This window comes from Aplidium turbinatum, chromosome 6 (genome assembly GCF_918807975.1).
Source record: "Aplidium turbinatum chromosome 6, kaAplTurb1.1, whole genome shotgun sequence".
NCBI classification, from domain to species: Eukaryota; Metazoa; Chordata; class Ascidiacea; order Aplousobranchia; family Polyclinidae; genus Aplidium; species Aplidium turbinatum.
The window spans coordinates 230004-374182 of NC_137477.1; the positions used below are offsets into that span (position 1 = coordinate 230004).

General features: G+C 39.9%; 4 protein-coding genes and 1 long non-coding RNA gene across 5 annotated transcripts; 1 reads left to right on the plus strand and 4 right to left on the minus strand.

Annotated features, from left to right (window-relative positions):
• Positions 1–13224: 13224 nt before the first annotated feature.
• On the minus strand, positions 13225–28191 carry LOC145772314 (tubulin polymerization-promoting protein family member 2-like). Its single transcript, XM_082584191.1, has 6 exons — positions 28139–28191; positions 20320–20456; positions 16730–16806; positions 15887–16028; positions 13946–14042; positions 13225–13438 (listed from the first exon to the last, which is right to left on the minus strand). The coding sequence occupies exons 2-6, from the start codon at positions 20407–20409 to the stop codon at positions 13356–13358; spliced, it is 489 nt and encodes a 162-aa protein (XP_082440317.1). The 5' UTR covers positions 20410–20456; positions 28139–28191; the 3' UTR covers positions 13225–13355.
• A 5728-nt stretch (positions 28192–33919) lies between these two features.
• Positions 33920–78510, minus strand: LOC145772860 (tubulin polymerization-promoting protein family member 2-like). The gene is made up of 6 exons (XM_082584742.1): positions 78341–78510; positions 68916–69058; positions 67387–67463; positions 59714–59855; positions 58742–58838; positions 33920–34125 (listed from the first exon to the last, which is right to left on the minus strand). Exons 2-6 carry the CDS (start codon positions 69009–69011, stop codon positions 34043–34045), a joined length of 495 nt encoding a protein of 164 aa, XP_082440868.1. The 5' UTR covers positions 69012–69058; positions 78341–78510; the 3' UTR covers positions 33920–34042.
• On the minus strand, positions 40654–45293 carry LOC145772854 (uncharacterized). The gene is made up of 3 exons (XR_014289342.1): positions 45103–45293; positions 42967–43040; positions 40654–41140 (listed from the first exon to the last, which is right to left on the minus strand). It is a non-coding gene; the product is annotated as an uncharacterized LOC145772854 (long non-coding RNA).
• Positions 78511–105424: 26914 nt separating the features above from the next.
• On the plus strand, positions 105425–109252 carry LOC145771902 (WD and tetratricopeptide repeats protein 1-like). Its single transcript, XM_082583658.1, has one exon. It carries the CDS (start codon positions 105425–105427, stop codon positions 107315–107317), a length of 1893 nt encoding a protein of 630 aa, XP_082439784.1. The 3' UTR covers positions 107318–109252.
• Positions 109253–111211: 1959 nt separating this feature from the next.
• Positions 111212–135387, minus strand: LOC145772646 (5-oxoprolinase-like). The gene is made up of 27 exons (XM_082584514.1): positions 135239–135387; positions 134249–134337; positions 126484–126669; positions 126034–126159; positions 125437–125543; positions 124903–125142; positions 124673–124776; positions 124411–124499; positions 124170–124342; positions 123699–123781; positions 123365–123605; positions 123199–123287; positions 122783–123005; positions 120050–120188; positions 119800–119965; positions 119240–119327; positions 118702–118768; positions 118403–118609; positions 117637–117811; positions 117455–117564; positions 116672–116804; positions 116358–116566; positions 115206–115430; positions 114796–114878; positions 114559–114719; positions 114387–114484; positions 111212–112109 (listed from the first exon to the last, which is right to left on the minus strand). Exons 1-27 carry the CDS (start codon positions 135315–135317, stop codon positions 111960–111962), a joined length of 3840 nt encoding a protein of 1279 aa, XP_082440640.1. The 5' UTR covers positions 135318–135387; the 3' UTR covers positions 111212–111959.
• Between the last annotated feature and the right edge of the window lie 8792 nt (positions 135388–144179).

A 144179-nucleotide genomic window follows, 5' to 3' on the forward strand; every position in this document is an offset into this window, starting at 1 on the left:
CAGCAATATTGCTAAGGTTGTTCACTCTTTTGTCTAAAAAAATTGTAGAGTCGTATGGTTTGCGCATCTCATATGCGGTGCCTTTGGTACATTCGGCTAGTGTTTAAAAATGTTGTCACATAAATACATACTGTCATCAGGGTTGGAAGTCGTTAATCAAAAAGCAATGACTATTTCGCTATTCGATAGTGCCCAAAAAAGCAATGACTTTCCGTTATCGATACTTAAAAAAAGCAATGAATAGCAATTAATAAAAATATTGTATTTGCGTATTTAACGAAATAACGACTCACTGGCATGTTTTTTCTGAACTGTGTTGCCACAAAAATTTCCTTAACCTTTTAAAGTTCGAAAACCGAAAGGGGGCTTGGTCGGATAGTAATCCGAAAACTAAATCTCGTAAATTCGTTTTGACGACGAAGTAAGTGAACAACAAAAAATGATTCAGCAGTTTTCCTAAATATCGATTAGTGAAAAACGAATAATGATTTCGTTGCTTGCATAAAAAAGCAGTGAATAACCCGCATTCGATATTTATTTTTAAAAGGAATGAGTAGCCTATAAGCATTCGATATTCAAAAAGCAACAAATAACGTTATCGAATAGTGACAACTAGTTGTTACTTCCAACCCTGACTGTATATATCAACATCTATACAACCAGCTACAATAAGTTCGATTCGCATTATGATTGGAACAAACAGGCAACTAGCACGCAGACTTGTCAAGGAGAGGAGACGCCATCACCGACTCAACAACAGCTCTTCCGAGATTCCACTCAACAAACAGACAAAAGTGTATAACAGGATCATCAGCAAAAACCGTTTGCTCACTGGTGTTGGACGCTATGGTGCAGACATGTTGCGCTGGGGCTTGGCAGAGAGTGCTGCTTGTGAGTGTGGCGAAATGCAGACGGCAGCCCACATTATCAAGGATTGCCGGCTATACAGACCACCCCATGGTATGGAAGGCCTAATTTCCATCGATGACAACACCAGGCAGTGGCTAACCAACGGATGCCCTGACATATAGCGACAACACGAGAGAAGAAGATCAGCAAAGAAGCTCGCACTGCCCAAACACTACATAGACAGGCTGGCAGAGTATACTTTTAGCAGTCCTGGATGTCCACACTGCGAATCCATCATTCAGAACGTCGATCACCTGGTCAAGGATTGCCTAGTCATCAAAGCCAGTGTCGGATATGGAGCAGTGTGACATATCTTTGTTGTATAGATTTTTATCAAAAGTACCAACGCGTCCAAAATGTCATTATTGTAGCCCACAACTTGTTTAAATTTGTTCCACATCGGACATATGGGTACGATGAAATTTCCATGGATCGTCAAACTTATCGATGATATGTTTTGAGTTTGTTGATATTGTTGTTATTTGACTATCAACAACCAGCGAATATGTTACAACATACAGTAGAATAGATTTTGTTTGCATAATTGAGCTGGTGAAGCGGAGTTGTTGGAGCGTTCGGTCCCTAGAAAAATCATAACTTTTTATTTTCAATTCATAGTTCCTGTAACAACAACTTATACTTGCGAATAGCCTGGCCTACTCTTCATAGCTTTCCTTAACATTTGATTACATTTTTATAAGTTGATTGTTAAGTGGTTAGTTTGGTTTTGAATCTTTATCCTTGGACTAACAAAGACTTGAATTGGTTATTCGTGGTAGTTTCGCATACTTGTAGTGGCTTATGACGCAGGGCCGGTTACCGAGGTTGACAGAGTGAAGTTTCCGATTATTGAAGTGTTTTTGCCGGGGAATTATTCCATCCATTAGGTGCCGCTGAATTGAGAGCAGTCCTCAGAACGCGTTGTTGATGAAGCGCACACTAGCGCCGCTCTTGAAGCTTCTTCGTTCACGAAGTCACACGCGCTAACAAACTGAGTTGTCAACACCTCATGGATGAAATAATACCCCGGTAACAACCCTTCAACTATCGGAACTTTTTTTTCAATTCATTTGTTTTTTATTCTGGCGTGAATATGAAAAGAACTACAAAGAAAACACCCGAATTTGTCAAACTCGGTGACCCGGTCACAACTTTATAAAAGGTACCATAAAAAAATCTCCTAACTTTGACATTTGACTAATCAGAGCGTCGCTGATTATCCCATCTAAGTATTGCATACACCAAACATACTAATATTTAATTGCCCTGCAATGAAAGACCAATGTATGGGGATTCATTAGCAAAATATTAAGATTGTAAATACTCCAACTGGCTTTCTGCTTCTTGTGTTTTTTGTCTACAGAGGTTCTACAGTGTCTACAGAAGTTTTTCCATCCTCTTTGACCAATTGCCATCTTTTGGTGAAGCGGTGGCCATGTACTCCAACCAGTTGTTTTTTATCAATATCTTGGACTGGATCGTCATGCTATTGTCTGTTTGTTTGTCTGCCACTTGTTTCAACGTAATATGCCGAATTGGATTACTTTTTTATCGCGCAAAACATACGTTAACCCAAGTTTCTCATACTACCATGACATGCTACTTCTACATCACGGCTAGCGGGGCCTGTCATTGTTGCATTGATTCAACGTTGGCAGACGTCGGATCGGTGTAGAGGTGACGAGTTGAGCTGGCTGTGGTCTTATAATTATATCGCTTTACTGACGTAACTTTGTATCAAAGCATGCTTGATATCTGCAAGACATAGGCCTAACTTCCCTGGATATAATTGAATTTCCGCAAGATGATGATGTTGTTTTTGCTAGTTTGTTTTATTTGTTTTTGTCGTTGTTTCGTGTCGTCAAGTTGTAACTATTTTGTGAGTCGTACAAGGCCTGATGCGTTGCGCTTGAAATGGCTTTGCCCGTGGTAGGACTTCTTTGTGGGGTTTTCTTTGCCTGTCATGCTCTTCTTTGCTATGAGCTAAACGCATCAAGATGTGTTCCCCTCACAACCACCAGCAATCTTCATTACGCATCATGGCCGATCTTCATAGCAAGTGTCTATTTATACAATTCTTGAAAAATCAGCTAAAGCTAGTATAAGCCCAATATTATGGGCTTTCGTTTTTTTTGTAACATTTTCTTTTATTCCCTTTTCTATCTTAAATTTTTTGGCAAAAATATGAATATGCTCGACTGTATCACTCAGAGTCATTCTCTCCAGGCAATAAGAAGTTGACTTCGTAAATGACGCAACAATGATGATAATTTTTCTCGCCTGGCTATTGTGTGTGAGAAAATACTGTCTGGATTAATTTTCTAAAAAAATGCAAATTGAATTTATATGATTTCTGTGTGTCTGCGCGCCAAAACTAACACATTGTAAAACAACAGGCGCGGCCATACAAAAATGTCTCGCAGGCCAGATATGGCCCTCGGATCGGACTGTTGTTCTAGACCAACTTTGACTAAAATGTAATTGTTTAAAGTTGTTAATAGTGACACTCAACTTCAGCTTTTTTCGGCATTATGTTGCTCACTTGAGTAATTTTTGCGATAGTGCGGCAACTTTGAGATTACAAAAATGAGGCTCAAATTAAAACTCAAGCGCGAAAAAGTCTTTGTCTTCTGATGTGCTGCAGATCTATATTCTTAGCTGACCTACAAAAACTTATTTACAAGAATAAAATACAAAGAAAGGAATCTACAAACTGTTGCAGTGTAGACGAGTAAATACGTTTCAACGTGTTATTGCTTCTGACGTCAATTGCGTGCTTGATCTTTTTGGGCAGTGAAGTAATTTTCTTAACACAAACCTCAAACAAAGTGCATGTGTTGGAAACAGCAATCTAATGTTGTGTCTTTCTTTGTGTATTTACCGCCACCTAGTGTGTTGATCCTGTATTTGGCAACTCTGTTTCTCGTACACTTGTACACTGTTATAAATAAGCGCGTGATTTGTGTATTATTAGTAGAGTTGTGTTTATAGCCTAATGGAGATTAGAAGTTGCAACAAAAGTATATTGAAGACGATTGCAGAGTTCTAGCCGATATTGAATAGATTGTAAAAGTAGAAATTATTGTCAATTGTAAAGTAGCTGTTGCAAGTGGTAATGCAGCCTACTGAGCCTACAGTAGCCTATATTTATTTTCAATTTAACGAAGACGTTTGCTGTTCAGAATTTGATTTCTTATGTGGTGAAAATGGTAGACCATTTGTCAGTTCAACAAGTTTCATCTATCATCTCATACTGTAAGTAGAATTATTCGACCATTTATTTCACTGTTTAACGTTTGATATCCCAATAAAATACGTCACTAATTTATCCAGAGTCTATTTACGTGTAAGAATCAGAAGCAATTGTGACAGATATAAAAATTGGTCAAGGCTTGATTACAAAACTGCAAAAGAAAAACCTCTTAACAGAAAAACTAGGGGCTTCATTGCCTGGAACCCTGGACGAGAGAAAGCAACTTAATCACGATGATGATTACAAATGACTTTTGTATGAAAATTTACGTTAATGTGACAACACGTTTGCATAACGCACCCTTCTCTCCAAACCAAGATGGTGTAAGTTGCGCTTCCCGGTACGTTCTTGATTACCCAGAATGCCTCTAGGCCCCTAGTCGGAATAAATCTAAATCCAGTACCTTTTGGGCAGTGGTGGATTTCCAGATTAGCTTCCGGAGCGCTAGTTTTTTACTTTCCAAATGCGCTAGGTGCCGTAGAAGAAATTCAGAAATATGTCTTTATAAGACTTTGAAACAACACACTTGATGTACCTAAAACGTTGCTAAACTAAGTATCATGGTCTATAGATGGTATAGCGTTGTTCAATGCAAATATTCATATTTTAGTGAAACAATAATACAAAAAAATACAAGTTATAGCCTAGAAAAAAAAAATTGTTTTTAGTTTTTTCCACTTTTGATTTTTCAAGTTATAGCCTACAATTTTTAAGACACTTATCGTAGTCAAAATCATTAAACCTCTGGCGACTACGGGTCTCAATTGCCGGGTTACGTCCATGGCGTAATCAGGATCCAACATAGGCTACTTCGCTGGTTAAAAATTTCTCAGTGAAAGACGGATCATTCGTATAAAGAGTAAACTTGAAACAGTTACAGTGTGTAGAGAAGCCCGGTCAGATGTCAGTATGAGGTTCATTTGTGAAAATCCGCGCTCACACTCGCTCGATGAAATTGGAAGATATTATAGTGACGTTGTCAAATTTTGAAGACTCTGGGATCTTCTTTTCGTAGTTGTATATTCATGAAGTCCTCTCACAGCAGCTTCGCGTTCATCTAAGCGCACTCTCTTTGCCACTTCAATGATTTCGTTTTCTCCGTGTGTCATTATTATTGTGTCCTCTGGCCAAATAGTTGAATCAAGTATTTTTCAGCTGTTAATAAATGACAAGTCTGTTGAATTCAACAAGCGATCTTGGATGGAATTTCCTAAGTGATTATACACCCTTCTCTGTTGGGTGGAAAATACCACCCTTTGGTAGGGTGGAAATGACCATCTTTCCCAATAGGCTATGGGGTGGGAATGAAAAAGTAGAAGTGGAATTTTTAGACCACCCCTAGAAGTGGTTAAAACTACACTTTTTGATTTACAGTGTAGACGATGCGGGGATTGATTAGCGGGCTATTTCTGAACTTGTTTACATGGGGAAAGTGGTGTAACGTGGACCAGTGTGTAATTTGGACCAGTCCCCTAACTCAAAAAATAAAAATCGTTTTGTCAGTATTTTTGAACAGCTTGAAAGAAAAAATAATAATAGCCCGGATGTGAAAAACTCAGCTCATTAGGTTTAGAAACGTGGACGAGAGATTGGAATTTGTGGTTTTGGGTATGCTGATGTTATTTTGGGGAGTTGATTGCTAAGCGCTGAGACGTTATTGGCATGACGTTTGAGTCTGATATGATGTTGGTATTATCTTTAACCTATAAGGAGATGTTGTGATCAATTACAAGACTTGTAACCAAGTGTGGAAGTCATAGTTGGTAATTTTTAACAGTGCATGACAGTGTGTAATTTGGACCAGTCATCTCACCTATGCAGCATCGCGTCAGTTCAAAATTCCCAAAGCTGTAGTGTTAAAACATGTCCATAACAGGCTACCAATAAATATGCTACACAAGTGTCAAAAACCATTGGTCGACAACTTGATCTTCCCGAAAATATTGAAGATCAACTGGTCAAACATGTTTTGGAAATGGAGTGGAGATTTTATGGTTTAGGGGCCATAGATTTAAGAAAGCTTGCATATGACATTGCGTTTTCCAATAGTATCAATACCCGCTTCAACAGTGAAAAGAGTTTGGCTGAAAAAGATTGTCTTAAGGAATTCTTGAACCGTCATCCAGAAATTTCATTTCGAAGACCTCAAGCAACTTCAGTTGAAATTGCATACTCCAATGGTCCAAAATACACACCCCAATGGTCCAAAATACACACCATATGTGTAATTTGGACCATTTTTGAACATTTTTTATTGCTTAATTATTCTGTATTTTTTTATTGTATGTGATTTATATTTTCTACACTGGTTTGCAAGTACCTAGACTGTATCTGGGTGAAAAATAATACACATTGACCGGAAGTTGGTTGAGTTGTGCTTATTTTTCTTTAAGGGGTTCAAAATACACACCTTTCCCACACCTTTGAACTGTAAGTTTTCTTCAGCATCCTTAGCAATGCCATAATGTCGTCCGGATTTGTTCCTTCGTGTTTCAAATAATTTTGCAAGATTATTAATTTTGTTATCTGCATTTCAAATAGTAGCCTACATACTCTGTTTTACAATTCAAGGCTTAGGCTATTTCGGATAATTCTTGCGAGTATTCGTAGCCTACATCAAAGCCAAGTCCAATAAGAAATCCGTGGATGTTGTCTTCGACAAGAGTCCTTGATATTTCGCACGTTCCCGAGAATCTCTTGTGTCGCTAATAGCCCCCTTTTTGAAAAATTCGACAAGTGCTGGGAAATCATTCCAGACGGCACTAACTGTGCGGAAACTCGAGGCTACCCAACGTGTGTTCAGTACCCTTCTGATTTTCAACAACTGCACTTTCCACAGCCGCTGCACATTCACCCAATTCCCTGCTATTGTTAGGAGAAGCGTGATAAAGGCTATAGCGTTTGTCCATAAAAGATCGAAATCGATTCAAATTACTGACTGATTTTACAGCATGACGAACCGATAGTTTCAATCTAGGGTTGCACAATACCACACCACAATGTCTGGAAATTCATCACGAAGCAATTTTGCTACACCATTTTTGCGACCTATCATCACAGCCGCGCCATCACATACAACACCAATCAAACAAGAAGATAAAAATGTTGTGGACATGCCATATGATTTTAGGCAGCTCTTCAGGGAATCATAGATGCCATTCGCTGTAAGAATAGCGAGCTCAACAAGACCTACAAATACATTCACAGGTTCGCTTCCGTCAAGACTGGTACGAAGATATATTATCAGAGTGAATACCCAATTTAAAGTGTTCGACTCATCAAGAATTATGAATATACTTTTACTGAACAGGGCAAAGCATAATAAGAGTATAAAATATTTGAGCTTCCGGAACGCCGTTCCAGAGAAGTCAATTTTTTGATCGAGCTTCCGGAGCGGCGCTCCGGACCGCTCCGGCTGAAATCCAGTAGCCTTTTGGGTGATAAAACATCGACACAGAAACGATGAAATTCTCAAGAAAGTTTTTTCAGTCGGAGAATCAGCTGTCGGCTGCACAGCCGAGTGGTGAGAACCCTGAAACGGCAATCGAAAGGGCGCCGGCTCGACACCGCTCAAGAGCATGCGGCTGTGTTTGTGGCAGAACACTTAAAGGCATGCTTAAAGGTGGACATGAAGATTGGCTTCCTTGCCTTCCCGTCCACTTAATCCAAATCTTCAACCACCGGGTGTAAGCCTGGATACGACAAACAACAGTGATAGGATAAAGATTCCTATAATCACTAAAAAAAAAAAATTGTCAACATTTCCTGCGACGATTTACTTTGGTGAACCAAGGATATCTATAACTACGGGATTGGAAACTTTTTTCAGTGCTATACATCAGTAGGTTCAACATATCGGTTGGCACTTTAACATTACCCACTCGTCGAAGAGGTACGCAATCATGCGTGACATGTTCACTCGCGATTCAGCTGATTTCAATCATGTGACTCAACACGTGATATTCTGATCGAAAAATTTTGATACAAAGAAATTTAACTGAATGCTTTTCCACAACCACTGTTGCCTAATGGTTAGGGCAGAGGAGTAGTAATTTCGATTTCATGGGTTCGATTCCTACCCTCTGCTAATACTATTTTTTCTTCTGCAACTGAACTGAGTGCAAGAAGGATCTTAATGACTGGAATCAATGGAGTTTATAAGGAAAATTGTGACTAAACAAAACACAAAGCAATTTCACATTGAAAAGCAGGCGCTCTTCGACGAGTGGGTGATGTAAAAGTGCCTACCCAACATATCACTATGACTATAGAAGAATTATTAAAATAAAACACTTTTTGTATCAACTAAAGAATGAATAAAATTCAATTTCGCAATAACAATACAAAATGTACACTCACATCAAAACTTATTTGATGTATAAAAGTTTAAAACCACAAATCCAAAAAAAAAAAAAAATCAGTGAAATGTGTTGTCGTAGGCTTTTATAATGAACTTATTCACAGACCAAGCCAGTAATTACGAAATCAATACATTTAAGATGTCATAAGAACTAAAACTAATACTCGGTTTTGAAATTATCTAGCAGCAAACGAATTACTACAGGATTGCACAAATGGAATGCAAACACATTAAACAAACAAGGCAAGTTTATTGATTACAGTTTACGGCAGGTGCATTGATTGTTACACTTTTCCTTGTCTGTTTACTACTTGCTATTTTTTTAAGTCAACTTATGTAAACCTTTATCACAGCGACGCAAAGAACAGTGACCCTACTGGTGTATAAAAGTGTTTTCAATTCCACAGAGTTTCCAATCCCGTAATTATAGATATCACTGTGGTGAACCCGAATTATTTCCAAATAGTCCCAACCAAGGCTAAGCCTTTGGTGTTAAACTTGTTCAAAATTCAAAAATTTCAAATTTTTTAGCTTCTCGTATTGTTTTTCATGATTTTGACCAAGAGAAATACAAAAACGACAACCATCTTATTCAGATGATGGGATACCCTGCCTCAAGAGGCCTAAACATTTCCATTTTTACCAAAATCACCAACTTTTGACCTGTTAAGCCATGATCTTGACAGTGGAACTATCCGTTTCAACTGTAAACACTTTCATCCAACGTTACTAATAGCTCAAGTGAAAATCAACTTTTGAATATTTGGCATCATTGTGGGAAGATGGTAAAGGTCCCATACTCAGATACTGAGCTTTGGGGAATGAGAAGATAAGGTTCTCATTATACTAAGCCTTCGGCACTAAGGAGAGTAGGGTGGCCAGTTCCTTTCTCTCGGCCGCCTTTAGATTAAGAAGCAGCAATATATTGACATAGAATAACTAGTTGGAAAACATGGCCACCATTTCACCGAAAGATGGCGATTGGCCGAAGAGGATGGAAAAACTTCTGTTGACCCTGTAGAGTGTAAAACATCTGTAGACAAAAAACACAAGAAGCAAAAAGCCAATAGGAGCATTTACAATCTTACTATTTTGCTTCTTCGTCGTATGAGCTGTCTTCTTCCGGACTATATGTTTGGGCATGAAGTCATCAGCCACTCGACAGTCTCGTCATCCAAGGCCTTCAGTCCAAGCGTTCCATGTGGTGGTTGATGGATTGGGCAGTCATGGACGACATGGTCTACTGTCTGGTCTGTGGCACCACACTCGCATCCCGGTGAGGGAGCCAGGCCCCATCTGCACATGTCTGAGCGAAAGCGACCGACGCCGGTTCGTAGGCGGTTAAGCCGGACCCACGCAAGTCTTGCGAGGGACATTCCCGGAGGGTGGGGATCGACGTCGGGTAGGAAATCACGGAGTCGGGAGGTGTTGTTTTGCCACTCCATGTTCCATGTGTAGTTCGTCCAGTGTGCCGCACTTATTCCAAGATCTTCAACGTTGTTCAGAAGCTGTTGTGCGGCGGGCACAAATGGGCGTCTTGATTTCAGTCGCTGCTGTTCTCCAGGTAGACGCTGGAATGTACTGCAGAGGAAGTGGTCGGGCTCCAGTACGCGACGAACAAGGGAAATCATAGTTCCTTTACGGCGAAGCTCAGCAGGTTGGATGCCTGGAAGGATGGGAAGGCAGTCCGTTGGAGTGGGACGCAGGCATCCAGTCACAGTGCGTAGTGCGTCGTTGATGGCGGTGTCAATGTGGCGGGTGTGAGAGCTGCGGCACCACACTGGTGCGCAGTACTCGGCGGTAGAATGGACGAGGGCCAAGGTAGCTGTGCGAAGGGTTTTCGCGTCAGCTCCCCAGCCGGAACCCGCCAGCCGCCTCAAGAGTGCAATGCGCGCAGATAGTTTTTTGCGCAGTGACTCCAGGTGTCGTCGGTACGTGAGTGACCTGTCCAGTGTTACGCCGGCCGAGGTAGGTGGGTTCGGCGCAGTAAGGCAGGTGTTCGTCATCGGTGGTAATGTTGATCTCACGTTTTGCTTCCTTGTTGTTTAGATGGAAGGCCGCCGACACTGTCTTTGCCTTGCTGAGCTGTAGCTTCCATTTCTGGAGATATGTTGATATAGTTGACATGTCCTGGCTTAGGTTCCTCTCCATTGACTGCTAATCTCTGGATGAATGTAGGAGAGCCAGGTCGTCTGCGTAAGCATACTTCCTGGAGATGGTGTCAGGCTGTTCATAGATGTAAGTGTTAAAGAAGATGGGAGCCAGGCCTGAGCCCTGTGGGACACCGTTCCTGAGTCGACGTATAGTCTACTTCGTCGGCCGCTACCGGTAGAAAGGGTAAAGCTGCGGTTTTGCACAAGTTCCATAATCATGTGGACCATGTGTCTGTCAAGAAGGAGACGGAGTAGTTTGCAGGTAAGGCCGCTGTGCCATACAGTGTCGTAGGCAGGCGTGAGATAGATAAACACGGCGCCAGCTTTCTTTTTTGCCGAGAAGCTATCCTCGATGTCTTGGGTCATCAGATGGACCTGGTCTACGGTTGATCTTCCGTGGCAAAAGCCGGCTTGTTCTCGAGGGAGCTGAGGGTCTATTATCGGTTCGACACGGGCGTAGATAAGTCTCTCGAGTATCTTGAAGGGGATACAGAGCAGAGAGATAGAACGGTAGCTCTTCGGATCCCCTGGAGGCTTCTTCAGCTTTGGGACTGCAACCACTAAGGCTCTTCTCCAGATTCTTGGCATGCGCAGGTGACGCAAGCAGCAGGAAAGGAAGTCTTTTAACCAGGACCTCATAGAAGGGGCAGCTTGGAGTATTAGTTCCGGGCATAGGTGGTCAAGGCCCGGGGATTTGCCTGGCTTTAGGTGCTGGAGGGCGGAGGCAAATTTCTCTGGAGTAAACTCACCAGAGATGTTGCCCTCGACAGGTATTGGGACCTTCCAGAGGTCCGTCATTTCCTTGAGGACGGAATTGTTGGATTCACGGTCTCTCGTCCTGTGCACTGCATTTTTCACAAGTTGTAAGGCGATGGCATTTGCTGAAATGGGGCATTAGCGACGAGAGGCACGTGATTTGCTAGTGAGGTTGTTGAGTGTACTCCATGCTGTGCGGCTGGAGTGCGTGAAGTCGATTGAGTCTATGGCTTCTGTCCAGCGCTTCTTCTTCTTTAAATCCAATCTTGCCGGCAGGGCAGTTGCTGAGTTGGTGGTGGCGGTGCCCTGGGGGAAAGGAGGAAGTCGCAGTAGAGCCTGTCGCACTCCACATCCCAGCAAGGTATGTAGTTTTTCCGTCAACCTCGCGGGATGGAGTCTTTTGCCGCAGATATGATTGCATTACAGAAGTCCTAATAGGCTTCGTCCACTTTGATAGTGTGTGGAGATGAGAGATTAGTTTTGTGCCAGTGTTCCAACGACCGGAGAGGAAGCTCGCTGCGCCCTTAGGATCGTATAAGAGGGGGAGGTTGTTATTGGTTGCCCAACCGGCCAGACTTTCTCCGTCGTTGTTGATGGAGTTGTAGCCCCATTTAGTGTGGTGGCAGTTAAAGTCGCCAGCGTAGAGGCTGGGGTGAAGGAACACTGGGATGGCTGTTGATGTTGTCCGCGAAGGTGGAGGCTTGTAGACGTTGACGATGTTCTAGCCTGCTACATCTACACAAAGCCACTCGATCTCCGATTGAGCTTGGAATTGATCAACCAAGGACCAGCTCAGCCGGTCATGGACAAACGTGGCAAGGCCGTGTTTCCTGCTGCAGGTTGCGCCTGCAAGTGTGAAGTTGGTTAGTACCAACTTATCCACAGATGTGCACGTGCAGTGGGTCTCCTGGAAGAGGATGATGAGGGCTTGATGCTTGGTGGCCAGGTGCTCGATGATGCTGAGCTTGCTGGCCGTGATGCCCTCGATGTTCAGCTGCAGTACGGTGGGTCGTCGGTGCTTTTCGACACTGCGAGCACTACCGGTACTGTGCCCTGAAAAGGGCATTCCCCTACCCACCCTGCGCTGAACAGTCTCGTTAGCTCTTGTTTGACAAGCTTCGTTTTGCATACGTTTCATTTATGTTTCGTATGTTACTGACGGGGGGGACCATGTTAAGGTGCTTGTCTTCCTCCCCACACTATTTTGCTAATAAATCCCCACACATTGGTCTTTCATTGCAGGGCAATTAAATATTAGTATGCTTGGTGTATGCAATACTTAGATAGGATGATCAGCGACGCTCTGATTAGTCAAATGTCAAAGTTAGGAGATTTTTTTATGGTACCTTTTATAAAGTTGTGACTGGGTCACCGAGTTTGACAAATTCGGGTGTTTTCTTTGTCGTTCTTTTCATATTCACGCCAGAACAAAAAACAATTAAATTGAAAATGAAGTTCCGACAGTTGAAGGGTTGTTACCGGGGGATTATTTTATCCATGAAGTGTTGCTGAATGGGGAGCGCGCGCAGTCCTTAGAATGCGTTGCTCAAACGCACATCCTGAAAATCGATCCAGCGTTGTTTGATCTTAAAGTTTCTGTACATAATCTCGAGGGCTTTCATTGAAGTATCGAGGCGGATTTGACGTGTGATATCATATTGACGCAACAGCAAACATTGTGGCGCAGTGTTAGCGAACAAACGACCAACTTTTACGGATAAGAGACAAATCTCCATCACAAACAAGTGTGTGAGATCTGCCTATTGGATTTATCAGTAAAATTGAATAATACAAAAGATTTCAAAGTTTGTTTAATTTACTGCATGAAATCTACCTATTCAAACCAGAAAATGACAAATTCACAAATTCTTTTAGATTAGTTTGAACAAAAAGTGGATTTTGATTGTGACCAGGTAAATGCTTTCTACTGATCTTTGTAAGTGCCTTGTCCTCTGTAGTTTCCAACGTATCCGCTATTTTCCGCTCTTTCCTCTCGTCCGTCGATTCCTAACAGATAAACACAGTAGACTTAGTTGGTCAAATGTTTATCCTCGCCCTTAAGTTTAACCTGGCAGTTTTATAAAACTTGTAATGCCACTGAATAAAAAACTGTCCTTGAAGAGCACACCTCGAGAACCGAACCATCGATGGTTAATCTTGCTTCGTTTCCAAAAGCGTTAATCCACCGCGCTATTGAGTAGAATTGCGTTATCTCCCGAAAGTACTGATAATAACAATCAACAATTTTTTTTAAAACTAAACACTTCCCAACCTTCAGGCTTGCTTGAGACATTTGCACTTCATGCTCGTATGCCATGACATGTATGACAACCCGATAACATGTCATGGCAACTCTGCAAACACAGCAACCTTGTAAACATGGCAACTCTGGGAGGCGGTTTCAGTGATCAATTTCTTGAAGCATAATTTGTTGGAACGCATCTGTCTCGTGACAAGCCACTCACATACCCAAATGTATATTGTGTCATGGTGCAAGCAAACATGAATTCTTACCAAGTCCTTTCCCATCCGATCCAAACCTCTCCTTGTGGCTCCCGGTGTAGTGCGATGTATCCGTCATCTTCTCCACACCCCCAGTCACCGATGTTCCCTTATAAAGATGTTTGACGTCATCACAAAATTTGCCTAACATTTAAAATAATGTCCCATTGCCATTTATAATCAATCACTTTGCATTTTTTTACTCAGCTTTTTGTGTTGATCGATTCACTCAGGAGATAAAGTTTGAAGCTCGGGGTTAAACTATTGTCGAGTACAAACACGGCTTGTGCCTCACAGTTCTGATGTTCATTTCATAAAAACTAGAACTTAAGTTTGCTGTTTATTCTAAGAAAGACAAAAAATGAACATTTCAAAGAAATGGTTGAAAGACTGTCCATAAAAAGACGTCTTCACAAAATTGCAAAAAATGATCCTCTCTCTCCACTTTCAAAAAAATGTTCGCACTGTGTCAATACCAGTGGCGTAGCCTATATTCTAAATTTCCAGGTGTTCACCGAATAGTCGTTAAAACCAAGGCAACGTTTTTATTTGAAATATGCAGATTTTTGTGATCGTTTGAATTATTTTTTAAAATCAGTTTGTTGCCCTTTTAAAATCTTTATGAATTGATTCTTTACGGTTCACTAACTTCATGTGTTCTCTTTAAGAATTCTCTTAACTTTTAATATTCTCATATTTGTTTCTCTATTGTAGTGGGTGGCAGAAAACGCCAAAAAAATAATAAATAAACAAAAACTTCAAAACAAAAAAGAAAGCAGTGCATGCTTCAACACAGGCTCAGGTGTTCAGGACAGAACTTTGACAATTCAAGACGGAACAGAGATTGACACAATAACTAAAAGCAAGAAATCATAAATTGTTCTGGTTTGGTATTGTGTTTATGGGTTATGTATTACATCTTCTTTTCTAGCTGAAAATCACTTTTTGAGTCGCAAACAAGCTGAAAATAATTTTTTATGCAGCCCGTAAAATTGTTCTTCAAACCTGCGCCCCTTCAGGCTTGCAGGCTTGGACCACCCTGGACTAGGCTACTTGCTGGACTGGGAATATGAAGTCCACGCGAGGTATGGGCAACTGGGTGCGGCGCGGGATGGAAACGGAACGAAAACCTACCACAACTATGTCCCAGGTAGATCTCCAAGATCCACAACAAGAAAATTTTTCACATCGAACCATATGCAGGAGATCTCAATCTTTTAATGTCTTGTCCCGCGTCCTGTTCGGGCAGCAAGAATGTATCGGATAGGCAGCCAACATGTTACCTAAGTTGCTTAAACTTGGCCGAACAGCATGCCCAATCGTCCCTGTTTCAAACTCGCGTATGTACGCATGCTCTTTTCAAGCTTGGTCTGCTACGGCTGCTGGGGGAGTAAGAAATAGTTTTGTCGTGTGATAAAATCATAGCATGCTAAAATGAAACATCTTCCTCATACGACCTTTGCACTGCAAGGTTTAGCAAAAGTTGAGATACGCGGCAAGTGTTCTCTCACGTCGCACACACGCATCGAAGTTTCACACAAAAAGTTGTGTGATCAGTGTCAGAACGCGGCGCAGCAGCTGCAAACATTTGGAAAACAGTATCTTATTCCGATTCCATGATTTGGATCTTGCTCAAATTTGTAACCCTTCTAAGGAATCCCTTATTTTAAAATGGACATTTTACTACATTAATTGTTAATTTTTTTTAAATGATTTTGTGCGTATATGAACCGCTCCAGGTTTTGCAATCAGACGCAAAACTTAGTTGTAAAATAGGTACCGGTATGAGAAAACGGGTCAGATGATTGGTAAAATGATTTTCTTGAATATCTGCACCCCGGGACCTCTCCTCCCTCTTGAATGCGGACGTCTATTATGGACAGCCCCTAATACAATTGCGAGGTCGTAAACTTGGTAATAACAATGACGCCATTTTCGCGGATGAATACTCACAGTGGTCCCTACAGCCTGGGGTGCCTTTCCCGCCACCAACTGAAATATCTTCGACTCTTCACCTGGTCCAAAGCGTTTCGCGCCCATTTCTTTCATGATTGTGACAAACTGATCGAACGTGATGGTATTCTGACCTTTTGTTCTGATTGAAAAGTTAAAATCATTGAAAGGTCAATTGCCAACAAGGTTTATATCTTATCTCTAACATCTTGGCGTACTTAAGATTCAAACAAGGTTTGATTTTAGTTTGTGTTCAATGTTGATTAAAAACTCGCTTTGTTGATTTCGTGCAGTAACTGCTTGAAAGCAACAATCATGACAAACTTGTTGCGTCCTTTTCAACTAAGATCTTCAGCATTAAACTCGCTTTGTACAACCCTGCTCGTTGTTCTTCCTTCTCCTTGTGTTCCACATTTTCACACACAAACCGAAAAATTAATAATATCAATCAAAAGGTATTTTTAAGTTGGTGCCAAATTTTTAATTTATGAAATTCCAAGTGTTTTCTTGGTGAAACCAAAAAACAAAACAATGGAAATTTTACCAAGTGCAGTAAACGTTACAATAACGATACATCTTCGTTGCGTATCGTTGTCTGCAAACAATGTTTGTGTCCAAGCAAGCATTTAGCGTATGAAGTTTGACAAATACAACTTCTTTGGCTTAAGTTTCCTGGCTTCAGGTTTAAAAATCTCCCCCTGTCAACGTTACTGGCTTCAAGTACAATTACTTTTAACACCGAAAACAACAGTAAGGGTTGAACTTCTCAGTTTTAGGTTATCGAGCACTTTAAGGTCTTGAACTAAGTCGAAATGGAGTGTACACATGAGAACATAAACTAACTTGTATTTGGAGAACATGATATCAACGTCAGCATTGGTGACTTTCTTCCCGTCCACCACCCTGCAATCCTTGCATAGCTGGAATAAAGAACGCTCTTGTAAGGAAGTCAAAATCTTACCAAGTTTCATGCAACAATCGAGCTTATATTGAAGAGCGGTTTTTCGTATAGAAGAAAACATGAACGTCTTTTGCATCGAAAACCGAAAAGAAAAGCAAAATGTAAATAAATAAAAATTTGTCAATGTTACATTGAAACATTCGAACACTTTTAACCCAAGGAACAAGTTTCTTGGCTGAAGGTTAAACAACTGGTAAGGCAATAAATCAACTTTCACCCTCAGCAGCATGACATTTGTTTACTTCACAAATTTTAAATGCAGTCACTCAAGCAAACGATTAATCTGTTCAGTTCAGTTTATTTTTTGTTTTGTTGGCCTAAAAGAAAGACACAAAAAGACAACAAACACAAATAATTCGCACAACAAGGATGGCAGCGAAAGACCAAAAGGTCACCAAAGTCAGCTGCCACCCAAACATTTAAACAAAAGACCCAAAATTAAGAACATTAACACATACGGTATATAATATATAGCACAATACCAGCACTTTAATTTGTAAAAATTAACAATGGAATTAACAATACATTAACAATGGAATAACACAGGGCAACATAAAAAAATACATTGTGTAGAGAAATAAGCGGATGATACGTTTCAGGAGTGATCATTGTACAAATTCTTTAATAAACATTTATATTTAAATTTAAAAACATTGTAAGACTTTTCTTTTATTTCTTTTGGTACTTGATTCCATAGTTTCACTCCATTAAAACATAACATCTTCTTACCAGAGTATGACGTTGTAGAAGGCAAATACAAATCCTTTTTTTGGTTCTGACGGGTTTTATGATGGTAATTTTGTTTACAAAAATAAAGCAGCCAGCAAAAGCACGGGGCAGCATTTTGTGCACATATTTGTACATAAATTTTGCAGTTTCTAATTTAATAATATCGTCAATTCTGAGCACATTAAATTGGTGATAAAGAACAGTTGTATTTTTTGACCTCGGCAAAAATAAGCAGGATCGGATGAACTTGTTTTGTAACACTTGTAGTGGAGCAAGCAATGTAGAGTTCGCTCTTCCTCAATTTATAATCGAGTATTGGATCTTGGATTGAAACAAAGCATAATATAAAGCCCGTAATACTGTTAAAGGGGCAATGTATCTCAGCTTAAATGCTATGCCGCAGACCTTTGCAAGCTGCTTTCTAAGATTAATAATAGGACTATCCCATGTCAATCGCTCATCCAAAGTTACACCTAGATAGTTTATACATTTCTTCCCCTCGATGGATCGGCCACTGATGGACAGACTAAAATTTTCTGCTGCACTTTTTTTGTTGCAGAGTACCATATAAGTAGTTTTACTATAATTTAATGAAAGTTTATTGGATTTCTTCCACACATCAATTTTTTCTATTTCTCTATTGACATTTTTTTGGAGAGATGACAGGCATTTATCTGACATATGAAACTTTGAGTCATCAGCAAAAAGTGTAGTTGAAAACGAAGATGCATTTGGAAGATCATTCACATAAAGAAGAAAAAGCAAGGGACCAAGGATTGACCCCTGTTGGACACCACATTTAACAACATTGAAATTAGAATTCTTACCGTTAATTTTTGTACTTTGCATTCTATTTGTTAGATAAGATGTTAAAACGTTTAAAAACTTGCCACGAAAGCCATAATGGTGAAGTTTTTTTAAAAGTATGCCATGATCAACTGTATCGAAAGCTTTACTTAAATCAACAAAAACCGAGCATGTGTATTTATGATCATTCAAGTTAGAAAGTAAATCATCATAAATTTTTGTCAATGCAAAGCTTGTTGAATCAGTTTCACGAAAACCATGTTGAGCTGGGGTTAAAATATTATATTTGTCAATAAAATTCATCATCCGTTTATATAGAATTTTTTCGAAAATTTTGGCAAAAGTTGGCAATAAAGAAATTGGTCGCAAATCTGTAAAGTGTAAAAGTGAACTAACTTTTGGTACAGGTATTGTCAGACTCTTTTTGAGTACATCAGGAAAGATTTCTTGCAAGACACATTTATTCAGTACTTTTGTTAAAAAAGGGCATATAATTACATTAGCCATTTTGATAAATTTAGAAGGTATTTCAAAAATGCCTGAAGCTTTATTTGCTTTGAGGCTCCTTATAGCATCAGATACTTCTATCTCATTTATATCAGGAAAGCCAAAAGAAGAAAATTTTCTGTTTAACATGAATGATTCAAAATTTACATTTGAATTTGGAATTTTAGCTGCCATTGAAGTTCCAATATTTGTGAAGTAATTATTTAATAAATTAATGAATTCAATAGAATCTGTTTTATAGCTTTTATCATTTATAGTCATAGTTGAAGGAAGCTTTTTATTATTCGAATTTCTTTTCCCCTCTATCATCTCATGAATGATCTTCCATGTTTTTTTGGAGTCACTTTTTGTTTCTTCAAACTTTTTTTTATAATATAGTTTCGGGAGAGAGTTTGCTTTTTTATACCAAAGACAGGCAAGACACAACAATAACACAGGGTTGAGCATTACAACAGTATATTACATATTTACAATATATTTACATATTTACATATTTATAATGTTGATTTTTCAGTGATTGTTTCAAATGATTCAGCTTATTGCAATATGCTTTGTATTTCCTCTTTGCTGATTCATTTTTATTTTTTATCCAATATCTAAATAGTCTGTTTTTTGTTTTAATAGATTTATGAATGCCTTTTGTTATCCATGGTTTGTTAGAGAGCTTAATTTCAGTTCTCGACATGTTTCTAAGTGGTGCATGTTTATCTAGTGTTACTTGAAATCGCATAATAAAAGAGTGCATCAAGTTGTCTGCATCATCACAATCAGTATTTACTTCATTCAAATTAGACTCTAAATCGCATAAGAAGCTGTCAAGACAAAAGTTTTTTAAGCTTCGAATTTTTTTAGTGGGTGAATTACACAGTGCTACATTTTTATTTTTAACACATAAGAAAATAGGTAAATGATCAGAGATGTCATGTAAGCAAATGCCATAGGCATTTTGGTTACAAGTTATGTTTGTGTAGATGTGATCCAATAGGCTTGGATTAGATTCTCCACAAAATCTAGTTGCACTTGTTATCAATGACTGGCAGCCTGCAGCTTCAAGAGCTTCTTTATAAGTTAATACTGCAGGAGACTTAATCACTCAAGCAAACGATCTGTTTTTGCTGCTGCGGGCTCGCAGTGGTAGTAACTGTTTGTCACGAGCTTTTAGAACACAGCTCCCTGGTCATGTGCTATGATGAGTGGTGTTGGAATCAGTGTGTTGTTGTTTTATAAGTTTCTCGTCATGGACTTGAGGCTGCTGTACTGATTGCCCTATGTCTCCAGGCAGGATCATACAAGAGTGTCACGAAAAACGTTGCGAAATATTATGAGTCAGCTTGAGGCAGGAAGCTGAGTGTAAATGTCAACGTTTCGAGAGATTTTGGGAAATGGGATCCCACAATAAAAGTTGCGATTACTAAACATCAATGATCACCTTCGCGAAGTTCTTGTTGCTGAGTGACCTTGCCTGGGGTGCTCCCTGCACGACGAAGTGGTCGTAAGTATTCCTCAAAGAATCTGACATTGTGATCAAACAATTGCTTTGCAACTACTATAAAAAAAGTTTAAAACCTGCAAGACAAAAGTTGTTAAGTTTTCAAAACAATTAATTTTTTCTGCGCAAAATAAACGATGGTTTTGTTAGATCAATTGCACAACACAATGCAGCAATGACAAATGTCAGTTTCACAATGCTTTGCTCGTACACGAAAAAAGGAAAGTTGAAGATACAATAGAAAACTTGCATAAAAAAAAACTTTTGGACTGCTTGAGCGGAGTTGCAGTCCAAAAGCTGCTGTAAGAATATACGTTACAAGGGTTGCCCACCGAGTCAGCAAACATGACAATAGCGTAAATTTCAAGATATTTTTAACCCTTTTCAAGTGACCGGAAACTTTAAGAAACCGCCACGTATTATTTGGATGTAATTCGTTTTTATTAAAAGTAGCCTATCTTGATTTGGGGCCCCAGAATCTCATTGTTACCAGGCGCAAAATATCCTCTTAACGGTGCTGGGCCTACAGTGCTGGGCCAACAGTGCTGGGCCTACGGTGCTGGGCCTACAGTGCTGGGCCTACAGTACACATAATCCGGCAACTTAATTATACTCAAAACAATCACACTTTCTAAGTGGCTGTAAAATTACGTTTCACTGGAGTCCGAAATTAAATCTGTTCTCATTGGTTTATTAAAATGACTCTTGAAAACCATCATCTCAAAACTGACAACTTTCTACTGTACTTTCACTTTAATGCGTTGAAGAGATTGGAAAATCGAAGCTCTGGCCACTGTCCGTAGTTACTTTTAATAATGTCTTTTTAGACATTATTTTAAAGAAATAAAAAAAGAGTCAAAAGTCATGTCAATTTCACTTTGTGTGGAGCTACATGTACTTGAGAAGTTACTGTTATGTTTTTATTCACTTGTTGATTCATTTATATCAGTTTGTATATCAGTCTGTGGATCCTTCTCTTGTATCATGGGCCAATCCTATAGATGTTTGCTGGCACACCATTTCATTTTCTTTGAAACTTAATATTTATTTGTGCCGGTAGTATCCAATTTCTTGTAGTTTTGATCCATCTTAGATGATTGTTATGTCCTAGCTAAGTGACAAATTCTTGTCTATTTTTTTATTTTTAACAAATTCCAACCATTGCTTAGCACAATAGCCTAGTAGCCTACAGCTGATAGCCTCTCATAATTATGACAATTGTGCAAATTATGACTAAAGCATGAAATTTTCACCAGTATTAGTACATACCATAAGGGTCATTTTAAGATCGGGAGGTAAGTCAGGTTTGACCTCTGATGACCTTGAGAGGTCAATGACCTCAAAGTATCAGAGTATTGATATTTGACGTCATTGGTTAAACTTACAGGTGGGCATGATATACAAACATGCACATGTGTTATAATAAAAGTTTCTACACATTCTACAGAGTGTTGAATGTGTTAGTGCAGGGCTTCCCAAACTTTTTTGCTCGCGACCCCTTTTAATTTCCTAAAGTGTTTCGCGACCCTTTACAATTAAAACGACAAACAGTGCGAAATATACATTTGTGATATTGATTGAAAAGCTTAAATCTAACTAAAACCAAAAACAATTTACCATTCTCAGTTCAGTTTGTTTTTATTTCTGACCATCACAACGAAGCTTATCTACAACCTACTGGAAACAAAACAAAAAAGCAAACACATTTATTCAGTGTGAACAAAGTAGGCTAAGTCCAGTCGTGGCGCAGTGTTTGTTAATGCAAGTCTTAGGGCGGTTTCAATGTTGTTTAGATTGGAACGGTAGGCGAAGTGAGAACCTTTCAGATAAATCATTTTGAAATTTTGGTTTCCAGATGTTCAACTTTTTGATGAACGCATCAATTTTAGATTTTAATGAAAATATTGATGTTTTCTCCTAGGAGGGACAAATTAAATTCGTTTAGTTTTGCAAGCAAATCTGACATTTGGCATAATTCCGAAAGCTAGATGTCATTGCGAAAATGGTGGATCAAGACTAAATTTTATTTTGTTGGAAAAATCTCGATTTCTGTTCTCAACGTTAATTGGCTAGCCATTTCAAAGCTTTGACTTTTGAAAGCCATCTCATTCGCAATGCGGTAAAAGAGTTTTCAACTACTTTTCCATTTCACCTCATAAATTTTCAAAAATATGGCAGCCTATTGAATGCGCGACTCTTGATAAAGTTTATATTATAACTGTCACAGCATCTCGTACAGAAGTGTTAATATGGAGTACCTTGTGCAAATTGGTTTACTTTCTGCGACCCCTGAAGTTCGTTACGCAACCTCTTGGGGGGTCGCAACCCCCAGTTTGAGAAGCCCTGTGTTAGTGTGTTGTTCAATATTATCAGGGTTGCCAGGTTGGCCTTTTTACGGCTAAATTTCACAAATTTTGCCTTTTTTGAAGTCGTTTGCCCAATAAAAATTGGGTTTGGCTTTTTGGTCTTATTTTGCCTTTTTTTATATTGCTCCAAATTTTATTTTTGACTTTTTTTTGCATTTAGCCTACTGTGTTTTGTAAGATTGAAACAACAATGGCAACACTTGTCTTTTCTTCTTTCAATGATAGTGATTGTTATTTGTTACTGCGCATGTGGAGACTGGAGAGTGTGCAGGCAGCAAGGATGGAAGTCTTGCTCTCTTGCTCTTGTAGCGATGGTTCTTTGTTTTTATATGTTTAACATATAAAATAGACTTCCTGGTCTGAGAGCGCATTCGCAGGGCCGAGATACACTTCTCTTGTTTGAGAAAGACATTGGTCCCGCCCTGATGAAGACCTGTGATCATGACAGTGATGCGATGTACTTAGTAAGAGCAGCACAGGTAGTCCCTAGAGAAATGTTTGAGACAAGAATCACCTTTGAGAGTGCGTTCCGTTCTGATTTTCAGATAAATTCTGTGACACCATTCTTCTTTGCTCTGGTTAACATGATCCTCGATGGGGCGAACATCAAGCACCAGACTCAGCTGGCCAACACAACCAACACAACTGCTGCGCTTACACTATCGCAGCTACTGGTGTTCAACAGTGTGAAGCATGCATGCTGCATGGAGTCATCCTCAGTGCGCCACAACCACGAGAGAGAAACGCCATCCCACTCTACCTGACCCTCAAGATTCAGGCTGTGACCAGGTGTAGAGGACTGATCGACACACTCTTCAGCCTGGGGATGTGTGTTTTGTATGATTGATTACTGCAGCTCACAGCAGACATTTCCAATGGCGTCTGCCAGCGCTTCAACATGGAAGAAGTTGTTTGCCCACCCAAGCTGCGCCAGGGACTGTTCACTACTTGGGCTGTTGATAATATTGACCAGAATCCTAGCTCTTTTATGGCCAAGAATTTTTTCCGTGGCACTGGTAGGCCTATCATCCATCACACATAAATGGTGGACACTACCTTGGTGTGTTGGTGCTTGGGCAAGTCATTTTCACCTCTAAGACGGTAAAACATCTGCCATCAGTGTACGCATGTGTTTCACCAGTTGGCTTGAAGACGAAGCACTTCACTGCACCGGCTGTACAACGTCCGGCAAGACCTCTCGACCTGCTGACTGCTAGATTTGCTGTCTACCAAGAGTATTGGTGGTTGAGGACAGTGACGTCAGGTCTAGAGAAGCAATCCATAGAGGAATGGGTGTCTGGTACAATCCAATATTGTCAGCGAGGGCACGGCAGATTCCTTTGTTAGAGCTAGTCATGTTACTAAGATTCGTCATGCAGACCAAGTCACTGCTGCAACCCTCCACACACTACTCAAGCAGGCGTACAGTAGGGACTGCACACCGGATGATGGCAACACCACTCAGCCAGATGATGAGGTCTTTGTGAAGTGGTGCACACAGCAAGCAAAGGAAAGTGTGCACTTCGACTACTGGCTCAAGACGCTGTTACTAGAGGTTCTCTTGCTGGTGTACATCCGATCGCTTGCAGAACTCAAGTCTGGAAACTTTGTGGTACACAAGACCAACAATAAGTTCTCTGCCATGGCGATCGACCAATGTCATAAGCAGAACAACGCTATGGTCAAAGGGTCTGGTGGAGCTATTGGACTGACAGGAAATCCTGGAGCACTCAGGCGCTGGATGGTGGCAGGGCCAGAAATAGCCAGGATCAATACAGAGTTTGAAGAGCAGGCCATGAGAGGACATGACGACATCAGGCATCTTCACCATGACCAGAAACCTGTAGTACCGACAGCTTTTGTGAAGGATGTCAGAGCGCTTATGAAAGTGTTTCAAGAGATGAGTAATCCATTTCTAGAGAACTCTCGATTTAGGCCTACTGGTCCTTGACAAGAGGGACATCGTGGAAACCCCAGTGGCAGAAACTCTGAGGAAGATTGAGTCCCTTGGTGAGAAGCAATATTATACAATGTTTGTTAAAGCAGGCTGAAACTACGCATGAAGCCAGTTACAGACACATTGACCAAGAACAAGTTGTCGCTCTTCAGTCGGCCACAGATCAAGACGAAGTCAAAGTAGAAGATGCATCTCGCAGCAGTGAAGAGTGACTGTAGTCTCTTCTCGAGGCTGTATATTGCATGTCAATCACGTGACGGGAATCTTGACCAGTTTTTCTCCCATAAGAACCAGTCAGCTCCACCTTCATTATCAACATGCCAGTTCAGTTCAGTTTATTTTTTGTTTTGTTGGCGAAAAAGAAAGACACAAAAAGCAAAAACACAAGGCCAACTGCGCATTGGAGTCAAAGCAGATCTACCACACTGCCTGAAATCAGACCAAACTGAAACCACAAGAGCACATGTGGTTGATGTCATAATTCTTGATGGGGAAGCTATTGTTCAAATGCTTAATCCTGTTGTGGCAAAGACCTTTGAAGAGTATATGAACACAGTTTTTGCAACTTACATCTTCAATCAACTGGAAAAGGTCCAAAGACTGGACTTCGTTTGGGATGTATATCTCCCTGACAGCCTGAAGGCGACGACCAGACAGAGGAGGGGTAAGGGCATCAGGAAAAGAGTGGCTCCCTCTACCGTTATGTCTCAGAACTGGAAGGACTTCCTTCGTGTTGACCAAAACAAGACTGAACTCTTTGGTTTCTTGTCACGAGAGACCACTCGTCTTCCCATAGCTGATGACAAGGAAATCTATGCGACCTGTGGAATTGATGTCCTGTGCTCTCCTGTCGTGTCCGACTTGACCAACCTCTCCTTATGTTCTCAGGAGGAGGCGGATACACGTATGCTTCTACAAGTGGAAGATGCTGTCCAGAAGGGAATGAGGAAGGTGACCATACGCACTCTAGATACTGATGTTATGGTACTGGCTGTGGCTTCCTTCAACCACATTCAACCTGACGAGCTGTAGATAGCTCTTGGTACTGGCTCCAGCTTCCGGTACATAGCTGTTCACCGCTTGGCTGCCACCATGAACCCCAGACGATGTGCTACTCTCCCGGTCTTTCATGCCTTCATAGGGTGCGACACTGTGTCTGCATTCGCTAGCAGAGGGAAGAAGACTGCCTGGGAGATTTGGAAAGTTTTCCCAAAGGTGACTGATGCCTTCGAAGAACTACTACGCATGCGAAGTGATGTCAGTGAGGAAATGTCACTGCTGGAGCGCTTCGTTGTGCTGATGTATGACCGCATTAGCGACATCATGGAAGTGAACGACGATAGGAAACAGCTCTTCGCACACAAGTCGAAGGCTCTAGAAAAAATTCCTCCTGCGAAGGCAGCTCTCCAGCAACACATCAAGCGGGATTCTTTCCAGGCCAACTGCTGGAACCAAACTCTTGTGTTGAATCACATGTTTCCGAGCCCATCTGACTGGAGCTGGTCAAAAGAGGCTTCTGGGCGGCAGCCCCTCTGGACGACACTGCCAGAGACATCAAAATCTTGCCAAGAGTTGATCCACTGCAACTACAAGAAGGGGTGTACCGGCTACTGCAAGTGAACCAAGGCTGCACTGAAGTGCACTGCATTATGTGCATGTTCGGAGACTGTTAGCTGCGATGACACACCTCGACATTTATGCGCAATATGGATAATTCGTCTGTATTTCATTACCTATATGATATACGTCTAAGGCCCGCCTGGCCTCATTGCACTATAAGCTTTTATAGCCACTGTCTAACACTGCAGAAAATTATCATGACATGTGCTTCAAATAATAATTCCGAAACGAACTGCACCAAAATCGTGAAAAATTGTAATTTAGGTCATTGACATCTAGGTCATCAGAGGTCAAATCTGACTTACTTTCCGATCTTAAAATGAACCTTATATGCAGTGCCGGTCTTTGGGGTGTGCAAACCGTGCGATCGCACATGGCCCGCAAATTAAGGGGCCCGCAATTTACTCAGAAAATGCAGTAATTTATGTCATTTCTAATGGAAAAAATTCAATTCGATTCACAAGCAAGTACCGTTATCCTTGAAGTCAGTTGCGGCTTTAGGAATTAGCAACAAGAAAACATGGAAACTCAGCTTTATTTCCGAAAAATGCCTGAGAAAACATGATCTTATCCTTTTTCTATACTACCGGACAGCACCATTTTACAGTTAATATTCATACCCAAATTTTTGTTGAACATGCGCTCAGAATGCACCATAAGTTATTCAATGTAATTTTTCAAATTTTTCTGGAGGAGGCCCCTCAGACCCCACTCCGCTGGAAGTCCGTCAGGCTTCGCCCGCCGGCCGTCAAACCCCCCTCTCCTTTCAAAATACTTAGCTACGCTACTGAATTGGATCATTGTCATTGGAGCACGCAAAGCACATTCCGCACAGGGCCCGAAATACCCTAAGACCTGCACTGCTTATATGGTATGTACTAACGCTGGTGAAAATTTCATGCTTTAGTCATAATTTGCACAACAGTTATGATAACCCGCTGAACTACAACTTTTAAAAAAAAAATCACACTTTCTAAGTGGCTGTAACATCACGTTTCGCTGGAGTCCAAATTAAATCTATTTTCATTGGCTTATTACTATTTTATTTAGCCTTGTAGCCTACTATTTATTGGCTTGAACTTTTCTTGGTTGCACTGAAGTTTAAACGCCCTTGCTACAAAAGTTTATTGATTTCAAAAGTTTTTCCTATTTTTAATCACCCGGAATAAAGTTTATATTTGAATAAAACCACAAGACTTCACTTGAGGGTCGCAGCAGCACATGATTTTTTTTCTTTCATTAATATTACTGAACATCAGCCTATCTTGTTTCAACGTAATTTGCCGATGCTGGACATTTGTCACATTAAGAACTGGGAAGCAGCTGACTCGACTGGTATAGTCTTTCTCTGCTTCCTGTCTGTTGTGGTATTTAGATAGCTGTGGTACTATTTTATTCGTATTGTGTATAATTGTACCGTAGCCTAATATTTTCGCAACAGACAAAATAAAAGGTTTCTCTCTCTCTCTTATTAAAATGACTCTAAGAAAACACCATCACAAAACTGACAACTTTACTGCGTTGAAGAGATCGAAACACTAGCCACTGTTAGTAATATTATTCCTAATAATGTTTTTTTTAGACATTACAAGATTCAAAGGTCATGCAAATTTCACTTTGTGTGGAGGTACATGTACCTGAGTCCTGAGAGGTTACTGTTATTTATTTATTCGCTCAGCGCCACTTAGTCTTGAAGTTTTTTTGTTTATAATGTCAAGCGCTTAACCAACTGAGGTATCCGCGTGGACAAACGAGAAAAGTTTAAATAAATTAAAAATCACACAAAGGTTTTTTGTTAGCACAAGACTAGGCTTACCTGGCTTTCTTTTACCTCAAATTCTACTTTTCACCTTCCAGTTTCAAGGCAATGTTAAAAATATTTTGCTGTGAAAACCAGGACGTTTGTTACGTCACAGATTTCTTGTGAATCGTTGTCCAGTTTGACGTAAAAATCAGTAAATTTATTCCTTTCGAGTTTCCTCTTTATTTTTGTTTTTTTTTTATTTCAAGAAGCTTAACTGCTAAAAATTGAATGAAACTGTTCACCATCCATTTAGTTAAATAACATGATGCGTTGTACTGGTGCAAATTAAGCTAAACTATCACAAGATGTATACAGTGACAATCTGCTTTTATTCCGAGGTTTCGTCAATCAGGCACGACTGACTTCTTCATGGGGGATATGTCAGGGAGTGACTACCTGTCTAGCTTGGCAAAACACAGGACCATGTTGCTGTAAACCAGTGGTTCTCAACCTGGGGTACGCGAAGTTATTTTAGGTGGTACGCAGTTTGTTTTCAAGAAAAATTAAAGTTTTAACAAAACGTTAAGTAATTTTTTTCCATCGTAATAAACTATACATTCATCGTACCGGTAGGCCTAATGATTGTATAGTTAAATATTTTAACTTGTTAAACTTGTGAACTTTATAAAAGTGTCACCGTTGAATACACGATTGTTTGCAAGGCTTTGCGAAAATCTTGGTTTCGATTATAAATGTCTCCTTAACCACACAGAGGTACGCTGGCTTTCCAGAGGAAGTATGACAAGACAAGTCTTTGAATTGAGGAATGAGTTGCTTGTATTTTGCATACAAAAAAGTTCCCATTTTAAAAACGATTTGTAAAATGATGCATTGATTTCGAGGTTGGCTTTCTTGTCAGATATTTTTGAAACACTTAACCACATAAACTTGTTTTCCAAGAACCAAACAGCTCTATTTCAGATTTTATCTCCAAGCTGGAAGCATTTATTCGCAAGCTGGACATCTGGACGAAAAACATGAAAAATACGGAATGTTCAGATTTCTAACTTTGTTGCGTTTTCTTGCCTGGAGTTGCAATACCGTGGATTGTAAGGGAATTTAAGGGAAGACTTTCCGAAAATTCACTTCACAGGATCAGCGCATTGTATTTGTAAAAAAACCTCTAATAGCAACACTTCAATACTTAGAAATTGAAGACATCATTCTCGGCAGGGCCCGATTAACCATGAGGCACACGAGGCACAGGCCTCAGGCCCCCTGGTTTTGGGGGCCCCCATTTTTTTTACATAAGTAGGGAAAGTACTATAATTTGGACCATCTAATGAAAAATCTTAATATTTTTAAAAAGATCCACAACATTGGGGTGCAACTAACTTTATTTGATTATAGTTACAGCTAGTTGGTTTGCAAAAACAATTCCAATCAAAAAAAACATAGCACAAACAAAGAAAACTAAGGTACATTATTATTTTTTTTATATAGTGGTCCATATTATCAACCCAGTTTCTAAAATGGACCACCTGTTTCATAATATGGACCACCATACCATACTGTAATATGGATCGTTGTCATGTGAAAGTAAATATATCAAGGAAGTCAAACTTCAAAGGCATGAAATAGAACACAAACACTCAATAAATAAAAATAGTCTGAAACGGTCATGATAGTCATTTCAAACAAGTTTCAAATCATTGATCGTTGGCACAGTTGTCACAATAGCAAAAATGAGCATTTGATATATCAGCACAACTTTCATGGGCTAATTTCTTGCACTGACAACACTGAATCCAATCCTCATCAGTGGACTCGTCACACACAAGACAAGTGCATGCAGAAGCTGCATTGCTTGGAATAACTCTCTTTTTTGAAGACTTAAAGGTTAAAGCCTTTTCTCACTTGTTTTGCTGGTTTAGCTTTTTCTGTGAACTTGATTTTATGTTTGTGTGGCGAGTGGCGTACCTGTCAGCACAGTAGCCTTTGTAGTTTTTCTACGTTTTCTTCCTTTCGTAACTTGTTTTGGAAGTGGGCTTATGTCCTCGACAGATACCCTGCATGAAATGCTAACTGAATAAGGTTGTAGCCTAAGTTCTTAACACTCAATGACGATGGTCCTGGTGCTTGTGAGATTGCTTCATACAGTGCATCAGCTAAAGTTCCAGCATTTAATTCTGTTGACATGATAGATTTTTTTGCCACTTTTTCAATGTTTACCACATCTTGTGACAAAGGTGAAATGTTTCGAGAAATTGCGTCTTGAGTAGACATTAGGGTGTTTCATTTTTTCACCATTTTTGAAATTCAAAATGCCTGGGGTCCCATCTGGTGGTATTTGGGGTAAAAAGTTTACACCCCAAATTTTTTTCAATTATGACGTCATATTGAGGTGGTCCACGAGGTTTAAAATTTTTGGTCCTCAAAATCTCGAAATTTGGCCGTATCTCCGGAACCGCTCATCATAGATCGACAAAATTAGTATCAAAATGCACAAAAGGGTCGGTTTCCTATACCTGATGTAGAGAATATTAAGGTCTATCTGCCTCAGAAAAAAAGTTATTTCAAAAAATCTGATTTTCGGTCTATTTTCTCTTGATGAACAGAGATCAGGTGATCAAGATAAAAGTATTCTGTATTTTCCCACTCTTGGAAGCTGTTATTGCGTAATAATAGTTGGTCTTAAGGTTTCAGTACTGGGCTTGTCTAATCTTGATATCTGGTTAAGCAAAGCCCCATCTTGCATTGCTCCGGGACTCTTCTTGGCGCCGTCCACAAAAGAAATGACATGGGAAAGATATATTTCGTTTATGTGGAACATGCATTAAAGAGTATGAATATCATGACCAACTTAATCGTTAAAATAATTGACCAGTCGAGTATTGACTCCGGAATTTTTTTCTGTGTTGAGAGCAGTCGTATCAGCCATGACTGAATAATGAATATACTTGGGATAGGTGAACTCTGCAAGCCTCCTGGATGATGGTGCCAAAAATCAGTTCTGCAATGACCGACACACTTTTGGGAAAAGATTTAACAGCAAGCACACTTTCGTGGTTCATGCCAAGTTGGCCCAAGGAAACGTATCGATCTATTTTATCGACAACGCGCCCATCATAACATAAGTTGAGCAGAAGCTGAGTTGAGAAGGTTCTCATTTTCCATCAGAGATTTTTCGCTCGTTTTTTGTCGTTGGCGGTATACTGTCGAAGGTGATGCAGCATTGCAGCTACTTGATCTTTTCCAAGAACCGACCTCATAAGATCTTACTGCTGGCGTACCGAAGTCATCCTACGATCAGCAAGTACACAACTTCTATCATTTATGAAAAAAGAATGTACTTTCTTGTACACTTTTCCCCAAACAGCTGGTTTCAGAGGCTCGTATTCCTTATCATCTTCCCAATTCATATCACCATCAGAGTCGCTTTCGCTACTGTGTAGACATCTAACTACTTCATTTCTTTTTCTCTGTTTCAAACATAGTAGTGCCGATGCTTTGGCAGATTGTATGCCAGAAGTGCTAGGTTTCTCTGTTTGCTAAGCACTGGAAGACCAGCTTTGTTCCATATGCTAACTACATCTTTCAGCAATTCATCTTTCAAATCTTTGAAATGGAGTATTTTTTTCAAAAACTTTGGATTAGTTTCGGCTACTTTCTTCCTCAAGTAAAAATAGTGACTGGTTATATCTGAATTCAGGGGAAGTACATTTCTCTCCAATTCCTTGAAGTTTTGCATTTGAAGACTTACCGTACTTATACCTGACCTTAATGCCATAATGACACTTAATCTAAAGCAGGTGAGCAGCATACCTCTTCCTCAACGGTTATATTAATATTATAATAGTAATACCTTCAAATTACTATTTCATTTCTTGCAAAACGAACAAGGACTATTATTACGCAATAGCAGCTTCCAAGATTGAATAACACAGAAAAACTTTTATCTTGATCACCTGATCTCTGTTGATCAGGAGAAAATAGACCGAAAATCAGATTTTTTAAAATAACTTTTTTTCTGAAGCAGATAGACCTTAATATTCTCTACATCAGGTATAGGAAATTGACCCTTCTGCGCATTTTGGTACTAATTTTGTCGATCTATGATGAGCGGTTCCGGAGATACGGTCAAATTTCGAGATTTTGAGGACCAAACATTTCAAACCTCGTGGACCACCTCAATATGACGTCATAATTGAAAAAAATTTGGAGTGTAAACTTTTTACCCCAAATACCACCAGATGGGACCCCAGGCATTTTGAATTTCAAAAATGGTGAAAAAATGAATCACCCTAGAGACATATCTTGATCTTCAATTATCAGCGGTGATACATTGTTTGGAGAGGTGTCTACTTCATGAGGCTTGTCAGTAACTTCAGCTGAGTGAAAATCACTTTCATCAAATATAAGAGGATTAATGGGGTAAATTCCTGCTTTTTTAAATCCATTTACTGCATCTAAATCCAATTTCCATGCTTAGACATGTCGTCAGAATTTAATCAAATTGTTTATAATATCAAAGTAATTATGCAAATTACTGGTAGTAGCTTTTATCATTATAAGAAAGCAAGTTACAAATATATTTTATGATGCACTCTAGAAAGTTTGAAAAAAATGCATAAATCTCATGGAACTTCATTTCTATGCCTGTCTTCATTACTGAGAAACAAATTTCTACCAATTGGCCATAACCTGGACCACTGGTCCATATTACCAAACAGTTAGGTGGTCCATATTACAGTTAACATAATCTTATGTTGCTTGGTGTCATTTAGAATTAAACAGTGGACATTTCTTCAAGATTTTGGCAGATAGTTATTAGTAATGCCTCTCCTGCAGATTACTTTTGTATAATCTTTTGTAACTGTAGCAATATTTGAAAAATTCTCAATAGTTTAGACCAGCAAAATAACATTGCAGACCACCAAAACACAAAACCTCTAGTAACAACAAAAAACCAGCTCAATCCTTTGAATGTAAATTTCTGAAATAGTAAAAACTAGGTCAGTAAGAAAAGTTAATTCAAGCTGTTCACAAACCATGAAATTATTTACTTCATTGACTAATAAAACTTTTCTGTTTTTAGTGAACCACCCAGCAAAGTGTCCACTTGAAGCGATTGACTGTCTCTTATCATTAGTCTCGTCCTGTTGCTCAACACAACAAACAGTGTCCTCACTTTTGTAATCAAATAGATAATTAATTAAATAATTAATAACTAAATAATAAAAATAATAGGCTACTGTAAATAAATAAATAATAAATAATTAAATAAAAAATAATTTGATTACAAAAATGAGGCTGGTAAACTGTTTGTTGTGTTGAGCAACAGGACGAGAGATTATTTACTTCAGTCATTGAAAAAACAGCAGTGGTCCAAATTATCAGCCGGTCCACTTTATAGCACTTTCCCCTACCGTAGGCAATAGGTAGTGAAAGTTTTTGTGCCAGTGTGTGCACACTTGTTATTTTTGAGTAACAATTTCAAATTGTGTAACGATTTTGCAGTAACAGTTGAGCACTCCTGCTCTGCATCGAATGCGTTTGCCAATAGGGGCCCCTAAACTTAGCTGTGCCTCGGGCCCCCGTGAGCCTTAATCAGGCCCTGATTCTCGGATCATCCCCACCACTGATGGGCTCACGATGTTGCTGCAATAATTTACAGTTATAGGCGGATGCTTTCGACTACTCGACGTCCGCTACATAAATTGGTGACCCCGATGTGATTTCTTCCTTGAATCATGTTAGATCATTTTGTTCTTGGATTATATCGCCCTGGATTAGACTGGGCTCTTCGGATTTAACAGCTTCAACAGTACAATTGATTGATACAAAAGAATGCAAAGTTTGTTAATTTACTGCATAAAATCTACGTATTTAAATCACAAATTGACAAATTCACAAAGTCCTTTAGATTAATTCGAACAAAAAAGTGGATTTTAATTGTGGCCAGGAAAATGCTTTCTACTGATTTTTGTAAGTGCCTTGTCCTTTGTAGTTTCCGACGTATCCGCTATTTTCCGCTCTTTGCTCTCGTCCGTCGATTCCTAACAAATAAACACAGTAGACTTAGTTGGTCGAATGTTTATCCTCACCCTTAAGCTTAATCTGGCAGTTTTGCAAACTTGTAATGCCACTGAATAAAAACTGTCCTTGAAGAGCACACTTCGAGAACCGAACCATCGATGGTTAATCTCGCTTTGTTTCCAAAAGCGTTAATCCACCCGCGCTATCTGGGTAGAACTGCGTTATCTCCCGGAAGTACTGATAATACTAAACAAATAATTTCTCATCAATACTATGCACATCTCAATATTAGAGTCCGTTTGGAATATTTGCACGGTATGCTCACATGCCATTACAACATAACAACCCTAAAAGTATTGCATCCTTGGAAACATAGTAACCCTTCACACTGCAACATAGCCACTCTGGAGACATGGCAACATGACACTATAGCAACCCAATGACATGTCATGGCAACCCTGTTAACATGGCAACTCTGCTAATATAGCGCCCCTGGAAAGATGATACGTATGATGATGATAAGACAACACAATAATATACTATAATATGTCATGGCAGCCCTGGAAACATGTCAAAACCAGCAAACATGACAAACCGATAATATGTTTTGGAAACTCTAGAAACATGGCAACTCTGCAAACATGGCCAACTTGAAAACATGGCAATCTTGGGTAGACACTTTAACGTATTTCATTGCGTCAAAGCAGTAACGCAATCATGCGTGACATATGACATCACTGATGTTTGAAACCACCTGATTGCAGCCAAAGATTCTTTTTGCACTCAGTTCAGTTACAGAAGAAAAAGGAGTTAAGGCAGGAGGTGGGAATCGAACCTAAGTAATCGAAATGACTATATCTCTTTCCCAAACTCTAATCCACTAGGCTACGCTGGTGACGGCAATTCGTTCGCTTAGTTTAGTTTGTATCAAAAACCTTTCGAGAAGAACGCTCACAATATCACGTGTTGAGTCACGTGATTGCAATCAGCTGTTTGGCAAAGAATCGTAAGCTATGTCACGCATGATTGCGCTACTGCTTTGGCACAGAAGAATACATTAAAGTGCCTACCGCAATCTTGCAGCTATGCATTTTAACTTATTCTTCTGTGCCAATGCAGTAACGCAATCATGTGTGACATCACAGAATCACGTGACTTTTTAGCGCCAGATTGTGATGATGGTTAAGAAAGGTTGAACAATTTCCTTCATGAACTCAACTGATTGCAGTCATTAACCCTATCTTAATACGAGCTGCTTTCGTACGAGGAAAGCACGTCACGGGCTATCTTAGCCCGTGCTAAGTAATCGCTAATAACGAGAGCTATGAAAATAACAGAACCAAAATATTTTACAAGGTAATAGCCATGTGTATTGTGCGTATAGAAATTAAATTTTTACCCTACAAATTTATTGAAACAAAGTATTTGAGATCGTCATCATCGTGTGAGCCTCTGGAGCCGAGGGTCTATCCTTTTACCACCCCAGATTCACGATGTTCCCGGACTATACTGAAAGACTACTAGAGAGCAGACAGTCTTTGGTTTCATCATCCATGATACGCAGACCGTCCACTCCGTTACGTGGCTTGAAGATGGATCAGTCATTGATGATGTGGTCTGCGGTCTGTTCCTCGGCACCACATTCACAGGAGGAGGAGGAAGAGGCCATTCCCCATTGGTGCATGGTTGAGCGGAAAAGCCCGACGCCCGTACGAAGACGGTTGAGGCGCACCCATGCCTGTCTTGGTAGTGTTAGACCGATGGGGCATGTGTCGGTGTCGGGGATGAACGAATAGAGTCTGGTGGCGGTTGACTTCCATTCAGAACTCCATTTATGGTCCGCCCAAGCAGCCGCAGAGATGTCTTGTACATCAGCTTCGATGATAAGAAGTTGAGCGGCTGGCACGAATGGGTGTCTTGATTTCAGTCGACGGGGTGCTCGTTTGGGAGAGCAGAGATCTTTTGGTGGAGAAGGTGGTTAGGCTCCAGTGCCCGTCGACCGAGAGACAGAGTGGCTTCTTCGCGACGAAGCTCAGCGGGTTGGATGCCAGCGAGAATGGGGAGATTGTCCAATGGTGTGGGACGCAGGCATCCGGTCACTGTGCGCAGGGCGCTGTTTATGGCAGTGTCGATGTTATAGCAGTGAGCACTGCGGCACCAAACAGGTGCACAGTACGCTGCTGAAGAGTAGACAAGGGCTAAGGCTGCTATACGCAAAGTGTCAGCCCTCGCCCCCCAGCTAGAGCCTGCCAGGCGCTTGAGTAGCGCAGCGCGGGATGTGAGTTTCTTGCGCAGTGACACCAAGTGGTGGCGGTACGTGAGCGATCTGTCCAGTGTCACTCCAAGATATCTTGGTTCGGGGAAGAAGGACAGAGATTTTCCGTTGTTCTGGACGTGTAGCTCACGATCAGCTTCCCGATTATGGAGGTAGAAAGCTGCTGCCATAGTTTTGATTTCGCTGAGTTTCAATCGCCAGTTCTGGAGATAGGCTGAGAGAGTTTTCATGTCCTGGCTCAAGGTGTCTTCTAGATTTTCCCACTACGTTGTGGAGTGGACAATTGCCAGGTCGTCCGCATAAGCATATTTTGCGGAGACCGTAGTTGGCAGGTCGTGGGTGTAAATGTTGAAAGAATGTTTGAGATAACGTTTGAGATGTGTTTGAGATGAAAAAATGTCAGAAAGTCGGTTTTTTATTTTAATTTTCCGAAAATAGTTTCAAAATTAAAATATTTGGATTATATTATAACTAAACTAAACAAAAAATTACTTGTGCTCATTAATGTAAGGCATTTTTGAACGTTTTTACATTTCAAAGTAATTGCACTACCATTTATATTGCGCTAACATTAATATATATATAACTAGCATTGTACGAAAATGTCTAGCCACCTGAGACGAAATGCTTATTGTGAAGGGCAGGAAGGTAGAAAAAGTGACCAGTGTATGACCAGTGACCAGTGTAGGTTTAGAAAATTCGCAAAGAATAAAAACTAAAAGTCAAGAAATGTCACATTTCTAGCATATTTCCTTCTGTGAAATATTTCACTAATAGAGTGGGGCGTCCTCATAAAGCCCCGTGTCGCAACAGATAGGATTAAGATCCTTCTTGCACTCAGTTCAGTTGCAGAATAAAAAATAATAATGACAGGGGGTGGAAATCGAACCCACACCATCGAATAGACTATTCCCTTGCCCTAACCGTTGGCCACGCTGTTGGTGGTGATACATTCACCTAATTTCCTTTGTATTGAAATTCTTTTGAAGATTATCATGTGCTGAGTCACATGACAGTGATATCATGTCACGCATGGTTGCGCTACTGCTTTGTCGCAGAAGAATACGAGTGCCTGCCAATCTTGCAAACACAACAACTTTGCAAACATGACAATCCTGGAAACATGATAACTCTGCAAACATGACAACTCTGGGAGGCGGTTTCAGTGACTAACTTTTTGAAGCATAAGACTGGTTAACAAGAAATTTTTACAAGACAAACTAACAATCATTTCCAACCAAGTAATTCTGATGCGCTGAGCTCGAATCAGAATTTGGCCATCACGTCAGCATTTCATGATACACTTTTTGTTCTTTTTCCAGCAAATAAAAAATATATTATAGAGTTCATTGTCTCCAACATTGTATTGATGACGTAACAATTATTTTAGCATTATCATGTGAGAGTTGTAATTCATTCATAATTGTTCAAGATAATGCATTGTGTGTTTTGATTTTGTGAGATCATAACATTCACAACTGACTGCTAGTTATGTATATCCGTTTTAAACAGTGTTGAGGGGAGCGTAATTTTAGAGACTCCGACTCCACTTCTACTCCAAAATCAAATTCTGAGTTTAAGTGTTAACCTACCACAAAGTGTTAACCTACCACAAAATGTTAACCAATCAATCATCAATCAATCAAGTTTATTTCGAAATAGCTCCACATTCATTTTCAATGTACACATCAGTAGATATAACAAATCGCTTTTTTGATATGGAAACTACACCATGGAGGCACCGAAAAAACCACGCGGTTATCTAAGTCAAGGTGCCCCCACATGGTATGTTTTACTGGATACAATATATAATTGGATTAATAGTACAGAAAAAACAAACAAACACAAAGAAAGACTACAACAACAAAAAAAGAAGAAAAAAAAATAGTTATCAACAACAGTAGCCTAAAGCAACAATATAATCACAGAATGACACTTAATTGGGTCAGTAACTAGTAGCCTAAATCAGTTTATCAATGCCAATAATGTAAATAATGCCAAAAATCAGCTTCAGTAATTAGAGATGAGTTGTTTTTTATATTCCTTTTTGAAAGAAGAAAACGACAACATTGTGATTTGCTTTGGGATATTATTCCACAAGGTTGCTCCAGCATATTTAATGCATTTTTTCCCAGAATTGGAATTTATTTGCTGAATATATATAGACTCTTTCTTAGCACTTCTGGTTGAATACTTGTGAATGTCTTTCGATTTTGTGAACATGTTTTTAAAATGATTTGGTAATATATTATGGTGAATTTTAAACATAAATTTTCCTAGTTCTAGTCGATGAACATCCTCTATCTTGAGTATATCAAACTCTTTATATTTGGGGGAAAGTTTTGTATAGTAGTCACAGTTGGCTATACATCTCAGTGCATTGTTTTACAAGGTGTTTAGAATTTTAAGATTGGAAGAGTCAGCTGTGCCCCAGCTTGTGATGCCATATTGGAGATGCGTATATATAAGAGCATAGTATAACATCATCAGTGTTTTTTCATCTACATAATGCTTAATCTTATACATAAGACCAATAGATTTTCGCAATTGTTTTGTCAGTTTTTCTATGTGATGTGTCCATTTCATTTTGTCATCAATTATAACACCTAAGTATTTTACATTATCTGTGCAATCGATTTGGGTTTTATTGATAGATATTGCAAAGTTTTCATTTATATTATTCCCTCCTTTCTTGATTAGCATATACATAGTTTTACAATAATTCAAAGAAAGCTTGTTGTATCGAAGCCAATTATCAACTTGCAAAAGTTCTTTGTTAACATTACTTTGGAGATCATTTAGTGTATTTGCTGACATGGATAACAAGGTGTCATCTGCAAAGAGGGTGGTTTGAAAAGAAGAAGCCAATGGCATATCGTTTACGTACAGTAAAAATAGTAAAGGTCCAAGTATTGAGCCTTGTGGGACTCCGCATAATATATGTTCAGGGTTAGATATAGTATTGTTTATGTATATTGTGAACGGTTATTTAGATAACTTCTTAATAAACATAGAGGAACCCCTCTGATACCATAACAGTTTTCAATCGTTTTTAACAGTAGAGCATGATCCACGGTATCGAAGGCTTTTGACAAATCCAAGAATACACTACATGTATGAAGTCCCTTATCCTTATTGGATAATATATTACTACAGACATCAGAAATAGCAAGAGATGTAGAGAGGCCATTTCGGAAACCATATTGACACTCTGATAGTAAGTTGTATTTTTCTACATATTCATTGATACGTAATGAAATAATTTTTTCAACAACTTTTGATATAGGAGGGAGAAGTGAGATGGGACGATAATTGCTACAATCAGTCTTTAAACCTTTTTATGAATAGGTACTACTTGAGCAACTTTCAGGCAGTGTGGAAAAATCCCTTGATTTATGCACTTGTTTATCATTTGGCTTAATATAGGGGAAATTATGCAGCTTGCCAACTTGAGAAATCTTATTGGAATATCATCTTTTCTCACAGATTTTTTTGGATTTAATTCGCTGATGTATTGTTGGACCTCATTTGGATTTTTTTTCTTTAAATAGAAGGAATGAAGAGGACTTTTCATTTGCTCAGGTGGTGACATGTTTGGTGAGTTGATTTTGGATGCCATGATACACTGTTAAGCAAAAAGTATATAAATTTCCACCCCTAAGGGTGGTCTCTGTTTTCCACCCTATGCTTCTGTAGGGTGGATTTTTCCACCAAAAATGGTGGATATTTCCACCCTTGAGCAATGGTGGAAATTTCCACCCCCAGCAAAATCCACCCTAAACTGTGGAAATTTCCACCCTAGTCTCTGTTTTCCACCCTAGGCCCATACACTCATAGGGTGGATTTTTCCACCACAAAAAGTGTAAAATTCCGCCCTTCATCTGAGGTGGAAATTTCCACCTCAGTAGCATTTACTCTCAGGCTGTCTAAATTTCCACCCTTTAGGATGGTCCTAATTTTTACCTTATTACTTTTGCTTGAGTTGGAAATGTCCACTCTACAATTCAGACTGTTTTTTTTATCGCATTAATTCGTGTTCCTGTTTTTTTGTTGCACTTTCTGCCTACCTATCCGTCAGGTTGCGTAAAAAGTGTTCCTTGCACAAGTGTTTTTCAACCTTTCTTGAGCCACGGAACACTTGATGCATTAAAACAATGTTGCGGAACACCAAATCGGATTTTATAATATGGGCTAATCCATAATGCAATAAAATAAACAATACAACAACAGTTTATTCACTTTCAGCTTTTCTCAATGCGATATCTTGGCCTGTTTGGATGAGCACAATTGCACAAAGTTGATATACGGGCAGGAATTGCAGAAAGGCAAACGCAAAGCAGTTGTGATTTTAATTTTCGACCTGTGTTCCATAGAACGCTAGTCCATTTTAACAATTTCTTGCGGAACACCTGACGATCTTTTACGGAACGATATAGTGTACCGAGGAACACAATCATGTTAAAAATCACTGCCTTACACCAGCACTACCAAATTGTTATTCAAAACTGATTTATTAAAGCTTGCACAGGTGTGCTAATATCAACGGAAACCGGGAAATGTCACACAGGTAATTTAATAGTTGTAGCGTTTCGGCGACTTCTTGGGGAAAGTTAATATCAAATATCCAATACGTGTGCAGAAGCAGTGCAGTTTCAGGCTCCTCGATGTGGCATAGCAGTTGCCTTTGCACGTGTAGAGAAAATCCCTCGGATGTGCTCCAGATAAGGAGTTGTGACTTTTGTCAAGCTGAAACTGTCATCCTGTAAAACAATATGTAACATTAGCATTGATCCAACCTTATAAGAATTATAGGCCTATGGTAAAACTGATTATACTTGGAAAAGGTATAGATTTATACGATGCTAACGAATTGTGTTGTTGTGACACACTACCATCTCTATGGCACACAAATAAGCTTTACAGAGTTATTGGCAATGTAACAATTTCGCACCAATATAAAAATGGCAGGCAAATGAAATATTCAGCAGCAAAATGTGACCCTCGAAAAACTGTGTATGATCTGATTAATAAAACATTTATCCAATAAAATTCAAATTTCAATTCAATTTTGATCATCTCATCTGCATTTCATTTCACTTTTAATTTCATCTTCGATCAGGCAAAACAAAACGCTTTTTTTAAGAGCTGTAACTTTAGTTCTCATTTCGTATGTGTGCAAGATATAGCAGTTTCTCAATTGTTTAGATTAGACCATAGTTTTGTTGTTATCCTGTATATTTTTGTCTAATCTTTAGTATTTCTTATTCAAGGTACAAGGTGTTTTAAAGGCTTGATGAAGACTACTAGATGCAAATTGCATAACCGAGAACGATTGTTATGTCGTTTTTGTTTTCACAATGTTAATTGTTGTCTCGTTGCTTAGTTATGTCTATTTATGGTTAAAAAAAACTCTTTTAACATGAACACTTTGACTTTTTTGCAGAATTTGTACATAAAAAAACAAAACAAAAATTCGTCATGACACGGTTTTGTTTTCAAACGCACTTACGTTTCTAGAAAATAGGGCAAACCGAACACTTCGAATTAATCTTAAAGCTACTTGAAATTATTGGTTCGTTTCAGTTTCAATTCTTTTATTTAGTTTTGCTTCTCACCACGATTCTTGAAATTTCATTTGCTCAAACAAAATTCTTTTAAAACATCCAAAGCTTTAATGTGTCAAAACGAGAGCTGTGGAGTTGGGAGAAAAATTTACGACTTCGACTCCTCGATTTATAACTGGCTGACTCCGGCTTCAGTGTTGTAAGGTTTTTTAGGACCTCCAGATTGTTTTTTGGAGTATTCAAAAAGAATACAAAAAGAATAATAATCAGTGGTTCTATGAAACGTTGTGCGTTAAAGTTGTGTTGTTGTAAGTAATAGAAGCTTAGTCTTATATATCTAATTGCATGCAGTTTAAAATTGAAAAACATTGTTTATCGTTTTGTATGCAGCCGGAGTTGCAGTCTTGCCTGTTTTTTTAAAAACTCCTATTCCAGAACCCCGATAAAAACCATGCGCATTTTTGCAAGCAAAAAAATGGAAAAAAAATTCTCTCTTTTATTTGTGACGTCAGTGGACTTAGAGCCCGTGATCTCACCTCTTTTTTAACGCTCTGTCTTGGAGAGTGCACTATTGCGAAGAAAATAGAGTTGGCATTCCGCTGATATACGGTTTAACAATTTTGACCACTAGGTGCGGAATTAGCGGAATCATCATCTGTAAATGATGATGATTCCGCTGATGTACGGTTTAACAATTTTGACCACTAGGTGTGAGTAATGAGTTGTGAAGCATTTTCCGACAAATTTTGTTTCATTAAGCAAGCGCTTAATGTGAATGCGGGATATAAAATGAGATATAACTTTTACTAATATTGCAAGACAGTCATACACATTCTACGATGATCATCATTTTTCCATTTTGTTTTTATTTTGATACATTCTAATAGGTGAAGTAGTGCCTCCTACCTTACATAGTGCTTACGTGCATTATGATACGGATACTGCGAGGTAACAGCATCAAACCGTTTAAGTAAAAAATGTAATTGTAATCAATTATAGCTAGCGGTAGACTGATGACTTACAGCGCCAATTATCACAAAATGCTGTATTCCCTCTTTGAATACAAGTGGTAAGCACAGCAGAGCTCTCCAGCGATCTGCAAATACAAAATAACTATGAGCTGTGCATAATTAATAGATAAGGTAAATGTGGTGCCAAACTCAGTTACTAAGTTTTGGGAATGAGAAGATAAGGTTGTCATCACACTAGGCCTTCGGCACTAACGAAAGGAGAGTGGCCAGTTACTTTCTCTTGGCTTTGATATGTACTTAGAACAGTAGACACAACAAAACCATCGTGCAAAACATGACAAGTTGCCAGAAAATATTAAATATTCTCACGCTAAATAATTCACAATAGAATATTATCAGACAATTCTATGCAATGTAAGTTGCTTCACCTATTTAATCAAATTAAATAAAGAGTTACCGGTATGGGTTCGTGGTTTAACTGCTTCTTCTAGTCAAATGACAAAACTAGAGTCCTGTTTTTTTTTTCGGTCATTTATCGGTCATTGACCTATTTTTTAGCAAAATGTCCGAACAAAATATAGTCAATTCGGTCAATTGCGGCCGGATGTTGCAAGGTTGAGTTTCGCTGATGAACGTTGAAGAAACGTTTGTCTGTTCTAACTTTTCTCAGATAAAACACGACAACGTTTCTCAGCGAAACTTAATGTTGTAGCTAGTCAGGAAGTGCAAATTTTGGTTTGGAGCAGCTACTTGAAAGGAAATATTTTCATCAGAAAAAATGACCGAAATAAATAAAAAATGACCGAATTTTTTCAAGTCATATCGGACAAATTACCAAAAAGTCTCTGAAAGCACGCTCCATCAAGTATGAGCTGGGAAAGGCAATAATAAAAACTTTGATCCGATTCCCACGTGAGAGTATGTCTCTTTGATTTGGTTCTGCAGCCAAAACGATTGATACGAGATGTTGAACTTCGGTTTGAGTGCAAAATCGTTTTACAATGTTATTAGTTCCTCCTTAAAAATTTCATGTTCGGAACTATCACAGAATAGGTCGATTATTCAATCATAGATTTCTAACTGGAATACATCCTGGAATCGAACTCCCATGTCTTTGCGTACTTCTTGAAGATGATTAGATATGCCTTTGCCACTGGTATCAAGTTGATGCAAGCTTGAGAAGTGGAAAAATTCTCGTCTAGCTAAATTTCGCTGATACAACACGAGCTTATTTCGTTACGCTGAAGGGATAAATTCAATTCATTAAATTAGGAAAATAGCCTATGTTTGACAAGTAGGCGATATCACTTTTCACAACCAGGACGTCATTTGCAAGGGCAGGATCACAACTCTGCAGAAATTCCTTGATAGTTTCAAACAGCGAATAAAATCGTGAATCAATTTCTCTGGGAAAGCCAACGTACTTCGGTGTGGAGTAGTATGCGCTCAAAAGCTTCATCATTCTCATTGCACAATCATTTGAATAAGCGTGTATTCAGAGCGTGCGCTTTAATTTTATTCACTGCTTTGATGACAGTCTTCAAAGATAGATTAAGACGAACGCTAGATCAAAATACTCTCGGATTGAAAGATCGGATTTGCGTAATCGCAGTGCTTCAAAGTAAGTCACGTGTTACGACCTCAACAAACTTGTAAGGCACTGTGAAGCGACTTTGCCAACATAATTGCTACAAAATCTGCCACAGAGCTCTTATAGTCACCGTCTTCTTTTGTATTTCCTTGAAGCGAAACATGACAAAAAATGCTTTGCTATCATCTTCTTGTAACTGCCCCGATTTACTCTCAGCGCTCCCCAATCGCCCACTTTATAGCCAGCGCCCCCTTTATGATTGCAAACGCCCACAGGGGGGCGCTGGCGCCCACTTTGGAAACCACTGGTTTAAATGGATAACTGGTCAAATGTTTTAAACCTAACCTTGACAGCATTTGGTTTTATAAGTTGTGACAAAAACAAACAGTGTAAACAAAAAATACACAGATTACAGAATATATATAATAATCTGCTACGACCTACATGTTTTTTGTTGTTACAATTTAGACTGGTGTTACAGCATATATACACAACATAAAGAATACTACTGTAGATAGACAAAAAGTCAATAACTTTGGTTTAATTAGTTTGACAATTATAGTACGGTACTAGAAAAAAGTCACAATGTTACTTACCAAACCATTTCGTGTCCAAGGTGCAGATCGCCCAAAGTAACGCAATTACGTAGTTGATTTCAATATTCTACTTCAAGGGGAAATTCATGTATATGAACAACTTAGTTCACTAGTTGTTGATAATCCACGATGAAGTCACAGCGACAAACAAAACAATACCACTATCCCCTACAGTAGGTTTCATACAAAGTTTTGCTGTGAATTAAACAAATAACATAACTTCATTTTAAATCGTGCTTTTCTCTGCATTATGACTACCTCTAGCTCTGCCATTGGAACTAAACTAAACAAAACAAGTAGCCTACTGCACATAAAAACTTGGTCAGCGAAAAGAATTTACAACGTACAAACAACGCTTTCGTTTAACACTTTAACATTTCTGAGGCATCTGTCAATCCTCGCCACACTCGACCGCACAGAGATACCAGTAAATTAGGTCAGCGTCTCTTCGTCGACGAAGCGAAAACAATTCTTTCACCATCCAATTCACGCTTCATTTATCTGACCAGCGATGCTGTCGCACACAAAATACAGCACAAACAAAAATGTTAAAATATTCTACCCTCCACCCAAAATATGCTACTACGTTTAACACTTTGATTCTGCGGCCTGATCTGGCTCCCATAATCGCATAGCCAAAGGCCACAGAGAACCACTTTGGATGTCGTCAGTTTAAACTTATTTTTGTGAAAAGACTCATAATGGCGCTTGACGTTATACTCTTTAGCAGCTGAAACTGTTTTTTTTGGCAAACTAGACAGAGTGGTTTTCCTGAATTTTCTGCAAATAAATAATCTTCTTCCTCTTTATTTTAAAATGATCTTTCTTCCACCTTTCTTTTTTTTACAAGTAGTCTACTGATTATCTTGACCTTTAGGTTTTGCGAAACTGGTAAGTTTTAGGCTAGGACAACAAGGCGAGTAACTAAAAACATTGTTATGCATCACAAAGGATCGTTCACAAAGTTTTTTGTCAATTACAATAACAAAGAAACAAAAATTGAAGTGATATTGCTACATTGAAGCAAAGCTGACTATCAGTTCTCTGGGCAAAAAAAAGGAGCTCGCGGCCAAATTTGGCTCGCGGGTCTGCACTTGGACCACACTGTCATAATTGAGATTGATTAGTTGTCTACTCTATGGTACAACAAAATAACTTCTCTTTCAAGTAACCAACAAAACGTAATTTTCAGCTTTTATAACAAGAGACTAACAAGAGACTACAATACACAGATTACACCTCACACAGATGATAGACCGATGGGTAATTGGGTTTCAATAGCGTCATTCAAACCCAATTGATTTGTTTTGCTTCTGTCTATGGTACAGCAAAATTACTTCTTTACAACATGACTAATAAACGGTGACAGCTTTATTCTATCAATCCTGTGCGGTATCTAAAGGTTTGAAAAATTTGAAGAAGGGTAATAATCGGGTAGCCTACAAATTAATTGTTTTTTATTGTAGCTCCATGTCAACTATTACCATAAACTTTGAAACTACGGTGAAATCACTTCTTTTGTTGAAACCATATGACAATTTCTTTGTTCTTGTTAAAAACTATTCCTAGAAAGAAAACTTTGTCATTTTTACGTTTTTTAACGTCTGAAGACGATCAACGTAAAGGATGGATCTTGTGTCTGAGATAATGGCTGCTTTGCTTGTACTCATTGTTTTACCACTTTCAGGTAATAGTTTCTGTCCAACTGTATTTTCTTTTTGTGTCTTTCATGTTGTCTTTGTTAGTTGTTACTTACGACGTAGCAAGTAAACTGTCTGGTAGAAATAGACAATAAAAGAAGTAATCCAACCTAGCGTTATTTATAATTGTATTTTAGTGAGTATCCCACATGGTTAGTCATAAACGTGCTACAGTGCAACTGGAACGGCTTTTGCTTCTTTGTTAGACGCTGTCGTGAAAATCAATAATTTAAACAACAACAAATTTGCAAATGAGAAATTTCATATAATTTCAATAGTAGGCTGCTCTTCTCACATCGAAATATTTTCATGCGATTGTAAGGCAAAACAACACAAACAAAAAAGGCAATACTTTAGGTACTATTGATAAGGGATGCTTGTTTCCATGAAAACTAGACATTATAAGTTTCGGAAAGCATTGGCTTGTGAAAAGCAAATGCAATTTTTGTTTCAATTTGATGTTGAAAACGATAGAAACCATTGATATCCGGCCGATATAATTAGTCATTTTTGCATTGCACAACAATGTAAACCGTCATTATTTACTGAAAATTTTAGTCATTGTTTACATTGTAACATAATGTAACAATGCCAGATTTTCCAACCAGTAAAATATCTATGGGCTTCTAGCATCGAAGATTTCAGAAGTAAAGCACGATGTAAGATTCGCACGTAAAGCTATATAATATAATACACCAGCACACACACTACACATTGCGTTGGAGCCGGCTCATTTTTTTTCAGTGCTTTGCATAAAGTTGGATGAGCACGGTACTGTAATTAAAAGGCGGCAGGTAAAGCAAAAGGTATTTCCTTTTGGTTTTGTTTGCTTCACACAGATGCGAACATAATAGCAGCTGTCGGATTAGCGGTTTCACAAAAGATACCGGTACATTAAAATTGCAGCTGACTTACTGGTTACCTTTTCTTGTTACTCGAAACTCGAATGCCCACCGAGCAGTGAGCACCAATTAGAAGACAAAAACTTTCATATAAACATAATAGAAGCCACCTTCGAATAGAAGCCACACAAAACGTTCAAAAAATAAAAATAAAAGTAGCCGCGGTTTCTATTCAAGAAAATACGGTACCGGTACATAATTTCAACGTGTGCTTTGAGCACAAATCATCATCATCATCATTGTTTCTTCCTCGTATTGAGGGTTGAATACAATGCGCCATTGTTCTCGACCATGAGCTGTTCGTACTGCATTTTCATAACTTAGTTTTGTCCATTTAGTGATGTTTGATGTCCAAATCATTCTTGGTCTGCCTTTGTTTCTTTTACCGTTTATCTTCCCTTCTATTAATGATCTTTGTAACGAGTTTTGCCTTATTGTGTGTCCGAAATACTTCAATTTTATTCTTTTGACTATTTGTAAGAGAATTTGCTTGAATTGAATTTAGATAATACTTCATCGTTGGTGATCTTTTGATTCCATGAAATTTTTAACATTTGCCTGTATGACCAGCTGAGTACAAAGGCATATTGCATTTGAAGAAACGATGAGAAACTTTGATGAGATTATTTCATTTTTTGGAATATCCCGTTCCTCTGATGTCGTCAACACATATGGCACAACGCTTTTTGAATGGCTGTGGCTGATAATTTGGTTGTGGTTGTATTGTAGGCTACTAGTAGTAGGCTACTTCTCCCCAGGAATCCCATTATTGACTTGCGTAGGTGATTATTGAGTTGAGGAGTGTCGTCGAGACGGTGCACCGCGGCTCCTGCGTAGCCTACGCCACATGGCATCGTCATAAGAAGCACCACTTCAAACGCACGGAAATCTCCAAGTAAAAGCACAATAAAAAATTAGAAGCCACATTTGAAACATATTAGAAATACCAGTTGTCAACAGTGTAATTTCGGTGAAAATCAACAAAGCAATTTTTGTCCTTGGTAATGCAAAATGCACTTTGCATTTTTCGCAGTAAAACGCAGGGGCTGCCTTACAATTGGGGTTCTTGCATCTTCCTCTTGTCATCACTACTGGAAAGTGATGGTACCCATCAGTTCGGATTTCAACAGGAGGTATTGCTTTGGTAGCAGCACCTAATTTCTTTTTTTATGAATTGTGAAGTCGTTGTCTGTGATAGCAGCTCTCTTTTACGAGGTGTCGTAGGTTTTCCTTCAAGAGGCAGAGCTTCAGCAATACAAAGCTTGAATTCTTGAAGCATCATTGTTTTCTCAGAACCACTGACAGCGAAAGAGTCCTTTCTATACAACAGCCAGCAGATTATTATAGTTAGATCTAAAAAATGATTTATTTTGATTCGATATAGAGCCATGAGAGAGTCCATGAGATCAACGCCTCCCATAAACTGATTGTACTCCTTCACAATTGCAGGGTAAGGTACCGTTTTAGAACATTTTTTCTTTTTGTCAAACCGTTTACACTCTCCCATTGGTTGAGCAGCAGCAAAGGTGGACAATAAAGCGACAGATCTGTTGCCCATCCATTTTACCGCACGCACTTCCGTGCCATCAACCACAACTTTCTTTTCATCATGAGCACCTCTTTTGTCAGCGGAAAATGTGATCCCTGGTAGCCGATTAACTGCCACAAGTCCCTAAACAGTGTATATTTGATTTTTCCAGATGGTTTAGAAGAGGAATAGATGTAAACCATCTGTCAAAGTAAAGCAAATGGTCAAGACCCCTTGAAACAGATCTGCATAAATTTATTACCACATTGGAGCTGGCTCCAAAGTCTGGCTGATCAGGCAATGATTCGATTTTTTCTGAATACACAAAGAAATCGTGTACAAATCCAATTTTTCGACTATACAGTAGCTACCAAAGCTGTTCTGCAGGATGTTGTTCCTCTTGGACGTCTGATTGCTTGTTAGGTGGTTAATATCTTTATCAATGCTTGAAAAAAGAAATGGGCCAACTGCGAAGTATAGGCTACTGCTGAAAATTGAATGAGTCCGTTCACCAGGCATTTAGTTAAATAACATGATGCGTTCTAGTGGTGCAAATTAAGATAAACTATCACACGATGTATAAAGTGACAATCTGCTTTTCTTCCGACGTTTCGTCAATCAGACACGACTGACTTCTTCAAGGAGCGAGACCAGGTAGTGGCTACCTGTCTAACACGGCAAAACACAGGACCATGTTGCTGAAATCAACTATACATGCAAGAAATATATATAGGATCTGTATTTGCATATTGTGTGAAAATGTTATCTAGAATTTTAAGTCGAGTAAAAACACAAGATTGTCGTTAGACTAGATAGCCACAACATCAAAATTTACCGTAGGCTATTTCTGCATTGCAACGCATATACTAAAAGTAACATCATGTCAATCATACACAAGATGCAACCATTGCCTTTAAGGCTACATTTTTACACTTCTAAAGACATACAGTCACCAAACTAAGTAGGCCTAAGCATTGAGAAAGCTGTTACTGTTGACATAGAAGTGAAAAGGCTTGTGAAGTTTCATTATTTTTTTTTTATCAACGCTTTACTGATTTGTGTTTGAAACCGATTAGTTTTGCTCAGGAGACATGACAATGATGACAGATCTGTCATATACTCTCCAGAAAGCGGTTGTGAACGCTTAGGTAATGATAAAGGTGTAACAGAGGATACTAGACAAGAACTTGCACTTTTCGATGACAGCATTGTCAGCACCGATATTATCTGGAATAGCCTTCAACTCCGACTGAAGTTGCTGAGGGATTATTTTTTCTGGCGATAACGGACGAAGTATTATTAGCAACCCGCCAACCCCACCATCGATGTTAAGTTTAAAAGACTCCAAAAAATGTCTATGACAGTGGTTCTCAAACGTTTTCTTGTTGCGACGCCTCTGGATAAGTTTTCTGGACTTGCGGCGTACAAGCAAATAAAAGCTAACGAGAAAACTTATTTTTGAAGTTGTGTTTATTGATACAACAACATAAAGCAATGCATATTATTCAATGTGACTTGTTGGCTGGTTTGTTTTTACAAAGTTCATTGAATCTTGGGAGAATGTTTGAAATTGCCATTCGCATTTCTCTTTCGGTGTTTATTCGTGATCGATATTTGGTTTTCATCACCACCAAGACAGAAAATCCTGCTTCACATAAATACGACATGGCGAATGGGATAATAGTTCGTAGTGCTTTCTTCACCAAAGCTGGATAATCGTCATACATTGAAAATCAACGCCTCCCATAAACTGATTGTACTCCTTCACAATCACCGTTTGCAATCTCCTATTGATTGAGCAGAGGCAAAGGTGGACAATGAAATGACAGATCTGTTGCCCATCCATTTTACCGCACGCACTTCCGTGCCATCAACCACAACTTTCTTTTCTTCATGAGCACCCCTTCCAGACTTCAAAAGATTTTGTCACCGGAAAATGTGATCCACGCCGATTAACTGCCACAAGTCCCTAAACAGTGTATTTTTGATTTTTCCAGATGGGTCACAACTCACAAGAGGAATAGATGTAAACCATCTGTCAAAGTAAAGCAAATGGTCAAGACCTCTTGAAACAGATCTGCATAAATTTATTACCACATTGGAGCTGGCTCCAAAGTCTGGCTGATCAGGCAATGATTCGATTTTTCCTGAATACACAAAGAAATTGTGTACAAAACCAATTTTTCGACTATACAGTAGCTACCAAAGCTGTTCTGCAGGATATTGTTCCTCTTGAACGTCTGATTGCTTGTTGTGGTTAATATCTTTATCAATGCTTGAAAAAAGAAATGGTCCAACTGCGAAGTATAGGCTGCTGTTGAAAATTGAATGAGTCTGTTCACCAGGTATTTAGTTAAATAACATGATGCGTTCTAGTGGTGCAAATTAAGATAAACTACCACACGATGACGATGTATAAAGTGACAATCTGCTTTTCTTCCGACGTTTCGTCAATCAGACACGACTGACTTCTTTAGGGAGCGAGACCAGGTAGTGGCTACCTGTCTAACATGGCAAAACACAGGACCATGTTGCTGAAATCAACTAAACACGCAAGAAATATATATAGGATACTGTGCAGTATTTGCATATTGTGTGAAAATGTTATCTAAAATTTTAAGTCGAGTAAAAACACAAGATTGTCCTTAGACTAGATAGCCACGACCTCAACTCTGCATTGCAATGTATATACCAAAATCATGTCAATCATACACAAGATGCAACCATTGCCTTTGAGGCTACATTTTTACACTTCTAAGGACATACAGTCACCAAACTAAGTAGACCTAAGCATTGAGAAAGCTGTTACTGTTGACACAGAAGTGAAAAGGCTTATGAAATTTCATTATTTTTTTTATCAACGCTTTACTGATTTGTGTTTGAAACCGATTAGTTTTGCCCAGGAGACATGACAGATCTGTCATATACTCTCCAGAAAACGGTTGTGAACGCTTAGGTAATGATAAAGGTGTAACAGAGGATACTAGACAAGAACTTGCACTTTTCGATGACAGCATTGTCAGCACCGATATTATCTGGAATAGCCTTCAACTCCGACTGAAATTGCTGAAGGATTATTTTTTCTGGCGATAACGGACGAAGTATTATTAGCAACCGCCAACCCCTCCTTCGATGGAAAACACGTTTTCAAAAATATTTCAACAAAGTTTATACTGGTTTGGTCTGTGATGAAAGTAAAGATGAGGATCGGATCCAACGCTTAGATTCATGAATTATAAGCAATGGGTCCATAAAGAATTTCCAGAGACAACCATGGCCATGAGACAACAAAGTCCAACTCCTAACTTTATGAAAGATATGTGTAACAAGCTTATTGCATGTTGACAATAGCATTGACAGGGGGGTCCAGAAAATACTTTTGGACGCCCGAGATGATTTTAGGGGCCTGTAACCTACCTAAGGGCCTGAGAACTTGAAGAAACCACCGAGATTTGTTCGGATACAGTGCATTTTGTTTCTTAGAAGTGTCCTGATTTGGGGATTAAGGATCTCATTGGTACCAGGCCTCAATTATCCTCTCAACGGCCCTGCAGTTGATGTCAGTTTTTGTTTTATTTCTACTTTTTGTTTTGCATGCGATGTGTTGTTCTGTCGCAGGCTATTACTTATATTTGTGAATGCAGTTATACAAATATTATCCAATACTACCTATATAATGCAATATTACCTATATTAGCTTCACAATTTGTTGTTTGTAAGCTAACTGGGGCTATTAGAAACAAAACTACAACATTTCAAGAAACGTTAGATCAAGCAAAATTTGTTTCCTCTCCCCTACTATATTATGTACGAAAAACGCAAACAAGTCCAACCAAGCTATTTCGTTTTGTCAAGTTATCAGTTCGAAACGATAATGCAAATCATGAGAAAGGTCTGAAAATTACGAAATCGTTGTAAATTGTGATTTGTTGTTTTTGGAGACCCCTGATGTCGAAGTAAGTAAAAACAACTGAACAGAACTGAAGTTAAAACAACAGCCTTCCAAGCCATCTGTGATTACCAGCTAGCTCAATACGACGATACAATTAAAACACGTTATAAAACGTAATTACTTTGTATACGAGCCTTACTCTGTATACGAGCGAACAGAAAATAAGGAAAAGCAGAAAGCAAAAGAGATTATAATGATCACGCCCCAGATAGCAAAATCCGTCGTTTTTACATTCCACGTTTACAGACTTTGAATCAATGTAAAAACGACGGATTTTGCTGTCTGGGGCAAGAGCTGTTTCGGCGGAAAGCTGATAAATCGATTCGCTCCGGGAGGGTTCTCAGTGTGTTATGAAAACAATGAATTAGCTAAAATGATTACAAAGTCTACCAATCCTTTGTAAAAACATGAAAAGAATCCAGTAGTCAAATATCGAAAAAGAAATGAGGTCCACTTTTGAATGAAAAGTAGGGTAGGAGGTATTATTAAAGTTAATCGTGACGCTGTTGGCATGCTTTGTAGGATTTCGTCTCATTGAAAACTTAATCGTTATTCCTTTTTTCGAAATTTCATTTCGTTTTAGAAGAATGTCGTTTTCAGGTATTCTGAAAATACTCTGTTCAAAATCAATTCTTTGAAGCGATGTTTATCAAAATGTTGATGGTTCAAATCAAAATTTTCATGTTGCAGATAGAAACATTTAACTTGTAGTATTTCTCGCAACACATAAAGCTCGACTAACATAAATCTGTTTCAGTCTGATTGTATCTTATGCAGTGTGCGTGAAGAATTCAATAAGGTGATATGTCATGACCTTCTTCTTTTTGCAACTAATAAATTCTTGGGTATGGATTAACGTTTAGAGTCGTTTTTTTTTCGATTCTTTCAAATTTACGAGAGATCTCGTGTTTCGGAGTTTGTAATCGCTGATCGTCATTTTGCAAATGAAAAATTGTTCGCAACATCATTCTTCATGTCGTGCATGTCCTATGGGGAAATCGTTATAACAAATGTATATTATTTTCTTTGTAAAAACTTTCTTCCCCAGTCTAAAGGTTGGAGGTCTGCTTCTTTTCATCTTTGTTGCTTGGATTAAATGTCAAGGTAAATGTTTAACAGCTGTTATGTTGTTCTGTGATAAAAATCACGGGCTCTGGGGCAAAAAAGATTACTGACAACATTTTGTAAGATTTGAGCTGATGTGTTTCAGCAGAACATGGTTTTCCATAGGGATGGTGAGCAATAGGCTTTGGTAATCAATATTTGTTTTGGTCTTGATTCTGTAATTTCAAAATTAGTCATTCGATATTTACATAAATTCACAATCCTTATATTTGTTTCTCTAAGTTCGTTTCGATCACTCCTCATTTCTAAAACTATTAAGCTGCCCAGTTTCTACAATTGTTCACAAACGTACAGTAAATTTGAGTACTGCTTAAAACAAACTTATTTTAAAAAGACATTCCAGTGAAAAAAAGTTTTTTCATAGAAAAAAATTTGTTTTGAACATTTCTCATAAATTTGTTATAGTTGAACTCGTTTGTTTGCTCCGACAATACTTTGGAAATAGTTTACCAAACTCAAATTTCTCGAAATCAAAGAGCGATGATTCAGCTGTCGGAACACGTCTTTGAGCATTGCGCTACACGAACAGCTTTCTTTAGCGGCACCAAGAGGATGAAATAATTTACAGGCAACAACACAATAAAAGTGGCAATTCATACTTTTGACCCTGGTGACGTCCTGTCTTTGTGATTGAAAATATCTGTAACTGTGAAGTACTGCTAGGAAGGAGTTTCCAACAAGTTTTCTCACTCAGATAAGATTTTCAATGAAATTATTGCTTGTGTTTGTTTTTGCCAACATTTTGATTGGATATGATTACATTGCATGCCCACTAATTTTTCATTTTGATTACTTTTAGCAAGTTCTTTCTCATTGAATCGTATTTCCAAAACGGTAATTTCGATAAACATGCTTGTTTTTTTTTAAATATTAGTTCAGTCTCAACTGCAAAGCAGTAAACAAGAACTAATATTTTGTTTAAGCAATGCAAAAAGCGTTTGGTGCGGTATATGCCATTATTCATAGTGTTTTACCACTTAGCTATTGTTAACACAATATTTTATAGGGTGACGTTCTGATTAGGACGTCGAAATGAAAAATAAGTTGATATTGTTTGTACATCGTTTTCAACTTTCTGGAAAAAAATCCTTTTTTTGAAATCCATGCCCCAGCCCACAAAACTGGTCTTTTTTACATTGATTCAACATCTGCAGACATTGAATCAATGTGAATAGAACCAGTTTTGCTGGTTGGGTAGGCCTACTTTTGTTATTTGTATTAGTTTGAATTATTAGTGGAACTCATCAGCACCGTTAAACATAGAAAGTACGTCGCTCAATGAATGAATAGTCTATAAGGTCTTTCATAATCAAACTTTGTTTTAAAATAAATTTTTAATTTTATGTTTTCCCTTTATTCTTTGGTATTAGCCTAATGTTTACAGATATTTCAATTCAAACTGCAGATTATGGAATAAAGCTTCTTTTCATTCAAAGAAATTCATTTCAAATACGCTTTAAGCTTATAAGCTATAGCCTACACCAGCAATCTAAGCATTTTTAACAACACACATGTTATGCCACAGACGCTACAAGTAAATAATCTTTAACCTACAGTACCATCTGTATTTATCTTTGGGTTAATGAGCTGGTTTAGCTTATTGCAGAAACAATGCACTGAATTTGGCTACAAAGGCAATTGAAAAAGCTTTTGCAACTTTTTCAAATTAAACAGTGTAGAAAGCTTCTCTTCCTACCATACCGCAAAGCTACTGATGCTATACGCTAATTATCTCTATTTTGAGATTTGAACAAATTTGAGATGGGTGGAACAATCCACCCTTTCCTTCGTTCCACCCTTGCCGCGAGAAATAACCACCCTCAATAATTTCCAACTCAACCTTTCCACCCTCCTTGTTAACAACGTGTGTATTTCCACAGTTTAGGGTGGATTAAATTCTAGATGGTGGAAATATCCACCATTCTTTTCGCTTTCCACCCTTGCCGCGAGAGATTTCCACCCATGGAAATTTCCACCCCAAGGTTTCCACCCTTTTGATTAACAGTGTAGGTCCAACAGTGCTAAAGAACTTGTTAAACATGTGTGCTATTTCATTGTTATCAGTGATAATCTGTTTCTGTTCGTTTTCTAATGATTGATTTGAAATATTGTCTTTCTGTTTCGTTTGTAATATTGTGTCTATAGTCTTCCATGGTTTTGCTGGATTATTTTTGTTTGTTTTTACACGGTCTTAACCTACCACAAAATAGCTTATGGGTATAGAAATGTTGGTTAACTGTAGTAGCACATAATAAATATATGTCATTGTCTTTAATGTTGTTGCCATGGTTATGTTGTAGTTATACCCAGGCAGTGCTATGCTTGATCAAAATTAGGATTGTCATTGGAAGCTTAAGCTGTACAAGAAAGCTTTCAAATTGTTGCATTTTGTTGTTAGCATAGCTGGCAAAAGCGACTGCAACAAGCTTGAGTAGGCTAGTGGACTAAGTAGCTCAAGACTAGGTTGTTTGAAAATGCAACCAAATTTTACTTCATATGCAAAGACTTACAGTTTAACTTCTGATTCTGTGAAGTTGTCCACAGGCACAAGCTTGCCTTCGAGTATTACTTTGGTCATGAAGTTGATGATCAAAACAAAAGCCACATTCTACACATTGCATTAAACGTCGTCGTCGTAGTGTGAATCTCTGCGGCGGAGGGTCTATCCTTTTACCACCCCAGATTCACTACGTTCCCAGATTACACTGGAAGGCTACGAGAGAGCATCCAGTCTTTGGTTTCATCATACATGATGCTGAGGCGCACCCATGCCTGTTTTTCAGTGTCGGGCCGATTGGGCGTGTGTCGGCGTTGGGGATGAACGAATCGACTCTGATGGTACTTCACTTCCAGTCAGAATTCCATTTATAGTCCGCCCTAGTAGCCGCAGAGATATCTTGTCCGTCAGCTTTGATGATCAAAAGTTGAGCAGCTGGCACGAATGGGGTCTTGATTTCAGTCGACGGGGGTGCTCGTTTGGGAGAGTAGAGATCTTGTGGTGGAGAAGGTGGTTAGGCTCCAGTGCCCGTCGATCGAGAGTGACAAAGTGTTGCCTGTGGTGAGGGTAAAGCCTCGATTCCTGACAAGTTCCATGATCATATAAACCATATGTCTGTCTGGAAGTAGGCTAAGCAGCTTGCAAGTAAGGCCGCGATGCCATACAGCGTCGTAAGCAGCTGTAAGATCTAGAAAAACAGCGCCGGCCTTCTTTTTTGCCTCAAAGCAGACCTCGATGTCATGGATCAAGAAGTAACGGACGTAATTTATGTAACAGAAGCAATAGAATGTAACACAAAGCTTCTGTTGTGACTTGTCTATAAAACGAAGGCAATGCCTTCTGCTCTGTCAATGGTATCGCATAAGTGAACTATCATCACTAGTAATAAGTTGTTTTTGGATGAAAAAATATCAGATTTTACAGTAGAGCACAAAGAAATCTCAAGTTCGTTGAAATGACGAGTTTCTTACAATGCTGAAAAGGTTTGACACCAAGGGAAATTCCTACAATTGGGAAGAAACATTAATGTCTAATTTACCCAGAAATGATAAAGCTGCCTTCGATTTATTTTGAAGTTGGCATGCTGAAAAACTTATAAAAACTATGAGTTCAGACAGAGATGGGTTTGCTTATTTGAAAGAAAACTTTGCTGCTTTCAATACCTAATGCAAAACTGTTTATTTTTGTACTTATTGGACCAGAAATCAGGTCTAACCCTTTAATTTAATGATAGCTTCAAAGAATTGCGAAGGCTCCTGTGCTGGCAACATGGGTAATAAGGCAGTAGTTGATGATCTTTTCGGAAAAATCAAGCATGAGCAGTTTAGTGACTCTGTTGAGAACATACTCAAAGCATTGTTTTGCTTGTTCACATTTTTAATGACTTTTTATCATTGATTTTAGGCCTTCAAATTTTCATTGTATTGTGGAAATAACCAAATATGGTGTTTACTGATTGTGATGAAACATTTAATAAACCAATTAAGGCTTTTATTCACTGAAATATAGAAACACAAAACAGTAAGAAGTAAAGACAAACTAATAGCAATAGGTAACGTAGTAGGCATACAACACAAACTTCTACTGTAACATATAGTTTCAAACACAAGACTGCGACGCTCTGGCAAAGCAGTTGAAAGGAAAGGTTGCTTGCGGTGCCAGAGGCATCGCGCTTCTTAATCAAGCAGCAGATGACGTAACTACCAAACACCAATTCCAGACGTTGTCAAGACGTAAATACCACACTGATATCTTGAAAACTTGACGTGATAGAGAAAGTCTAACTTCAAATTTGAAATCGTTGGTCCAAATTCAGCCAAGAGCACCCATTTTCATGATCTGCATCAATTTTTTTTTGTAGACCTGTGTAACTTGCCGCGAACGTACAATTGCACTGTATATTGTGTCATGGTGCAAGCAAACAGGAATTCTTACCAAGTCCTTTCCCATCCGACCCAAACCTCTCTCTATGGCTCCCGGTGTAGTGCGATGTATCCGTCATCTTCTCCACCCCTCCAGTCAACGATGTTCTCTAAGAAAGATGTTTGACGTCATCAAAAGGTAAAGGTCAAAATTCTAAATATTATTCCATTTCTTATAGCCAATCACTTTGCATCTCTTCACTCATTTGTTGATTGATTCACTCAGGAAATAAAGTTTGAAGCGCTGGGGAGGGTATTGCCAGGGGCGTAGCCAGGGGAAAGTTTTGGGGTTAAATGAGTATTGTTGCACATGACAATGAGACTGTCATGCGCAGTCCGGCGGGCTGTCGCCAAAGGCGGTACACCCAAAGAAGTGTCTGGGGGACCTCTCCCAGAAATATTTGAAAACAATAATTGCACATTTTGAGAGCACTTTCAGCCTGAATCACCAGTAAACCTCTGTCCAACAATGATGGAACAGAAGATGAAAACTTTATTTAAGTTACTGTACGGGAGTGACAGCACATAAAACCGAAACAGTTGTAAGAATACAATAAATAAAGCAGGCTATTGTCATCACATACACAGTAACCTAATCTACTCATCCAATAATATCAGATCTGAACGAGGTGCAGGCCATTTTGTTCATTTGAGATTTCTTTTCTGTTTATTTGCATCGTTTCGAGACCTCACAGTCTATTTCGGCCAGTAGATGAAACGTCTGTTAGTCGGTGCATATACAATTTTTTGGGGGGGATGATAGATTGCCTCCTTTGCTGATTACGGCCCTAGGTATTGTATTGTCGGGTACAAACATGACTTCCGTCTCACAGTGCTGATGCTCATTTCATAAAAATTAGAACGTAAGTTTGTTGTTTATTCTAAGACAGATAATAAATGAACATTTCGAAGAAATGTTTAAAACAATCGCAAAATAGTAAACTAAATAATAACAATGGCACTCGTGTCGCGGATGAATACTCACAGTGGTCCCTGGAGCCTGAGGTGCCTTGTCCGCCACCAACTGATATATCTTCGACTCGTCACCTGGTCCAAAGCGTTTCGCGCCCAGTTCTTTCAGGATTGTGATAAACTGATCGAAGGTGATCGTCTGTTGACCATGCGTCCTGAATGAAAAGTTAAAGGTCAAGATACAACAACTGCCAACAAACTAGTAGTTCCTTTTGTATTTTGGGATATTTTGTTTCACCTCAAATGTTGGGCTGGTATTGAATGGGCAAGAATTGGCAAGCACCACTTTGAAATTTGAAAAATCATCTGGCTACACTTTGTCTTAATACACCCTCTTCTTGGCAGTTAACGGCAGTTAGCTTAGTTGGAAATCCCGTTTTTCTGAATCCCTGATCTTGCTCTACTCAAGATTCAAACAAGGTTTTGTCTTTGGTGAAACAGCAACAAGCTACGTCGTCGTTGGCGCGCTCTGCTTGAAGAAACAATCATTCTAGTTCTAGGACAGTGGTTCTTAAACTGGGAGGCGTGTGAGGCTCACAAAGGGGGCGCAAGAAATTGAAAAACTCTGCATGAATTACGACTAAACATGTCTTCACAACTACGCTTGACAGTCGATTGTTGAAGATGAAACTTTGTGTTACAGTAATACCAATGTTTGTAGAGCGTGTTGTTGTCACATCTCGCATTCTTTGTGATATGTTAGGCGTTGCTAAATGTTTGCGAGACACCTTAACTCTCGTAACACAACGGCTTTCTGACACAGCAGCCTCGACCTTTAGTTGTAATAATAATGGCAACGACTGACCAACAAGTGACAGAGCTAGAAGTACAACAGTATCCCCAGCTCTACAACAGTACCATGGGTAAGCTATTTTTTTTTAATTTTAGCATTGATTTAATTAGGTTTATTTTTAATTATTCAGTTCTATTGACATAAAATGAGTGGGGAAAAATAGATATTATGACAAAAAATTATTTGAAGTTTGGCTTTATAGGTGTCATAGTAAATGACCATGTTGTACCACAATGCGTCATATGTTTTTAAAATCTGAGCAACGACGGTTTGAGACCAATTCGTACGCAGCATCATCATGAAAAAAAAACACCTTGACCACCAAAGTACCCCTTTAGCTTTTTTTCAATGCAAGAAAGACTCTTTTAAAAAAAATAAAGATTGCAAGTAGCGAGTGCTTTCGCCAATCGTCGTCGGCGGAAGTTGTAGAAGCGCCTTTCGGAATTTAGCATCATCGAGTTAGCCGACCTCGGGGACATTTTCGAAGTCCTTAATACAGTAATTTAAATCTGCTCCTCCAATATAATCGCATCAAAGGCTATGATGCCATCCAGGCTTTCATAGCAAAACTGGAGCTGTGGCATCGCCGAGTTCAAAAAGGAAACGCAGCTTCATATTCCAACCTTGATACTGTCCTTGAAAAACAAATTAAACTGAAGGGCGAGCTTAAGTGGAGTGCCACCTTCAACTTTGGAAACAAGAATTTGAACGCTATTTTCCAGACTTGGGTGACACCGAACTTCCAGAATGGCAGATGACAAGGCATCCCTTTTGTCTAAATGAAAAAATTCTTCCAGACAATTTACAAGGTAAAATGAAATCCTACTGTAAGGGACAACCTTGAAGCAATGCCACTAACAGATTTCTGGAGAAATATGTGCACATTTACAAGAGTGTGGGTGCTGTGACAATACGCACACTTCTTCCATTTTAATCCACTTACATGTGTGAAAATGGTTTTTCTACTCTCGTGAACACAAAGACAAAATCTACAAACAAACTTGAATGTGAAGCCGATCTGAGATGTGCATTGTCTGCTACTAATTCCCAAATTAAACATTTGGTATCCACAAAAAAGTTACATCTTTCGCATTAATGCAACTTACCTGGAAATGAATTGCTGTTCTGCATAATGTTTTTTGATTTTGAAACAAGGTGGGGCGCGAATTCTGTCAGAATTGTAAAAGGGAGGCGTGTCTTAAAAAGTTTAAGAACCACTGTTCTAAGAGTTCTGGGGTTTTCGTTTTTCTGGAGTTTTCACAAAACCAAATCTCTATCCGCGGTCGAGGAAATTTTTCCGGGAAATCAAAACACATTGTGTTAAAGATGAGCCCATACAGCCTGTAATATTAAAAGCATTAAAAAAGGAGAACTTGCCAGTTCAAGCCTGCACCTCCTTGTAGTAGCCAGGGTTGTCGGTATTTTATCCGACCCAAAAAAAACGGGTGGTTTTTTTTTAAAAACCCACTTAAAAAAAACCGAAAAAAAACATAAAAAAACCCAGAGCATCATATTTGTGCAGTTTTTATTAGAAAATTAAAAAAAATGAACAAAAACACTACAAGGCACTTAAAACAAACTTTAAATTAGGACTTCAGGATGTGTTTGTTTGTTTGTTTTATTATCTTTATCCTGCATTGCGGGAAAGCGAACTTGAGCGCTATGCATCGGTGTATGCCTTCCGACGTACACCTGACCCACGCTGCAGCCGACGGCAATGTCTGTTTCCGGTTGTCTACTCTACTTATGACTTAAATTTGGTACTACCCATTACTCGAAATCGATCACTGGGTAGAGGCAATTATCGTAAAGTTTCTTGCCCAGAGAAACAACAGCAAGTGCGGGTGGCTGGAGTCGAACATGCAGGCTCTCGACTGCGAGCCCAACGCGCTAACCACTCGGCCACTGCTGCGATGTGATTGTGAAGTAAATTTCCAAGAATAAACTGAAAACGCAGTGGATATTGCACAGTATACATACACAAAAATCAAGTAATGCCACTTTGTGTATACTACACTAAAACTCATTTATGCAAAAAGGCCTTATAATATAGTTAAACTGGTGAAAGTACTACTCTACTGTAGTCTGTATATATGATGTGAAATGCAATTTAGGAAGCTATTTATCAATTACAGGTTCTGGATTCTAACGCATGGCTGTTTCAGAGCATTTGCCTAAATGGCCATTGGCCACGCAATCGCTCAATTGCTCATCCATTAGCCTACTATATATAATATATATATAAATGATAAAAAATATTTAAACATGATGGCATAAATGCTCCTTGCCTTCAAATCTAAAGCAAATGATGCAATAATGTGATTTCTACCACGGTAGCATCAACTTGGTATAGAAATCAGTGGATGATGCAACATCCAACTTGATCTTGAAATTAATGGATGATGCAACATTCAAGCAACAACAGCCCTAGTGCATTATTTTATTGAGTTATGCAAGCATGTACTGTGAGTGAAAGGCACTCCATTCATAAAAAGTAGTTTTGAGGTGAAATAAGCATGAATCTACCTTTTTTTGCATCTTTTCTAAAAAAAACAATAAAACCCCAAAAAACCCGGGTTTTTAAAAAAAAAAAACGGGCGGGTTGGGCTTTTTTTAAAAAACCCGGGTTTTTCTCAACCCTGGTGGGAGCACCTGGGTAACGCTAACCGGCAGGACGACTGCAAGTTTCTGGCGCAGTATAACCAGAAAGATCCGAAATCGGTCCTATATCTGTCTGCACAGTGCCTGTCGGAAGAAGGTGGTCTGTATTGGAGCGTCTGAGAATAGCTTTGGGCTATGTATAAATTCTGAGGTTAGGGTTAAACTTTTCTGGTCTGGAGATGAAAATGATACAACTGGGGTTGAAGTGTTTGTAGCAGAGAAGTGGATTAAAAGTGTGTTTGATGTACAACGTGTCTCGGACAGGATTATCTCAGTGAAGCTGATAGTTTTTGAGCGTGTACTTTGTATGATATTTGTCTATGCACCTCAAAGTGGTCTCAGTACCAGACTTGGACAACTAGATAATTCTAGTTGTCTAAATCGATGAATTAGACCAAAACGTTAGTAATTCTAATCTAATTTGGTAAAAACTTGTTTACTCTAATTCTAGTTCTAATCTAATCTCCAGTTTTGCTAAAAATTCTAGTTTTTCCAACAGTGTTTTTCAGTAAATGAAAGGAAACCTCATGCAAGAAAAATGCAATAAAACGATCAAGATCAAAGTGTCATTCCATCGCTTAAGTAGCGAAGTTATTAAAATCTTGATTAACTCATCAATTCACCCACATCACAATGTCTATTATGACGTAAATGGTTTTGTTGCAGGGATGGGGGAATGACACTTTGATCTAGAGCAGGGGTTCTTAAACTGGGGACCGTGGACCACCAAGGGGTACGTGGACTAGTTTTTGGGGGTCCATGAAGGCCCAATGGAAATCTTAGTGTATAAATTTCAAAAATTGAATAAATTTTTCAAAAGAAAAGAGAGTAAGTTAAAACAATGCTGATAATTTCTGGTTTGGCGTTTCCAGATAATTGTTATCGCATTGTATTGTTTTTTTGTTACGTAGGTTACGTATAGCCTATTATGTCACTTACCACATTGTTGCTTTTGCCGCTATTTGAACATTTCAAAATTTTATCAGTTGCAACTAAGCTAGGTTAAGATTGTGAAAGGTGTATGCATATCTTCTTTTGCTAAAGAGAGCCATGGCTGATATAATCCTTTTTGCGACTACATATTTATGTGAGTCGGGATTTTCATCCTTGGTAACTATCAAAACAAAGAGTCGAAACCGGTTGAATGCAGAGGATGACATGCGTGTTGCCCTGTCAAAGGCGAAGCCACAATTTCATGTTCTTGTTGAAGACAAACAGCAGCATTCTTCACATTAAAGAATTAAATTGAAGATATTGAAAAACAATCTGCATTCTCTATTTTTTAAATTTAATAAAACCTAAATTTTCTTACCTCAAATCAAATATAGTTACTACTCTCTAACACTTGACAGCCTGTTTCACCCTAAAAGGAGGATAATCAGAAGGTCCTTATTCAAATAGAAATAAATTTTGTTACAAATTCATTTTAATTTTGTTGCGTTATGTCCAATTCATCAGCAAAGTTTCTCGGACTAGGACATAAAGGAGGTCCACACAAACCAATTTTTTTTAAGAGGTCTGCGTTAAAAAAAAGTTTAAGAACCCCTGATGTAGAGTTACCCATGAGTTGCCATATTAGCGTTTTTATCTAAATAGAAAAAAATATGTGACGACTACGTCAAACTAATTCTAGTCTAGTTTAAATTCTACTTTAGTTTGCGAAAACTTAGCTAGCTCTAATTTTAACCCTATCTGTAGTCACGGGGTTTTATGAGGACGCCCCACTCTAGTAGTAAAATATTTCTCAGGAGGAAATATGCTAGAAATGTGAAATTTCTTGACTTTTAGTTTTTATTCTTTGCAAATTTTCTAATCCTACACTGGTCATTTTTCTACCTTCCTGCCCTTCACAATATAATAAGCATTTCGTCTCAGGTGGCTAGACATTTTTACGCAATGTTAGATATAGCCTATATAATTTAATGTTAGTGCAATATAAAATGTTAGTGCAATTACTTTGAAATGTAAAAACGCACAAAAATGCCTTATATTTATGAGCAAGAGTAATTTTTTGTTTAGTTTAGCATTGATTTATGTTATAATTCAAAAATTTCAATTTTGAAGCTATTTTTGGAAAATTGAAATAAAAACCGACTTTCTGACTTATTTTTCATCTTAATTACTTTATTTCAATAAATTTGTTGGCTAAAATTTAAATTCTTAGTGCACAATATACATGGCTATTATCTTGTAAAATATTTTGGCTCTGTGATCTTCATAGCTCACGTTATTAGCGATTAATTAGCACGGGGCTAAGATAGCCCGTGACGTGCTTTCCGAGTACGAAAACAGCTCGTATTAAGATAGGATTAAGTCTAGGCAAATTTGTAAAAACTAGAATAGCTGTAATTATAATTCTAATCTAATTTCAAAAAGCTAAAAACATTCTAGTTGTCCAAGTCTGCTCAGTAGTATATAGAAGGATCAGTTTTACGACCAATTACATGTTGTGACCATCAAAATCCCTGCATCTGATGAATTAATTCTCTGTGGAGGCTGGAATGGCCATATTGGTAGCCTAGTAGTGGAACTAGTTTTAGAGAAGTGCATGGGGGTTTTGGGTATGGTACACAGGAACTTATGCAATGAAGATTTATGCCAATGTTGATGCGAAATCACCAGATGTGTATCAACTTGCGAAATAATGCGAAAAGAAAATCGTGATGTTGTTGGAGACAAACCAGTAAGGAATGTTGTAGGTGAGATGGCAGTAAATCAAGAAGCAAAGGAAAAGGCATGACTGGAATGCTATGAGAGACTCAATTTGATTGGGACTCCAAACATCTCAACGATTGCCTAGTCAGGTCTTGCCAAATCGTCATCTTGTGTATGTGGATCAGCATCCAAACCGCACAACACATCATTCATCACTGCGCGATAGACGGATTTCAAAATGGAAATGCCAACCTTACAGCGCTTGTTTGTTTGTTTGTTTATCTTTATCCTGCATTGCGGGAAAGCGGACTTGAGCGCTATGCATCGGTGTACGCCTTCCGACATACACCTGACCCACGCTGCAGCCGACGGCAATGTCTGTTTCCGGTTGTCTGTTCTGCTTATGACTTAAATTTGGTACTACCCATTACTCGAAATCGATCACTGGGTAGAGGCAATTATCGTAAAGTTTCTTGCCCAGAGAAACAACAGCAGTGGGAGTGGCTGGAGTCGAACATGCAGGCTCTCGACTGCGAGCCCAACGCGCTAACCACTCGGCCACTGCTGCCGACTTGATATTGATAGCTTGATAGCAACACAGTCCAATGGCTGCATTGCCTGGATGAACAGCAGGTGAAGCAGGTGCATCATTGATCCATGATCTTGCGTCTTTAATCATCTGTCATGGTAGGATTCCTTGAGACTGGGAGCAGAGATTCATTGTGTCTCTCTACAAAGGTAAAGGGGAAATTATGGTGGACTCAAGCTGACATGGCAAGTCATGAAAATTGTGGAGAGAAGTTTAGATAAGGTATATCAGGAAGGAAGTAACGCTTGATGGCTCTCAGTTTGGTTTTGTATCTGGCAGGAGAACAACTGATGCCATTTTTTTGTTCAACAACTACAAGAAAAATACCTGTCAGCGAACAAACCACTGTACATGGCGTTCGTAGATCTCGAAACAGTTGTTGATCGCGTTCCGCGTTAAGTTATCTGGTGGGCACAGCGAAACATTCACGTAGAAGAGTGGATTATGCCACTCATTCGAGGTATGTACGCCAATGCCAGGGGCTGTGTTCGTGTTAGTCATGTGATGGTAATAGTACAAAAAGATTTAGTATTAAGCCCTCTACTCTTCATCATCATTCTACTTTGTTACGAGAATTTCCAGCTGGTGTTCCTTGGGAAGATCTGTATGCAGATGACTTAATTATAGTAGCAGGTGACCTAGAAATGTGTAGAAAGGCTCCTGACTTGGAAAGAAGCGTTCAAAAAAACCTTGAGAGTGAACATTGATAAAACCAAGGTCTTGATCTGCTGTACAGGACTGGAAAAAATACAAGATTCAGGCAAATTTCCTTGTGCTGTCTGTCGCAAAGGTGTAGGTCGCATTCACTGCAAGTGACGCCATCACTGGGTAAATAAAAGATAAAATAAATTAGACCACTTGACTAAAGACCCTGACTTTAGATGGTCACGATGTCTAAAAACAGTCCGCCCGATCGACACAAGAACGCTGAGTTGAGCATTCTTAAGCTAAGTTGAAGTGAAGTTTACACATGAAAATATAAACTAACTTGTATTTGGAGAACATGATGTCTACGTCAGCAGTGGTCACTTTACCTCCGTCCACGACCTTGCAATCCTTGCATAGCTGGAATAAAGAACGGTCTTGTAAATAAATCAAAATCTTACTAAGTTTCATACAACAATCTAGCTCAGGGGTCACTAACTGACGGCGCGTAGAAGACATAAACAATAACATACAAGTACAGTATAACCAAAAATACCAATCAGATTGGCCTCGTTAGCTCAGTGGTTACACACAGCCCGACTTAAGATCAACCCGCGCTGGTTCGAACCTCGGGGTGTGCGCTTGAGCAAAGGATTTCAAGGAGTGCTCTCTATTCAGCGCCACACAGTGAATAGATTGATTCATTGACAACCAAACTTCAGCAATTGGAAACTTCACTCTGCCAATCTCGGTAACCGGCCCTGCGTCAAGAGCCTCTACAAGTATGCGAAACTACCAGGAATAATCAATCAAGGCTTTGTCAGTCCGAGGATAAAGAATCAAAACCAACCAAACCAACAAGTTCTAGGTGTGGGTTACTTGAAATTATTCAAATGTAATATCCCCTCAGCCACACTATCCTAGTGGGTTGGTTGAAACGTTTACAAAGTGGAAGACCTCAGCAGTTGCAGAGCAACAATAAATAAAACCTCCACATTACACCTCATTGCTTAACCAGACCAGTGGCCCAGTGGTTTCGCTTTCGGCTCTGCTGATGGTAGATTTGAGATCGATTCCAGGTTGGTCAAACCGAAGACTTTAAAGACGATACCGATTATCTTTTTTCTTGCATAACGCAGATAATAAGTCGGGTAATAATGTGATGACCTCGTAAAACTGATACATAAAAAAAATGAGCCATGTTGCTAAAAGACGTTAGCAGTTGTAAAGCGACAATAAATTAACCATAGGCTACCACAATTCGTCATTGCACATCCGAAAGCTAGTGCAGACCGCTACTACCACAAAGTACCCGCAGCATCAGGTTAATCAGGTCGTTTGTATCTACATTTATGAAGTAAACAAGTGTTTATGTTTGGCACAGACTTCGTCCCACCTCCGTGCGCAAACCCGATCCCTTTGTTTGGATTCCATTTATTTAGCGACACCAAGCGAATGCAAGAGTTCTCATGTGGCAACAAACTGAACATTACATTTCGGCTATAAACGTCTGTTCCGCTATAAACGTCTGTTCCGCTATAAGCGTCTGTTCCACTATAAGCGTCTGTTCCGCTATAAGCGTCTGTTCCGCTATAAAAGTCTGTTCCGATAGAAACATCTGGAAGCGAAACTTCCAGGATGAAAGATTCGATAAAGAAACAATCACAGCGCGAAGTGAAGACTTCACAATCAAGCAATAACCCATCCTGAACCTACCACACCTTACATCCCGGATTAAGAAGTTGTTGGCATTGGGTAGTATTGACATGAAGTGAAGCAACAGAAACAGCCCAATCATTATATTCTTTGTAGTCTTAATGATTTGTAGTAAGCTAAGGACTTCGAGCAGGATCATTAAACATCAATGATCACCTTCGCGAAGTTCTTGTTGCTGAGTGCCTTTGCCTGGGGTGCTCCTTGCACGACGAAGTGGTCGTAAGTGTGCCTCAAAGATTCCGTATCAAACATTGTGACCGAACAATTGCTTTGCAACTTGTATACAAAACGTTTAAAACCTGCAACACAATTTTTTTAAGTTTTCAAAAAACTTTATTTCTTCTGCGCAAAAGTTAACGACGATGAACAACGTCACAATGGAGCAACGTCACAATTCATTTTCATATCGCTTTGTTCGTACACGACAAAACGAAAGTTTAAGAAGCGATAGAAAATCAATTTGAAAATGTATAAAGTTTCTACACGTTATAGCAACCCGCATTCTCGCATGATTTGTCATGGCAATGCGCACTCCCGGATGATTTGTCATGACAACCTGCATTCCCGGATGCTTTGTCATGACAACCAGCATTCTCGGATGATTTGTCATGGCAAGGGCCGTAACAGAGGCTATAGCATGCGATGATTCATTAAATTTGACTGAAAACATCATAATGAAACGTGGCTAAAATCTTTACAATTGCATTGGGTTTGCATCTGATGGTGCATTCAACATGGTTAGGATTGTTTTAGCTACTAGCCGTCAAAACTGCAGTTTCACAGTTTTTCATGTTGATTTGGCAGTTTTATAGGTTTGTTTTGCAGGAAACTTTTTTAAAGTCTGGCTACCCTGTCCTGATGATTTATGAGTGGTATTGCCAAAATTACAAACAACTCTGAAAAGGCAACAGCTTTCAACATTATGATCCCATTTCTGTACATCTCAATGTTTATAGATTAGTTGTTACTGATCAGTTACTGAACTGAAACTTGCACATATTACATACGGTAAGCCTAAACAATAAATGCCATTAATGCTACAAAAAGTGCTCAGCAGTGCCAAGCAAAGAAAATTGGGCTGCATCAAATTCAGTTACTACTATCTACAAACCTCCACAGCCTGTTTCACCCTTACTGAGGATCATCAGAAGATCCTTATTCAATAAACTTCAAATAAATTCTGTTTTAATAAGGACCTTCTGATGATCCCCAATAAGAGTAAAACAGGCTGTGGTAGGCCTGCATAGAAAAAAAAACAATTGCAAAAGAAACACAAATGATACGTGTCACGTATCATTTGTATTACGTGTAGATATAAAAGTCGCCATGGTGCAGAGTTATCTTAGTCGTCTTAGATCAGGGGTGACGAACCTTTTTGCGGTCGCCGGCCACTTTGTCAATTACACATGAGTTACCGGGCCACAAAACTTTTAAATCGTAACCTACTATGAAATCTTTTAGAAGCGACTCATGATATTATTCATGAAAAGTAACAAACGGCAGATGAAAGTAATAAAACCCACACAGTTGAAATTATCTTACGGAGAATCGAAACACACAACAGTAAAAAATAAAAACAAATCAGCCTGAGCAAAAAGGATAGAGCAATAGCACTTGCACTGATAATGCAAAAAATCATACTCATATGAAAGCAAACGCCTCGAAAATTAAACTGATTTTTTGGCTCTATCCTTTTTGCTCAAGTTGACTAAATATTTCGACTATTATATGATCCGAAACAACAAACCAGTTAGGCTAATGAAATTTCTTTTTCGAACAACAAATAAAAGCCCATGCGAATCATACAGCTGAAGGTATCTAATGCAGCATTGAAGCATAAAATATTAAAAAATAACATTGAAGCATTGAATTTTTTTGCTTAGTGGGATTTTTGGAAAGTTTTTTGCTTGACTAAGCGTTCAATATTAGGTCGAACAGACGATGTGGCAACTCTCACCTGCATACTAAGATTTTCATCTGTCAGCCTCGGACCTGTAACGACTTTTTGTGAAATGCATTTTAGAAAAGATCTGTTCGCAAAGGTAGGCTACGTGCTGGCGAAAACAGATGACCATTTGAGAGCATGAGCTCTCAAGTTTGGAAACTCTTCCTTTGATAAACATACACAATAAAATTCAAGCAACGGCTTGTTCACATCCATCGCTTTTAGCGTGTCATCATTCTGTAGTTTGATGAGTTCAAGTTGGAGCTTATAGGGTGCAGAAACAGGTGTAACATTGAAGGGGATAGAAAATACATCAAGCTCCAGTTCTTTGCTTTTGATATCCTAAAATCTAACACTAAAACTTTCTAAAAGACTTGAAGATTCCAAAGCGTATTGAGTACATGAAGTTGGATTGTGTTTTTCAATCTGGGAAAATGCGTGCAATTGTTATCTTTCAACTGATTTCCCCAAAGGCTCAGCATTGACATGAAAGATTTGACCTCGTAAAAACATCCAGTGCTACAGTTGATTTGGCCTTGAAGTTGTACTGTTAAGTCGTTTAAATAATTAGTGACATCTACCATAAATCTTAAATCGCACAACCAATTTTTATCTTCCAGCTCAGTCCCACAACTTGTCCAACGAACAGCACAGAAATAAAAGAGATCATCATAGTCAGCATCAAAGTCTTTGAGAACTTGCTTGAATACGCGGTTGTTTAGATCTATTTTTTAATAGAGTTAATGCAGTCTATAACTACCGATATCACATGATCAAACTTCACAGATTTTCCGCAAAAGCTTTGCTGGTGAATAATGCAATACCAACCCATCATGTCTAATTCCTTTTGCATCCACTTCCTTCTTCAACAATGATACCAACCCTTTATGTTTCCCAACCATAGTTGGTGCGCCATCACTGATCAGTAGTAACACCACACAGCTTATCTAATTGTAGGTTTTGAGATGTCTTTTGTCTTTAATGCATGAGCGATTGTCAAATTGTTTTGCGGGCCGCACAAAATTCCTTGACGGGCCGCATGCGGCCGCGCGGGCCGCAGGTTCGTCACCTCTGTCTTAGATGAAGCGAAGTTCTATACGCTGTACCTGGTTATCCATAAAGCTGTTTCGGGTTTAAGATTGGAACCAAGGAACGGAATGGAACTTAAACCAGGGGTCACCAACCTTTTTTGCGTGCGGGCCACTTTAGCGCTAAGGAAAGCTGTGGCGGGCCCGCACTAATAAAATTTTAGGTAGGTTGACTCTTATGTTAGAAAAGAACGCATTTCGTAACCAGCATCCAGCGTTACATGTTGTTAATATTTATCTTAGAATACCGCAGCAACAAAATTAATGGAACAACTCTACTGCCAGGCCAAGCTCCTTTAACAACACTTTTGACTTCTTTAACAATGCCTAATAAACGAGGCCACTTGTTTTGCGCACTTCTAACGAGGCGAGCAGTTTCATCAGAGTATTCATCGCCAAGCAAGAGTGGTGTCGTCATTTCGCTTTACAAAAGATATCTTGCAATTAACAGCTTCAGTAAACAAGGAAATGTTTGACACATCGCAATACAGGCAACAGTAGTGACCAGCAAACATATCAGTGAAAAATAGGCTCCAATAACAGGTGGTCACAGCGGTAAACCATAATCTCTTCGTGGGAAAATTGTAACATAAGATTCCCGGATCCGTTCGTCTGTATGTAATGACCGAAAAAGAAACACTCTTCTGAAACGTCTATTCAAAAATTGTATTTCTGTAAAATTAGCCCGCGGCTATCGAAAATGGGGTGCAACGCGATACACCAATAAAAACCTGTCACTACAATCCAAACTACTTAGATAAAGACGAAACTTTCGTCCAGCTGGCAAGCACTAAGCAAACAGTTAAATATGCTACCAACTTTCAAGCAACCATTTTACGAATGACCAGAATAGATTGCAATATCTCAAACTCACGTACGCAGTTACTGTGACGTCATAGTGAAACATTGTGAAGTAATTCTCAACAGGTGAGACACAAGTCTTACGACGATGGTGCAATCTTGGCTCATTTTTTAGGAAAAATTCCATGACGTAATACGCTAAGATTCAGTAGACCTGAACGGTTTTATATGACGTTTGATTTGGTGAACCATTGTCGGGAACAACAGGGAGAAAGAAACCAGGCACCATGAAACAAACGCTGGTGGAAATCACGGAAAAAAAAACGTTTCTATATCGTAACTCATGAACAGTGTTCCTTCTAAAAATGCAATGAATTGGTTTTTCATCCTTTTTGTGAGAGTCTCTCAAACCGTCTTTCTTTGATTATTAAACAACTTTCACTGGTGGTGCTTATCAGCATGGCAAGAATTGTTGATTAACAACATTTTGCAGTACTTTGTTAAATATTTTCGTATTAGCCTACAACCACAAAAAGTCTTTAAATTTATATATAATGTTTTGCCAATTTATTATAAATTGAGTTGGCACACCGACCTATTTTGCCAACAAAAACTTGCATAAAGGAAACACTGCTTGTGCAACAAAATAACGGTGAAACGCACAATAGTGTTTACATGAAATTTATAAGCTTAAAATAAGCAACCCTATGCCCAGCACAGACAATTTTGAAATTCGAAAACAGACGCTTTAATCAACCGCTGGGCAGGGTTACCAGATTGGCCTTTTTAAGGCCAAATTTCTCGAATTTGGCTTTTTTTAAAGCCGTTTGGCCTTGGAAATTATACGTTTGGCCTTTTTCTAGATTTGGCCTTAAATTTGGCCTTTTTAAATTTAATCTTTAAAATGCATAATAATCAATATTTCTCATATATCGTAACTTTACCAGATGAAAACCGTATTCACCATTGTTCAATACATGTTCTATACTTGTTAAATACTTGTAATGTGACGCCGAGTCAGACTGCGCTCCCCTCTAAGCCAGCCAGAGGGGCCAGATGTCACCACTGTAGCGGATTAAAACTCATCTGCTACAGTCCTTTTATTATATACATATACTTGCTCAAGGGCGCGGGAAGTAGGGGTGCTCAAGGGGCTTCAGCCCCCCCTAGAGCTAATTCAGCCCCCCCTGGAATTTTGGATCATTGCTTCAGCCCCCCCTAGAAAATTCTGATAATTTAAGGTACATAACATATTTTCAGAAAATTATTCGAGCAATAATTGCTATGATGAATCGATCGAGTTCCTGTGATCGCGCTCATCATTCGAAATAAAAGAGTCGTCAATCACATGGAACTATACCTCGCAGTAGCGGTTCCAGCCACCCTCCCTACTAACACGGCGTTCCATCGTTAATTGGACATCATTCTGCAATATTCACTTTACACTTACAGCATAGAACAGCAAGAGATCTGGTTGTTATAACGGAGTGCGGGCCAAACTTAAAGCATTATGCTTTGGATCGTTATACATTCACTGCAGTAATCATGCTCTCGATTTGATTTTGCAAGACGTTGTAAAGGAGGTGAGGCATATTGCCGATGCCTTAAACTTCGTTCAAGGCAGTTGTAATTCGTGAATCGTCTAAATGTAAATCTTTATTCATGTTGTCGTTTTTTGGTTCCGATGAAGTTGCCTGCAATTTTCTGGGTTTGTATCCTACTCGTTGGTGCGTTCGTGCTTCTGCCCTCGTTCGTGTTGTTAAGTGCTACCCTACCCTGTTGCAATGTCTGACCGACATGACTGAAGATAGTGCAATGGAAGGAGACGCACGTGCAAAGATAGCCTATTCAGCTTGGTAAAATAAGCACACACGATGCGGCTTTATTATGCGATTACCTGCAGAGGTGAAATTTTTCAGCCTGCAGAAGCCGTCGCTAGACAGCTCCAAACAAGAAGATCTCTGCTTCTTCAGCTTTGGATCCATCACCAGTTTCCGCGAACGGATCAAAAATCTCAGAAAAGATGAATCCGTTTCCAAGCTTGTGGAAGCAGCGAACGTCCCAGCGTCTGCCAATAACCTAAAGACGCCAAAGGATCTCCGAGTGAGCAAAACTCCAGCAAAATTTTGAAACACAGAGGAATCGGATGCTTTGTCGTCTGCGGGAGAAGGAGTGTGGAAACGGCAATACATCAAAGCCGTTTCATTGAGTTGTTCAAGCTGAGCTTGATCGAAGATTCGACCAGGTAGATCTGCTTACAGCAGCCAACAGAGAAAAGGCCCTTCTGAGCTGTGCAAACGGTGAGGAAGGATCTGATACTGAGATCAGCTTACAGGATGCCATCAGAAAAGATCGCCTAAAACGGAACTTAACTTGCTCAGCGATGCTGTATAAGTGGAAAAACCGCAAACTCCGTTCAAAAGGTTGCTGAGATACTATCGCAACTAAACCCTCCAACACTGATCTTTTCAAAGAAACGTGAAAATTCGTGGAGCTCTGCCTTTGCCTCCCGGTTTCAGCTGCATCATCAGAAAGTTCTTTTTCTGCTCTAAGACGCCTGAAAACGTGGTTGAGAAGCTCAATGACACAATACAGACTTACTCATCTTGCGTTGATGTATGTCCACCAAAACATTTTGAACACTGTCGATGTCAAAAAGCTCATGACACAGTTCATATAGAGAAAAACCTGAGCGAAAAGCAATCTTCGGAAGAGTGTGAGAACTCATACCACAAACTGTCGTTTTCACATCACTTTCTAATTTGTTTGTTTTCTTTTTAATTTCCTGAACAGCTGCTTTGTTGTTGCCGTTCTTCGTTTCTTACAACTTACAATGTGTGTGTTTTGGCGTCGTTTAACACACAGGAGGGACCCATAAAAGTTGCTACCAGTTTTAAACGTTCTCCTACATAAGGGGGGTCTGGGGGGCGAAGCCCCCCAGAAGCTCACAACACTAATGGCAGCTTCAGCCCCCCCCCCCCCCCCCTTGAGAAAAATAGTTCCCGCGCCACTGTACTTGCTACTTTCAGAATTATTTTTGCTATAATTTATTAAAATCCGCTACGAGTTATAAGATATCGATAAATATGAATGTTATAGACATTATTTTGGAATTATAATGTTAACGCTCAAAAGTAGGTGGCCTACACAGAAATGTAACGACTAACGTGTTCACTTTTCAGTTCAATTTATTTTTGTTTTGTTGGCAAAAAAGAAAGAAAAAAACAATAATATACAAAAACACAATAAACACAAATAATTCGCACAAGGATGGCAGCGAAAGACCAAAAGGTCACTAAAGTCAGCTGCATTTTCGATCGATCGGTAGTCCAACACAACCGCTGGCTTGCCAGCAGAGCATGCTTTCAGAAATTCAGTTGTTGAGCAATACAAGTGATTCGTGGTTGTGCAATTGAGTGCGTTTCAAATTACCATTATTGTGATGTTATAAATGAATTTATGATGAGCAAATATATTATTGATCATAGACTTGTTACAAAGAATCTTTTTTTAATAATAATTACTGTAGTAATGTTCACTTAAATGATACATACATCATTCATTCATTTATTTTTAGTCATTAACACGTCCGGGACGAAAAAGATACTAAGTATAGTAACTACAATAGTCGATATAGGCCTACCAGGACGTTAATGAACGGGAAATGGTGGCAAAACCTTGAAAGGTTTAAAACGTGCCTGAATAGTAAATCATGTAGTAGCCTGTATGTCTGTAGTTAGCACGGCCACAAAACCCAAAAAACAAACAGAAGCACACAGCCACACATGTAGCAATAAATGATAGCCTAATGAAAAGTGTTGTGGTTCGCATTTGCCAGTTCCAATATTAATGTAGATGAGCAGTCATCATAATAAAAATAGGATGGAGAAAGAAAACCAGGCATAAAAGAAACCCATCCTTAGGCAAAAGCCCGTTTCGATGCGGCCCAGGAGAGCAAAGTGTTGAGCTCTTCCCATGGTCAGACTGCACATCACGCAGTAGCCTACGACGATTGAGGAATTTAGACGACATGAACATAAATTATTCAATTATGACGATATGAATTTAGCTTTATTCACTGACGACATTTGAATATTGATTGCCTTCATATTTGACCTTCTTATGAAAAGTGTTCAGGTCTGTTCGACACTACAGTAAGACTCTTTCCTGTTGGACCATTCCTTTCATACCTTGCTAAGGTATTGCCTTTGTAGCGGACGTCGAGTGGTCTGAACATCCTCCCATACCTAGCTGTAGCTGCTACAGCAACATCCCGGGTACTAGCGTGTAGTGGGGATGATCTTGAGAACAATACCTTGCTTCTTTTGCGAGTAGGAGTTTATTACAAAGAAATGAATGAACTTCCACGTCAGAACGTTGTAGCCAAATAATGCCTTGAATTCAAATAGAACGAGCTAAATTAATTCAGAACATGAAAAACTACACTACAACCATAATTAAACTAACACCGTGACTTCCGAGAAAGGCATCCGTGACAAACTGCTGACTGAGAAAATAAGGCACCACACAACTGGCCGACAGAAACCATACTGGAAACTCACAAACTGACTGTGTTTATTTAACGCTGAACGATTGATTTAAAGGGGCTTATTGCTTCAAGCAATGCAGCATGCAGGGCCGTAGCCAGACCGCAAAGCAAGGGGGTCCAGCTGTTTTTAGGGAGGGCCGAAAAATTTTAAATGGGCAAAATCATTATAATTGTGGCTGTTGTTCGAGAATGATGGGATTTTGCCAGGGGGGGCGAATTTTTTTTCAGGGGGGCGAGGTCCCCCTGGCCCCCGGCTGGCTACGGGCCTGGCAGCATGTGTCAAATGCGCAACACCTACAACAACGTAAAACTACGTATGTAAAATCAAACCCTGATAAGTGGTGAAAATTCCGAGGAAACGCACTAATTTTCAGCCAGCGTTTCAAATTCCTACCAAGCACAAATTTCACAACGGCAATTAGACTGTCTAAAGCAAACATGAAAAAAGACCGCAGGCGCTAGGCCTACATCTCCTAAGAAAATTTTCCATGGATTTTTCTTGTATTATTTTGGCATTAAGACCTTTTCACAGTCTGACAACCCTGATTACAATGCTTATTTTATCTTGTTTAAGTTTGGCTTATTTTTAGCCTTTTTTCTACCTATTTGGCCTCAATTTGGCCTTTTTTCTTGTTGAGTTTGGCCTTTTTTTCAAATTTCAGTCTGGCAACCCTGCCACTGGGACAGTGTGGCTGGACATCGCATTGGAATAACTTTAATTAAGCAACCCCCACCTAGAACTACAATCTGATTGGTCGGTCGGTGTTTTTAATGGTCTTATAAGTTTTTAAGCACGTAAAAATAGACTTCCAAGTGATTTAAACTTTAGACCTACAATGTCCATAATCGGGCAATGTTCAAGAGTTGAACCAGCGCCACTTAATTTTGAGAGAAAAACTTTTATTTCGTTTGTTGCGAGATTGGTACCGTACAATTTATACACAATAAGAATAAAAAAGCACGATACCAATCTAGATACCATAACAGACAGGAAGCAGGGAAAGACTATATCAGTCATCGAGTTAGCTGCTTCCCTGTTTTTGCGACAAATTACATTGAAACAAGATAGGCTTGAATATTCTTTTGTTAATGGTGTCAAGCGCTTAACCAACTGAGGTATTCGCGCGGACAAACGAGAAAAGTTAAAATAAAGTGAAACCCACAAAGAGGTTTTTTGTTAGCACAAGACTAGGCTTACCTGGCTTTCTTTTATGTCAAGTTCTGCTTTTCACGTTCCAGTTCCAAGGCAATGCTAAAAATACTTTTCTGAAAAACTAGGGCATTTGTTACGTCACAAACTTCTTAGTCGAATTTGACATAATATTATTACTTTTAAAGTATGAGCTAAGCCTTGTCACTCGACGCAACAAACAGAGTACCAGCCTCATAATCATAAATTGATTTCGCAATCACAGCATCCACAGAATGATCATGTCCAAAGCAAAAATAATAATAAAACTCTTCAAAGGTTTTAAGTTTAGGTATTGTGGCGTAACAATTGCATGTTGCGCCACCATGGAAACAATCAAACAAATTATATAATCGACTGCAACGTAATTACAAATGAACAAACGTGGCAAGTAAAATTAATTCAATTCAATCTTATTTTTTGTTGCTGGCGCAAACATGTACAAAACGGCAAAGTAAACATACAAATTTGACACCAACACAAGGGAAAGATGGCAAAACCCAAAAGTTAAAAATATACATTGATAAAACGGCGTTACAACTATCTTAAAATTGCACAGCCACCAAACCTAGAAGCGAGATAGAAAAAAAAATGTCTTTTGTGAAATAGTCCTACAATTACAGTTAACACTTGCAAGTGCAAGGGCGATTAAACTTTATAACACTGTAGCCCCAGAGAGCTCTGTCTCTCACGTCACACGTATACGTCACTAGATTTGTTCCAGGAAGTTCTGGCCTTTGAGCGCTTATTTGCACGTCTCGGGAATTCAATTAAATAGAATAAAATTAAAATTAATTAAAATAAAAACAAAAGAGTCTGCAACTATAAAACAACCAATCAATAAAATCCAAAATTAATGGCTCTCTATGCACAGCGACATTTTCAAGATTTAACAAAGAGCAATTTCGTGATGTGCACAGTGATACAAATGTGCTGCAGTAGGCTACAAGTGTTTTTCACTTAAATTTACAGTAAGCATAGTATTTTTTTGAATGATTGTTTTGGCATCTATCAATTGATACTCTTCCGCTTCAACGTTCACAAATGGAGGATCGGTCCATCCGCGATCTGTGAGTGTGAGGAACAAACTGCAGATCAACTCAATCGTCGTAGGCTACTGCCGCTACTCTGTGATGTGCAGTCTGACCATAGAAAGAGCTCAACATCTGCTCTCCTGGGCCACATCGAAACGGGCTTTTGCGTGAGGATGGGTTTCTTTTATGTCCGGTTTTCTTTCTCTATCCTATTATTATTATGGTGACTGCTCAGTGCTCAGTGCTAATCCACATCAATATTGAAACTGGCAAATTCAATCCACAACACTTTTCATTAGGCTGTCATTCATTACTACATGTGTGCTTCTCTCTGTTTGTGTTTTATTTTTTGCTATTTGTTTTTTTTTGGTTTTGTGGCCGTGCTAACTACTGACATAGCCTACTACATGATTTTTCATTCAGCCACGTTTTAAACCTTTCAAGGTTTTGCCACCTTTTCCCGTTCATTAACGTGCTGGTAGGTCTATATCCAGGGGCGTTGAAAGGGAGATCTAGGTAGTACTTTTGGACCCGGGCCCGGAATATTAATGAGGCCCGGATTTAAAAGATTTCCCGCGACTTCAAACATTATCAAGATCATAATATAATCAGATCTAAAGGAATTGCCATGAGAGGTTAAAACAGCCACTTCAGCCGTCAGATGGTAAAGTACCTGGCCCCCTTCTGGGTAGGCTATAGTGATTTCCCTAACCACGAATTTTTTTTCAAAAACACAAAATATATTTCTTCATCCACTCTTTAATTCTGAATATATATATTTTTAGTGGTAATCACTTCTAGCTACTTGGGTCTACTTTACAAAGAATTAATTTCAGCCGAAAACTGCAACAACTTTAAACATACCGACGAAGATCGTGATTTAGAGCAAGGATTTTGCTGTTTACGGAGAAATCCCTAATGAGTTATGGCGCAGTTGGGTAAATTCGTGGATACAACAAATCTTTGAGAAAATAATAATATATATTATATAAATGATATTCATCTTAATTTTCTACCTTGAACGACATGTGTCATCTTCATTTTAACAGCACATCAATAAAAGTTTGTACGCAACCTTTATATTCTTAACATTGTCGATCAAGGGGGCCCGAAAATAAATTGGTACCGGGCCCGAGAAATCCTTTCAACGGCCCTGTCTATATCGACTTTTGTAGTTAGTATATTTTTTGTCACGGACGCGTTAATGACGAAAAATAAAATGATTGATGATCACACCATCTTCTACTGCGCCATCTACCATGCGCTAAATGGTGTGCGAGGTCTGCGTGAACTGGATGACGAATTAATTCAATGGCTGCTCGACACCTGCCCAAACATCTAGGCCGAGTCGCCGCCACTTCCCAAGGGTGGTAAAAGGCAAAGCCTCTCGAGCCATGGATTAGGGAAGAAGGTTTTAACGAAGAAGAATTGAAACCAAAATTCTTCTCTGTGGTCAAGTTTGGTAGGATCTGGTTCCTCCACAAACGTGACTTCAAAGCCGTCCGGTAAATGAAGTTTCTTTATTGAAGTTAAAGTTTATTTATTGAAAGAAGTTTATTGAAGAATTATTGAAGTTTATTCATTCACGGCGCTACTACAACATTACCAAAAAAGCATACATGCGTTGCTATCCCCAGCTCTAGTTGATAAATGTCTTGCTGACATATGGTGATACGTTGATGATGTATGTCAGACGTAGGCGAATATCTGCCTACTTTGAACATTTGCTTCACGTTCTAATGTATAAATTCAGTTGTTTGCGTGATGCAAGCCTGACATACATCGATAAGTCAACAAGACATTTATCGACTACAGCTGGGGAACACCTGAATTTGAATTCTGTACAGAAAAGCGCAATTAAAGATCACATTTTTGATGTGATGTGATGTGATTTAATCTCGTTTATAAATTCAGTTGTTTGCGTGATGCAAGCCTGACATACATCGGTATGTCAACAAGACATTTATCGACTAGAGCTGGGGAACACCTGAATTTGAATTCTATACAGAAAAGTGCAATTAAAGATCAGATATTAAGAAATTTGAGATCATGTCGAGAGCCAGGTCTGAGAATCAAACCAAGATCTTACAAGCCTTATTGCACATAAAACGTAACAATCCACCTTTGAATAGACAAATGTATGCTTGCGGCTCATCTTTCTTTCTCTCTGTACTTTAAAATTAGTTTTTTCGCACCTAGCATTTCTACCACATCATTTGATCTGTTCAACACATTTTTGTGCAATTACCTATGATTCTCGTAGTCAGGCCCGGATTTAGGGGGGGGCAGAGGGGGCAGTTGCCCCGGGCCCCCCGACTTTTGAAGGGCCCCCCTATGTGGAAATAATGTGATTTTGAGTTATTTTTTTCCTTTTGGCCTTTAAAGTTTCTTCAAAATGCTGTGCAGTACTGGACTGATGCTACTGTAAACGTAGAGATGGTTTTTCGCGCCGTAGGCGCGAAAAATTTTTTTGCACGGGGGCCCCCCGATCTAAAAGTGCCCCGGGCCCCCCATCAGCTAAATCCGGCCCTGCTCGTAGTGTTCCCGACAAAAAACCGTTCAGGTCTACTGAATCTTAGCGTATTACGTCATGGAATTTTTCCTAAAAAATGAGCCAAGATTGCACCATCGTTCGTAAGACTTGTATCACCTGTTGAGAATTACTTCACAATGTTTCACTATGGCGTAACAGTAACTGCGTACGTGAGTTTGAGATATAGCAATGTATTCTAGTCATTCGTAAAATGGTTGCTTGAAAGTTAGTCGCATATTTAACTGTTTGCTTAGTGCTTGCCAGCTGGACGAAAGTTCCGTCTTTATCTAAGTAGTTTATCGTAGTGACAAGTTTTTAGTGGCGTACGGTGTTGCATCCCAATTTCGATAGCCAGGTGGGCTAATTTTACAGAAATACAATTTTGAATAGACGTTTTCAAAGGAGTGTTTCTTTCGGTCATTACATACAAACGAACGGATCCGGGAATCTTATGTTACAATTTTCCCACGAAGAGATTATGGTTTACCGCTGTGACCGTGTAGGTAGAGCCTATATCGTTGAGTTTGAGCTAGTCAGAAGTAGGCCTATTGTGCAGTTTTTGTGTTTTTTCCTGTTTATAGATTTAGCAAACCATTGTGGCCTATTTTATTCAGATGTGGTTAAATTATATGTATGTTATTCCCTGAGGAGGGCATTGGTCACAGCGGAAAACCATAATATCTCCGTGGGAAAGTTGCAAGATAATATTCCCGAATCCGTTCGTTTTTATGCTATGACACCGAGCGAAACACTCTTCTGAAGCTTTTTCACAAATTGTATTTTAAGGCACAGGACAGCTACACGGGATGTTACAAAGAGATACAGCAACACGTATGCACTACGCACCAAAAAACTTGACACCGCAGAACAGATTTCTGGATAAAGGACGAAAATTTCGTCTAGTTGGTACGCTTAGAGCAAAGCAGTTTTAATATTCGACCAACCTTCTTAAGCGACAATCTAAAATGACAAAACTGATGCTATATTTCAACAACCAGTAACTGGCATTTTTTGTTTTGTTTTATTATCTTAATCCTGCATTGCGGGAAAGCGGACTTGAGCGCTATGCATCGGTGCACGCCTTCCGACGTACACCTGACCCACGCTGCAGCCGACGGCAATGTCTGTTTCCGGTTGTCTACTCTAGGCTACTCTACTTATGACTTAAATTTGGTACTACCCATTACTCGAAATCGATCACTGGGTAGAGGCAATTATCGTAAAGTTTCTTGCCCAGAGAAACAACAGCAATTGCGGGTGGCTGGAGTCGAACATGCAGGCTCTCGACTGCGAGCCCAACGCGCTAACCACTCGGCCACTGCTGCTGAACGTAGCATGACGTAGCATCCACACATTATTGTGTAATTCCACTGGAGGTAAAAAAGGAATGATGCAACATCTCATCAATTTTTCAGAAATATTCTATGACGTAAGACATCAGGAAACAGTTGAACGATTTTATATTTATATTTACACGAAACAGACATCTTGTGATGTCGAAAACGCTCTATAGTTAATTTGTTGCATATCATTTTGTATTATTTCATAAACATTCTTGCTTGATTATACAACAACAACAACAACTGCTTTGCTCAAAAGACCTATCCAGATCCACTAAAGCTGTCTAAAATCATCCCAATTCCAAAGGTATCCAAACCCACCGCTTTAACCGATTTCAGGCCAATATCTCTTTTGCCAACGTTTTCTAAAATTCTTGAAAAGCTTTTGTACGAACGAATGATCAAATTTCTGGATAAAAATAATATATTAGGCTAACTCCCAGTCAACACGGTTCTAGGACAAACGATTCGACAGATTCATTTACTCAAAAACTTAAATAACAATAACTATACGTGCTCCATTTAATTTATTTCCATAAATTATATTGTTATGGTTTACGTGGAAAAATATGGAACTTGATGAAGTCTTATTTAACCAACAGACAACAATGCACCAAACTTAACTCTATATCATCAAACTTTTCGATTGTCAAATGCGGCATCCCCCAAGAGTCAGTCCTTGGTCCGTTGTTATTTTTATTATATGTGAACGAACTACCTACTGCGTCCTCTTTCATGACCACTCTTTTTGCGGATGACACCAGCCTAAACATGACACACCATAATTTGACTTGCCTACAACAACAAGTCAATGAAGAAATAAAAAAGATTGATGTATGGATGAGAGCCAATAATTATTATCGATTAATTACACTAAAACTAATTTTATGGTCATTTGTAGAAATTCACTTGTTGCAAAATCGTTCTCTCTCACCTTAAACGACCAAAGCATTAACAAAACTGATCAAGTAAAATATCTTGGAGTAACGATTGGACCACAGATTGAACTGGAACGCCCATATCTCTGACCTTTGTACAAAATTGAGTAAAGTATGTGGCATTGCTTACAAAATCAGATACTATGTCCCATTATCCATCTTACGGTTAATATACTTTTCATTATTTCAATCACATCTTCAATATTCGATAATTAATTGGGGTAGGGCCAACAAAACGTTAGTAGGCTACACAAGGTGGAAGTAATTCAGAACAAATTTATTTGAGCGTGCTTGTTTGGTGATAGGAAAACCTCGACGACCTACATGTACAACAAATTTCAAGTATTAAAAGTAAGTGATCTTGCAAAGCTGGCATATGCACAGTTCATCTTCAAGTACGAAAATAATTTTTTGCCAGCATGTTTATCTGGCTACTTTATTAAACTAGACGACATCCATCAATATGGTGCAAGATATAAGGCTAAAACCAGATTTTTTATTTCCAGGTTTGAAACAAACTTTGGCAAAAAACACTCCATTTCTTGTGTGTGTGGAGTGACATTTCACACGACATAAAAGATTTACCGTTCAATCGCTTTAAAAAAAAATGTCAAAAACCAACTGTTACATGAATATATTATATTAAATTACAGATTAAATTACAGTCGCAGATTAAATTACAGCTGTAATATTTAATATCTTTTCAGGAATTATCGACTCATTACTTTTTGCATGTTTTTCAGACCTTCTGATGATCTGTTAGGTGAAATAATTTGTAAAGGCTTCAGATAGTAATAACTATATTTGATTTAATTCGCTCTGCTTTGTTTTTTTGCTTAGCATTGAGCACTTTTTGTAGCATTAATAGTTTTCATTGTTTTTTGAATATATTATACATGCGTATACCTTAAGTGCTCAATACAAAAGATAACTTACCTTTACAGTATATCATCGTATCGTACTTTTTAATCTTTGTTGTCTACAATAGTATCAAATTGTCCTGTTTTTGTATGTTTTACATAATAATTGTTGCAATTCGGTGGTGTTATTCACGTTTTTCCCCGTTATTTCAGGAAAACTTTCGCAAGTGCTGTAGCCTATTCTAGCACACAATCACTTATTGGTCGTTGGTTAATTCTTGGTCGCTGGTTTGAGTCTTCATCCTCGGCTTACTCAGTTTGAGAACGGAGATTCAAACCAACAGCAGTTGTTTTTCAATCTCAGTGGCGAACCCTTTTTATTCATTGAAGTATAGTGTGCCTGCCTCTGCACCAGGGGCGTTGACAGGGGGGTCTAGGTGGTACTTTTGGACCCGGGCCCGGAATATTTAAGGGGCCCGGATTTAAAAAATTCCACGCCACTTCAAACATTATCAAGATCTTAATATACGGTAATCAGATCTAAAGGAATTTCCATCAGAGGTTAAAACAGCCCTTTCAACCGTCAGATGATAAAGTACCGGGCCCCCTTCTGGGTACCGGGCCCACTTCAGCTTTCTGGTGGTAAAATATCCACTTCTGCCACCAAACAGCATAATAAGAATTTAGTCTAGTATAGTGATTTCTCTAACCACGAATATTACCCGAAACACGGATTTATAAGGTTTTGGTAAAAGGTTTCCGTCGTTCCGGTTGAGTACGCTGCAATGTTTGGATGTGATAGTAGGCTAACCAAGAATACTTTTAGAATTAAATTTTCTAGGTGTGTGTATTGAAATAATTGGGTAGGAAGCTAGCTTGGATGTAGATTAAAATCTTCAATTTTTTTCTTAGAGATTTTTAGAGACCGTCATGCTTTTGCTTCTGATGGAGGGTGGGATTTTGTTCCACATGACTGGTCCAATATAGCCTACCTTATCGACTGTTGGGAAACGTTATGCCTACAGTAGATTGGGATTAATGATGAGTTGCTTCTCGTTGTTTGGCTGTTTAAATTTTTTTTTGTGCCCTTTGTCTTTTTTTTTTTCTTATCAAAACAAACCAAGCTCTTCTGCTAAATTGCATCTCTTCACGTTGATTTTACGCATTGTCTTTTCTCAGCTGCAGCATTGTAATCTAACAATTGCGAAGAACTGCAATTCTAAAACCTTGCAGAAACCATTCATCGTGCCCTCCTTTGTGAGTCACTTGTACTTTATTAATTTCAAACGCCCATTGTTTTAACGGTTCATTTTATCCTGTCAAAGTTAGTATTGTTTTCTCGTCTAGTTTTCCTAATGGCAATCCATAAACGTGAGACATGCTGCAGTCCACCGGATTGTTAAAGGTAAAAAGAGCGATCGCCAATGGATTCGTTTCCCTGTAGCAAATGATGGTGTACATTTGCAAGATTGACAAGAAAACACCAAAACAGTCATTCAATTGTCACAACGTTGGCCACACTTCTGATCAAGGAATGAATTAGTGGTATAGCCATTCTATAAATTTCTATGACTTTAATTTAATTTTCAAAAAGTCCAGACTTAAACTAAACTACCCAAAACAACCAAGACAGCCACTTTTCCTGGCCTAAATTTAGTAAAGATCTGGTCAGATCCGTACCCGCATGGAGGTATATACCTCCATGGCCATTCCAGTGTAACCACTGCACTGAGGAGACCGGAAGGTCGAAGCAGTGTGCACTGTCTGCAGTTATTATATATATAGTAATATAGTAATATATATATCAATATAGTAATCGTAGTAATATAGTAATAGTAATAGTAATATAGTAATATATATAGTAATATAGTAATCAAATATAGTAATAACTATATTTGATTTAATTCGCTCTGCTTTGCCTTTTTGCTTGGCATTGAGCACTTTTTTGTAGTATTAATAGTTTTCATTGTTTTAAATACTGCACTGCTACTGCACTGACGAGACCGGGAGGTCTAACCCTAACCCTAGCCGAAGTCCTGCGTCATTTCGACGCCCCCACAGACCTTATTGATTGTATCTCCGACATATACGTCGACAACACCTGCACCGTCCGCTGCGGCAATGGTGAACCGACCGTATCCCTGTGGGGCGGGGAGTCCGTCAGGGCTGCTATTCAATTTGGTCATCGAGGTGCTCCTCAGGGGCGTCCGTGACAAAACGGATTGCGGCTACAACCTTCTTGCCAAAGAAGAGATTAAAATGCGTTGTATGGCTTATGCGGACGACATCTGTCTCGTTTCTTCCGATCGCGAGCAGATGATCTCTCTCCTATCTTCTACCGAACCCTTCTCCTCCTGGTCCGGGCTACGGTTCAACCCTCACAAGTGTGGCACCCTTTTTTATGGGAAAGTGTCGGCGTCCCGTCTGCGGGTCGACCCGAAACCTTTCTCCCTTGCCGGGGAGGAAATTCGAGTCATCCCCAAAGGCGAGACGTATAAATACCTCGTCGCTCGAACCGGTTACGCCTCGGACGCATCCCTAACCCAACCCTTCATCTCCACTCTGGAGAAACACATTTCTTCTTTAATGCAATCTTTTCTCACCCTAAGCCAGAAACTTCTGGCACTTACTTCTATAATTCTCCTGTCCGAGTCATACAATCTGCGAGTGCGGCGCTTTAGACAGTATGAGCTTCTGAAGCTTGACCGACTGGTTTTGCGGTGTTTGAAGGTGGCGTGACGTCTTCCCAAGTGGGCCTGCAGCGCGTTCTTTTACTGTAAGCCTGCATTGGGAGGTTTGGGCATCACGAACTTGTGTCGCGAAAGCGACACGCTTTCGGTAGCTCATGCTTTCAAGATGCTGACGTCACCTGACAGCATTGTCTCTGCCGTCGCTCTCGGGCAGCTTAGGCGTCATGCCTGTCTGAGGTTCGGCACTCCAGATCCCACGACTGACCACCTGGCCAGTTATCTGAATAGTGACCCCCCTCCTGACGGCGCCCGTTCTAGACCGTGCCCTACAGGCGAGAGCCTGTGGGGCCGTGTCCGGGCTGCCACCCGTCGCCTGAACGTACGTTGGTCCGCCCGCGCGGATGGCGGCCTTGAGTTGGCCACGGGAGCTCCACAATCACCCCTCCTATAAGGAAAAAAGTGGTGCCGACCATCCATCAACACAATGGCTTGTGGTGGAGGAGACAGTGGGAATCCAAACCTGACCAAAGCAAGTCAGTGCCCACTGCCTGTCTGGATTTTCAAATTCCTGGACCCGGCGCCCGGAGCTCCTGGATCACGCGGACCGAGTATTTGCGTACAAAGCTAGATTGAATCTAATGCCACTTAAATCAAAACCAAGCCATGGCCGCCGTTACCTACCTGCCATGTGTCGTGCTTGTGGGAAAGCGGAAGAGACTCTCCCCCACATATTGAATCACTGCCCTACCGTGATGACTGTCGTCACGGAACGACACAATTCAGTATTGAGGGAGATCGTGGGGCACGTGCCTGCCGAATGGCAACCCGGGCTTTCCATAGATAGTAGGCTACGGTTCCACAGCACGTGGAAGCGGGCGGTGCCGATCTGCGTCCTGACATCGTCTTGCAACGCCCTGACGGTGTCACGGTCGTATGTGACGTCACATGTCCGTTCGACAACGGCGCGGATTCTCTTTGAAAAGCCGCCGACAGGAAACACGACAAGTACGGCGAGTTATGTGTCAACATAAAGAAAGACAGGAAGCGCCCTTGCAGGGACGTCCTGTCACTTCCGTTCGTCGTAGGCTCCCTCGGGAGCTATGCCCCGACAAGCTCTCGAGCTCTGACGGCCTTGGGCGTTCCTTCTCGTGGGGTAGCAGAGGTGGCCAGAAAAGTGGCTTCCCTCTCAATCGAAGGATCCTTCCGCGTCTGGAAAGCTTGGCACGCCGGGCTCACTTGTGGAGGGGCTACGTCATAGAAAAGACGACTTCAGCGATCAGAAACTTATTCCCCAATAACAGAAACGTTGCAAAAAGTATCCGAGCGCGCAAGACAGCAAACCGTGTAGACGTTATAACCTTATATCAATTGTCTTAAAATTCATCACCTTATGTCTATAAACCAGTGTCATCTTTTTTATAATGCTCCAGTCTCATCAAACCCAAGCATTCAAAAATGAACAAAGGAAAGGAATAAAATGTCTCATGCACATTGTGAATCGAGACTGGTTTAACAGCAATTTAGTAACTTCAATCATCACTAGATCTCTATGTATTAATCAATCAATTGTTTCGAATTATCTTACGCTGCCTTCGCTTTGTAACGCTGTTCTTGCCTGCTCGGATCAACCTCGCTCTGCTTTCAACGCATTGATCAACACGATCCCCTGATCAACTCGATGCAGCCTCAAAATTTCCACCCCAATTTTCTACTTTTTTCCTGGTAATGTAGCCTATCAGTGCCTCTGGTTTCGATCGCTAGCCTCCCCGACCCAGCTGGGCGAACCTGCCTCAACGTCTGGCCAGTGCACATCCGTGCTCGCCGAATCAAAGCTTATCTTCTCCAGTGAGTATGTATTACATTCCCACCTATATTTTTTGTTTCTATTGATTAATCGAGCCTCTGCTCCACATTTTTATTTGAATTTCGTCTGCCACGAGAGCCAAATTACTCTTAAATAGTTGACTCTCTTCTTCGTGGTAGACCCTAATTTTATCCGCTCTGCCTACTGGCAGACCGGGTATAAGAGTCAAGTACCTGCGCTGAGGTCGCGTGAAGGAGACGTGGGCGCTGCCCGGCGGTCAATTACTGCCGGTTCCAGCGTCCACACGCGACAGGTCGTCCGGCCCGTCGCAGGCCATCTTTCTGGGCTATGCAGAAAGAGCCTGTCTCCTTGGCCCGCTCCGCCATTCTAAATTTGCGGACGGGTCATGTAACGTTTTCGATCCACACTCTCCCTCCGCAAGTACCTCGACTCCCCAGCCTGGCCCCCGCGACCTAAGCTGGTGGACTTACCCCTCCGGGTGCATCGTCACCCCTAAATCACGCCGCTCCCCGCCGCCGCGGGTGTGGCAGGCCGGTTTTCGAAAAGTCTTCGACCTGGCTATGTTTGTTTGTGCTCTCTCGCCGTGTCAATCCTTTGTACCTGTGCGCTGTTGATGCGAATAAAACAGTTGAACACTATAATATTTTTATATAGTTTATATATTAATGCGGTGGAGACAGTGCGGAACATTGTTTGAGAACTTGCAAGAGAGTTCTTTTTCTCTCGTGTTGTTGCTATATATCAGGGCACTTGTAACACACTAGGGGACATAGAATAGCAGAGCAGTAGCGCACCCAGAAAAAAATTTAGGGGGGGCTAATTCAGAAATGTAGGCCGATTGATTTGCGACAGTGGCAATAGGTCATGGTCACAGCGGTAAACCATAATATCTTCGTGGGAAAATTGTAACATAAAATTCCCGGATCCTTTCGTCTGTACGCGATAACACCGAACAAATACTCTTCTGAAAACGTCTTTTTTCAAGAATTATATTTCAGCAAAAAATAGCCAACAGGCTGTCGAAAAAGCGGGGGCAACACCGTAGGCCTACCCACTAAAACTTGTCACCACAACACAAATTACTGAGATAAAAGACGGAAATTTCGTCTAGTTTGTAAGCACAAGCAAAACAGTTTTAATATTCGACCAACCTTCCAACGACCATTCTAAAATGACGAACCGTATACTGACTTGAAATATTTGAAATGCACGTAACCAGCTTCTGTGACGTAACAGTGATAAACATTGTGAAGCAATTCCCCACAGGTGTTCAAAGAGATTGTGCAATGTTTTACAGGTCTTACGAAGTATGTTGCAATCTCTGCTCATTTTTTAAATATTCCATGACGTAAGTTATGTGACGTTTCATTTGGGAAACGACTGTCCGTAACAGGGCACTACCCATCCCTTTGATTAATATTTAAAGGCACTCACGGCCCACAACTCTCTGGTTGCCGATACATCAGGATTAGTTCTCTCAATCAGATTACAAGTTGGCCTTGTGAACCCTATGCTAATAGCACCATCAGCATCCTCATTCCTACGTCTACTCTCGCAATCTTCTATAGATCTCGATTTTTCCTCACGTATGATAAAATAGAATTCGCTTTCTGTTTGCCAACACAAATGTGCGAAAACAACAACTAACATGAAAACAGTTTGAAACAAAACACTCATTTTGGAAACAGTAAACTTGATGTGGACATTTTTCCTACTTACAAAACATTCAAAATTAGTTCATATTTTCAACTAAAGTCCCAGACGCCTTCGTCTCTCTGCTCAAATTTCGCATAGGCCTACAGTTTTACATGTCCGTGTGATTCGGCACTGACTTACGGTACATCGGTATGTCCAGTTGTCCACCAGACATTTGACCACGAGAGCATCTGAACTTTAAAAATGCCATTAAAGACCATATCATGGAGTGTTCTTTTTGTACAGATCGAAAATTCTCTGCTGACTCATTTAAAATTTTACGCAAAGGCAAATCCCAATTTGACACCAAAATTCAGGAAGCAGTGTTAATCAATCGCGACAACCCAAATTTAAACAAACAATTAGCTTAACTTATTTTCTGGAGGCGCGTCTATTCTCCTCAACATTTACTTGATGTAGGTATCACGTTCCCTGGGGTGCAAATTTTTTTGTAGTTATTTATGTAGTTGCCTTTTCTTAATGTAATTTTACCTTCAAGAAGTTGAAATTTATTGCATTTTTATAAATATTTTCAGGTTCCTGATGAGAGCAAGTTAAGCCGAAAATGTTCGACTGTTAAAACTATTTGTAAATATGTAAAATATATTGTTATAATGCTCAGCCCTGTTGTATTGTTGTGTCTTATTCATATCTAATCTGTAAGCAAAAGGTATAAATGGGGAACATACAAAAACTTCATTTTTGGTGGCGGGTTTGGGGGGGGCTTGAGCCCCCTTAGCCCCATGCTGGGTGCGCTACAGTAGCAGAACCCTACACAGTTGTTGGTTAGCCAGTGTCATCGTTGAAGAAGACTATAAGCCTTCCATACTATGATGTGGTCTGTATAGGGGGCAGTCCTTGATTATGTGGCTGCCCTCTGCATTGCACCACACTCAAAGGCATCACTCTTTGCCAAGCTTCAACGCAACATGTCTATACCATATCATTGAACACCAGTGAGCAGGTTACGTCTGGATGAGGAAAGTCTTGAGAGGTCATGACCCAACTGGTTGGACTTCATCTGGCCAACAAGAGATTTCAAGCCTATAAACAACACAAGCATAAAACGTGTTCGATACAAAAATAATCAAAATTAAAAAAAATTGTATTTTTCTGCCATGAACGAAATGGCTGACAGACTCTCCAGGTGATCTGTTAAGCTGCAAGAATTTAGTTTAACCCTCTGCCTACCGAAAAAAAAACATGCAAGTTTTATCGTTGGGGTCTATTGGACCCCAAATTTTAAAGTACTTGTTTTGAACAAAAAAAATCAGTTCCGATGTTGAAATTAAAGCTCAATAGGAAAGGACGTAACAGACTACAAAAATCATAACTTATAAACATTGTAGAAAAACCAAAAATACTCGAAATTTAAGAAATATGCCTAAGTCATACAGTGGACCTTGCACAAAGCAAACGGATACGGAATTGGTCTATTCTTCTTCTCTCGTGTTGTCGCTATATGTCAGGGGATCCTTTGGTTAGCCACTGCCTGGTGTCGTCATTTATAGAAACTAGGCCTTCCATACCATGAGGTGGTCTGTATAGCCAGCAATCCTTGATAATGTGGGCCGCCGTCTGCATTTCACCACACTCACAAGCAGCACTCTCTGCCAAGCCCCAGCGCAGCATGTCTGCACCATAGCGTCCAACACCAATGAGCAAACGGTTACGCCTTGATGAGGCAAGTCTAGAGAGGCCATGGCCCAGCTGGTTCTCGGGCGGGATCTGAATACTTGGCGAAGTGGGGATGTGCTGCTTGACCATTGTTCACTCCACGCCGCGTGGCACCACTGTTTGCTAGGGCTTCCACCAGAGGCTGTCAGAAGGTCTTGTGCAGGGCGTACAAATGGCTTTCTTGATTTTAGCCGCTGCTTTGGTGGACATCTCAGCGTGGTGTGGCGTGGTGGGTATATTCTTGAGCAATGGCCACACTATTGAGACATTTGGCTGAAAAATGCATATTAGGCCTACATATTAGTTCACAAGAAATATTGTGAGTTTATATTGAGCACTTTGGCAAGGTTGGCAGTAGTACCATTTTTGGTTACTGTTTAGGTACCACAAATGGGAAAATGTCACATGGAGCTATATACATCTCCATGGCCATTATTCCGGTGTAACTACTGCACTGATAAGACCGGGAGGTCGAAACGGTGTGCACTGTCTGCAGTTATTGACGCTCTTGGCTTATGCCGATTGAGCACTTTACTGGAGGCACCTTGCTATGCATTGCGCAAAGCTCACTGCTTGCAGTTTGAGCACTTTGGCAAGGTTGGCAGTAGTACCATTTTTGGTTACTGTTTAGGTACCACAAATGGGAAAATGTCACATGGAGTATATACATCTCCATGGCCATTATTCCGGTGTAACTACTGCACTGATGAGACCGGGAGGTCGAAACGGTGTGCACTGTCTGCAGTTATTATTGGCCATTATTCCAGTGTAACTACTGCACTGATGAGACCGGGAGGTCGAAACGGTGTGCACTGTCTGCAGTTATTGACGCTCTTGGTTTACGCCAATTGAGCACTTTACTGGAGGCACCTTGCTATGCATTGCGCAAAGCTCACTGCTTGCAGTTTGAGCACTTTGGCAAGGTTGGCAGTAGTATCATTTTTGGTTACTGATTAGGTACCACAAATGGGAAAATGTCACATGTAGATATATATATCTTCATGGCCATTATTCCAGTGTAACTACTGCACTGATGAGACCGGGAGGTCGAAACGGTGTGCACTGTCTGCAGTTATTGACGCTCTTGGTTTACGCCAATTGAGCACTTTACTGGAGGCACCTTGCTATGCATTGCGCAAAGCTCACTGCTTGCAGTTTGAGCACTTTGGCAAGGTTGGCAGTAGTATCATTTTTGGTTACTGATTAGGTACCACAAATGGGAAAATGTCACATGTAGATATATATATCTTCATGGCCATTATTCCAGTGTAACTACTGCACTGATGAGACCGGGAGGTCGAAACGGTGTGCACTGTCTGCAGTTATTGACGCTCTTGGTTTACGCCAATTGAGCACTTTACTGGAGGCACCTTGCTATGCATTGCGCAAAGCTCACTGCTTGCAGTTTGAGCACTTTGGCAAGGTTGGCAGTAGTATCATTTTTGGTTACTGATTAGGTACCACAAATGGGAAAATGTCACATGTAGATATACTGTATATATCTTCATGGCCATTATTCCAGTGTAACTACTGCACTGATGAGACCGGGAGGTCGAAACGGTGTGCACTGTCTGCAGAGTATATATATTATATATTCATTGCAAATGAATTGCGAGTGTTCTTAACAAACGTTGAGTTTGCAAGTAGAACAGAATTGTCTGCACTTTTGATGTTTGTGTATTTCGCAAAGATAGCATCTAGCCTTTTTTGATTTTAGCGCCTGATCTTCAACAGCTGTTTCTTTTATTTTGTTGCGGATTTAGATGTCTTGTTGATATTGAAGTCGAAGCTGGTAATCCAGCAAGTTCTTTTCCTAGTTGGATCTAAAAGTTTATTCTCTTTCATGCATGCATGCTTCAGTGTTGTGCTGCTATTTTTGCCTTGCAATTGATGCCATATCACAAAAGCATCGACAGCAATGATCATATTGTAAAATAGAGCTATCGGCCATCTTCTCGTCATTCTTTTGGAAGTGTATTTCCTAACCATTCTGTCAATAGTGTCGACTACACTTGTAGTGCTGTTGTAATACAAGATTACTTCGAATGCAGCAGGCTGGGGTCCGTTGGACCCCACGGTACAAGATGCTATTATTTTTTTCTGGGCTACCAACTTTTGTTTCAGATCAATAATTATTATATTGTCCTAAAGATCAAGCAAAGCTGTGAAAAGTCAAGGTATATCAATATCGCATCTGCTATATGTCCTGAGAAATTGCAGAACAAAATTTGTTTTGGGGTCCATTGGACCCCACGGTAGACAGAGGGTTAATGTCAGTGTTGTACGTTGACGCCGTCAATTTGACGGCGTCATTTGACAGCGTCAACTTTTTGTTGACGCTGAGGCTAGCGCCGTCAGTTTATTTTTTAGTTGACGGAAGTGATAGCGCCGTCAATTATTTTGCCGATTTTAAGCGTCAAGCGCTATGCGTCGTTTTTTGTTTTCATGGAAAATCTCGTTTCACCATAAGAGTTTCACAATGTATTCTGGCCAGCGCGACTCATCCAAATTACCCGATTTCGCGTTGATTGGAATAGCTACCTGGAATACAAGCGGAAGAAGTTCGCCAAATGGTGATCACTCATATCGTGACCAGTATCGAGAACAAAGGATCAGAGAGAGAAAGCGAAAAATCAATGAATGTCATCGCGGTGGTTGAAGGTACTTTATTTCAAGAGCTCTATGCCCTTGGAAAGAGCGATGTTGGTGCAGTGGACCCCGTTAAAAGATTTATATAGCCTATGCAAGCCATCACAGCACGCTTGGAACAGAGATAGGGGAGAGTGGGGCTAGTCGGAAAGATTTTTTTTTAAATTGAAATTTAAAACAATTGGTGCATAACCGGACAACGTGAAGTGGCTTAAATTATCATCTATGGTGTCCTCTATCATACAACCAAAAATAAGTATTGAGTCAATTCAGCTTTTAATGAAAATTTAAAATAAACAAACATACAATTGATTTTTCAACTAACCCCATGCCTGGGGTTAGTTGAAAAACGTCAGTTTAATGCCTACTAATGAATGGATACTCTTTTTTCAACCAACAAACATTTACATGAGGTTGTAAGCAAATATGTTTACCTGCTTTAAAATCAAAATGCAATGACTTCTACCTTACTTCTACACCTAATCATTGTAAAACCATTTTTTAATAAACGCATTGTTAAAACTTGTGATGCCGTATATACAACACTTTCCAAGTTATTCAAATTAAAATTTTACAATGTATGTCTGCCTAAAACAAATACATTGGAGCTTATAGGCTACTACTTATTATCACACCACGACGATATACTCGTATCGTACTACATAGTCATACCGTTTATCAAACCACTTTCCAACTAACCCCACCCAGTGCTGTGTTAAGGGGAGGGCCAGAGGGGGCCCGGCCCCCGGGCCCACCATCTCAGGGGGCCCACAAATAATAGACTTTTGCGTTTGAGCGAAGTTTTCTTTTTAGCTGCTAAAGTTCACTGCGTGTAGCCTACTTGTCCATTAAAAAGATGATTTAGGTCTGATTAAGCTAAAACATCTCAAATTTGGGCCCTAACTACACTGAAACATCTCTAAAAACACCTTTACTATCTAAAAACAAAGTTAAAATGCGATAACGTTAGTAACATGATCTGCAGAAATGTATTTAACATATAAAAGGTGGGATGCACTGGAATATGTGAATTCAAGAAGGGCCCAATTGCCACAAAGTGTTTTTTCACAACAGTTTTAATTATTTTGGTAATTTACTTCTGTGGTGAAACTTCGATAATGATTATATTCTTAAACATAGCCTACTGGTAAGAAGCATATCAGTTATAAGAAAATTAAAAGAAATCGAAAAGCATAAATAGTAAAATAAAAAAAACAAAACTGGAGGGTCCTTTTGAATTTACATATTCAATTTCTTTTCATTGAAAGAAATCGGAATGCACAAAAAGTAAAATGGAAAAAAATGGAGTTGGGCCCTTTGTGAATTCACATAGGCTATTCAATTTAGAATTTACTCTCTTCAATAAAAGTGTTTTGTTTTAAAAAAATATTTGGTGTAGCCAAAATAGCATTTCTGATAGTTTAATTACCGTATCATTTCATTTTTAACATTTATATACAATACCGTAATTATAAATATCCTTGACTAGTGAGGTCACGAGCAGAAATAACCTGTCCACTGCCGCACTGCAATGTCTTCCCGTACACTGCAACGCAAAACATTCAAAATGTAACACTGTCCATGCACCACAAAAAATAAGAGTGCACTTGCGCAAGGGACATCAAATGCAAGGGAATCTATTAAATGAAAGCAAATTTTGAAAAAAATTTAAGGACTATTTAGGCAATTGAGTAACTTGCAGCACTTATTATCCACCTTTGATACCGGTACGGTAGCTCATCTGAGTTGCCTTTTATTGAATGCTGGGTACTTTTAGCAGAAACGTTCTTTTGTATTTACTTTTTTCTGAATATTAGCACATGAAATTGCTCTTATCTTCAAATAGCCTACCTTATAGGCCTGGCATATCACATGTTGTACGGTGGCCTACTAAAATTGCTTTGATTCAAACAAAAATCCTTCTTATCATAAGTAACCTGTTTATTTTTGCCACTAACCTAGGCTACCATTCCTAAAAGCTCCATTGGCAGTTGTTTTTTTTATTAGAAATTGTTAACACCTTTAGCTTTCAATCCCAGCAAAGGTGTAGCTAAGAAATGATAGACCTGTGTTTGCATTTACTTACATTTGTGTTGTTTTCTAAACTGGTGAGAAAGTCTATTGAAGTGAACCACATTTCCATATAGGTGCAGAGAAAGTATACACAACACTATACAGTAGGTCTGCTTGACGATAGAGGGCCCAAAATTATTCTGGCCCGGGGGCCCACAAAGGGTTTAACACAGCACTGACCCCACCCAATATTTTCCAACTAGCCCCATTAGCATATGACAAACTATTTTCCTAAAATTTTCAAGCATGGCGCATTGGACTAAAATTTGTTTATGTCTTAGTGTTGCTGAACACCTACGGATGACACACATCAAAAAACGTTTGCCTATCTTTAACGATATCGACGCATAAGTTGTTTTTTAATACGCCAAAAATTTTACTTCGAAAGTAAGAAAATAGAAAATTGTCAGCGAAACAGGTATACCTTGACTCAACAAATCGAAACTAACATGGATTATGTGTTTTTATAAACTACTTCACATGTTGGCAGTAAATATTTAAAAAAGTTATCGAGAGTTAAAAAAATGATCATTTTTCAACTAACCCCGCCTTCCAACTAACCCCACTCTTCCCTACTTTTCCGAGTAAACGTTTTCAAGACTTGTTTTTGAAATACAACACACCAATACCATCCAGCGCTGCTGTGGAACGCATGTTTTCACTTGGAAAGGACATTATGCGTCCCAAACGCAGCAGATTGTCAGACAAACGTTTTGAAATGCGTGTGTTTCTACAAGGAAATAACTAATAAGCTAAAGCAGCTACTTACAATACAGTCTCAAAACATAAAACCTGCTCTTTATTTATAGGTATTGTTAGCCTAAACTTGGTTGAAATACATCCGTTTTGTGAGACCTTGGCTAAAATAGCGCTAGAAATTAGCGCTGACGCTGACGCCGTCAATTTCTTTGAGAGCTTACGCAGTACTTTACGCCGTAAAGTTTTTAAGCAATTCGCGCTGACGCTGACGCCGTCAATTTATTTCATTGACGCGTACAACACTGGTTAATGTGATCGCACAAATTAAACAAAAAATTAAATGGACTAAAACTGAAAAATAATTAAGTGGAAGAAAGCAACAATAATGTGTCCATGATGTTTTCTTGAAATGAAATTTAACAAATTAAATCCAGGTGATCTACGCTTACAAAGTTTAAGCTCAGAATTACGATTTTTTTTACGATTTAAATTAAATGCATTTGTTGCCCTTTCACTAATTCACTGACAGCAACAACGCTTGAATGACGTTTTAACGTTTATTTTATGTTTCTCTTGTAAGCTTATTTTAAATGGCAAAATCGTCATTTCCGTAGGGTGGCAATTGACTAGTAGACCGTATGGTCGTCTCGTTGTCTCCCTGTCGGTATGGAAACTTGTGTAACTTTTGCATTGTGTATATTGCTTGCATATTTCAAACATGTACCTATGTTCCTGTTACTGTCAAATCATACACGGTCAAATAAAACATTGATTGATTGACTCTTGTAGGAATTTAGCTATTTTTTGCGTGGCAACACTGCTATCAAAGTATGGAAATATGGAATGGAAGTGGAACTTTTAGAAGACAGGTTTTCGTTTCCATCTTCCATCCTGAGATTTTCTTCCGTTCCATCACAAAAATTTCTTCCATCTGCAAATGTTATGGCTAAGTTTAAGCTGAAAATTTAACTACCGTATTTTTTTAAGGTTAATTTTCGTCTGTTGTTAAAACTACTGTAGAAGACCTGTCTACAGTACATCTGTTGTCTTTTTTCAGTGCAGCTACAAACTTCATTCATTTTATTTTTCATCATTAACGCGTCCTGGACGAAAAAGATACTACTAACTACAGTAGTCGATATAGGCCTAACAGCAAGTCAATGAACAGGAAAAGGCGGCAAAACCTTGAAAGGTTTAAACTGCTGAATAATAGCCTAGAATCCTAGATCATGTACTGTGGTACCGTATGCTATACGTCTGTAGTTAGCACGGTCACAATAAACAATCAGCAAAACTGAATTTCCAGTTTCAATATTGATGTGGATGAGCATTGAGCAGTCACCATAATAATAATAGGACGAAGAAAGAAAGCCGGACATAAAAGAAATCAATTCTCAGGCAAAAATCTGTTTCGATGTGGCCCAAGAGAGCAGGTGTTGAGCTCTTTCTATGATCAGACAGCACATCACACAGTAGCTTACAACGATTAAGGTTCAAGATCCAGTTTAAGTTATTCTTTGGCAGTGGCTATTCGACCGGCGCAGGTCTTTTAATCTGAAACACTATTTGACTGGTCATGACGTCACTTAGTTTTTCTTTCACCTTCTCTTTCAAAGCAAAATACGAGGGAAGAGCAAGTGAAAAAAAGTGCCTATATATAATAACTTCTAAATTCAACAGATTTTTTCAACTGAATCGGTGGCGCATGGGATGTTTGTCAGGCTGATATTCCAAAGAATGTGAGTTCGATACTATGCAACCTCTAAAATACTCGGTTGTCAGGTGCCTTTCGGACTAGTTTTGCCAATTAAAGTTTAAGTTACGGTGAAGGTAAAGATTATCATTCAAATCCTGTGAAATGTTTAATAATCCCTAAAAGTGCCAACTATGCCCGACAAATTTTAACGGTTGCCAGTTCTGCAGATTTTGTCGCAAAATTGGACTAGTTTTACTTCGCAGTCCCTGAAAATTACGCCAATCACAAGTGTGGTATTGTTGATTCCTTTGGTTACCTTTCATTTCAAACCAGTTTTTATAAAATAAATAATATTTTTACTTGAAAACATCTGGCAACATTAACAGTAAGTATGTATATAGGGGAACCCCATGCAGCAAGGTCGAATGAGTTGGAGTGGCTATATTTCATGTTTTGTCAATTCAAGTAAAACATTGGAGATATATATTTCACTTAGGAAACTGCTTTTATGCCTTCAGATGTGTCATCAACAAGTTTTTGAGGATTGGTGGAGCGTATGAGTGACTCCTTTTGTTTTTACGCTGATTTTTGTCTTGTGTGTGTTTAGAGTTTGTAGCGTGGCAAGCTTGTTCTTCTATCGTTTAAGTTTTAATTGAAGTTGTGAGGCACATTAACTTACAGTAGACAACCACATGATTTTTTCCAGTGCCTTGACGGTGTAGCTTCCACATGAATAAAAGCTTTGGGTTTGATATGAATTTGTTACGATGTACTACACCGGTGCATGAAACTAAACTGAGATGAACTTGGTTGATTGTATTATTTCAGTTTTTATTATGTTGGTTTTCAAATCGCTCTGTATGCTGCCACATTATGTACTTTCTCACACTCTGGATAATTCTTTTCAAACTGTTCATACAAATGAAATCATTCAAGAGTGATGTAGTGCATTTAAAAATGTTTGAACTGCAAAGTGAAACTATGTTAGGCCTACTCACAAAGTGTGATTGTTATTGAATTCTTGTTCTCGATCAGCCATCTGGGCAACAGTCGTGCTGGTTTAATACAAACAAAATATCAAATTATTTCAGTGTAAGAAATGTAACTATACTAACTAATATACTCAGTCTGTTTTACAACTTTTTTATATTTTGATCTGGTTTTAAAAAGTTCATGATGTAATGATGAAAGACTGTCTTATCTTCTATTTCTTGCCATTTTTCATCTTATTCCCAGCCAGCTAATAGCTAACTTTCGATTTATATATTTTCTTGAGCTGGTTTATTTAGATTAATTTATACCGAGACAACACACACTAACCTGGTGAAGTTCAAATAATAAATGAACTTAAAATAAATTATATATATGTTACTGCTAGCTGTCACAGAAGGTGCTATATTTACTATGTAATTTTATTATAATAAAAAAACAAAAAAACACTACTGTGCTTTCAACACCATTATTATTGTTATAAGTGCTTAAAAAGTTAAATTATGGATAAAGGCAATTTTTGTGTGCACTTTCAGATATGCCATTAAGTAGGTGGCATCCCAAGGCTCTTGCCACTCACCTATTAAACTGTTGATATTTGAAGTCAACCTTCCCTGAGATCATGAAGTTCCTCCCCAGTTGGAAACCACTGCTTTGAATCAAAACCATCAACTTGTAAAAAATGTGAAGATCTGTTTTCGAAAAAGTTACCACAAAGACTGACCACAGTCCCTGAGCTTATGGTCACTGTATGTCAGTCGAATATAATATCTAGATCATGCACTTGAGCTATTTTTGGAGATATGTAAGGTCGCACGTACAGGTGCTGTAAATCATAAACACAGAAGCTCACTCAACGAGGAAGAAGCAGTACCGTAGTTAAACACAAATCACAGAGGCATAATGCATTGACTTAACCTTACTTGTACAATGTACATGAATTTCCAACAAATGCAAGCAGATATCATACAAAAACCTCACAAATATACTGAATTACTGATGAATACAAAAGAAGATTTTGTATGTCCAGAGTATCCCATGAAGTTGATATTTTGTTCATAATGTTCAAGTGACAAACCCATTAATAATGTCAATTTTCAAATTTGAAATAGCCAGGTTGTTGTGATGGATTTTGCAAGGGCCATGAAATATGGCGGAATGGCCCGATTCGGTGAGTTCGATTCGGTGAGTCCGATTCGGTGAGTCCGATCCCTTAACGGGGGATTTTTTCAATTTTTTTTTTTAATTATCGGGTACCGTGGCCTAATTATCATTGCTGTTTTAGGGTTAAGGGTTAGGAGTTAGGGTTAGAGGTTAGGAACTCACCGAATCAGACTCACCGAATCGGACTCACCGAATAGTAGCAGACCCGAAATATGAGTGAGCTGTATGACTGGTTTTGCAACCAGACTCACAGGCTGCTGAAAGCATTCACATCTCATCTAAGTGCATGGCCAATTGTACATCTGTCTAAACAAGAAGAGTTTTACTCTGAATAGACAGACATCGACCTCAACCTTTCATGTGGAAATCATTGTCTAACTAACATTGGCAAGCATTAAAATAGAAAACCTGCAACAATAATTATAGTCACATAAGCGTTGTTGTTCGACTTGTCTGTGGTTGTTTCCTTTTAATTTGTAAAATTGCCAACTGTTGTTACAACCAGACTTGGATCAATTGTAATTGAATGTAATTAATTTCACATTTTCATGTAGTTATGATAATTATAAGTCAATTATTGAGACTTTTTGTTGCATCTGAAAAAATTTTGGTCCAAATTACAATTATTTGACAAGTTGCACGCATGATATCAGTACTTTTGTTGAACTGCTTATTGGGGAACAGGGACTTCTACCAGTAACTTAATCTTTATCAAATGCAATTCTACTTGTTTTTGATAAAATCAAGCTGTAAAAAATCCTTGATGAACATGAATATTGAAAAAATTAATTTTGTAAATGAAATGTGTAATTTATTACAATTTGAAAGTAATTGTAGTATGAAAAATTCAAAACAATTTAATTAAATATTTTGATGATGTAATTGTACTTGAACTAAAAACTGTATAATTGATCCAATTGTTGTTGCACTTTACGCCCAATAAAACATAATTCACTCGGCAAAGCTCCTAATTGATCATACAACAAACCAATATTAGAATCATCCGGTGACTCAGTAAGAGATGATGGCATGCACCTAAAAACGTTCGAGATTGTGCGTTAGTCCAAGGTTGATTCCTCACATTTGATGAGGACAACTTCCTCGAGGTCGATTCCTCACATTTGATGAGGAATCAACTTCCTCGAGGTTGATTCCTCACATTTGATGAGGTCAACTTCCTCGAGGTTGATTCCTCACATTTGATGAGGATAACTTCCTCAAGGTTGATTCCTCACATTTGATGAGGACAACTTCCTCGAGGTTGATTCCTCACATTTGATGAGGATAACTTCCTCAAGGTTGATTCCTCACATTTGATGAGGACAACTTCCTCGAGGTTGATTCCTCACATTTGATGAGGACAACTTCCTCGAGGTTGATTCCTCACATTTGATGAGAAATCAACTTCCTCGAGGTTGATTCCTCACATTTGATGAGGAATCAACTTCCTCGAGGTTGATTCCTCACATTTTATGAAGACAACTTCCGCAAGGTTGATTCCTCACATTTGATGAGGACAACTTCCGCAAGGTTGATTCCTCACATTTGATGAGAAATCAACTTCCTCGAGGTTGATTCCTCACATTTGATGAGGATAACTTCCTCGAGGTTGATTCCTCACATTTGATGAGGACAACTTCCTCGAGGTTGATTCTTCACATTTGATGAAGACAACTTCCTCAATGTTGATTCCTCACATTTGATGAGGAATCAACTTCCTCGAGGTTGATTCCTCACATTTGATGAAGACAACTTCCTCAAGGTTGATTCCTCATATTTGATGAAGACAACTTCCGCAAGGTTGATTCCTCACATTTGATGAGGAATCAACTTCCTCGAGGTTGATTCCTCACATTTGATGAAGACAACTTCCGCAAGGTTGATTCCTCACATTTGATGAGGAATCAACTTCCTCGAGGTTGATTCCTCACATTTTATGAAGACAACTTCCGCAAGGTTGATTCCTCACATTTGATGAGGACAACTTCCTCGAGGTTGATTCCTCACATTTGATGAGGAATCAACTTCCTCGAGGTTGATTCCTCACATTTTATGAAGACAACTTCCTCGAGGTTGATTCCTCACATTTTATGAAGACAACTTCCTCGAGGTTGATTCCTCACATTTGATGAGGACAACTTCCTCGAGGTTGATTCCTCACATTTGATGAGGAATCAACTTCCTCGAGGTTGATTCCTCACATTTTATGAAGACAACTTCCTCGAGGTTGATTCCTCACATTTGATGAGGACAACTTCCTCGAGGTTGATTCCTCACATTTGATGAGGAATCAACTTCCTCGAGGTTTATTCCTCACATTTTATGAAGACAACTTCCGCAAGGTTGATTCCTCACATTTGATGAGGACAACTTCCGCGAGGTTGATTCCTCACATTTGATGAAGACAACTTCCTCGAGGTTGATTCCTCACATTTTATGAAGACAACTTCCGCAAGGTTGATTCCTCACATTTGATGAGGACAACTTCCTCGAGGTTGATTCCTCACATTTGATGAGGAATCAACTTCCTCGAGGTTGATTCCTCACATTTGATGAAGACAACTTCCGCAAGGTTGATTCCTCACATTTGATGAGGAATCAACTTCCTCGAGGTTGATTCCTCACATTTTATGACGACAACTTCCTCGAGGTTGATTCCTCACATTTGATGAGGATAACTTCCTCGAGGTTGGTTTCTCACATTTGATGAGGACAACTTCCTCGAGGTTGATTCCTCACATTTGATGAGGACAACTTCCTCGAGGTTGATTCCTCACATTTTATGAAGACAACTTCCTCGAGGTTGATTCCTCACATTTGATGAAGACAACTTCCGCAAGGTTGATTCCTCACATTTGATGAGGAATCAACTTCCTCGAGGTTGATTCCTCACATTTTATGAAGACAACTTCCTCGAGGTTGATTCCTCACATTTGATGAGGATAATTTCCTCGAGGTTGATTTCTCACATTTGATGAGGACAACTTCCTCGAGGTTGATTCCTCACATTTGATGAGGATAACTTCCTCGAGGTTGATTTCTCACATTTGATGAGGACAACTTCCTCGAGGTTGATTTCTCACATTTGATGAGGAATCAACTTCCTCGAGGTTGATTCCTCACATTTGATGAGGATTGAGGAATCAGCTTCTTATTTCTTTACTGCACAAACTTTGTTTCATTCAGGTGACTCTGACGTAAGTACCGTAGACGATGTTTAACTGACTGTGATGACAGACTCACTATTGAAGCGCCTGGACAAACGATCTGCTCATCGAAACTACTTCAAGATGTTCCCGGATGAGAGTCAGATTGATGAAGCGTTGTTGCAGCGCTTGCAATTAGAGCAAGAGCTGGAGGGACACGCGGGATGTGTCAACTGTTTGGACTGGAATAACTCCGGGACTCTTCTCGCCAGCGGTTCCGATGATCTAAAAGTTATTTTATGGAATCCTTTCACTTACAAATCCACTTGCACCATCGCTACTGGACATCGAGGTAATATTTTTTCCGTAAAATTCTTCCCCCAAACTCGTGACCGCATCATCGCTAGCGGCGCTGGTGATAATCAAGTCTATATTCATGACGTCACATACGAAGAGAAGATCCACGGCTTCTTGTGCAACGGGCGAGTGAAGCGGCTGGTGTCGAGTCCGAGTGCGCCTCATAATTTGTGGTGCGCATCGGAGGATGGGATGGTGCGAGAGTTTGACATCCGGGAACCTCCATCCTCATGCACCAAGGTTCTCATTGATCTGACGACAATGTGCGGCGACACAGCGGAATGCAAGTGCTTGGCGATTAACCCCACCCGCCCCCACTTGTTGGGTGTTGGGGCTAATGACCCTTACGTTCGCTTGTACGACCGAAGAAAGTTGAAAGAAGCCGAGATCCGTCCAAGCAACGGCCAGAAGCGCAAGGACAATGCTCATTTCGCATGTCGCGGATGCGTCTCTTACTTCATCCCTGGTCACCTCCAGCACAAAGTGAAGGAATACCGACGTCGGATGCGCAATCTGTGCACAACCTACCTCTGCTTCAACGCGAGAGGGAACGAATGTCTGGTCAATGTTGGGGGAGAACAGGTCTACCTTTACGACATCGACAGCAAACAAGAATCTCTGTTGAAACCTGCCTCGTCAAACCCTGCCAAGAAATTAATGAATGGTTTGAGCGTTCACCCTGGGGAAGCCCCTTCACTCTCCGCTCCTTCTTTGAATAACGTTGCTAAAAAAACGGGAATTTCCCTTCCCAGAGACATTGAGTCATTGAAGAACATCGCTAACGACTTGTTTGCAAAGCGGCAGTTTACGGGCGCGGTTGTGGAGTACAACAAAGCGATCATGAGAGCTCCCAGGTCGGCCGTGTTGCTCGGTAACCGTGCTGCTGCTTACATGAAGCGGAACTGGGATGGCGACACATACGCCGCGCTGCGGGATTGTCATGACGCGCTCAATCTGAACCCCGACTACACAAAAGTTAGTTTCCGGCTCGTTCGCTGTCTGTACGAGCTGCGTCAGTTAGAAGAAGCGAAGCACGTTATAGAAAAGTTCAAGCGGGACCATCCGGAGGAGGCGAAGAGCCGCTCTTGTCTCACTTTGGAGAATGACATTAAAATCGCTCTCCAGTCACCAGATCGCGCCAGCCAAGACGAGCCATCCGTTGATCAAGAGCGAAAGTTCCAAACCACCGCCCTCGATTATTGGAAACGATATTGCGGCCACTGCAACACGACGACCGATATCAAGGAAGCAAACTTCCTCGGGAACGATGGTCAATTCATCATCGCTGGTTCCGACGATGGATCCTTTTTCGTGTGGGAGAGGAGTACTTGCAACCTCGTTCGCGTGATGCGCGCGGATGAATCGATTGTCAATTGTCTGCAGCCCCACCCCTTCGTGTGCATGTTGGCCACCAGCGGGATCGACTATCCAGTCCGGCTATGGAGTCCCCGAGATGGGGGAACCAATGACCGCTCTGTGCAAGAGACTCAGAGCGCTGCCGCCGCCAACCAAGAGCGAATGAACACTGACCCATTCGAGTCAATGCTGCTGACGATGGGAGTTAGAACCCAACGCGATCCGGATGGGGACGGAGATGTGACGTCATGTAGGACTAGTTGACCAACTGAAATGATATTTTGTTGAAATTCAACTTTTTATTATTTGTCTGCTCGTGTTGACGGTCGCTGGCGCCATCTAGCGGTTGAGAGTGTCTCCAATTCTTTTTGATTATGTTTGCATATTTTGGGGTTTGCTTTTTGACTGAAGATTTTTTCATTTTTTGTTAAATTAAAAAATTGTTAACAGGTTTCAAAAGAGTCCTCACCGCTGGGTTTTTTTTTTCGGTCATTTATCGGTCATTGACCAATTTTTTAGCAAAATGTCCGAAAAAAAATATATAGCCAATTCGGTCAAAATGCAACACGCGCAAACACAATAAATCCCGATCACACAAAGCAAGCTTTGATAAAGTTGGTAGACGATGTCATCGCTAATGTGACCATTTTCCCGAGCCTACAAAGGATTCCATATTTGGCCTTGCTCAAATTTTTATACCTGATAATTTCCCTTCCAACTACTCTAACATCGTAAGCTTTGGTAACGAAAATGTCGACGCTTTGGCCTCGTTTTACAAATTGGATGTAGACAGCACTGGTGAAGAATGGAAAAATTTTAAATTTAAGGTAATGTGTACTGTAATTGTGAACCAGGTGGCAATTGGCGGAAAGTTTTAACAATAGCTACGAAGCGTGGCATAGATTGGCCAAGTTTGGCAGCTAATGCTTTGCTGACTTTTAATGCAGAGAACGCAACCGTACAACGTGGATTCAGTTTGCTTTCTCGGTTACGAACTCCAACAAGAAATCGCTTGCGTTGTTCAACTGCAGATAAACTTATGCGTTTGAGGTTAAATGCTGCATCATACAAAACATTCAATTATGACGCGCACTGGCACAGTAACGCAAAGCGAGCACGCTACAACGTGAGCGGTGAAGTTGTTGAGTTAAATCACTTTGTAATTGCAAACCATTAGAGCGTGACGTGTTTTTTTATTTGGTCATTCGTACGTGTTTTTATTCCTTTCCGTTGTAGGTACTGTATTTTGTTTTGCGTTATTTTTGAACGTGTGTTAGTGTGCAATAAAAATTGTGTGCGGCCGGGTGGCGAAATTTTTTTTCCCACGAGCTTTCTGTCTCATTGATTCTAGTCACTCTAAAATTAAGATTTTCCGAAAGTGTTTTGAGAGATTGGTTGATTCAGATTGCGAAATAACTATTTGCCAATGAAATTCTGCTATGATAATAAAATATAAGCTTTCCCTAACCCTACTTTTTTTGAAAAGCTCTTGTGCACCACAAAAAATAATTTAAAGAAAAAAAAAATTTGACTTCGACGGGCGTCGAACCTTCGTTCTCACGAACACTAGGCAGAGGAGGAAACCACTGAACCAACCGTGCCAACGAGAAACCGTTGCATTCACACAGTTTTAATACAAACTTTTACCAAAATATGTAAATGAGACAGAAAGTACGTGGGAAAAAAAATTCGCGGCCGGGCGTTGCAAGGTTGGGTTTCGCTGATGAACGTTGAAGAGACGTTTGTCTGTTCTAACTTTTCTCAGATAAAACACGACAACGTTTCTCAGCGAAACTTAATGTTGTGGTTAGTCAGGAAGTGCAAATTTTGGTTTGTATCAGCTACTTGAAAGGAAATATTTTCATCAGAAACAAATGACCGAAAAGTCTCAGCGAAAAAAAAACAGTCTTCACGTGATGAGAATTGCGCAGTCAACCGTATTATGCTTGTGACGTAGGCTATAAATTTTTTTTATCTGACCAGTGACCATCCACACATGAGAATTTATGTCCTCGCCAAAACTCCACTTGTTTTTATTATTTTAAGCGCATTGCTTTCAGGTGTTTCTTGTGCTGATAAAAACTTTGTAAAACAAAAGCTCCTTCAGTGGAAGTCGCAACAACCGCTTGCAACTGTGACGACATTAAGGCACTTGTGTTGCGCAGTGTTGTTTAGTGCAATAACAAAATTATGAAAGTGTTGCGCCTTCCCAGGTACATACGAGAAAGTTTAGCGAGTGGCCATTGAAGATTACCGTGAGAGGTTTGTTGGCTCCAGGGTGCCACCTTCCGGCCCACTTGTAACCCTCCACATTTTGTTTATGTTAAGGGGGGGTAATCGGCTTTTTTTTAATTCAGTTTAGGATGCAACAGTATAGTCTACGATCCTTGGTAAAACAAGTCCAAACCCCCCTGAAAATTATTTTTCGCTTAATTACATGGACGTCATGTTTTGTTTATGGCATTTAAAGTTTAAATATTATTTGCTACTGTACTAAAACACATTAAATATGTTGCAAGACTGCCGTAAACATTTTTCTGATCTTGGCTTCATCGTAAAACACGGTAAAGTGGTCTTTGTGCGCATGTGCAAACAATAACAAAAGCGTGACAGCAATACAAACAGCTCATGTAAAAGTTGTTATAATAAAGCCGCATTTAGCTTGTTTTGTACCGATGATAAGGGAACGTTCAAATATTACGTAACGCCTTCGAGGGGGAGGGGGGGGGTTTATGCAAAGCGTTACGTTAGCGTCACATCGGGGGGGAGGGGGTTCAAGCAAAGCGTTACGTAACGCTTTGGAGTACGGAATGGTAGTTTTTTGTGCTGAATTTGTAGTGAAAAAGCGTTACATGGGGGAGGGAGGGATTGAAAAAAGCGTTACGTTGGCGTTACATGGGGGAGGGGGGTCAAAAATTCGGAAAAAAAGCGTTACTTAGTATTTGAACGTTCCCTAACTGATTTTACTGGTAAAACATTTTTGGCTTCCATCTGCAAAAAGTTGCTTTGCATTTTCGATTTAAGCTTCACTCTGAGATTCTTGGCTCAACCCCTTTTCATCTTGCCATTGGTTACTATGCTTCTGCTGCAGCAACCAATCGAAAACCTCAGGCTGACAACTGCTGCTCAAGATGCTTCAACGGCAATATTGAGTGTAATGGATGGTGGTCGACGCGAGCTGGTTGTTGAGAAAGTTCTATCAGACACTAGGCAATGCGCCAATACTGTGAACTTCCAGAAGGTCTGTCCCTCAATTCTTTCACAATGCGCTCCAGGCAACATTCATGAATGAACTGTTTTTCTTGAAACTTACCGGGTTCCTCCGATTGTTTTTTGACCCAGAAGTCAAATATAGAGAGCTTTGGTTAACCAGTAGCCTAGGCTGCACATTTACACAAGTGGAACCCCAGCTGTGGATATTGACTAGCTTGACCATACAGCCCAGGGCTACTCAACTAATGTTAGCAAAGGTCCATTTTGACAAGTTGAATATTTTTGCGGTCCGGTGGATATTTCATATGCAACCACGAAAATTAAACAACCAGTAGCCTACAAGCGCCGAAACACTTTTCGGGTACCGGTAGTATGTAGCACGACTTGGATTTTTGTCTGACACAAATAAAAAAAATGTATTGTGTTTCTTTGTAGTGTAGCTGTGTGGATCGCACATGAGAGAAGGCGGCAAAGCGTTGGGGGGTCTGGGGTGTTCATCAGGACAGTTATCCTTTCTAGCACTAGTTGCAACGTTCATCTGATGAAAGTTGCAAGTAGTTCTAAAAACGTGTTTTAGTAGGCTACAGTAGCAAATAATATTTCAACTTTAAATGCCGTAAACAAAAAAGGACGTCCCATACAATACAAGGTAATTAAGCAAAAAGTAATTTTCAGGGAAAAGGGAGGCTGTTCAAGGAAAATTTCAAAAAAGTATACCAGAGGTCTTCCATTATTCCAGTCGCTTTCATTCAAAATGGGAATCTTGGTCAAATTGAAGATTTTCCTTCTTTGCTCAGCTGCGGCATCTAGCGTTTGCAGCAGAACCACTAAACCGAAGATCTCTAGTTCAATCCCTTGTGTGACCCATCAGACATGATTTGATCTTAATCCGTTGCTGTATGGAGTGGACCGGTGACGCGTACGTCAATGACGTCACAATACAAACTTGTCAAGTTTTGCTTTTAATAAAAACATAGCGAGCGAACGACCAGGATGATCGCGCGTCGGCGAATATAACTTTTACTTGAAGAACTTTGCATAAAATCCACAATACTTGGGTAGTAAGACAACAAAAACAGATGTACCGGATAATATCGAGTTCCCCTTTGGTGACGCATAGACGGGCAGGAAATCACGTGATACAGAACGAAACAGGAACACTGCTTAGTTGCAAAACATGACCTTAACCGCTTTATAGACGATGTATTGTTACGTAACAGGTACCGTAAGTGTTTGTTTAGCATTGTAGCCATTGAACAAGATCTTGCGACATAAAGCCGGGGAGCGATTTTTTTCCCGCGAACTTTCTGCATAAAGCAGCAACTTAATCTACGCCAAGTATTAAATTCTTGAATCTTGGTGGCTTAAGCACTGGAGCTTTCTGGTGGTGAGCTCCAGGCCTGATTAGTTGAGGGTCTTACTTTGATTTATTTCACGCCAGTTTTCATGACGTAATGGCGACTGCAGTAAGCGATGAGAGTGAGGGTTTTATTCCGCTCAGGACCGTTGTTTTTCTTTTTTTGCAAAAAACACGTTACAAAAGTGGTATTCCGGAATGATGAAATGGTTTTAGACCCGTGTTCTATTCAGTGCTCAACCACGTTTTGAAGCAGATCAGTTACCGAGGTACGCTGAAAGTTTGTGGGAAAAAGTTTTTCGCGGCCGGCCGTGCTCATGATAGGTGACTGTGGGACTAATGCGCAGCTTGTTGTTGGTGGAACTCGTGAACGCTTCCTTTGGCAGAAAACTGCGCCACCTTACGTCGTTTCTCGACTGGTTCATCATCGTCACTTGATGGCGTACCAAATCCGCCACCACCCGGTGATTGCACTTGAAAGACATCCTGAAACGGTTTCAAAAGAAGGATTTGAAGGAAAGTTATCACAGCTTTATCAGTAAAAGACCGATTGGTGATTGAACAATATTCGGACTAGTTACCAGCGATATAACGTGTGATGCCAGCAGCGCAACTAGTCCGAATATTGTTCAATCACCAATCGGTCTTTTACTGATCTTGGCTAATCTGATTGAAATGTTCAACACTGAGCTTGTTTATGAATTGTATGTTATTGAACTTATTGTGACCTATTGGGTACTATGATAGAATAATATGCATGACAGAACCTGATTGGCAAGGTTGACTAGTTCGGTTTTGAATCTTTATCCTCGGACTGACAAAGCCTTGATAGACTAATCCTGATAGTTTCACATACGGTACTTGTAGAGGCTTTGGACGCAGGTCCGGTTACCGAGATTGACAAAGTGAAGTTTTCCGATTGTTGAAATGTTGTTGCCGCGGAATCATTCCATCCACTAGGTGCCGCTGAATGGAGAGCAGTCCTGAAATGCGTTGCTCAAGCGCACACCCCGAGATTTGTAGCTGTAGCACCCGAAAGTTTTCTCTCTGAGGTCACGCGCTTCGCTCCACTGGCGTCGCGTCGGATTCTGGAATAAGCCTTGATAGACGTGTAGAGGCAGGCATGGAGGAACCATTTTAAAAGTAGGTGGGCCCAGAGGCGCAGCAGTCAAAGTCAATCCAACTTCTGGGGGGGAAGCCCTCCAGACCCCCAATAACATTGTAGCATTCCTAATACTTGAATTCGTTTATAGGGAAGATGTGCCACCTATGGGACAAAAATGACATTATTACTGATAAAATGCTTTTTTAATTCAAATGATGAAATAAAGGAATTGTGTTGTGAAGTTTAGTCATTGTTTCATAACATGTAGTCAAAACAGTAACAAATTTAATATTTGTTTATTGCTTTTTATCTCATTAAAAAAATGTTACGTAGTGTTACGTACGTAAGTGTTACGTAGTGATACAAATCCGTTTTGAAATCCTGAGTTTATCATAATCGCCGCGTGCAGAGCATCCCTGGTAGCTTTTAGACTGCAATTTCGGTGCATTTCAAAAGTTACTTTCATCGTGAAATATATTTAATTTATCGTGTGGGTTTTGAACAGAGTTGTGCATAGCAACCTGGCACAGGTTTTGTCACTGAAACTGAAATCCTGCACACGACCTAACATCGAGAGCCCACTGCCGCGAATGAAGCAAGACCCGAATGACGAGAGACTTAGTTGTTTCTTGTGTCCGTTGTTGAGACCGCGTTGGTCAGAAGCTTGCAGGGTTCGTGCAATCACATTTGCAAACGACGTGAGTTATTTTAAAGGTTGGTGTCATGATTAAGTTGAAATTTACGCTTTGTCGCTTACAGCTTTTTGTAGACCCCTGCTAACGCACTAAGCCTACTTTGGCAAGTTTTTTCTTTGTTTTACTGACACACGGTATTGAATAATTATTCATACAATACTAAGAAGTGCAAAAAATAATGTTTAATAACTTCCAGTTGATTGGAGCAGCTTATGCTGCCTTACGCTCTACTGTGAAACTTCCTTACTATCAATGACAGCTTAAGTGAACCAATTGATTACAACACACGTCTTTCATTGCATTCTACTGGAAGTCCAGAGCTTGAAGGCATCATTAGTCTATTTCTCCATTGACTGTGATATTGAACTGCCATTGTCTATTGCTTCTTGAAGATCTTCAAATACTGGACAGCGATAGAGTAAATAGTCATGCGCCAACACATATTTTACCGGACGTTGTACAAGAAAACTACATAACTATTTTTAATTGTTGCAAAAAGCGTAACTGGCCTTCAGTGTTGTTCATGAAGCAGCAATGACGGAATGAACTGAAGTCACTTTTATAGCATGCAGACTTTTGAGGGTTTCTTGATAAAACTCAAGAGATTTTATTTGCAATACTAGCACTGCAAGCGATAACTCTGAACAGCGTAACCTTAACAACAAACAAAACAAATATGGATCGCGTCATTCGATCTGCTTCGACTTAAACGGTGGAACAGCCAGCTACGATTGAAGTCACTTCGTTTCCACTGCAAACGTCTTTGGTTTTGTTTCGAAATTCAATTTAGTTTTGTTGTGACGTCAAAACGCCACGCGAGTCTCACAGCGCAGGGGGCGACCTCAATTTCGATGGTGGCTTGATCGATTTCAACCTTGCATGACGAAAAGTGATCTATAGAGCTCCGTTCAAAAAAGAAGTGACATTTGTTACAGGGTTGCCATCACAAACCACACAACTCACCCCGGCTGTGACGTCACAGAAGTTCTTCCCGCCGATGTTGAGCGTCTGTCCGCTGTGACGAAAGAGCGTGTTGCTGCCATGGCGACCAGGGAGACCACCTGTCAGTTTACGATGAGTTTATTTTCTGGAGCTTGATCGAGACGTCGGGACGCAAACTATGCTTAGTGCTTACCTTTGATCCCGTATGGAGCAAACACTCGCCTCTCGGAAAGGATAGAAAGCAACAAGTTTTTCCTGAACAAGATCTCCCTCACCACCCCATCGCCCCCGTTGTACTTCCCCGCGCCCCCAGATCCGGGTCGAAGCTGGAACTTTTGAAGAACAACCGGATACCTGCAACACGTGACAACAAGCACTGTGACGTCGGATCAGTGTGAGGGATGACGTGATAGACGCGCGGCGCACTGACCTCCGCTCCAGGATCTCAGGGTCAGTGATGCGGGTGTTGGTCATGTGGGTGTGGACTCCGCTTCGCCCGTGCCAGGTCGGACCCTGTGTGACGTTACAAAAGTTGTATGACAGCAAGCAATCCCCTCCATAACAAACGAATTGAAGGCAAGGTTAACGTCGATTTAGCGTAAGTGGACGAGAATACACGAAAGCCAATCTCCCTGTCACCTTAAAGCCTGTCAAGGCATATCCAAGTCATATTGAGAAATCGAAAATAGACAGATCGACCACCACTTGATGACGCAGACGACTAAGCGCTTCTTCGGCCAAGAGACAACTCTGTCGCGCGCCTCATTCGACCTGCATCGGTTATTAATGATCTATTGACACAAGGATCATGTAACCTATATGACGTCATCAGCATCTCACCGCTCCAGCGCCCCCGGCCACTGTTTCGTAATAACCGAAGCTTTCATCTCCGAATGTCAGGTTGTTCATGCAGCCCTGTGACGCGGCACAGGCCTTAAATGACATCAGAATGACGTCAACGATGCGCTGTGACGTGAGCACGTTGCCACCCACAACGGCGCATTCGTCATGGGGATCCAAGATGCATCCGTCGGGAATCCTCAACTTGATCGGAGCCAGGCAGCCCTGAAAAAAGAGGAATAATAGGAACAGTCATCACTGAGGTAATGATCATAGGACGTTGTGAAGAAAGGGGCGTTCTTCCCGGCTATCAGCACAAGGCTGAGCACTCACTAGTACAGCGAGCAGTTGCGATTCGCTAACCATAACGGTGTAGCTTCCACGCTAGCCATTCAGACCATCCAATCAACAATATGTTTCTCGGCAGCCGATTTGTAGCAAGAATTGACAGCGACAGATGAACCCAGCCTCATGGGCGAAACACGTGTCTGTCGCTGTCAATTCTTGCTACAAATCGGCTGCCGAGAAACATATTGTTGATTGGATGGTCTGAATGGCTAGCGTGGAAGCTACACCGTTATGGATAGCGAATCGCAACTGCTCGCTGTACTAGTGAGTGCTCAGCCTTGTGCTGATAGCCGGGAAGAACGCCCCTTTCTTCACAATGTCCTCTGCCCTGGCGCCTGCTGGTTTTGTTGGCTCTTTTCTTTCCACAAAGATAAGAGTTAAACTGACTGGTAAAGCGGTGGTCGAATAAATTTGTAAAGTCTTCGACCTGGCTATGTTTGTTTGTGCTCTCTCGCCGTGTCAATTATTTGTACCCGCGCGCTGTTGATGCAAATAAAACAGTTTAACACGGTGCGATACTGATGAGCCCAGCCTCATGAACACGTGTCTGTCGCTGTCAATTCTTGCTACAAGTCGGCTGCCGAGAAACAAATCATAGGACGGTTATCACCAAGGAGAAGATCATAGCAACGACCATCACTGAGGATGACATGAAAGGAACAATCATGGCTGAGGAGATGATAGGAACGATCATCACTGAGGATGACATGAAAGGAACAATCATGGCTGAGGAGATGATAGGAACGATCATCACTGAAGAGATGATAACAATCATCATATAAAACAAATGGGATCGGCGCTCACCTGGTTAAGTGGGATGTCGTAGCCAACCATGCAACGGAGGGAGTAGATGACGGCCGACATCGTTATCGCTTTCGGAGCATTCAAGTTGCTAAGCACCATGGGGGATGTCCCTTCAAAGTCGAACACTGCGCTCCCTTCATCCGGGTCGATGTGGATGCGCAGATTGATGAAGGAACCGTCATCCATCCTGTCACGTCCTTGTAAGCTTCCTGGACAATGCAAGAAAGTCATCAGCCATTGTGAAGACGCATGGTGATATAATGCGCGAAACGTCACGTGATGTAATGTGTTGCACTTTCACATGGATTATTGACCTGTCAATCCAGACGCCACCTCCTTCAGCATGGTACGCACGGCCACTTCCGCATTGTGCTGGATGTGCCCCATGTAGGCCTGCACCACTTCCAACCCGTAGGCGTCGATTAGCTCGGTCACGAGGGTAATACCCTGAATAGAAACCTCGTAAGACGGGAACTAGGTGACGCACAAACCCATCAAGATTAAAAAAAGCAAAAAAACTTGAAGATATAACTGCATGGCAGCTCAAATGATGCCCAGATATCGGCGGCAGATGACCAACACCTTGGATCGCGATGAGCGGAAGCTGAGGACGTGCCTTTTCAGACCGCTGCTTACCCCGACATCCGGGAAATGAGAGGGAAAATAGGAAGAATTTCTACTTTTACTGCCTCAGTCTTTTTGTCGGATTGTCATTTCTTCTTTATTCTCCTAGTTCATGGTTCAAGTGATGAAGCAATTTCAGTTGTAACTTGCAACTGCATTGTAAGTTACATACGATCCAGTAAACATCACAATTCCGGTGCATGTAATGAGGTTTGCTTCAATCGATCAATGGTTTATTTACCAGAAGCAGTGCATGGTCGAAATGTGCAAGTTGTTCATACACTGCATAAGTAACACAAGTTCCCATATTGGGAGGGAGACAACGAAACCACTACATACACGGTCCACTAGTCAATGCCACCTTACAGAAATAACGACTTTGTCACTTAAAATACAAAAAAAAAAACATCACAGAAAAATAAGATACAATGCAACGATAAAGTGATCTACCATTCCCACCAAAGGGGAAATACCTTTTGATTGGCAGCCACTTGTGCCCGGAGATCGGCCAAATTATCCTCAAGATTCCGTGTTCCGCTGCATCCGGGAAGATTTCCTGGTTCCATGAGAGCAGCAGTCACTCCTAAAGATCAACCAACGTATGTCATCAATCTGCGTAAATTCGACAACACAACCCATCAGAAGCGCAGCTTACTTTCCTCCTGAAAAATTTCATCCTCGATCACTTTAAAAGACTTGAACACCGCCCCCTCGTGGTGAATTGAGGTAGAGTTGGATGGCATCGATCCCGGCATTGTTCCTCCGATGTCCGCATGGTGGCCTCGGTTAGCAAGGTAAAATATCGGACGCTCCACGCCAGTGGTAAAAACCTAAAGAAATCGAAAGCTCTCTCAGAGCACTTCACCAGACAAGGATCTTCCCAGACCTCAGAAATTAATAGTTGAAAAGTCTGGGAGGGATATAAGCACACTCTACCCTCACAGACACGCTCCACCCTCACAGACACGCACCAGCCCGCACAGGCACGCACCAGCTCCCATAGCTACGCAACACCTTCACAGGCAAACACCAGCCCGCATAGGTACGCACCAACCAGCACAGGTACGCACCAGCCCTCACAGACACGCACCAGCCCGCACAGGCAAGCATTAGCCCTCACAGACACGCACCAGCCCTCACAGGCACGCACCAGTTCCCATAGCTACGCACCACCTTCACAGGCAGGCACCAGCCCGCATAGGTACGCACCAACCATACAGACACGCACCACCCTTACAGACACGCACCAGCCCACACCCGCAATAACTATATTTACAGTGTATGAGTGTTCAGATTGGTGGAAGTATTACTATGCACAGTTTCCGTTGGGGCAGCCCGATATGACGTAACAAAGTAACTAACAAATCGTTCCCATGCGACTTTGCTCTTGTCTCACCATCCACAAGCAACCAAGACCTTACCGGAGTAATGACAGTCAAATCAGGGAGGTGTACTCCTCCGGCACAGGGGTGGTTGGACAGAATGCAGTCTCCCTCGTTGATCTCAATAGACTTCATTTGATACTGCACGGCGTGCTGCATCGCCCCCAAGTGGACGGGGATATGGGGGGCGTTAGACACAAGCCCCCCGTCGGGGCCAAAAAGAGCGCACGAGAAGTCCAAGCGTTCCTGAAACAATAAGGAATCTTCCAATTAGACATTTCATATCGTTCGGTGTCCAACCGATGCCATCCATTGCAAACTCTCTCTCGTTGTCCCACCTTGATATTGGTGGATATTGACATTCGCTGGAGGATCCTTCCCATTTGCTCAGCTATGCTCATGAACCTGCAACACAAGGCTGATCATCGTTCAACACTGAGGTTCCCAACCAGGAACCAAGTGGTTTCCAACATCATCGTTAACTCAGTGTCGTCCGCCCCGTTAGCTCAGTGGTCACGCGCCCGGCTCAAAATCACGCGGCTCAAGTTCGACTCTCGGGGTGTGCGCTTAAGCAACACACGTTAAGGATTGCTCTCCATTCAGCGGCACCTAGTGAATGGAATAATTCCCGGCAACAACATTTCAACAATGGGAAACTTCACTCTGCTAATCTCGGTAACCGGCCATGCGTCAAAAGCCTCTACAAGTATGCCAAACTACCAGGAATAACCAATCAAGGCTTTGTCATTCCGAGGATAAAGATTCAAAAACCAACCATCATCACCACAGTGGCTGGTGAGGAACCAATGATAAAGAGGACCAACTTATTGCCCCATCCATACACGTGGCTTAAACACCCGCACCTTCTCAAAATACCTGTGAGAGAATATAGAAAGTTGAATGGAATTCAATTCCACGCCCACTTCCTTCATCAACTCCTTTCCTATAGTCACCATGACGTCACCTGTCAATACATGACGTACAGTCAACACCACGTCATAGTCGGTGGTGAGGTTGAATTTACGATTTAAAAAAAAATCACAAAACTTTGCTTGTTCTCTGTTCAACGAGGTCATACCTAGGGACAAATGAGGGCAGGCGACAATTAGCCATTGTCGTCATTTCGTTTCCATATCGCGTTTATAGCGCGCGAGTGATGACGTGGTTGGGGTTGATTCCACCATGCACGACAGACGGTCGCATTTCGACCCCGGAACCGACCACATCCTACTGTGCCGGAGCGCCTTATGGTGGCAATCTGGATGCGGCTGGATCGCTCCGAGGTGACTTATCGGCAGTGGATCTCCAGCTGAGAGAACCCATTGAACCAACCAGTTGTCTCATGTGGCTTCTTTCAGGGATCCACATGTGCTTTGATGATGCTTCTTTCACACTTATGGCCAATTTACAACATCCTCTTCGCACAAAGTGCCTACCTTTGTCAGTGATTGTGGCGAAACAATCGGGCTCAACAATAATGGTGCTGTTGTTGTCGATGATGATCGCTGGCCCCGCGATGAACTGATCGGGAGTCGCCTCATCGAGGAGGAAGACCGGCGTGGAGCGAAACTTCATACAGTCATCGAAGTAGCATTGCACATGCTGGTGAACAAAACGAATAAGCTCAGCTTTTTTAAAGTTACGAAAAATCGTAGAACAGAATATGACGTCATCTACCAATCAAACCTTGTCAGCTTTCAACGGTTTGTCATGCGAGGGCATTGTGATGTCATCTTCCACTGCTGACATGCCTCTTCCACGAACTCTGACGTCATCAACCATGACGTTGCGATCGGGAATGTTGAAGCCAAACTCCGATTTGTATCTGAAACGATGATGAACAAATGATAAGTGTTCCTTGTAACGAAAAAGGTTCGTGACTGATCACTGATGCATGACTGATCACCGATGCATGACTGATCACCGATGCATGACAGATCACAAATGCATGACTGATTACAAATGCATGACTGATCACCGATGCATGACAGATCACAAATGCATGACTAATCACGGATGCATGACTGATCACCGATGCATGACTGATCACCAATGCGTGACTGATCACAAATGCATGACTGATTACAAATGCATGACTGATCACTGATGCATGACTAATTGACCGCTTCAAAAAAACCGACTTTTGAAATTTTTAAGTCTTACCCGCGTCCCAAAAGTTTCCATTTGCTACAAAAACACCTTGTGTGAAATAATTTTTAAAAGTATTAATGTTTAGGGGTTCCCCTGCCTCCCAGAAATTTTAGCTTTTTTAACAAAAAATGTCAAATTTCAGATGGCTGTATCTCAAAAACTGTTCATACAAACATATAAGTGTTGGGATTCATTTTCATGAGCATGGTGAGAATGAGAACTGTTGGTTGGAACAGAGTAACAGTTCAAAATATCTACTTTTTCAATATCCGATTTTATAAATTTTATCACAATTTCTTAAGAAATGGTTATTTTTGATAATTTCTTAATTATTAGTCTACATTTTGTGGCCACTGTCACAAACACAGAAATACTGAATAACTCTATAAAAGTCTAATAGTCTATATGATGCAGCTAATTACGCATGATCATAAGTAGAAGCTACAAAGCTAGAAAAACTGTTTCGCAGGTGGCAAGGTTTGCAGAAACACAAAAAGAGGGATACAGTTACTCAAGTAAGACTTGAGGAAGAATTTAAAGAATCTTTCAAGGACTTGTTTGATATTGCTCATGCTAATGCTTTAAGCATGATGATTGAGGAAGATAAAGCTTTTCACTTGGCCCAGCGGGACGTCGTACGTCGTGGATGTATGGGCAAACTTGATGCAACTATTCTGCAAAAGCAAAGAAGACGTTTCTCTGCGTTTCAAAATGAAAGCAAGCGGCGTCGAATAGCGCATGAAGCAGCTGATGAATCTCAGGCAGTGGCTATTCGAGAGGACAGCAGTTCAACTGCTGAAGGAATCAGCCTCCGATTAAGAAGCTGGTCCATCTTCTCGGGTACCCTATAAAAGAAGGAAGAAAGAAGAACGAAGGAAATGAAATCTGAACGTAATTAGAACGTAATCAAATATCTAAACAGCTTGTTGCGTGTTCCTCAAAGAGAAAGGAATTGGAAAGATTTTTTATATCGAATGTGAGGTTTTAACTAAATGTTTAATGACTTTCAATTCCAATTTTATGAAATAATTTAAATTTAAGTTAATTTAAACAAAAACCGGCAAATCCCCAAGCAAGCGGATGAAAACGTTTGCAGAGTTTGTAAAGGACGCGAGGGAGGAGGCAAAGATGACACGCTACTTATGTCGTCGTAAAATTACAACGAACATAGCGCAGCATTTGACAAAATCGCATAAGATTGCAGACTCTCAGGAGAGGAGGCGCGTGTGTCCGATATGTGGCAAACCGGTCGGGTGGGTTTCCCCACACCTGCAGCGGTATCACAAACTGGATAACAAATCGGCCGAGTACAGACAGGTAACAGGGAAAGCTTCATCCGACCAAAATATCCCGAATGACTTTAAAATATTCGTGGAGGGTACCAGTGGTGGCGGCAATAAGGGCACCTCCATCATGAAGGTGTTGCGTGACGTCACCAATGCCTTCAGGAGTGCCCATGGTATCACGTTTGATGTCGGCACCCTGGAACCTATCGTCATAGACAAGAACATGTGGGAAAATACGATTTATAACCGCATTGATAGCATGAAACATTTCTTGAAATTTGTGGAGCAAAATAAAGAGCTCTTTCCACAAGAAGCCTCAAACTTAGCCCAATTGAAAATAGTCATACAAAATTGGGCTAACACCTATAAAAAAAAGCAGAGGCACGTTTAATGCACATCAATTCCTCATCTCATGAAATCCTTGTAAACTCAAAGGATAAGTCAAAGTATCTCTCTTCGCAATGTCCTGCGAAAGGACTTCAACCCAGCAAAAAGAGTTCCATATTAGTATTACGAAAACAAATTAATAATCACAAATATTTTAATACAAATTTTGCCTTGTTTGACTTCCTCTACTTATAGTGCTCACTATGCTGATGAAAATGAACCCCAACACTTATATGTTTGCATGAAAAGTTTTTGAGATACAGCTATCTGAAATTTGATATTTTTTGTAAAAAACATCTAAATTTCGGGGAGCAGGGGAACCCTTGAACATTAATTTTTTTTTTAAATATTTCACACAAGGTGTTTTTATAGTAAATGAAAAACTTTTGGGGGAGTAAGAGTTGAAAGTTTCCGAAAAAAAAATTTTTGGGCTGTTTTTGAAGCTGTCTAATGACTAATCACCGATGCATGACTGATCACCGATGCATGACTGATCACCGATGCATGACAGATCACAAATGCATGACTGATCACTGATGCATGACTAATCACCGATGCATGACTGGCAATCATCCAGCAAAAGCATCAGGTTTACCTGTGGTTGAAGGTTGAAAGGAAGTCTCCGTACTTTGTGGAAATTTTTCCAGTCACGCTACCAAAACTTTGAGAACACATGAGGGCGCAACTTGTTCGCTCATATCTCAAATTGAGGAAAATCTCAGTTTTAATTTGGTCTTGTGAGAATCCTTGGTCCTCCAGATGACGCGTGCAATCCTCCGTCAACTCATCAATGATCTCCTCCAACATGGGAATGCTCTCTGGGTTAATAGTGTTGTGATGTTGAAGTTTCGGATTCAATTATTCAAAGCAAACTAACAAACTACTTGCAAGGTGGCTTCCGAACAATCTTTATGTGTTTGTAGATTTCATGGACCATTTCGACAATTGCAAATACTTTCAGTGACAATAGAATATGTAGGAAAATTATTTCACAAGGAGGCTCAGAGATACCTTGATCATATATACATGACGTCGGACGTTGACTCTCGTGGACGACGTCAGCCAAGGCCATCCCATACGCTGATAGGATTCCAGAATGCCTGTAACAACATAGTTGGTGATGATTCACATCCGCCAGCGATTGCTACGGACGGCGCCGCATGTGGCTGACCCTCACCTGTGAATGAACACTCTCTTCATCCCCAGTGACCGGGCGATGGCGCACGCGTGCTGCCCGCCTGCTCCACCGAAGCATGACAGAATGTGCTGTGACGTGTCATGACCTTTGGCCTCAGTGAGCGATCTGATTGGTCGACACATCGCCTCGTTAGCGACGTCAATGAAACCCATCGCGACCTCCTCAACAGACAATGCTTTGTGGTCGGGCCGCTCCGAGGTCATGAATTTATTGATTTCATCTGTAACCGATTGCCACAAAGATGTGATTATGACTTCACAACAGACAACCAGCGTGGATTCTATCAAATGTTGATGTCACAATTCAAACGTACTTTTCAGTTTGATAAACTCGCTCTTTGAGGCCGCGCGGTCGAGAGGTAGATTCTCCTTGGGGCCGAATATTTTCGGGAAATATCTGAAGGAAGCAGAGATGTTGCTTAGCAACGTGAACTGACTCCATTGTTAGCCACGGCGGTCGAACGACGCATTTCGAGGCCAACCGAAATGGTCAATTGTATAAATAGCAACAACCAGAAATATACTTTTGAACAAATCTTGAACTGATGTCCTGCATGGTTGGAAAATACAAAATAAAAAAGATGCAATTCCACAAAATGTTTATGTTCCGTGAGATCTCGTCCGCTTATCGCAAGACTGCAACCGGAGAACCGCTCGGGCGGTTCATAACAAATATTACCAATCGCTTGTACTGTGGACAACATCAAGGGGCTGTGGCGGTCCCAGCAATGCACGTGACGTCACAATAAATAAACATCACGTGACAATCTCAATGAGCAACCTACTCAGGAATGATCCTTCCCAGGCACAAGTTGGCGTCAGTGATGGTCAGTGGGCCGGACTTTCTGTAGCAAGTGGGTCCGGGGTGAGCCCCGGCCGACTCGGGTCCAACGACAAATAACCCGGACCGGAAGAAAAGCATGGAACCCCCTCCAGCGGCCACAGTGTTGATGTCGAGCTGAAACAAAACGTAACAATGAGTTGGGGGTGACAGGAGTGTACCCCTGGGCACAATGACTCACCCACCTGTGGGGCTTGTATGGTGACCCCAGCTATTGTGGTTTCAAAGACGTGTTCGTATTCGCCCGCGTACCGGCTTACATCGGTTGAGGTGCCTGCAAAATGAAAGAGTGCAATGAAGGCTTCGCCGTGCATGCATTGAACATGACAATATCCAACCGCAACGGACAAGATCGTGACACACGATCTAAGCCAAAACTCGATGCCACCTAGTGTAACTAGTTTATCAAACATCTCACGACTAGAGGGTGCATTAATTACTTCTCACCTCCCATATCAAACCCAATCACTGGGCGACCGTTTCGAGCTGTCATGGCGTAACCCACAACGCCCCCTGCCGGCCCGGACAGTATGGCCCGGCTCCCATTGAACCTGATAAAATATACTGGTTAAGACTGGTCGGTTGTCGGTGGGTCATTTGAAATAAAATCATTTAGAATTTGAGACAAAACGCAACAATATTGAAAGATGATTTGCAACTTTCTTGATAGAACCTACTTGGCCATTGGGGTCAGCCCTCCATCCGATTGCATGAACAAAGCGTTCACATCACCTTCGAAACCAGCCTGGAATCCGTCGATGTATCTCTTAATGCAGGGGGTCAGGTAGGCATCAACACAAGCGGTAAAACCCCGGGGAACCACCTTAACCATGGGGGTGACATGTGATGATGCAGATACGTGTGTAAAGCCCATCTCCATGGCAATATCACGTACTCTCTCTTCGTGATCGGTGAACCTGTGACGTGGTCAATCAAGCATTGCATTAAGACCAACCAAGCGTGCAAACAGGCACAACACAGAAACATATCGCACAGGTGTAAAAGGTATCAAAATGCTCTTCCTCTGCGTCTAAACTAGCACTGCGTGGAAAGACAGTGATCAAAACCAGCAAACATCACGAGTTTTGTGAACAAAATCTTTTTGCTGAATTCCCAAAATAATTGTATCGCCAACGTGTCATTATAAGGTAAACTCACAAACCTGGCCGCTACGAATCGTGATAACACAAAGTATGAGACAGTCCACTCACGTGTAGGAATGCAAGAGCACGACAGCGAGGCTTTTCACTCCCTTGCTTAGAACGCACTCCAAATCGCTCCTCAGCTTATCCTCATCCAAATCTTTCCAAACATGCAACTGCAACCGTTCTCAATCAATCAATCAATGTACTACAAGCTGTCAATCATGCAACTGCAACCAACCAATCAATCAATGTACTACAAGCTGTCAATCATGCAACTGCAACCAACCAATCAATCAATGTACTACAAGCTGTCTATCATGCAACTGCAATCAACCAATCAATCAATGTACTACAAGCTGTCAATCATGCAACTGCAACCAACCAATCAATCAATGTACTACAAGCTGTCAATCATGCAACTGCAATCAACCAATCAATCAATGTACTACAAGCTGTCAATCATGCAACTGAAACCAACCGATCAATCAATGTACTACAAGCTGTCAATCATGTTCATTGTTCCCGTTAAGGCAGAACCCTAATACAAGCCCAACGTCTATCGTCTCAAGTGGAGACTTTTGTTACAAGCATAATTAAATTCGCTCTTGCCAAAGAGTAACCAATAGCAACGACATCCGATGAGGCACGTCATCAACTCGTTACCTTCTCTCTGGTTGTGCCAACAACACATTGAGGAAGATGAGGAAGTTGGCATTCATTCTGTTGAAGGATGACACGCTCTCTTACTTCCACAATGTCTTCATATAAAACATCCGGGACTTCAATTTTCTGCAACCACATATCAATTACTTGTCGTTCGAACGCTCCTGTGACGTCACACAGCTTCAAGTTGAGAGCCACTGAACTACATGGACAGGTGCTAACTCGTTTACACTTTACAACCTAACATTATAGGTTTATATGTTGACAAGGTCTGTGTACACATGTCGCTATGGCGCTGACTGACAAAGAAAACATTTGATGGAGCAATGGGACTGACATGTAAGAAAATGTGATAGAAAGTCGCACATCAGAAACGCACAAAAAAATGTTTTGTAACGAGGAAGGAGTAAAAGCACTGACAAGACATTGATATAAATAATGAGAACTTACCAAGTCAAATATATTGGGCCGGGATTGATTTCCAATGTGGAGAAGGTCTCGGAATCCTTCGGTGATGGCAAGCGCCATGCGCTCGCCTTGTCGTTCAAGAAGAGCGTTTGTCGCCACGGTCGTCCCCATCCGAATGAACTCGATCAAGTTCATGTCTATAGGCTCGGACACTGGCTCATCGAGCTCCTACAGATCACAAGCAAGATCATTACGAACAGCAGAATCATGAACCAGCACACCTGCCTTGCATTCCTGCAGATACTTTACTTCGTTTCAATCACTATCACAACCAGAGTCCTTGCAGTGTTGAAGTAAGCTATCATTCATATAATTCTGAGCCGCCAAACTGAGTAGTACTGCTGTTTTTGCGTTTTTCTTTTAGGAATATTTAACCATGTTAAAGCGCAACTCATCATCATCATCATAGGTGGCTTCCAAACAATGGAATTAACATTGGCTAGAATCCATTGCCAAGACATCCGGTACCGGTAGAAAAACTCACTTCCTTACAATTGAGGCCCACAGCCAAGAAACCGACTTTTTTTCTGCGCTCATCTAGAGCTTCTCTTTCACGCTACCTGGAATTGGCAAACTCGTCAACGCCATCTGGTGATATGACGTCAGTTCAAGGCGAACTAAGTGGAGATCAAATTAGCCGAGATAGGCTTGGCATCAAATAACGAAAGGACTTGTAAAAGCGATTGTTGCTTTCAGGGGCGCAACTAGAGGGGGTGTTTAGTCGGCACGACAGCCCCCTATAAGATTTGCAACTTTACAAAGAGGGACAACTAACTAGACTGAGACTTATGTACTACTTAACGTGTGTCAGTTCAAGCTACGTTCTATGCATACCAAACTTGTTTCACGCTCAAGTCGCATAAACCGCAATACAAAATATTAACAGACCGTCATTTATTCATGCAAACTTGTGTCAATGGTCGAATAAAAACAAATGTAAATACATTGTACCTCTGTAAGGTTGGGATTAACGTAACGAAAACACAGGAATATAAAGAAGCTCACACAGTGGCCCAAAAAGAGCCGGAGTTGGGCCAACCTTCTTTGGGTCACTGTGTGAGCTTCTTTCTAATCATGTTTTAAATATGAAGACCGTTGATCTAATGTCAATTAGGCCTATGTTATTATATACTATACTGTAACATAGGCCTAATTGACGTGAGATGAACGGTCTTCATATTTAAAGGCATACTAACTAAATGAAGTTTTCAAACGGGAATTAAGCATTAAAATGCGTAAACTGAACATTCAAGAATACATGTCAAAAAAAATTTGTTTTCAATGGCACTGGCAAGGTAGCCACTTTAACAAGTCGAAATTCTGCCACTGAAATTGACTAGAATGAAACCGCCAACCAATCATAAGCTACGGTTTAAATGACGTAAAAAATGGCGAAAAGAAGATCATAGAAAGCAAATTAAGTGATGGATTTTTTGTCAGCTGGTTGGCTTAGGGGTTAGGGTTAGGGCTAGAATGTAGTCATTTCATTGACGCGTGTTCGATTCTCACCACTGCTATTGCTCTTTTTCTTCTGTAATTACCAAATAAAGTTCAAAACAAGCATAAACTCTCTGGATGAGTGTTAGAAGGGTCACAATTGGACGGTAGCCTCTTATAACACGTTCTGATTGGTTGGCGGTTGCATTGTAGTCAATTTCAGTGGCAGAATTTCGACTTGTTAAAGTGGCTACCCACTGGCAAGGCCCAAAGTCCAATGTTTCATTTATTTTCATTTTTTTTCAAAATGACCAAAAAGTGCATACACAGCTCGAGAATACGTCACAAAAGACAGCAATAACAAAAGCCACGTTACAACATCTGATGTTTTAACATCAGACCTGAGGTTTTGAGCAAACTGTCTGATGTTTTGAGGTTGAAATCTGATGTTTTGATGTACATACATACACAGCCTACAGTTAAATCGCCGGCAGTAACAACTGTTGCGTGATTAGCTGATTGCTCGTCTTTTATTACGTAAACTGTACAGTTGCACGCTTCGCTGCTCAGGCCCATTCTGGTTTTGAAAGCTCTGACAAAAGTAAGCGCGGAATGCTGATCAGACCACAATGGGGCAAAATTTTATTGAAAATCGTTTTATGGTAGCATGTTAAACACAAAGAACGTGGAAAATCGCCAAGTCAGGTTTTTCCTTTAGTACCCCTTTAAAACACTCGGGTTACATTTGTGCTTATCGACGTGGAGCATCTGTAAGAAATTTATCAACCAATTGTTTGCAATTCACAGTCACTTCTCTGTGCAAAGCCATTATTGAAATTCCAGTCAACCTCTCAGCACCACAACTGTTTCGAAGATACGTCTTCACTCTTTTTAAATCGGTAAAGCTTCTCTCCACTGAAGTCTTGATTGGGATTTGATTACGAGAATGAGGGTGGGGAAACTAAAAGGATTTCTTTTCCTTTCTTTGAATTTGGTTTCTGAAATTTGGTAAATTGGCTAACTTAGGATGCAACCTTATTAACCCACAAAACGAAACTGCAGCTGGCTTTAGGCTAGTCTGATTTGTAATCTTCGTATGGTCGCAACTTAACACATTCTTACACCAATTTTATAATTTTGGTATCAAAAAGACGGCAATTAAATTTTCTTTACAACCTTGTCAAACTTGACGTGTATCCAGTCCAGACCCTAAGCTTGTGTAGACTACTTTTTAAAATGTGGGCCTTAAAAGCAAACAATTTGCTGCCTACTTTCGAAAGCGTGGGAAACTTTTTTTGAGAGTGAGTAGCAAGCGCAAAAGTGGTCGTTTCGCACGTCACAGAATTGGATCATTGCGTTGTCAATTTTTGCTGATGACATCGTCCTTATATCTGAGCAACCTAAACAACTACAAACAATGCTAAGTGAACTCAATACAGAAAGCAAAAAGATTGGCCTTCATGTGAACTTTAACAAAACGAAAGTTATGTTTAACAAACTGGCAGACATCGACAGCAATATTCTTTTGGACGGAGCGACTATCGAAAAAGTTGATCACTATATATATCTTGGCCAAAAAATTACAACCAACTCCAATAAAGATGAAATCAAAAGAAGAATATCACTTGGATGGCAAGCCTTCGGAAGAGCAAGTTCGATATTGAAGTCAAAACTGCCTCTTTCTCTCAAGAAACAAGTCTACGATCAATGCATCCTTCCAACCGCTACATACGGTGCAAAAACTTGGAACCTTACAAAGAAATTAACACTTAAACTAAGAACTATGCAGAGAGCACATGAACGAATCATGATAAGTTTAACATGGCGAGATAAAAAGACTGCCGAATGGATCAGAAATCAAACGAAATTACGAGATATATTGAGCACAATCAAGAAACTAGAATGGTCCTGGGCAGGTCATATAGCACAGAATGGCCCGTTTCGGTGAGTCCGATCCCTTAACGGGGGATTTTTTCAATTTTTTTTTGATATTATCGGGTACCGTAGCCTGATTATCATTGCCGTTTTAGGGTTAGGGCTTAGAGGTTTGGAAGTTATAGGAACTCACCGAATCGGACTCACCGAATAGTAGCAGACCCCATATAGCAAGACATAGGCGCCGGGTTTTGAAAACTGCCGGGGGGCAAAGTTTCTAGCCGACTGATTGCTTACATTCAAAATGCTGATGTTTGTATGTCAGCATTGATGTTTGTTTGCGTCTATCTGCCATTGTATATCGCCAAGCTTTATAATGTAGTAGGCTCAGGCCTCGAAATTCACGGCGAACATGTCCGCCGTCACAGCATGTGATGTCCGCGGGAAGTGCCATCTAGATCGGTCATATTTGTCCGCCGAGAAATAACATAGGAACTAGCGATACAAATCGTCATTGCATAACACGAACAATTGTTGCGATAATATATTTTCCAGCGCGTTCTAGCGCGCATCTTAATATGTGAATACTGTATCCCTTACCGTAGCTTCCATTCAAAGAGGAAAACTTTCGATTTTTACATTGCTTCAACGATTGATGACATTGAATCAGCGTAACAAAGGTGAATTCTTCGCTAAGAATCGATAGGAGTACAGGTACTTCTACAATCTACACTAATCACGCGCAATTTAGTTCAAGTTTTACGTCACAATGTCTGGCTTTGATCTCCGAGTAATAATGATACGGCAAGGTTGGTTACTAAATTAGATTATCATCATCATCATCATTGTCAGCCATTTTTATTCCACTGCAGGATGAAGGCCTTCCCCATATCTTTATAATTTTGTCTGTCTTTGCATGTTTGTGTCCAGTGTTTGTCGAATTGGTAGAGTTCGTCTCGCCATCTTGTTTTCTGTTTCCCTCGTTTGCGTTTATTGTCAAGCGGTATCCATTCAGTACGGTGGCTCTTCTTGTCCATCTGTTGTCGGTTGTTCGCATGATATGTCCTGCCCAATTCCACTTTAAACTTTTTATTGTTTCAATGATATCTTTGATTTCTGTTTGTTGTCGTATCCATTTGGCTGGTTTCCTGTCTTTCCATGTAATGCCTAAGAGTACTTTTTCATGTGATCTTTGTGCAGTGCGTAGTTTGAGTGTGAGTGCTTTCGTTAAGTTCCATGTTTCCGCTCCGTATGTCATTGTTGGGACTCATTGGGAGAATGCATTGATTATATACTTGTTTTTCATTGAGATCGGTAATTTACTTTTAAATATTGAACTCGCTCTTCTAAATGCCTGCCAACCAAGTGTAATTCTTCTTTTAATTTCTTCTTCTTTATCAGGTGATGTGGTTACTATTTGACCAAGGTATGTGTATTTGTGTACGTTTTGGAGATTGGCTCCATCTAATGTAATGTTTTGGTTTCCTTTGACATGGTGATTGAACATAACTTGTGTCTTAGTCAAATTCATTTTGAGACTGACCTCTTTGCTTGTCTCGTCGAGTTCAGTCAACATTGTTTGGAGTTCATTGGGTGTTGAAGATATCAAAATAATGTCATCGGCAAACCTGAGATTGGATAGGTATTCGCCATCTACTTTGATACCTTTTTCTTCCCAATTTAAATTTTTGACAATTTCTTCTAAGCATGCTGTGAAAAGCTTAGGAGAGATGGTGTCTCCTTGCCGAACACCTCGTTTAAGTTGAAATTTGGCTGAGTCTTTGTGTAGTCTGATGAAGGAAAAGCAATTTTGATAAATGTGTTGAAGGATATTGATATAAGTCTGGTCAATTGCTTGGTTTCTGATGGCTTGTAGCACTGCAGGGATCTGTATTGAATCAAACGCTTTACTGTAGTCAACAAAGGCAAGGCAGAGAGGCAAGTTGTATTCATTTGTTTTTTCGATTATTTGGTTGATTGTTTGTAGATGATCTATGGTGGAGTAGCCACTTCTAAATCCAGCTTGTTCTCTTGGTTGGTTTAAATCCAGCTTTGGTTTAAATCCAGCTTGGCAATACAACCAATTACAGCAAGATGCAACAAAATTTGTTAAGTTTTGGTATTACAGTATGAAATAAAAGACCCAAGGAAAATTCACTTTCGCTCACATGACACGCAAAAATAAACTTAAAAGAATAAAGCCTGTGAAACTTTGCACAGCAGAAAATAGTAGCGTTAGTGTAGAAATTTCCTGCCCAGAGCATTGTGACGCAATAAGCCACACGACCTCATTCGGTGGAAGTTAATCAGTATTCACTTATGTGACGTATTGACCAGTTACACGGCGCTTTGACTCTTCAAGCGCAAGTCGTTGGTCTGATGAAAGCCTTTCAGAGTGACTTTGCTGAAATTTTAAAAAGCCTTCTAAAACCGTAAATAGTTCTGAAATGGCGAAGAATTATTATCAAGATAAAGTGATTAAGCATGACGATTGACGGCTGAAACTGGTGTGTCCGCCGTCAACAAAAACGAATTTCGAGGCCTGTAGGCTACTTCGAATTATACGCTGGTCACTTTGAACTTTAGCTCTTAATACGCGTAGATACTAAACTGAGCAAACCGCACCCCGTTATTGACACTCCCAAGAAAAGACAAAGCAGAAGAAATCAAGAAAAACGTGTTTCAATCATTGTTACAATGCTTCAACGACACCATGCTGGCGTTTATCAGCTACCGTACTTCTGTTTCTTTTGTTATCTTAAGAGCAGCGCTCTTGTTGCAACAAGTAGATCTTTTAATTGAGATCGATCCGCAATGAAAGTCAAACTAACGCAAATCTGAACTTAAAAACATTTGATTTAGGATTTTTTTTAAATAATAAGCTAAATTCATGGGGGGGCGCCGCCCCCTGCCCCCCTGGAGTCGGCGCCTATGTAGCAAGATATCAGGACAATAGATGGACTAAAAAATTAACAACATGGACACCACGAGAAACCAAAAAAAAGAAAGGAAAACCAAAAGTAAGATGGAGGGACGACATTGACAAACAATGCAATACAACCAATTGGTAGCCTACCAACTAGCACATAATCATTTAAATTGGCATGAAAAGGGGAAGGCTTGCGCTCTGCGGTGGGCTCCCACAGGCTGAAAATGATGATGAATATTCTAACAATTTAACTGTGATATATCTGCTTCTACAAATATATAATTGTTAGTTTTCTCTCTCGCTGCCGACCCCCTTTGATTTTTTCTAGTTGCGTCGCTGGTTGCTTTGAGGTCTGTCTCGAACTGACGTCATAATCTAATGTGTTGCGCAATACAATCCATCATTGCAGCAACGTGGCCAAAAATACAAGCGTGTGGAAAACCATGGTTTTGATAATTTTTATTGAGATTAACATAGCCTTAAAATGTAACGGCGAGGTTGGTATTTATGGATTGAAACATGCTCTTTCAGATAAAATGCGGTAAAAGTCATCGTGCAGTTGCACTTTAAGTGAATTAAGATGTCATATTTTATAAGGCCTTGAATTCTGCATCTCACATCCATAAAAATTCAAATCTCAACCAGACATTACATTAGAAGAATCAACACCAAACCAGTTCAGAAACAAACAATGTCTAGGCCCTGGGTGCATCAGTGTTCTCCAGCTTGTCCCTCCCATGGAACATTTATTGTTAAAAAATATACTGGTGTCAAGTTATTACTATCTAAACCCTCGACAGCCTGTTTCCCCTAAATAGAGGATTATCAGAAGGTCCTTACTCAAATAGAATATTTAAATAGATTCTATTTAAATAAGGACCTTCTGATGATCCTCCTTTTAGGTGAAACAGCCTGTCAAGGGTTTAGATAGTAATAACTATTTGATTTATTACGCTCTGCTTCGCTTTTTGCTTGGCATTGAGCACTTTTTGTATTTAGACTATTAATAATTTTTATTATTTAATAGTGTCAAGTGATGCAACTACCATTAAGATTTAGGCTTTGGAGTCGGGCAAAAAATATGCAACTTTGTCTCTTCGATTTATATCTGGCCGACTTCGACTTCAGTGTTGCCAGATTTTTTTTAATTTTGATTCACTTAATTTCAAAAATTTATATCTTTGCTGACTGCAAAAAATCCGCAGCAAATGTTTTATTATTTTTATTTTTAGTATCGACCGCAATATTGGCCAAATTTAGCAGATACCGAAGAACAAACACTACTATTTTCTAGTAAATTTTCAGAGCACAATACAGAAAACAAGAAACAATATTTTGAAAATAGATTGCACACAAAAATAGTATTGTTCATCTTTTGTATCAAGTCCAAGTCGGCCTTTTTTTAATGACTCCGGACACGCTAAAATGCCACCGATGTCTAAGTCACAGAAAAAATCGAGATCAATGTGGAACAATGATGGCACGAAGTTACATTCTACACGCTACCTCTTCTAAAATCCTTCTTATTCCTTCTCTTGGTGCATCAGGATAATGGGGATCTACAGACAGCAGCTTCATCACCCGGATCTTTCCATCTACAAACATTTTTGTGAATGTTAAGGCTGAAGAGGAACCCCTAACCGTAGCCTAATTAAAACCCCTAACCCCAAACCCCCAAGTCCCCCAAAATCCCCAAGTCCCCCAAAACCCCAACCCCAAAAACCCCCAACCCCAAGTCCCCCCAAACCCCCAAGTCCCCCCAAACCCCCCAAGTCCCCCAAACCCCAAAAAACCCTAACCCCAAAAAACCCCAACCCCCTAACCCCCAACCCCTAACCCCAAACCCCAAAAACCCCCAACCCCAAAAACCCACCCCAACCCCAAAAACCCCCAACCCCTAACCTATATTCCCTAACCCCTATCCCCTAATCCCTATCCCCTAACCCTATAACGCAATGATAATTAGGCTACGACGCGCAATAATTTAAAAAAAAAAAACTCACCGAATAGGGCTCTCACCGAAAAAGGCTCTCACCGAATCGGACTCACCGAATCGGACTCACCGAATCGGGCCATTCCGGCACCAGTATGCTGTGGCGCAGCGGTTAAGAAGGCTTTAAACATCCAACTTTTACCACTCAGCAATGCAGAAGAAAGATGAAGACACAAGTATGGAATAATACTCAATTACGTGTGATGGCAATTTTTCTTTACAACTGTTGCTTTAAATGTGGCTTGCATTTGTGTGATGCCATTGGCAACTCGTGGAAGAGCATCGTTTATTACACCCTAGGGCCTAGGTAGAGTTGAGCGGTGATCTTTAAGGTAACTTACGAACCAGTTTTGCATTATTGCAAAGCCAATTCCTCATCCGCTGCACTATCCCACCACAATTGTGTTGTAGCACATTAAAAATAGCATCCTCGACATGGCATGCAACAGGAAAACAAACAATAGGCTATGTAATATGTATATATATGTACATTCTTCACTTACTTGGACACACTGCATGAATGTCAGTGAAGGTCCCACCACGGTCAATGCAAAACTGAAACTTACCACTTTTTGGCAACATACTTACGCACAATAACAATTCAACATATAGCCAACAAATTCCTACTAGCGAGGACAAGTACAGGGTCTCACCTACTGAAAATAGAGAGAAACCGTCAATAATAAAATTTCAAACTTAAAACCACAGTAACTCATGGCCACCTGGAGATGCGGCCTGATTTGTCACATTTTGCAGATTTTGATTACAGCTACTGCTAGTGCTTGACTGACATTTTTTGAGATGTTTTTACTTTTTGCGGTTTCCTACTGACATAAAGCTTTTTTGTTGCCTTGGGAAAGCAGTAGCAAATGAGAAAAAGTAAGTTGAAAAACGCAAAATCAGACTGTTATTGAAAATTAACAGTCTGACTAAAATCTTCGAAATTGAATTTTCTTTGTTTTTCAACATGTGAGAATGTTAAAACCTATTGTGTCATCTGGGGAAAAGAACAAAGAAAGCGTAAAAATCTAAATTTTAGAAAAATTTATTTAAACGTTCGCCCAAAGTTAGAAAAACCTGGAAATTTCTGCAAAATGTGACAAATCAGGCCGTATCTTTAGGTGGCCATGAGTAGCTTATATCAAGGCTTTTAAAAAGGAAGTGGCTATTTTTACATACTTGTTGCCATGGTTAAATCAGGTGTTGCCAGAGATAGGATTTAAGTTAGGAAGGGTTAAGGTAAGGGTTAGAGTTAGGAATAAGATTAGGGTTTTGATCTTTGCCCAGGACTAAAAAAAATTGGCAAAATACAAGTTTTTGTTTTCAACACTTTAAACTTTTCTCAAATTAAGGTAGAATTCCTTATCTGGCAACATCATCATCATCATTATGTTCTTTCCTCGTATTGAGGGTTGGATACAATGCGCCTTTGTTCTCGACCATGAGCTGTTCGTACTGCTTTTTCATAACTTAATTTTGTCAACACAGCCTTTAAAAAATATAGTTTAAAAACAACTTTTGTGACAATTTCAAAAACAAACTTTTCGTATGAACCAACACTTGATGACCATTGCTGTTGTATTAAAGTCATACTAAAGGAAAAACCTGACTTGGCAATTTTCCAAGTTCTTTGTGTTTAACATGCTACCATAAAACGATTTTGAAAAAAATTTGGCCCCATTGCGGTCTGACCACCATTGCGCGCGTGCTTTTGTCAGAGGTTTCAAAACCGGAATGGGCTTGAGCAGCGAAGCGTGCGATCATACAGTCTACGTCACAAGCGACTAGCAATCAGTTGATCAGGCAAGAGGTTTTACTGCGTGAGTTTCAAATAGCAGATCTTGTTGTTCAAACAGTAAATCAGCTTCTTTTACATAGGTTCAACGTATTCAGGCCTTCAATCAATGTAAAATGAAAATGTAAAAAAACAAGTTTTTGAAGGCAAACTCCACAAAGGCATGTGAAACAATTTCAGTTAGGCAATTCAGAAGGCGTGGAGTAATCAGCATTTTTTACATGGATTCAACGTTTCCAGGCCTTGAATCAATGTGAAAATTCTTGAAACGCAACACGTTTGAACTTTCCAAACCAACGCGGGAAAACACTTTTGATAATGCTGCTGGAGTCGCTTGTGACGTAATTCTCGAGCAGTTTTTCCACTTTTGGTCATTCTGCAAAAAATAAAAAATAAATGAAACACTGGACTTTGCGCCTTGCCAGCGCCATTGAAAACAATTTTTTTTCAGTAATTTTTTATGAAATGTATTCTTGAGTGGTCAGTTTACGCATTTTAATGCTTAATTCCTGTTTGAAAATTTCATTTAGTATGATATGCCTTTATAAGCTATTTATTATGAAAAATCAAAAGAAAACATGTTGAAAGGACAGTAATGCTGACATTGTGAAATATATTTGTCATGTTATGTGGCATGAGTAGACCTCAGTTTGTTTCCAAGCACATGAAAAGTTTCACATGGAAGTCAACTAACATCAATTAGTCAACATAACTTCACTTTAATTTTTAAACAAGAATTTTAAATATATTATTTTGCGCTGAGAGTTTATCTGCATTCATTTTTTTGTTTTTTTCTCCAGCACAGCAGGTTCTCCAAATGTTTACACTAATTTATTATTTTATACATTTTTACGTATTTAACTATTTAGTTATAAAATGTACATTTCTAAAATGTAAGTGGTAATCACATCGCAAGGTGAAATCTGCATTGCACACTCTTGTATCAGGGAGTCTTGTATTAGGGGGCAGGTTAGGGTAATTCTAATTTCAACTTTAGTCATGGATTTAGAATATATGCAACAGGACATTCTTAGACTTTTGGAATAAAAATTTAAAATTTCCGTCAAAAACTGAAGATTGAAAAGTTCATTCACTAAGTTTTATTTTCGAATTTTGTCGGATATTGAGCTGGCTAAATTAACAAATGAAATATGCACAACCATATCCACTTAAAATCCATTTCAAAGCTTTTTCAGGCTTTTTGCTCTTTTGTATAGCCAACCGCACTGCATGAATATTTATGTAGACTTATAATACTTTTGTGCAAATAGGTTACATGTCAAAATCTATTCCAGATCGAAGTCCTTGATGGTAACATGTTCATTAGGGTGATGACTAAAAAAAATTTTTTTTGCCTGCTATGGGAAACGATGAACTTTTTTATGTGTACCAAGAATGTGAAATTTTTTTTTGAAAATTTTTCAAAAACCTCCCCCACCAATTGATATTTCTGACGTCACTTAGGTACATTTTTCTCCTTTTTTATTCCTCATACATTGTTTAAACTTGTTACAGACTCCTTACCATACTAAAAAGGTGGCCCACAGTATGGTGAAGATTTTGGAAAAAAAATTGTCGAAAAAAGTCAAGGGGGTTCTGAGATTTTACCCTTTTTGTCATTATTTTTCGCAACAGCGCCTCTAGCGGAAAATTTTTATTTAGTGTAACTTCAAGAATTCTTAAGCGATTTCGGTAAATTTTTTTGTCAATAAGCTCATTTTGAATGCTGAGGAGGTTTATTGTTACTTTATTTTGATATATTTTTGTCACTAGAGGGCTCTAGTGTTTTATATCTGAACTGATAGTCTATAAAGCTAGACCAGATAAGAGTTTTTAATAGCATTGCAAGTTGCTGATAATTTAAAAGAATAATTGAAATCATTTGATCTATTAATTATTAGCAGCTTGTTGTACTGTACATAAAATCTTGATAGTGTAGCCTAGTCTATTTAATGGGCCTATAATACGCTCATGCAATTTATCATGCAACTGAATTCACGTTAGCCTAGTTATCGGGTTAGTTTTTTAGTTACCGGTATTGGGTTTTGGAGTTGGGGGTGCTTAACTGGTTGTTTTGGATTGCATATCATGAGTGAGATAGATTTCTGCCACTCCTTTTTCATTTGTGCGGTAGCTCATTCTTTATGTAGTTTAATGGTAATAAACATGGTGAACCAATGTTTCGTTAATCCTTGTCCATGCAACTGTTACGAAATTGAATAATGGGCCTATAGATTGTTAATTAGCTGTAAATGTTGTCCAGAGCAGTTAATATCGTAATTATATGGCATAAAGATTATCATTTTTAGTTTTGTTAGGAATTACCTGTCTGTAACCTATACCATAGGCTACTTTTAAAAATATGTCGTTTTTGAAGTCGAATACTGCTGTTTCCAAGAAAAAAGGAATTTGGGCTGCAAATCTACCCTCCTCCAGCTACACCAAACGACGAGACCTGCCAAGAATGGAGAATTTGAATACCTGTGTTCGGCTGCCATTAAATTACCAGGTTTTAGGTCGATATCATGTGCTGCTGGAAGCTGAACAGCTAAAAAAAAGTAAGAATGGCAACAATGCAAGAAGAACTGACCCAGTTGTGGCAAAAATTTAGTTTTCCAGTTCTCAGGAAACAGGTAATCAATGCCCGTTTAGACAAGTTGGTTTCACAATACGAAAAATCCAAACGAAGGCCAAACGAAAAATTTAAAGAAGACTTAGCCTACCTATCATTTTTGATATCACTATAAGTGATGGAAAGTGGCTGTCTAACGAAGATAAAAAGCTTTACAAAAAGCAAATTGAGTCACGTGGAAGAGTTGGCTACACCACTCTGAAATCTTCCTCACTCTCTGCAATACACCCTTCAAAAAGGCTAAAGTTACAAATTCCTCCTGCTTCAACAATACGTAATTGTCCAGCAAAGATGGTGATTCTGAAAGTGACAGGACCTCCAGTTATTCCAAGAGCACAATATCAGAAGAAGAAGATGGGTTTGAAAAGAAGAGGAGATCGTCAACATTGTCAGTAACAAAAATGGTGGTTCGCCATTCTTTGTCCACCCACAAAGCATCGGGTGTGTGCTCCACTCTGAATGAAGAAGGGGTTACTCTCCCTACTCTATCACAGTCTGGCGTGTGGCGTAGTGTTATAAGAGCTGGAAACAACGAAAAGGATAAAATAAAGTTGCTGTTGAAAGAAGGAAAATATTACTGTCTCCATTTTGATGGAAAAAGGTTGTCTGGGAAGGAGTTTCAGGTGGTTTGCCTCCAAAGAGAAACAAATGAGGTCACACTTGGAATACTAAACTGCAAAAGTGGATCTGCTCAAGATATTTATAATGAATTGGAACGAATTTTGAATGAATATGAAGCCTGAATGAATATGAAGAAAAGAACATGGAAATATACGATAAATTTGGGTATCATGCAGTCGATTTGAGGATTTTGCAAGTTTTACACTAAAAAAACAAATTACTGCCATCTAGTGGTAAAAATGTAACAACTAACAAACTACCAAGTCACCCAGTATCAAAAATAAACCATCTGACAAAAAAAATTGTCGAAATCCCTTAAGAATTCTTGAAGTTACACTAATTAAAAATTTTCCGCTAGAGGCGCTGTTGCGAAAAATAATGACAAAAAGGGTAAAATCTCTGGAACCCCTTGACTTTTTTCGACAATTTTTTTTCCAAAATCTGCACCATACTGTGGGCCACTGTTTTAGTATGGTAAAGAGTCTGTAACAAGTTTAAACAATGTATGAGGAGTAAAAAAGGAGAAAAATGTACTTAGGTGACGTCAGAAAAATCAATTGGTGGGGGAGGTTTTTGAAAAATTTTCAAAAAAAAATTTCATATTCTTGGTACACATAAAAAAGTTCATCGTTTCCCATAGCAGGCGTTTTCGATTTCCTCAAAAAAAAATTTAGTCATCACCCTAATGTTCATACTAGGCCTAACCAATGCAGTCTTTTTTTCCCAGACAGAAATATCCTACTTTCAAAGGGACATAGCTTACAGGGGGTATATTTACCATACACAATAACTATAACCTAGTGTCAAATTTTACGCCTTTTCTTTCCTAAAATTTAAATGGGATCAGTTATTTCTACAAACAAGATAAAAAAAGGCAGTGGCTATTTGACCGGCGCCGGTCTTTGAATCTGAAACACTATTTGACCGGTCATGACGTCACTATACAGTCACTTTTTTTCTTTTTCTCTTTCAAAGCAAAAGACGAGAAGCACGTATATATAAGTTCTAAATCCGACCGTTTTATTCAACTCGTTACGTGGCGCGAGCGTTACGTCGCCGGCTCCTGTTCTAGAGGGACTAAGTTCGATACTACCCGGAAGCGTTCCTTTTTCTATTATTTTTTTTTAACTAAATTTTAACCCGAAGTGCATTTTTGTAGTTAATTTTTAAATTGAGTTGTCTACAGCCCAATTTTTTATGTCTTTTCAAATGTGAGTAATAAAGTTAGAGTTTTTTTAATTTGCTGAAATTTGAGAATTTCTCTGGGTAATTTTCCGTTTGGGGCCGTGCTAACTATAGCCTACTACATAATTTTTCATTCAGGCACGTTTTAAACCTTTCAAGGTTTTGCCACCTTTTCCCGTTCATTAACGTGCTGGTAGGTCTATATCGATTTTTGTAGTTAGTATCTTTTTCGTCCCGGACGCGTTAATGACGAAAAATAAAATGTTTGATTGATTGTTGTGACCGTATTTGCCGAACGAAACATTACATTTTTGCTCTCAACAACAAGTAGTTATATACAATGCTTCTTTTAAAAAATTGTAATGGTATGTAAATGTAATGCAACTCAAATTAAAAATTGACTACAAAAGTGCACTTCGGGTCAAAATGTAGCTAAAAAAACAAATTAATAAAAAAAAGGAACGCTTCCGGGTAGTATCGAACTCAGGCCCTCTAGTATAGGAGTCTGCGACGTATCGCTCGCGCCACGTAACGAGTTGAATAAAATCGTGGAATTAGAAGTTATATACGCGCTTCTCGTCTTTTGCTTTGAAAGAGAAAAAGAAAAAAAGTGACTGTATAATGACGAAATGACGGTCAAATAGTGTTTCAGATTCAAAGACCGGCGCCGGTCAAATAGCCACTGCCATAAAAAAATGCACTGTTACAAAATCTGACTCAGAGAAACTAGAATAGTTATGGGGCAAAATATTGCATGCAATTTTATTTAGTGCTGTGGCAAATATGGCCACACCTCCTTTGGACAAACAAAAAGTTACCTGGAAAAATTCTTAAATTTCAATACCAGTGAAACACAATTTAAGATTTCAACTTCATTACTCACAATTCAAAAAGCGTAAAAAATAAGATTTATTCAGAAAAAGCGTAGAATGTTCATTGTGACATTGTAAAGCTTACTTAAAAATGCAGCGCAAATGACAGCGAATGAGATACTGTACTTCAAATTTGAATCGATTTTACCAAAACGAAAGGCTCTTCCAAATCCGAGATGTGTCATTGCCAACTTGCAGAATCTCAATCTATTTCAAAAACGATAACGATTCTATTTGAATAAGCTTAACTGAAGATGATCTAGCTCCTAGCTGATTAAAATCGATTTTTAGCTATATATGATTGAACTGACTCGTGTGAAAATAATTTCGTTTGTATTACAAGACATGTAACCGAGTCGTTCATATCAAGCAATTTTCTTAAAAATTGATAAACCGCAATATTGTAGCAAGAACTTGTTCGCTTGACTATCAGTTGCAACAGTAGATATATTCGAAAATAAATTGATTTTAGATTGTTTGGGAGAAAATTTTCGTATTCCGGCAACTACCTCGTTAATTAAGTAGTAACAATGAGGATGTGTTTGAAAATGTTGTCTCTTGAAAACGAAGCCATATGTTTTTTTTTACATACGGTAGGTACGCTTACAAAAGTTGTTAGCCTATGGTAAAGTGACTACCGGTAGGCTACCTACCGTAGCCGACACGAACAGCCTACTTCCAATATTGATGGCTGGTTTCAAGCTTTATGAACACACAAATGAATACAGAATAGTTGATCTTGTTCAAAGAAAATTGTGTGATGATGAAATAAATAGCTACAGAACATTCAAAGCGAAAAGCGCAATGCCCTGTTTCTTATGTAGAGTGTAGCTCCTGCGGGCACTGCACACGTCTTTTTATAAATAATTGGTTCTGGAATCCGGGTGGCCTCACTGTTTTTCCCTGCGTTGCGTAGGCTATAAATCCTCAGGCTGGAATTTCACAGAGCGCGTACCTGCTCTCTAGTAGGCCCATTACGTTGCATTCCACGATTTTGTGTCTATCTACGTTGTTCGTCTGTTGTGTGCTGTGTGTTGGTTGGTTTTGAATCTTTATCCTCGGACTGACAAAGCCTTGGTAGGTTATTCCTGGCTCGCATACTTGTAGAGCAGCGGTTCTTAACCTTTTGCCTTGTCAGCACCACCTTGAAATTACCAATCAATTCTTGCACCCCCTCCTAGGATTGGCTAAAAAGTGAAAAGTAATAGTCGCCTAAAGTTCAAAATTTTTGTTGACACCTGATAAAACAACTTTGCTTCTTACGTCATGGTCATATTATAACAAACTTTGATAATTCAGCATCCTCGCACCACCTAGGCAAAGGTCTCGCACCCCTTAGTGGTGCTTGCACCCCTGGTTAAGATCCCCTGTTGTAAAAGCTTTTAACGCAGGGCAGGTTCAGGGATATCTAAAGAAGGGAATGCGAAGGCTCACAGCGATTGCCTTATTCTTATATGACACTACCAGGGCGGTACTAGTTTGTAGCGAGTGAAACATGCGGTTCTTTTCAAAACTGCAGAAAGTTTTGTAGTGCAGCTGGTAGCCTATACAGTCAGCTACAGAAGGCAGTTACTAGTCTATGTTATATAGAGCACATTTAAAGAATACTTGTTTGGAAAGACAGTTGAAAAGTTACCAGTAAGCTGTTTTTCTTTAAAAAAAACAACAACTTTGCAGTAGCTTAGGCTGGATGTAAGCCTAAAGCAATTAGGCTATGCGGTTAGTTGAATTAACAAGTAGGCCTAACCATGAGCATGCAGTGTGTAGCCTCCAGGCCTGATGCTAATAGCGCAATGCAGGTTATCATAACAAGTTTTATTAAATTACTATCGGTGCCAATTGTCATTTTACGGTAAACAGAGATTACTTTTTGTCGTCAGCAATGGCCGAGTGGTTAGCGCGTTGGGCTCGCAGTCGAGAGCGTACATGTTCGACTCCAGCCACCCGCAATTGCTGTTGTTTCTCTGAGCAAGAAACTTTACGATAATTGCCTCTACCCAGAGATCGATTTCGAGTAATGGGTAGTACCAAATTTAAGTCATAAGTAGAGTAGACAACTGGAAACAGACATTGCCGTCGGCTGCAGCGTGGGTCAGGTGTAGGCTACGTTGGAAGGCATACGCTGATGCATAGCGCTCAAGTCCGCTTTCCCGCAATGCAGGATAAAGATAAACAAACAAACAAACTTACAATAAACACAAGCCCTTCTACTGTCAGGCGTATTTAAAGCCTTCGTATCCCCTTTTTTAGGTATCCCTGGGCCGCTTACCGAGATTGACAGAGTGAAAATTTTCGATTATTGAAGTCTTGTTGCCGGGGAATTATTCCATTCATTAGGT

Excerpts from the sequence above, each read along its gene's own strand:
- LOC145771902 (XM_082583658.1), top strand. The coding sequence starts at position 105,425 with ATGACAGACTCACTATTGAAGCGCCTGGACAAACGATCTGCTCATCGA.
- LOC145772860 (XM_082584742.1), bottom strand. The coding sequence starts at position 69,011 with ATGTTTGATACGGAATCTTTGAGGCACACTTACGACCACTTCGTCGTG. Across the intron at positions 67,464-68,915 it reads GCAACAAGAACTTCGCGAAG|CTATGCAAGGATTGCAAGGT; the intron begins GTGATCATTGAT and ends TCTTTATTCCAG. Across the intron at positions 58,839-59,713 it reads CTCAGGCTCCAGGGACCACT|AGAACATCGTTGACTGGAGG; the intron begins GTGAGTATTCAT and ends CATCTTTCTTAG.
- LOC145772646 (XM_082584514.1), bottom strand. The coding sequence starts at position 135,317 with ATGTTGCCAAAAAGTGGTAAGTTTCAGTTTTGCATTGACCGTGGTGGG. Across the intron at positions 124,343-124,410 it reads TCACCATACAAGCCCCACAG|CTCGACATCAACACTGTGGC; the intron begins GTGGGTGAGTCA and ends GTTTTGTTTCAG. Across the intron at positions 112,110-114,386 it reads TCTGTGACGTCACAGCCGGG|GATGTCTTTCAAGTGCAATC; the intron begins GTGAGTTGTGTG and ends AAACCGTTTCAG.
- LOC145772314 (XM_082584191.1), bottom strand. The coding sequence starts at position 20,409 with ATGTCAGATTCTTTGAGGAATACTTACGACCACTTCGTCGTGCAGGGA. Across the intron at positions 16,807-20,319 it reads GCAACAAGAACTTCGCGAAG|CTATGCAAGGATTGCAGGGT; the intron begins GTGATCATTGAT and ends TCTTTATTCCAG. Across the intron at positions 16,029-16,729 it reads ATCATGTTCTCCAAATACAA|AACAAAAGGTCAGAATACCA; the intron begins GTTAGTTTATGT and ends CTTTTCAATCAG.